The sequence below is a fragment of the Ovis aries genome, chromosome 2 (assembly GCF_016772045.2).
Source record: "Ovis aries strain OAR_USU_Benz2616 breed Rambouillet chromosome 2, ARS-UI_Ramb_v3.0, whole genome shotgun sequence".
In the NCBI taxonomy this organism is placed as follows: domain Eukaryota; kingdom Metazoa; phylum Chordata; class Mammalia; order Artiodactyla; family Bovidae; genus Ovis; species Ovis aries.
Window position 1 is genome coordinate 208245114 of NC_056055.1, and position 138547 is coordinate 208383660.

General features: G+C 40.4%; 3 protein-coding genes and 2 non-coding genes across 29 annotated transcripts; 3 read left to right on the forward strand and 2 right to left on the reverse strand.

Annotated features, from left to right (window-relative positions):
- Positions 1 to 1787: 1787 nt before the first annotated feature.
- NDUFS1 (NADH:ubiquinone oxidoreductase core subunit S1) lies at positions 1788 to 35210 on the reverse strand. The gene is made up of 19 exons (XM_004004855.5): positions 35126 to 35210; positions 32543 to 32607; positions 31777 to 31868; positions 29575 to 29682; positions 28819 to 28895; positions 28112 to 28193; positions 27890 to 28020; positions 27277 to 27462; positions 24538 to 24672; positions 23752 to 23866; positions 20924 to 21069; positions 20444 to 20572; positions 16607 to 16736; positions 11574 to 11734; positions 8169 to 8323; positions 6470 to 6645; positions 5669 to 5803; positions 5495 to 5567; positions 1788 to 4316 (listed from the first exon to the last, which is right to left on the reverse strand). The coding sequence occupies exons 2-19, from the start codon at positions 32601 to 32603 to the stop codon at positions 4225 to 4227; spliced, it is 2184 nt and encodes a 727-aa protein (XP_004004904.1). The 5' UTR covers positions 32604 to 32607; positions 35126 to 35210; the 3' UTR covers positions 1788 to 4224.
- Positions 35211 to 35705: 495 nt separating this feature from the next.
- On the forward strand, positions 35706 to 38704 carry EEF1B2 (eukaryotic translation elongation factor 1 beta 2). The gene is made up of 6 exons (XM_004004857.5): positions 35706 to 35867; positions 36316 to 36438; positions 37425 to 37551; positions 37823 to 37889; positions 38292 to 38417; positions 38505 to 38704. The coding sequence occupies exons 1-6, from the start codon at positions 35788 to 35790 to the stop codon at positions 38657 to 38659; spliced, it is 678 nt and encodes a 225-aa protein (XP_004004906.1). The 5' UTR covers positions 35706 to 35787; the 3' UTR covers positions 38660 to 38704.
- On the forward strand, positions 37668 to 37746 carry LOC114113389 (small nucleolar RNA SNORD51). The gene has a single exon (XR_003588426.1). It is a non-coding gene; the product is annotated as a small nucleolar RNA SNORD51 (small nucleolar RNA).
- LOC114113393 (small nucleolar RNA SNORA41) lies at positions 38017 to 38150 on the forward strand. The gene has a single exon (XR_003588430.1). It is a non-coding gene; the product is annotated as a small nucleolar RNA SNORA41 (small nucleolar RNA).
- Positions 38705 to 49832: 11128 nt separating the features above from the next.
- Positions 49833 to 100322, reverse strand: CMKLR2 (chemerin chemokine-like receptor 2). Of its 25 annotated transcripts, XM_042244081.1 has the most exons (7): positions 100062 to 100322; positions 94294 to 94444; positions 68941 to 69134; positions 64098 to 64160; positions 56849 to 56973; positions 53484 to 53565; positions 49833 to 52063 (listed from the first exon to the last, which is right to left on the reverse strand). In XM_042244081.1, exon 7 carries the CDS (start codon positions 52040 to 52042, stop codon positions 50975 to 50977), a length of 1068 nt encoding a protein of 355 aa, XP_042100015.1. In that variant the 5' UTR covers positions 52043 to 52063; positions 53484 to 53565; positions 56849 to 56973; positions 64098 to 64160; positions 68941 to 69134; positions 94294 to 94444; positions 100062 to 100322; the 3' UTR covers positions 49833 to 50974. The 25 variants fall into 25 exon arrangements, 23 of the variants coding, with proteins under 23 accessions (XP_042100015.1, XP_042100017.1, XP_060266272.1 ...); XM_042244083.1 differs by lacking the exon at positions 56849 to 56973 and having other exon boundaries at positions 69076 to 69134; XM_060410289.1 differs by lacking the exon at positions 56849 to 56973 and having other exon boundaries at positions 68953 to 69134.
- Between the last annotated feature and the right edge of the window lie 38225 nt (positions 100323 to 138547).

The following is a 138547-nucleotide window of genomic DNA, read 5'->3' on the forward strand; positions in this document are numbered from 1 at the left end:
ACGGAAGACCCTGGTTAATCCCTGGGTAGGGAAGATACCCTATAGAAGGAAACGACAACCCACTCCAATATTCTTGCCTGGAGAATCCCTGGACAGAGGGTCCTTGAGGGCTTCAGTCCACGGGGTTGCAAAGAGCCAGACACCACTAAGTGATTAACACTTCACTTTCACTTTCTTTCAAGAAGGAAATTATTAATCTTATGCTCTCTTTACAAACCAATTCAAGCTAAATATTATAATCACTAGTCCTAGACCATGCATTTTACCCTATTTTTCAATGCCCACATATATTTTTCATTTTAAAAATTATACAGATGTCAAAGATTCTGAACGTCAATCACAGTTTGAAGATCAGTTTCAGGTAATTAAATCTTGAATCTTTTGGGTTTCAAAAAGTCTCTATCAAGGTTCATTTTTTTCACAAGTACTTGTTTCCAAAAGTTGGGTCACTCACAAACCTACGGTCTAGCTATAAGGTAGGATTAGCCTTACAAAATGTCCTAAAAAATTGTCATGCATATCATTTATTTCTGCGTGGACTCTTTCCCAGCCACACTGGGCCTTTGGTAACAGGCGTTTTTAACGTTTTTGCTGCTGCTGCTGCTGCTGCTAAGTCACTTCAGTCGTGTCCGACTCGGTGCGACCCCATAGATGACAGCCCACCAGGCTCCCCCGTCCCTGGGATTCTCCAGGCAAGAACACTGGAGTGGGTTGCCATTTCCTTCTCCAATGCATGAAAGTGAAAGTGAAGTTGCTCAGTCGTGTCCAACTCTTCGAGACCCCATGGACTGCAGCCTACCAGGCTCCTCCGCCCATGGGATTTCCCAGGCAAGAGTACAGGAGTGCTAGTGACATTTTAACAATGGTCATGAATGACGTTAACATTAAGAAAAAACAAACAAAACCTTACCTCTTACCACTGCTTTGGTTGCTAAGTTGCCTCAGTTCCTCTCTCCTTGGGAACTTGAATCATGGTGGAGTTAATTTGTTTTGGTAACAATAAAGCTGACAGTTTATATTAGCCAAAGGCTTATGCCAGCGAAAAAATCCTCCTGTCCCCTTTCATGCACATCAATAGCTCTCACACTCCTTCCGTTCCTTTTCTATCAGCATATAGTTTTCCCTCTTCTGATAGCACTGCTTTATCTTTTTGCTTTCAGAGTAATCTCTTTTAAGGGTTAGAATTCAACAGATTCAGTAAGTCTTATTCTAATAAAAATTCCATCAAAATCTGCAGAATTCTGCATAAGTTAATCTTCACAACCCTGGTGGACAGTTTGTAGTAGCAGTATTCTGTTTATTGGATTGACCTTGGATAAATCATTCAATTCTCTTCAATTAAATAAATAGTTTTCTTTAGGAAAACACAAGCTAGAGGTTTTATTAGGCTTGGCTTTCCCTCACACTTGACAGAATTGAGTTTTTCTCTTGGTTCACTTAGAATGGGGACTTTAAGGACTCCCATGGATGGTTAGCTGCAACTTCCTGAAACTCAGCAAAATTCTGAACACACCCTTTCCCTATAATGATGGTTCTCAGTTATTAACCACACTGAACATTTACTATATGTCAAGAAATAGCCTAAGAAAGTTTTAGACTTTCTAACTTAATCCTCATTACAACACCGTGAAGTTCAAAGTAGGTACAATCCTTAGAATTTTTATCATTTTACAGATGATGAAACAATCTTCCATTCTTCTAAGTAACATTTCCAAAGTTGAACAAGATCTGTCTGACCTGGCAAGAAATGGTGTTTAAAAAACTCAGCAATAAACAATAGTAAATTATTGCATACTGAGTATTACTAATGCTTTTATTAATGTATTCATTATAATACAATTCACAATAAATTTGAGGGGCATTCTGTATGGAGTTAAGGCTTTTAAGATTTTTCCTGTGTATCTATTAATTGCCCACAACATTTTTTGAGGCAAAATGGAACAGTAAAAATACCTCTAGTTAAACATTCTTGCCTTTAGTCTTTAACTGGGTAAAAATGGGCAAGTTATTTGATATTTCTTGGGTCTTAATACCGATCATTAGCATGGCTTTAACTAGACATAATGTACTTAAAGCTCTGATGACACACATTAGTGGTCCTCTCTAAATGGTACTATTCCAGGGTCTTTCCAGATTGCCATCTTCACCTAAAAGGACTCGGCCTTGATTCTTTGCAGTTTTTTCATTGTTGACTCCCTCATTGCTTACAATCAAAATTCCATCAACAGTGTTATTCTTCTTATCTATATGTATTTTTCTTCTATCTGGATCCATTCTTCAGAAAGTCTTGCAACCATCTTCAATGTTTATGCTCATGATAACCTTGATATGGGCTCTTCCCTGGTGGCTCAGATGGTAAAGAATTTGCTTGCAATGTGACAGAACGGAGAAGGAAATGCTACCCACTCCAGTATTCTTGCTTGGAGAATTCCATGGACAAAGGAGCCTGGTGGGCTATACAGTCCATGGGGTAGCAAAGAGACAGACACAACTGAGTGACTAACACTTTCACTTTTCAACCTTAATATTTTGTATTAAGTGACTGATAGGTGCACATGGGACAGAGTTTCATATTTACTTTATGCAAAACCAACAACTTTAATGAGTACTACTTAGCCCAGACAAGATATTCTTTATGAAACTACAAGTTCAACACATGCTGCCTAGAAGGCAGCCCTAGGATCCTGGACCATCTTAGTCATATCACCATTTCTCCATCTGAATGCAACATTCCCTCACCAAGAATCCTATGAAGTCTACACTCATTCACTGAAGAGTACTGTGTAAAATAAAAAACTGAAAGTGTTTGCCCCTGTGAGGTCAGCAACAGGCTAAGGAGTAAAAAAGGTAGAGAGAGATAAGGAGTTTGTATTAAATTCAAAGTCTTTTAGGAAGAAGTTATATTTCAGGCAACTGAGAATTTAAAACAAAGTACACAACTTTATGACTGAAATGAATAAAATAATTCTGAAAAAGCTGTTATGGGTGACAAATTCTGAGCAATTTTTGAAGATGACAAACTATATTCTAAAAATTTTACCTCTTCTCATATCAGTAAAATTGCAACCTATAGTTGGGCTAATAAATCTCTAGTGAAAGCAAAAAGGAATAAAGATTATAAAACAAATGATTCTGAACATAAGATTTCAAAAAAAGTTAATACAGCATTAGATCATCTCCTAGATTAATTGTAAGTTTTTTACTTTTTTTTTGGACAATTGAAAATTATGAAAGCTGTTAGTTTTGTCTTTTATTACTGGAGTAATTTAGTTGACTTAAATACTACAGATGGTGTTAATATAATAAATATGGAACATCAATGAGAACCTAAATTATATTTCTTGAGACCTCACTCATTCCAAGGGATGTGTGTGCAATCTATTATACAAAGAAAAAAATCACATAAATCACCATGACATTATATTGTATAAACAGATGTAAGAAAAAACAGAAAAATGTGTTATCCATTGAGCTTCTCAATACTAATTCTTAGAGGTGACAACCTATGGAATTTGTATTAATGAGAGGAAATTATGTCCAACACTTAAGGACAATGGGCTTTGAATTTGAAGTCAGAGAACCAGGTTTGATTCTATGACTTTTTTTGCTGTGGACTCAGGGCAAACTATCCAGTATCTCTGGGCTTCAGTTTCTTCACCTGTAATATGAGATAATACTGTCTCACACGGATGTAACAAGGACAAAACAAGATGATGCAGGTAAAACCAGAGTGCTTAGTATATAGAAAATCCTGAATAATCATTAAGCTATTATTATTAGTTGTTCAAGATACATACCTGATATATGATTATATTATATGTATTTTTTCTATTTACCCAGTTTGACAGAATACTTAAATCTTTTCTTTAGCACTAGAACAGGAGCAATGGAAGCTATTCTTATTTTATCCACTTTACAAGCATAAATGATCAATGAAGATAAAAAAATTCATATTTTAAGGACTTTCTTTTTTATGTCACGAAGATTATCAGTGCTTTTACATGAAAAGTCCTCTATATAATGTTTATTAAACTATTTAACATTTACATTCAACACATTAGTTGTTTTGAAACCTCAAAGTTCTCTGATAATTGCAATATAATTTTCAAATAAAGCATGGTACAACCTTAAATATTACATCAAGATTATTTTTTAAAGAGATACACCTTCAAGAGATTGTGCCAACATAACTGTCCATTAACTAGCTGGGCCTTAGTAGATGTTTCAGCATATGGATGGTTCCTCTACTGCATGGGCACCCTCTGTAACAGCTTTGACACATTTAGCCATTGTCTGTGAGGCTCTGCTAATTGAATCTGAAAGATATCAAGAAAATGTGCATTTTGATAATATAACTTCAACAGAGGCACATAGTAAAACTTTCCTATTGCGCATATTCAGGAACAACAAACAACAAAAGGACTATAAAAGTCTATGTAACAACATGTAAATATTGTAAAAATCAACTTATAAATTCAGAATATAAGCCCCATAACAGCTAAATGGTTTTAATAAGTACTCATAGGAATGATTAAATAATTATATACAGCCATACAAAGGGCCAGTATGCAATCATTAAGAATATTATAGAAAAGTGTTGAATTAACAATAAAAAAAGAATATGCATATATACTGTTATTGAAAAAAAGGTTACAGAACAGCGCACTAAAATCCATAAATCATACACTTTATGGGTGAATTTTATGGTATGTGAATTATATTTTGATAAAGCCGTACAAACCCTCCCTCCCAGAGTAAATGAATAATCTCATTTATATTTAAATAAATACATGTGTATATCTCTGGTTGACTGGCCAAAATGTTAAACATAAATATAGTTATTTCTGGGATGGTAGTGTTTTTCTGTTGTTATGGTGGCCTTAGGTAAGTATTCTACAATGAACATAACTTTTACAATATAACTAAAAATCCTATTAAAACAATCTTGGATACAAACTGTACCAAAAACTTAAAAATATCTATCTGCTTTTAGACAGAAAATTGTTTTAAAATGTCTATCCACTACCTCATAACCTAGAGACCTACATGTTCTAGCATGTATTATAAAATCTGTAGGTTAGTCTGCATTCCTTAAGAATATTCTTAACAATTTATATCAGAAGCACCATTTAACATGGTTCACATTTTAGTGTTTTGATTCTTCTACTGTAATTCTCAGAAAAAACCTTCAGTTTTTTGTCACTCAGAAAATTATCCCCATATTGCTGTACAGTAATTCTACATATAATAGTAAAAGTTTATATTTAAAATCTGCTAATTCTTACTGGATTTTCAAACTCTACTTACATTTCAGAAAGAAAAGAAATTAGAGTAAAATCAGAATATATAGTTATATTAGTTCGATATTTGAAAAATCTTGTGAGAGTAGACATATCAAATACTACCACTAGCAGGTGAGAATCATAACAACACTAAATTAGGTGATGATATTCCTTCCCACCTTCCATTCACAGCAGTCATGCTAACTGCATACCTGTCATGTAGAAGTCTTTTATTGTTAGCTGAGGTGGAACAAGTGGATCAGCAAGAAGCTGCTGGTTCACTAGCTGCAAAAACAGGAAAAAGAGATCAGTAATAGTATTGAAAACTAGTACTGCTACACCAGAGGATACATTATTATGAAAACTGCAAAGAGACAAGTTTTTACCTTGGAAAGCTCACTTGCTTGCTGGAAATAATTAGCTCCTTCAACATCATCATATCGAACAAGATTAGGAGAGACTTCTTCCAGTCTGTTTCTCACTTGATCCAGAGTATCATATGGAAGAGTCATACCTGCAATCTATAATGTAACAGGTTCCAAAGCATTAATACTTATAAATTTCAAATAATACATCATTGCAACTATGGTAAAATAAGGCAGTACTAGTATGAAAAATATACTGGTGTCCATTTGCATGTATATTAAGTAAGTGGCTAAGTGGGGAATATTAGAATATTCTTCTAATTCATAAGTAGCTGTCAATACATTAGTAATTTATTTTTAGAAAACAATGATTATGAAATAAATGCTTTGCTAAATCTGAATATTTCAGCTAACTTATCATTGCTCATATACAAGGTTTATAGAAAACTATATTATTACTTTAAATCTCATATGATGCTTCTTTTTATAATAAGAGTTGAGTCTTTTTAGGCAAAAGACAAGTCAAAAATAAAAAACACCAGTTTCAAATTCCCATTTTCTTTTTCGCCAAGTCACACAGCTTGTGGGATCTGTTCTCTGACCAGGGATTAAACCAGTGCCTTTGGCAGTGGAAACCCAGAGTCCTAACCACTGGACCACCAGGGAATTCCCCAAGCCCCTGTTTGGGGTTTCTCATGTTTCCCCCCCAGACTGTTTAAATCATCTCTGCATTTCAGACCGGCATCCCTCTTGACTATGGAAATCATTCTGACAAGCTAACATGTCAAACATCCTACTAGCAGCATCACTAAGGACAAATACCTCAGAAAGGGCTCTTATAATTTTCCAGTCTTCTCTTGCCAAGCCGGGAGGCATCACTGCTACTTTTGTCTGCTGAGCTCGGCCCTCGGTATTGACATAAGTAGCAGACTTCTCTGTGTAAGCAGCGCCAGGGAGAATAACATCAGCTATAGGAGCTCCCACGTCGCCATGATGTCCTGTGAAAAAGATAGAAAATGGCAAACCACATTTTAGCACAAAACTGATTACATATTAAACACAGTAGATATCCTTTTAAAATTTCATTTTTATAAGTGTTAAAATTCCATTTTATGAAGTGTTTAAAAATTTATTGTTAAAAATTAAAACAATACCATATTGAGTATATGGAATAAAAATTAAAGCCCAGTGGGTCCACAGTTAAACTCCCTTCTCCAAAAAAAGGTACTGTTAAAGCCTTTGGTATGTATCTTACCAGATCAATTTTTGCAAATACACAAATACATAATACCACACAGATACATCTAATGGGCAACTAGGTATATTATCTCACTTGATGGTTACAAAGTGGAGATGCTCAGATGTCTGCTAGTGAGATTTGGTAAAGTAAACTGAAATGGTGCAGGAACAAGAAGTGTGTGACAGGGGCATGACAGGAATACTACTAAAAAGAGCATGAAGAGAAGATTACAGAAAGCAGTATGCTAAAGACTGTCACTCATTAACTAAAGTGTTGGAAGAAAAGAGGAACTTTGGTTAAGTGAAAGGAAGCTATAGAACAATACATAAACTTTGATCTCATTTACGTACTTTTGTATACGTATAAAAATATGTATGAAGCATACATATCTAAAACATCATCAATGATTATCCCTGGATAGAACTAGGACAGGATTTTAGTTTATGCATTTTGGTTTATCAAACAAAATATTACATAATGCTTTTATGTGGCATGGCAATAAAAAGCCTATTATAAATTAGTGTTGTTTCTGTATAAAACAAGGTTTCTCTGGTAGCTCAGCTGATAAAGAATCCACCTGCAGTGCAGGACAGCCCAGTTCGATTCCTGGGTTGGAAAGATCCTCTGCAGAAGGGATAGACTACCCACTCCAGTATTCTTGGGCTTCTCTGGTGGTTTAGGCGGTAAACAATCCACCTGCAATGCAGGAGACCTGGGCTTGATCCCGGGGTTGGGAAGATCCCCTGGAGGAGGGCATGGCAACCCACTACAGTACTCTTGTCTGGAGAATCTCCATGAACAGAGGAGCCTGGTGGGCTACAGAGGAGCCTGGGTTGCAAAGAGTCGGACAGGAATGAGCATGCATGCACAAAGTGCAAAATTTAACAAAGGACTCATGATTTTTTAATTTTTACAGTTTCTATAAAAGTGCTAGCCTTTTAATATAGAATCACACTAAATATTCTTTGAAAAACTGAATTTAATGCTATATAATATTTCATAATCTAAATTACTGTTACTGGGGGCATTAGGTTTCTTCCAATTCTTTGTAATTAAATAATGTAAGGTGATGATTCTTAATAGCAATAGCAACTATATAACTAATAAAGCCTATTTAAAAAAATAAAAAATCTATAAAAATACATATTGTTTTGAAACTGGTGAGCATATAGGGAAATTCTCAAATGGAAAATATTATTACACTAAATATACTGCCATGCAGTTTCTAATATACAAAGTGTACTATTCTCTTCTGTTTCTAATGTCACAGATGCTACTAACCTTGATAAACAATGAAACAATCCTTTGGCAAATCCTGTCGAGTGACACAACCTCCATCTGCTCCCAGGAGAAACAGCATTTTAGGAGGATTCTTCCGAATTGCTTCCACCCCAGGCTTATAGCCAAGATCCAAAGCAGCTACTTGGCTTGCAATCCTGTAAAGCAATTATGGGATTTCAGCATACTTGCTGTTTTCATTATAAAAAATTGAATGTGATTCTTGAATAATACCAAGTCTTTTTTTTCTGTTCGATGCTATCAAAGATCTTCCCTCATTTTTTTTTAACCCATGTGAAATAAATGTCAAAATCAGAAAAAGCAGTCTTTCACTGTTTTAAGAATGCTAAACAAAGAAATAAGATGTTGAGGACACTGTTTCTTCATGACATGATACTTAATGGAATAATTCGGGAAACTATGCCAACCGCAATTGTCTTAAGTTGATTTTTATTCAATATAGCAAGATTTGATGAGTCAAAGACAGTCATTAGAGAAAAATTAGAAGACTTTGAAAACCTAAAAGGAAAAATTAGACACCACTCATAAAACTGTAATTCAGAGAAAACTATAATTAGTACACTGGTGTATGTCCTTATCGAAGTTTTTCAATGAATATATATTGTTACACAAGGAGATAAAAATCTTTTAAAGAGGTTTCAAGTAACTATACTTTGAACACTTGGGAGTTTTTGCTCTAGTTAGGTATTATCAATTTTCTTTATAGAAACAGTAGCCATTTTGAGAAGCTACTATGAATAAAGCTAGCTAATCTTTACCTGTTAAGGGAGGAGGGCAGATCAAACAAACTCCCACTAGATGCGGCTTGCTCTGTAAAACTCTCTAACAGGACATCAAAAGAATACTTTGAGAATATTTAACAAAAGAAGCGTTAAGATTTATATGATGAAAATTACAAAACAAGACCATAACAAATGGAAAGACATCCTATGTTCATGGATTGGAAGACTTAATGTTGTGAAGATGGCATTACTCCCCAAACTGATTTATAGATTTAATGCAATCCCTATCAAAACTGATAGCTGAGTCCTCTGCAGAAACTTGACAAGCTGATCCTAAAAGTCACATGGAATGCAAAGTGAAAGTGAAGTAAAAGTTGCTCAGTCATGTCCGACTCTTTGCAACCCCATGGACTATACATTTCATGGAATTCTCCAGACTAGGATACTGGAGTGGGTAGCCTTTCCCTTCTCCAGGGGATCTTCCCAACTCAGGGATCAAACCCAGGTCTCCCGCATTACAAACAGATTCTTTACCAGCTGAACCACAAAGGAAGTCCAGTGGAATGCAAAGGACCCTGAAAAACCAACTCTATCTTAAAAATGAACAAAGTCAGAAAACTCAGACTTCCTAAATTCAATTTTAAAACTTAGCTCCTCTTGTCTCTCCACCTATACAGTATTTTTTTTAAAAAACATCTGTCACTCTGAGCCTTGATGTCTCACAAAGATCTGAGCAGAGACTCACACTAACTCATGACAGAGCCCACCTCATCTTGGAAAACAAAGTGGGTAACGTAAGTTTGCCTCTGAGAGAATGATGAGTAAAAGAAAGAAACTATAGGCTGATTAAAAGATTCTTCAAGAATGAGAAATTATGCTTTACTATGAAATAAACTTACTGTAAGAAATTTTTAAAAGGTTTATAAATACTCTTCATGTTCTCAACAAGCATTAATTAGAAGGTATGTCTTAACAAACTGCACTGAAACAAGCTGTTCTCATGAAAATGAAATCTTATGTAAGAATGAAATGAAATAAAAAAACAAGTCTAGTCAATAAAAAATTACAATGGCATTAGTGCTCTCCATAATCAAAGCTCACAAATGACAGAAGATAAATTCTCCCTAAACAAAGGAAAAAAGTGAGAAAAATTATGAGCGAGAAGAGACAAAGTCTGAAGGGCCAACCAGTGCATAATAAATAGAAGCTTCTGCATGAGAGCAAACAACAATGTAAAAGTAGACAAACTGGCTTTTTCTGAACTTACATGAAAAAACAAAAACTTTCAATTTGAAAATGGAGAGTTCTATGATACTCCCAGGCAAAGGTGATGTCAAACAAATGTCACTTAGTTATATCCCAGTATAATTTTTTTTTTTCTGGCCAGGCTGTACTGTGGAGCATATGGGATCAGATTTCCTGACACAGGATTGAACCTCTGTTCCCTGCACTGGAAGCATGGAGTCTTAACCACTGGACCGCCAGGAATCCAAACAGTGGGCAGGCAGACAAGAACACATACATACATAAAACCAGGTTATCAGAGACAAAAACCCACACAAAAAACGGATGAGATGAGATCCCCTCTAAAATGTGAAAGGGTGAAGAAAATACTGAGTATTAAAGGAAAAAAATCTGTGATTTATGTATTTAGCCAAGTGGTCCTCAGTGAAAAGGAACCATAAAGACATTAAAAAAGTCATTATGTTATTGTTTTTCAGACAAAAACAGAAACAAAAAATATTAATCAAGACATATGTTCAAAAGTGAATTGAATTCTAAAAATTGTGGCTAGAAAGGATCTGAAGGTGATCAATGCAAATAAACTATTTAAAAAACAGAAGTGTTAAAAAAATGTTTACATGATGACCTACGATGCCAAATTAATCTATTAAGAGGGGAAATGTAACACTGAAATGAATGTTAAGCATGCATTTGAATACTTTTAAAATAAAAAAATTTGCTTATCATGGAGTGTTTATTTTACTGTTGTTTAGTTGCCCAGTCATGTGCAACTCTTTGTGACCCCATAGATTCTCCAGGCAAAAATACTGGAGTGCAATGCCATTTCCTTTCTCTGGGGGGGTCTTCCCAACCCAGGGATCGAACCTGCACCTCCTGTTTGCATCTCCTGCATTGCAGGCAGATTCTTTACTACTGAGCAACTGGGGAAGCCCACTGAGTGTTTACCCTCAATCTTTAAACAAATCTGAAGATTCAAAAAGTAACACTTAAGGTAGAAAGAATTGTGTAAAATGGGAAACTCGTTCACTAATGCAAAATTGGTACAATCTTCCTAAAATAAGTTGGAAATATGCATTAAAAACCTCAAAAATGTTCATCCTGTTCACTGTAACAGTTCTACTTTCAGAACAATTCTACTTTATAAAGAATTTATAATCACAGGAGGAAATTCGTATTTCAATTTTTGAACCCAGTATATTAACATGATACAAATTTTCAAGATTTTTTTCTAGCACTTACCACAATTTGGATATTTTAAATATTATTTATCTTGGGTTCTTCTCACACAAAATAAAAGTTGCTATTTCACATCTGCTACTGAGATGTCACTAAATATTAATTTGCTTTAAAAATAAATGTGACAGTGTACAGAAACACATATACACACAATTACAGATTACAAAACAACTATTCAACTTACCTATGAAGGATATTCATAACTTTCCAATCACCAGTAACACCACTACTTGTCCGAATCTTTTGAGCAATATTGGAAACAGCTGCAAGAATTGCTGCACCATCATTTCTCTGGAGTGCAGAACTGCCTAAAACCACCATTGGTTTTTTAGCTTCCTGTAGGACCTATTTTTAAAAAGAACTTTGAATTAAAAAAAAATTTAGAACTAACTAAATCTAACCAAATTTGTATCTACAATATGCTGTCCTAAGCTTTAGTTCTAAGATGAACATCATGATTTGCTAGCCAACATATGGATATACATAAAAACCATATTTACTCATAAACCTCTTACCAATGCTACTGTGAAATAGCTAAATAAGTATTAGATAAAATAGTTTCAATAAGGAAGCACTGGGAATAAAACTTTCTCCAAGGCAGGCTTCAGCAATACGTGAACCATGAACTTCCTGATGTTCAAGCTGGTTTTAGAAAAGGCAGAGGAACCAGAGAGCAAATTGCCAACATCTGCTGCATCATCGAAAAAGCAAGAGAGTTCCAGAAAAACATCTATTTCTGCTTTATTGACTATGCCAAAGCCTTTGACTGTATGGATCACAATAAATTGTGGAAAATTCTTCAAGAGATGGGAATACAGACCACCTGACCTGCCTCTTGAGAAACCTATAAGCAGGTCAGGAAGCAACAGTTAGAACTGGACATGGAACAACAGACTGGTTCCAAATAGGAAAAGGAGTACGTCAAGGCTGTATATTGTCATCCTGCTTATTTAACTTCTATGCAGAGTACATCATGAGAAACTCTGGGCTGGAAGAAGCACAAGCAGGAAGCAAGATTGCCAGGAGAAATATCAATAACCTCAGACATGCAGATGACACCACCCTTATGGCAGAAAGTGAAGAGGAACTTAAAAAGCCACTTGATGAAAGTGAAAGAGGAGAGTGAAAAAGTTGGCTTAAAGCTCAACATTCAGAAAACTAAGATCATGGCATCTGGCCCCATCATTTCGTGGGAAACAGATGGGGAAACAGTGGAAACAGAGTCAGACTTTATTTTCTTGGGCTCCAAAATCACTGCAGATGGTGACTGCAGCCAAGAAATTAAAAGACGCTTACTCCTTGGAAGAAAAGTTATGACCAACCTAGATAGAGTATTCAAAAGCAGAGACATTACTTTGCCGACTAAGGTCCATCTAGTCAAGGCTATGGTTTTTCCAGTAGTCATGTATGGATGATAGAGTTGGACTGTGAAGAAAGCTGAGCGCCGAAGAATTGATGCTTTTGAACTGTGGTGCTGAAGAAGACTCTTGAGAGTCCCTTGGACTGCAAGGAGATCCAACCAGTCCATTTTGAAGGAGATCAGCCCTGGGATTTCTTTTGGAGGGAATGATGCTAAAGGTGAAACTCAAGTACTTTGGCCACCTCATGTGAAGTGTTGACTCACTGGAAAAGACTCTGATGGTGGGAGGGATTGGGGGCAGGAGAAGAAGGGGACGACAGAGGATGAGATGGCTGGATGGCATCACTGACTTGATGGACATGAGTCTGAGTGAACTCCAGGGCTTGGTGATGGACAGGGAGGCCTGGCGTGCTGCGATTCATAGGGTCGCAAAGAGTCGGACACAACTGAGCGACTGAACTGAACTGAACTGGGAATAAAAGCCTGAACCAAACATCCTTTAGTCAGAATGACTATGAATAGGTCCCAGAAAAAAATGGAGAATATATGCACAGAGGTTCAGATGATGCAACGTTTAACAAGAGAAATCAAGCTGAAGTACCATGTCTACCGTCTTCCATCTACTTGCTATGTTCCAGACAGGGAGGAAAAGGTAGGGAAAGCAACGGACATAGATCACAATGCAGAATATTTTAAGGGCTTTGTTTTAAACCACAATAACTACCTGAATATTAGAAACTGAGAAGGAATGCATCCCAAGTGCAAAAGAAACTACAGATATGGTGCAGGACGGAAAAATTAGGAGTAAAGCTGTAGACTGTTACAGTTCACTCTTCTGCCCATCCATTCTTTGATAAAGGGCTGGTCCCAATCAATGAATCAGCATGAAAATCATTTCTACATACTACAAAGAAGAGGACATTCATCTTAAGAGGAGTTTCCCAAGGAAATGTGAAGAGTTTTCAATAGCCTTAAAAAAATGAGAAACAGTTTTCAACAGCCTCAAAGAAAATGAAATATTTTTAAAAAGAGCTCAGAGAAGTTACATGATAGACAGTATCACAGAGGATTTTCATCAGAAAGTTCAAGAACTAAAAGATAAACAAAGCAGAGATGAACATCGTTCCAGAAATAACAAAAAACAAAATTTAACATGACTTGTAAATACAGGAGCAAGAAGTATATAGGAAATTACATAAAACAAATTGAAAAAGAACAGAGGAATAAAGAAATAAGTGACAGAAAAGATAGAAAAAGGGATTCAATATCTGCATTAAGAGTTCTTAACAAACAGAACAGAAGTAACTAATGAAAAATACATCTAAATCTATTATAAAAGAAAACTTTCCTGAAGAACACTCATCACCTTCTGGGGAATGGGGAAGGGAACTGTAGAGAAGAGAGGGCTTCTTCTCAATAAAATTTTTTAAAAATATTTTTGATGCTAGTAATAATAAAGATGTTATTCAAAACTGACAACAAAGGAGTTGGGTTTGGCTGCTTTGTCCCCTCACACTTGACTTCTTCGTGCCTACACCTGGAGGTGTAAGTGAAGCAAGCATCTTGACATCATGAGGAGAGGCTCACACACGAACACGTGTGAGTGAACTAGTACACTGAGGACAGCAAGCAGGAAGGCAGGCTCCTGCCTTGATTAGATCCGTGGACAGCTGCACAATAGATCAAACTGCCTACCTTCAGAATTGCTGTTACGTGAGAAACAGAAAACTTTTTCATATTTTTTTAAAATAATCACTAGCCTGCACACCACATAGAAGCACACATGCAACTCCTAAAATAAAGAGGACCTTGACTATTCAAACTGAAGGAGGCAGCATATCCCATTAAAAAAAAAAAAAGAAAAAAAGGGTATGGAACCGCCTTCATTAAAATATATTCTAGTGAAGTCACTAAATTTCAAAGATAAAAAATCAAGTATGAAATAGCAACAAAAATGTATCTAGACAACAACAATAAGACAGGGTTGAAACAAAATAATACCTCAAATCAGGATTCTCCACAATAACAAAAGGCAGTGTCTAGACATCCCTGGTGGTCCAGCAGCTAAGACTCTGTCGTCCCAATGCAGGGGGAACTAGATCCCACATGCCACAGTAAAAGACCCTGCATGTTGCAACTAAGGCCCGGCACAGCCAAATAAATACACTAATTTAAAGGGGGAGGAGGGCCCATATCTATAAAGTTCAGAGGGAAAAACAGAAGTATAACCCAAGATCTTTACATTCTGCCAAGGCTCTCATCAGGAATAAAATAAACATTTTCAAGCAAGAAAGAACTTAAGAAATGGTATACCTACATCTCTTGAAAAAAAAAAAAACAAACAAACAAATAAGAAGCCTAAAAGCTCTAAACTTCAGGTGGCAGATAAAAAAAAAATTAAATAAGGAATTTAGTCATGAAAAGGTCATATAAAAAGACCAGTGAAATTTCTTTAAGGAATAATAACTCTTGCTGTAAAGAAAGACTTCACTGAAGTTTAAAATTTAATTCTTTCAGCTTCACATCATTTTCTTTTTTGATAACTTCAAGTAAAATTAAACTCTGGTTAAAAAAAAAAAGAGCCGAGTCCCAGAGAATAGCAAGGAGAGATAAGAAAGTCTTCCTAAGTGATCAATGCAAAGAAACAGAGAAAAACAATAGAATGGGAAAGACTAGAGACCTCTTTAAGAGAATCAGAGATACCAAGGGAACATTTCATGCAAAGATGGGCATAATAAAGGACAGAAATGGTTTGGACCTAACAGAAGCAGAAGGTATTTAGAAGACGTGACAAGAATACATAGAACTATATTAAAAAGATCTTAGTGGCCCAAATAACCACGATGGTGTGATCACTCACCTAGAGCCAGATATCCTGGAATGTGAAGTCAAGCGGGCCTTAGAAAGCATCACTACGAACAAAGCTAGTGGAGGTGATGGAATTCCAGTTGAGCTATTTCAAATCTTGAAAGATGATGCTGTGAAAGTGCTGCACTCAATATGCCAGGAAATTGGGAAAACTCAGCAGTGGCCACAGGACTGGAAAAGGTCCGTTTTCATTCCAATCCCAAAGAAAGGCAATGCCAAAGAATGCTCAAACTACTGTACAACTGCATTCATCTCACATGCTAGCAAAGTAATGCTCAAAATTCTCCAAGCCAGGCTTCAACAGTATGTGAACTGTGAACTTCCAGATGTTCAAGCTGGTTTTAGAAAAGGCAGAGAACCAGAGATCAAATTGCCAACATCCACTGGATCACGGAAAAAGCAAGAGAGTTCTAGAAAAACATCTACTTCTGCATTACTGACTATGCCAAAACCTTTGACTGTGTGGATCATGACAAACTGTGGAAAATTCTTAAAGAGATGGGAATACCACACCACCTGACCTGCCTCCTGAGAAACCTGTACGCAAGTCAAGAAGCTACAGTTAGAATGAGACATGAACAACCGACCGGTTCCAAATTGGGAAAGGAGTACGTCAAGGCTGTATATCATCATCCTGCTTATATAACTTATAGCCTGCATGCTGCAGTCCATGGGGTCGCAGAGTTGAACACAACTGAGCGATTGAACTGAACTGAAATAAAAATGTAGAGTATAATTTCATTTTTTGCTTACCTATCCATCCATCCTTCTCTATATAAATGAGAGATGACCACAGGACGTTTCATCAACAGTCGTTTGTAGTGGGATCTTTGATTATGTTTACTTTCTTATATATTATTTTCTATACTGCTATACATATATTTTAACAGCAATCTCATAGTTATCACGAAAATAATAAATCACAAAAATAAGACTTAAAAATCATATACATATAACTTTAAAATCTTATAAATGTAACTTAAGAGCACCTGGCTGAATGGATGGCTACCCGAAGCAATGTCTTGAAGAATTTTGGGAGAATCTCCCAGATGGTCATATCTGTAAGTGAGATCCACTGGGCTGCCTATGAGGGCCACTTTTAAGTCATTATGAAGCCAGCTGAAATAAAAACAATGAAGTTTTTAGAGCTAAATCACTAAGTCAGTACAGTTACTGGTCTCATCAATGCTAAGTGCTACATCTATTTAAATTTAAAAATGTTAAAAAGCATTAAAGCTTTCCCCAAACATTAACAGATATTATTGTGTACTTTTCAAAATAAAGTGTTGTAAAAATACAGGTATACCTGTGTTTGGTCGCAGACCACAACAATAAAGCAAATATCTCAATAAAGCAAGTCACACACAGTTTTTGCTTTCCCAGGGCATATACAAGTTATGTTTATATTACACTGTAGCTTATTAAGTGTATAAAAAGTATTATGTCAAAAAAGCAATATATACATCTTAATTAAAAAATACTTTATACTGAAAAAAAATACTTTATTGCTAAAAAATGCTAACCATCATATGAATGTTTAGTGAGTGGAAATCTTTTTGCTGGTAGAGACGCTTGCCTCAATGTTGAAGGCTGCTGAATAATCAGGGTGGTGGTTTACTTAAGATTAGAATGGCTGTGGCAATTTCTTAAATAAGACAACAGTGGACTTTACTGTATCAATTAACTCTTCCTTTCATAAGCCATTCTTCTGCAGCAGGCAGTGCTATCTGATGGCATTTTATTCACAGTAGAAATTCTTTCAAAACTGGGAGTCAATCCTCTCTAATCCAGCTGCCACTTTATCAGCTTAAGTGTATGTCACATTCTAAATCCACTGTTGTTATTTCTACAATTTCTTTATAGAATCTCTACCAGGAGCAGATCCTATATCAAGAAACAACTTTCTTTTTGCTTATCCTTAAGAAGCAACTCCTCATCCATTAAAGTTTTATCATGAGATCACTGCAATTTAGTCACATCTTCAGACTTCAGTTATAATAACTCTAGCTCTCTATTTCCACCATATTTGAAGGTACTTCAACTGAAGCCTCTCAAAGTCATCCAGGAAGGTTGGAATCAACTTCTTCCAAACTCCTTTTTAACACTGATATCTTGACCTCTTCCCAAGACTCAATGTTCTTAATGGTATCTAGCATAGTGAATCCTTTCCAGAAGGTTTTCAATTTACTTTGCCTAAATCCATCAGTAGAATCCTATATATGGAAGCTACCTCATTCGAAGAGTTGACTCATTGGAAAAGACTCTGATGCTGGGAGGGATTGGGGGCAGGAGGAGAAGGGGACGACAGAGGATGAGATGGCTGGATGGCATCACTGACTCGATGGACGTGAGTCTGAGTGAACTCCGGGAGTTGGTGATGGACAGGGAGGCCTGGCGTGCTGCAATTCATGGGGTCGCAAAGAGTCGGACACGACTGAGCAACTGAACTGACAGCCTTCTGAATAAGTATTTCTCAAATAATAAGACTTGAAAATTGAATTACTCCTTAACCCATGAGCTGCAGAATGGATGCTGTGTCAGCAGGCACAAAACAAGATTAATCTCATTGTATATCTTCATCAGAGTTTTTGGGTGATCAGGTACAATTATCAATTAGCAGTATCTTAAATCTTTTTTCCTGAGCAGTAGGTCTCAACAACGGGCTTAAAATATTCAGTAAACCATAAGCAAACAGACGTGCTGTCAACGAGGCTTTGTTGTTCCATTTATCAAGCACAAGCAGAACAGGTTTAACAAAATTCTTAAGAGCCCTAGGATTTTCAGAATGGTAAGTTGAGCACTGGCTTCAACTTAAAGTCACCATGGGCATTAACCCCTAACAGAGCCTATCCTTTGAAGCTCTGAAGCCAGGCACTGATTTCTCTTCTCTAGCTATAAAAGTACTAGGTGGCACATTTTTCCAATAAAAGGCTGTTTCGTCTACACTGAAAATCTGTTGTTCACTGCAGCCACCTTTATTATCTTAGCTAGACCTCTGGGTAACTCGCTGCACTTTCTAAACTAGCATTTGCTGCTTTACCTTGTACCTTTATGCTATGGAGAGACAGCTTCCTGCCCTAAATCTCATGAACCAACCTCTGCTAGTTTTAACTTCTCTTCTGTAGCTTCTTCACCTTTAGAAATGAAGAGAGTTAGGGCCTTGCTCTGGATTAGGCTTTGAGGGAATGTCATAGCTGGTCTGATCTTCAATCCAGACCACTCAAACTTTATCCACATTAGCAATAAGGTTGTTTTGCTTTCTTATCATGCACTGAGCACTTTGAAGTAGCACTTTAAATTTCCTCTGCATTCATGACATGATTGTTTGGCACAAGAGGTCTGTTTTTTGGCCTATCTATGCTTTCAATATACCTCCTTCAATAAGTTTAATTATTTCTAGCGTTTGATTTAAAGTAAGATGCGCAAGACTTCCTTTCACTTGAACACTTATAAGCCACTGTAGGTTATTAATTGATCTACACTCCACACTGTTGTGTCTCAGGGAATAAGGAGACCCAAGAAGAGGGACAGACATGGAGGAATGGTCAGTTGGCAGAGTGATCAAAACAAACCAACATCTACTGATTATATTCACCATATTATATGGATATGGCCTATGGTGCCCCAAAACAATTACAAGAGTAACAGCAAAGATCACCAATCAAAGATCACCATAATAAAATGTAGTAATAATAAAAAAAAGTTTGAAATATTGTGAGAGTTATCAAAATATGACACAGAGACACAAAGTGAGAAAATGCTGTTGGAAAAATAGCACTGAAAGACTTACTCAACCAACAGCTGCCATAAACTTTAAATTTGCAAAAAACAGACTCTATCTGCAAAGTACAATAAAGCAAAGTATAGCAAAATAGGGTGTGCACACACCAAGTAAAGTCAATGAATTAACTTGCTGTGTTAGAATGCTAACTCTAAGCTAGCTATAAACAAAGACTTCAATTTTAGAATAAGTGACGTTTTTATTTTGCCATATTTACACAGCAGAGTCCTAATTATCTGTTAAGATCATTTAAATAAAAGTTCATAAAAAACAAACTATATCATTCATATTTATTCTCTATTGACAAGGAAGTATGGATCCAGCTCCTCCAAAAATATTAATAAATGTGGTGACCATATATTCTGGTTTGTCAGAGACAGTAGGGGTTTTTAATCTGTCACCCTGGAATAATAAATCCCCTTTCTACTCTCAACATTGTACCAGTTTAGACAATCAACTATATGGTTGAGCTATTACAAGTCTCTAAGATATAAAAAGATAGAGAGGCATTTTACAAAATAACTGGCCTGTAGTCTTCAAAAAAAAAAGTCAAAATGCAAAAAATTATGGAAAAAATTCAGTGAAATTTAAGCACAAATAGATAATACTACTATATCAATACTAAATTCTTGATTAAATAAAGAATCAAATTCTTAAATGGAGAATGTCCTTGTCCTTAGGAAACCCACACAAATGTGTTTAGTTTGGGATTAAAAGGGCATCATGTATACAACCTACTTTCAAATGATTATGTTCACACAAATATATAGATGGAGAGAAAAGAAAAAAATATAAACATTAGCATCGATTAATCTGGGTGAATACTACACAAACATGGGTAAACAAAGTTGAGTTATTTCAAACTAAAAAGATTAAAAAAATGAGCAGCAGGGAAGAAGTGGGAAATGGAGCTGTTAGAAACTGCCCTTCAACTATCTTTTGGACTCTCACTCCCACTATTAGGAATCAGGTAAGACAGTCATTTTTCATATATAAAACAAATGATCATGTAAGTGTTTTTAAAACCCAGAATATTATTACTAACCTCTTTCGAATTCTAGCATTAAACAGTGGTGCCTCAAAACGTGGATTTGTACCAACCAGAAGGACAACATCTGCCTCCTCGACACCAGCGATTGTAGTATTAAGAAGATAATTGGAACGTAGATCTGTGCTAGAAACATAAAATATAAAATCCAAGTTTACTTTAAAATTAATAGACTGACAATCCACGAAATACTCTGTCATTAAACCCATGGCTCACTGCCTGACAAAAAAATTTTGGAAGTAGTCTTAAACTGCATCAAAAGTTCAAATACTTTATTAATAATTAGATTTTCTAATAACTCCTGGTTTGACTTTGGTCTATATGTGAAAATAACCAGTAGGTATGTTGGAGTATCCAAGCTGTCACATATAAGTCACTGATGCCACAGATGTGTTGATTTAAATACAACCTATGAACAGAAAGAAAAAAAGAAAGAAAGAAAACAAAACACCTAGATCCTAGCCTCAAATCTCTCACCCAGCTCCTGCAGTGGGGAAGACCTCTTCAGTGCACAGGGTGTCAGAATCCACTCTATTAAGTAAATCCTTGAGAGCTATGAGGGCTTCAGCATCCACCAAGCCACCTGCAATTGCTGCCACATCGTTGCCTTGACAACTCTGCAACTAGAAACGGATGAAAAGGCTATCACCAAGAAATCTTCGTTCAGAAAAAGACCACAATGACTCATTCAGAAAACAAAATAATAACGTCACTTTCAAGTAAAATAAAAGTAACAAACTTCTGACAAAAAAGCTTTTCACACTAATTATTAGTCTGAAAGTGAGAAGCAGAAAAGTGTATGTGGGGCCAAGGATAACAACATCTGCTTGTAATAAAGTTGTTTCTTTTAAATTAGGAACAAAAGGCCTCAAAATGAGCTCTGGAAGATGAAGACTTCGGAGTTATATAGTTAAATACAATCTTCTGAAGTATCTGTCATTCCTTCAAGCCCTTTATGTATCTTGCTCTGGCAAGCCTGTTATTGGCTCATCTACTAAAGAGACCATCAAATGCATTCTTCATTCCTGGTAGTGTTTTTGATCCCTAGCATTTGTCTTTTGTTTTTTCTTAGAATTTCCATCTCTCTGCTAACATTGTTCATCCATTTTTGTATGTGGTCTTCTCTTTCCAATATAGTCTTTAACATTTTAGTCATAGTTTAAAAAATACCTGGTCTGATACATCCAATAGTCTTGTCACAGATGACTCTGGGTCTAATGCTTGTTCAGTCTCTGCAAGCTGTGTTTTTACCTTTTAGCACGCCTTGAAAGTCATTGCTCAAAAATGAATGTGATGTACTGGGTAAAAGGAACTGAGGTAACAGGTGCTCAGTAAATATGGTGGTGAGGTTGACTGGGCAGGGAAAGTATTTTCTAGTCCTTAGTCTCTCAATGAGCCTGTGCCAGTGGGCAGTGAACTATCAGTTTCTCTCATTCCCTCCCCGACATGGTATAGGACTGCAAGAGGTGGCTGAAGTTAGGTATTTCACTTCTCTCGGGTAGGCTAGGCTCTGATTAGAAACCCAGTAAATTAGGATCAGGGCTTCCTAGGTGGTTCAGTGGTAAAGAGTCTGCCTGCCAATGTGGGGGGCTTGGGTTATGACCCTGGGTCAGGTAGATCCTCTGGAGACGGAAATGGCAACCCACTCCAGCATTACTGCCTGGAAAATCCTGCAGACAGAGGAGCCTGGGGGAGTCTAGAGTCCATGAGGTTGCAAAGAGTCAGATATGACTTAGCAACTAAACAAAGAAGTCATCTTACCTAGGTAATATGGTAGCCCTGGTAGGCATCCCTCCAATGTGCTCTTTCATGTATCATGTTCTGCATGACTACCCAAAGCAGCATACAATAATTGCCTACTAAATGATTGCGGAAGTAGGAACCATGTGCTACTGATCTTTATATCCCTACATCTAGCATGACGTCAGATGGCTCTCAATAAATGCTTGTTAAATGGAAGGTAATCCTGGTAATGTGCGGATCACAATAAACTGTGGAAAATTCTGAAAGAGAGTACCTGACCTACCTCTTGAGAAACCTATATGCAGGTCAGGAAGCAACAGTAAGAACTGGACATGGAACAAAAAACAGGCTGCAAATAGGAAAAGGAGTACATCAAGGCTGTATATTGTCACCCTGCTTATTTAACTTCGATGCAGAGTACATCATGAGAAATGCTGGGCTGGACGAAACACAAGCTGGAATCAAGACTGTCGGGAGAAATATCAATCACCTCAGATATGCAGATGACACCACCCTTATGGCAGAAAGTGAAGAGGAACTAAAAAGCCTCTTGATAAAAGTGAAAGAGGAGAGTGAAAAAGTTGGCTTAAAGCTCAACATTCAGAAAATGAAGATCATGGCATCTGGTCCCATCACTTCATGGGAAATAGATGGGGAAACAGCGTCAGACTTTAATTTTTTGGGCTCCAAAATCACTGCAGATGGTGACTGCAGCTATGAAATTAAAAGACGCTTACTCTTTGGAAAAGTTATGACCAACCTAGATAGCATATTCAAAAGCAGAGACATTACTTTGCCAACAAAGGTCCATCTAGTCAAGGCTATGGTTTTTCCTGTGGTCATGTATGGATGTGAGAGTTGGACTGTGAAGAAAGCTGAGCGCCGAAGAACTGATGCTTTTGAACTGTGGTGTTGGAGAAGACTCTTGAGAGTCCCTTGGACTGCAAGGAGATCCAACCAGTCCATTCTGAAGGAGATCAGCCCTGGGATTTCTTTGGAGGGAATGATGCTAAAGCTGAAACTCCAGTACTTTGGCTACCTCATGCGAAGAGTTGACTCATTGGAAAAGACTCTGATGGTGGGAGGGATTGGGGGCAGGAGGAGAAGGGGACGACCGAGGATGAGATGGCTGGATGGCATCACTGACTCCATGGACGTGAGTCTGAGTGAACTCCAGGAGTTGGTGATGGATAGGGACGGCCTGGCGTGCTGCGATTCATGAGGTCACGAAGAGTCAGACATGACTGAGTGACTGAACTGAACTGAACTGAATCCTGGTAAGAGGAAACAAGTGAAGAGAAACAATAACCCCTCTTCTAGAAAGATGTTCCCTGTGGGACTTTGCTGGTGGTCCAGTGTCTAAGACCCTATGCTCCCAATGCAGGGGGCCTGGGTTCAATCCCTGGTCAGGAAACTAGATCCCACATGCCACAACTAAAGAGCCCACATGCTGCAACAAAGATAGAAGACCCTGTGTGCCATAATGAAGACCTGGCACAGCCAAAAAAAAAGATGTGACTTGGAAACCACAAATACAGTTATTCTATATTTCAGTTGTTTACCATTCCAGCTACACGAGAGAGTGCATCCTCCCAGGTGGTATGTGTTAAAAGTCCCTTTTCATTTCTGACCATCGGTTCGGTAAGTCTTTGACGTTTTAGCCCATCATAGGCAAATCTAGATAACAGAAATTACACCATTTGTGGAATCTTTCTAAAAAGGCAACTATTTTCAAATTTAAAATCTAAAAGAAATGTTATTTAAATACAGTGTTGGTTAAAAGTAAAATAGAACAATAAATACATGGATACAAATAATTATTCCAGATTTCTTTGGAGATAAATTAATATTTCACAAACATTATCTGAAACTCAAATGTCACCTAAAATGTCTGAGTTCTTATCATTTATTTTCAGCTACCCAAAGAAACTTAAAATTATAATACGTTTGGTAGCTGAGAAAGCCAAATCATTTATAAAACCTGAGTATCTCTAGATAGTTCATCAAACTTACGTTATGCAAACTCAAACTTATATTTAGCTTGTATTCTCCAATGAAAAAGAGACAAACTAAAATAGATTAAGTATCTTAATTTACTTCAATTTCTCCATCTAGGAGAAAAAAAGATATTTCTGAATATGAAAACCAGTAAATATGAAAGCCAGTATTATACCTAGGATTATTATTGTCAGTTTTGTTCAGTTCACTATATATCCTAACAATCCCGATTTCAATAGTCTATAAACAGTAACTTGCAAATATAAAAGACTGTTCCTTAAAATGAAAATTATTATAAAATTTCCTTTAAATCAACTGCAAAAGTTAAAGGAAAAAAACACAGCATATACCTGGTTTTATCAGAGATCCACTCCTCATTGATGTCCTCATGCATCCTTGGCAAAATCCTCATTACCTCTCCAGTTCTTGTGCTGACCACAATATTACTTCCAACTGCATCCATTACATCAATGGATTCTGTCTTTCTAAGAAAATAAACACATATATTTACTAGTTGATTTTGAGAATAAATGGACAAAGTTTCTGTTACCTGGTTTACCGAAATCAAAATACTTTACATATACTTTCCTTTCCTTACATATATATACACACACACTCTCATATCTGAGCAGACCATAACGCAAAAACAGAAGCAAGTTATCTAAAACGGTTATCTAGTAACCTGAAACAGAAGCCAGTTGGAAAGGCTGTAAATAGCCAAACTGTGAAAACTTGACCATCAAAATAAATAAATTTTGGGGTGTGGCTGATTAAGGAGCTTGACAAATCCTCCCTCCAAAAGCAAAAATAAAGCTAGACAAAACTGACAAAAGTAACCAACTCAACTCTCTGGAGAGCTAACAAAAGCAAAAACATCATGTGAAGGTTTTATGTTTAGAGAAACTGCCGAACTTCCAGAAAGAATGGTGGAAACCAGTGGTGTTCTGGCTTGACACTGTTCTTATTGCCCTTCTCACCACCTTGAACTGGACGTTCTAGTAGGATGGGGCAGGCTATGAAGATAGGGGATTTTTTCTTGCAGACAAAGACTCACTTGATTTGGAGAAATGGGAAAAGTTGTCTGCGTAAGAGATACCTTGGAGGTCACTGAGCTGAGGAGCATCAAGGACCTACTAGCATGAGGCTGCAGTCACAGTCAGGGTAAGCATTCCTAGTGGAGGCTGCACAAATGTGACCAGAGACAGCCCAGGCTATTCACACTCTCCTGGACAACACAGAGACCCAAAAGACCTAATGTAAACTACAAGTTGGGCAGACTTGAAAACAGCCTGAACTCTGAATATGCTTTTCTATCCACACACAAGGGCAACCCACATGACTCAGTGGTAAAAGAACCTGCCTGCAATGCAGGAGATGCAGGTTCAATTCCTGGGTCAGAAAGATCCCATGGAGAAGGAAATGGCAAGCCACTCTTGCCCATATTCTTGCCTGGGAAATTCCATGGACAAAGGAGCCTGGCAGGCTAAAGTCTATGGGATCCCTAAAGAGTCAGACACAACTTAGCAACTAAACAGGAACAACAATCCACACACAGATCCACTGGCAGAGGATGGAAGCTTTACTGGCTCAAAGAATTTGAGCATGATCATTATCTGACTACAGACAGAGAAGCAACTCCTAAGAAGCCCTGCTTAAAAATAAAAACAAGAATATTAAAATGTTCAATGAAAGAAGGAAAGTCATGTTTAAAGATGAAAGAGAAGAACTTCCTTGGTGGTGCAGTGGTAAAGACTCTGAGCTCCCAATGCAGGGGACCTGGGTTCAATCCCTGGTCAGGGAACTAGATCTCACATGCCACAACTAAAGATCCTGCATGCCACAACTAAGACCTGGCACAGCCAAATAAATAAATAAAAATAACTATTAAAAAAAAAGATTAAAGGGAAATATAAAACCATGAATCAACAAGTGAAGATTCCCAGTGAGGATACAAAAATTAAAAAAAAAAAAAAGAAACAAATTCTGGAGTTGGAAAGTGTAACTGTAATAAACAGCTGACTGTAGCAGTTGAATAGAAGATTTGGGATGGTAAAAGAATGAACTTGATATGATATGTCAACAGAATCCATCCAATTGGAAGAACAAAGAGAAAAATGTTTTAAGAATAATGAATAGTGTCTCAGAGACCTGCTACTGCTGCTAAGTCACTTCAGTCATGTTCGACTCTGTGCAACCCCATAGACGGCAGCCCACCAGGCTCCCCCGTCCCTGGGATTCTCCAGGCAAGAACACTGGAGTGGGTTGCCATTTCCTTCTTCAATGCATGAAAGTGAAAAGTGAAAGTGAAATCGCTCAGTCATGTTCGATTCTTAGCGACCCCATGGACTGCAGCCTACCAGGCTCCTCCGTCCATGGGATTTTCTAGGCAAGAGTACTGGAGTGGGGGTCTCAGAGACCTATAGCACATTAAATGTACCATCATATGTATTATGGAGAGGAGAAAAAAACTCTCTACTTAAACTTTTCGGTTATGTACTATCTTTTTTTATACATAAATACATGGTTCAAAGCCTGGAATTTTACGATGCTCCCATATACTCTGGTGGGAGTTTAAAATTAGAGGGCAATTTAATATGTTTCTAGAACCTGAAAAGCATTCAAATTTATTTCAATGATCTATTTAATTTCTTAGTTTAATCAGAAGAATCAGAGATAGAATCAGAGAAAATGTAAATATATTTATCATAGATTTGTAATTATACAGAAATAGAAATAAACTAAAGGTCTAATAAGAACTGATTAAATAATATATGATATGTATACATGGTTGAAAGTTTAATATACAATGAGAGGAAACTATAAATTTTAAAAAATCAACACAATCTTACCCTTTGGAAGAAGTAAATAATTTTGTGATTAAGTACTCTGGAATTAATTTCAAAGGAAACAACAATTGACTTGCACAGGCTCATCCTATCTATCTAACAACGTACATTCCAGTAAAAGGGTTTTACTTTAAGCAAACAAAAACTTAGCAGACCAAAACAATTAGAACTCAGGAAGAAAATGAATCTTAAATTTTTTTGAACAGTACTGAAGTAAAGGACAAAAAATACAATGGTAAATACCTTGTTTCCCAAGGCCGAGCAGTAAAGGCATAGGGCTTAGAGGTCAGGGCACCTACAGGGCAGATGTCAATGATATTGCCAGAAAGTTCAGACATGAACATCTTTTCAATGTATGTGCCAACTTGCATATCGTTTCCTCTGCCTGTAGTTCCCAAATCATCCACTCCTGCAATCTCACTTGCAAACCTGCAGGATAAAAATGCACCAAACAACTGGTCAAAGCCGCAAAATTACCTCCTTTCTTATTATTGCAAAGATAATGATTTTCAAAACACTAAGAAAGTTGTTTTCAATGTTAAGTGCAGTCCCTGAATAAAAATTAATACTAAATGCTGGCATCTGAGGTATAACACACATACAGAAAATTGTACAAATCGTGTGTACAGCTCAACAAGTTATCACAAAGTTAATGCTTGCAGTTTCTGATTTTTAAATCCAACTGAAGTTGCTATTAATTCACTCTATTGGCTTATGTAAAAAACAACCAATACAACACCCCTCTTTTCCGCCAAATAAAAGTTGCTATCCTTTCCAGTGTTACTATTCCACCAAGTTCTGTGAATATTAGAGCTAAGAGTACAAATGATATTCCAAGAGACAGAAAAATAATTACCTGATGCAGCGAGTACACTGTATACATCTAGTCATAATGGTTTTTACCAATGGCCCAATGTTCTTGTCCTCCACAGCACGTTTCCCCTCTAAAAACCGGCTCCTATCACTTCCAAACATCATGGACTGGTCCTTAAGTAGATTACAAAAGAGTCAACCTGATTTTGCTAACTAAAGTAAAACCTGAGACAACCAAAAGAATTAAGAAATTAAGACTACACACCTGCAGATCACATTCACCTCCCTGGTCACAAATAGGACAGTCCAGTGGGTGATTTGCTAATAAGAACTCCATCACACCTTCTCTGTAATATATAAACTTAAGTAAATTGCTGGCATTCAAAATGGTTTACATACAGGGTATTTAAATAACTGTGACAAGTGTATGTTCTCATTCAGTTAGTATGGATTTTATATTTACTATCAGAAACACCACTGTTAACTATCATAAAAGTATTATTAAATACATAATTTTAAAAATGTTTATGAATCTGGAATAAAATATCATTGGAGAACCTAGAAAATCATGAGTTTTAACACCACAGAATTATCAAAAGTTGCTGAATAGGCCTCAGAAAACTCAGGCATTAATTCAGAAAAACATGAACGCAAAGCAAAAACAATCATCAGTGCCAGTACAGTACAATATCACTGCAATAACCTCAGATCAATAAGCCCCAGACCCACTGCCATCATAAGCTGAGCAAAGTTCTAAACAAGGGTTTTTAATGCTGATTCCAGCACAGACTCAAAAACATAAACACCTGACTTCACCTCCTCTATGTGTACTTACTTCCAACTGCTGCTAGAAGCTAAGCACAACTTCTTCAGAGTCTGATACTGAATTTCTCATCTACAGGAAGGTCTACATTTTGAGATGTGCAATTTTCTGCCAAGAAAAGTCACTATGCTGAGTTAACAATAACGTACCTGGCTTTCTTAGTTTTCTCAGAGTTTGTCAGGATATTCCAACCTTTCATTACTGGCATGGCACAAGCAGCTACAACCTGGAATTTCAATGGAGAAATCTCTAAGTGTTTGTAATTATACAAATTTTATTTGTAATTATAAGTAATCCAATATATAAAAATATTAAATCATATATCTGAAAACAAGCAAAGAACAGAATATTTTGGAAGATTGAGTTTTTCAGTTTTCATATTTATGATAGTCTGGCACTTTACATTTCTCTTAAAAATAAGACATCATCTTAATTTTATTATAATAATTAATATGATGTTTTAATAAGAGGCTCTGAAACAGAACATCAAATAACTGTTTTGATGAGCAGGCACTACTGAACTAAAATTGCATAAGCCAAAACAGAGTTAAATTGAAAGTGAACCTTTTCACTGCAAGCCTTTTCTCTAGTGAAAAATGGCACAGTACAAGCACTTCCAATGTTGTGTGTCACACAGACATTTGGAAATACTGACTGCTCTAAGAAGGTCTCTTTAATTTCTAAACATTACAATTATATAGGACTTGTACTTATAAAGTACTTTCTTCGATGTGTTTCCAGTTGTGAAATGAAGAGAATCAATCACACAGAAAATAAATTTATAGATATGAGTAAACAGGACCAGACTCTTGGTTACAACAATACTGATTTTAAATAAAGTTTGCTACATAATTTTAAGTTTTCTACCTTCTACAGCATGGTGTGTAATTTTAGGTATTCAGTACCTTAGGAGCTTTCTCAATTTCAACAAGGCACATCCTGCAGTTTCCAGCAACAGACAACCTTTCGTGATAACAGAATCGAGGAATCTGCATGCCAACCTTCTCACAAGCCTAGAAAAGAAAGTAAAAAATATTTGCAGTAGAATAACCTGACCTCATCTGTGTCTTGTCTAAAACACAGGAAAAATAAAACAAACAAAAATCAAACAACAAAAAAATGAGGCCATCCACTACTTATCTAATTACTCCTAACTCCAAATATCTGCGTCTTCATTCTACCTTCATCCTCAAAGAGATTTCCCTCCTTTTCTTTGTTCTTGACTCCAACCTCTGTCTGCTCTGAAGATACCTCTTTAAAGATCCTCACCATGCCTAAAAACTGGATAAAGCATCCTCAGACTGTGTTTGACTACTCACGTCTCCTCTGGACCATTCTCTACAAAGATTCCTCATTCAAACTCTGTCCCAGTGGCTTCACGTCCCTGGAGTTCCTCATTGACTAGCTTTCCTCCTTTAGATTAGACTTCATTTCACACCATCTAGGTGGCTATAATCTGGTTCTGTGTTTGGCCCCATATATCCCACTCAGGACTCCCCACTGTTGGCTAAGGGCTCTTCTCAGTTCCCATTTGCCTAGTGAGGGGGATTAGTTCAGCTCTGCCAATTTTCCCTGCTCCTTCTCTGAGCCTATAAATGCACTTAAATTTCGAGAGTTAGTTATTCCATCCTTAGCCCTCACTCTAAAGCAATCTCATCAATTTTCAATATTTTTTAACAATTTGATAAAAACGCACCAAGTCTTCCTGTGTGCTAGATGCAGTGGGTCCTGTCCCAACCTTTACACTAGCTCATCTTACATACTGATTACATTCGAACCTTCATCTGCAATCCTGACAGTCTTCCACTTCGTGTGCATGTTCTTTAGACAGTTAAAATTCAATCTATTTCCGTCCCCTACGTCTCCAGGGGATCTTCCCCACCCAGGGATCGTACCTGGGTTTCCCGCATTGCAGGCAGATTCTTTACCATCTGAGCCACAGGCAAGCCCTGTCCCCTCCTATATATCCCCAAGTAAGATAACAAAGCCAGAATTCACAAAAACTCCTCTGCTCTTTATCATTCCAAAAGGCCTGTCTATCTACATCTCACTCTCTCATGAATATACCCTTTTGTTTCCATTTCCATTGCCACAATTTTGGGCCTTCTCATTTCCTGCTCCACTAATGCAAGATATACTCTATCCTTGTCTCACTCTAATCTTAATCTCCAAAGCACCATCCTCTACAGTCAATGTCATACTGCTTAGTAGCCATGAAAACTCTTGATGGGCCAAACTACAAGCTCTTTAACATTGCACTGACTATCTTTAATGACTAGATCTTCTCCAACATCACAGTTCTGATTTCCTGCTATCTCCTCTTCTACACATACCTTGTTTCACCAGTACTAAATGACCTGAAGTTTCCTTGTCCACATATAAACATCTATTCATCCTTTAAAAACTTCTCAGGGATCATCTGAGATATTTATGACATCTCTTCTACCACCTCCTATTCATGCCAAAATACTCTCCACTGTACACGGAACATATTTTTGTTATATATTTATTGTTTATATTTCTACGCCTGATGGTGCAAAAGTTACTGCTAAAATGAACAAAGAGTATTTAGCTCTGCAATAATTTACAGTGGAATAAAGCACTACTTCTCCACGACCAATTTTGTTAGTTCTGGAAGAAATTGGAGATATTAAGTGTTTGGGGCATAAATTCAAGAACCTACTACCCTCCATTTACGTGCTTTGTAGGACACCTTCCTAGAAATATTGTTAAAAACAGGAAAGTTACATAAATGTGCATCAAGCAGGCTCACAACAAAGATTACCTTTCTCCCAAACTTACTCATATTAACTAATAATTTATTTCACATAACTTAAAATTTCTAAATAGGAATTTATTTGTAAGGCAGAAGTGAAACAAAAGAATTGCTATAGTTCATTAAGAAAGTCAGAAACAGAAAAGCTCATTCTGATATGCCAAGATTTCAAATCAAAGTTATTTTCATATAATTTTACTATCTACAGTTCTTTAAAGAGCATTTGTCAAGGAATCTTGAAAATTTTAGAAGTAAACAGTATCAAGAAAATAAATTGTTTTTTTTTTTATCAGATTATGCACAAAAATAAAGAATTAAAATTAATGCCTACTTGAAGGACGGTAGTTCCTGGTTCCACCATGACAGACTGACCATCAACAAATACTTCAATCAAGTTGCTTGCTGCTGTGGCAGTTGTTCGAACTGATCATCCAAAACATTGAGGTGAAGATGAAATTAGCAGAGGGTAATGGATTACATAACTAACCTACAGGTCTAAGTTTTTTCCTCATTTTATACTATTCCCTTCTATTTCTCTAGATGCAGACTTTTAAAACAGTGAATTAGAGGAAAGCTTTTCCAATCCTTAATACCAAATGGAATATAGTTGTCTATTTTTAACAGCAGTTTAGGCTGTAACTTTTTTGGCCCTGCTGTGTGGCATGTGTACAATCTTAGTTCCCTACCTGGGATTGAACCGTGCCTCCTGCCACTGTCAGTGTAGAGTCTTAACCATGGGACTGCCAGGAAGTCCCAGTTATAACTTTTAATGCCACTGAACACATGTTCCTGGGAAGATCACTTCTCAAAAGCAGAACAACTGCTTTTTCCATTCTGGCACTGATGGGCACTTCCTGTTACTTTCCATTTCTATGAACTGTTTAAAGCTGTATTATTCAACTATTCTATTCTATTTTTAATAAAAACTATTATATTTTTAAATAAAAATAAACCACTGACTCAACATTGTTTCTATTTTTATTTAAAATCTATTATGGATTTAGGGTCTTTCAAGAAACATTCCATAAACCTATAAATTTACAAAGATAGACAGTTTAGTGCCCACAAACTTGCAATTAAAAAAAAAAGATACTCACCACATCCTTTAGAAGACTTGGAAAGGCCTACTAAGGCCTTTCTTACAGGTATCCTTAACATAGCGCTAAAAATAAAACAAAGAAGGGCTATGTTATGATAGAAAAAAACAATCCGAATAACAAACTTTTCAGTAATATTTTATGGGTTTAAAGCACTTCATATACGTATTTTATTCCATCGAACATTTCACAAATCCTAATATTGTTTCTCAAATTATAGAGATGAGAATACTCCATCTCAGCTAAAGTAACTGACTTTCACATCATCAAGAAGCTAAGGAAGAGCTGCTAGTATACAAATATGAGCCTTCTAATTCTATACAAAGGGCAGTTTTGTTGTTTTTAATTATAAACAAATGGTCAAACTTAAATACAACTATGTAGTAAAATAAATTCCAAGAATTAGCTTATCATTAGTTGCTATGTAAAATAAAGCCTACCTTTCTGCCTTCATTTCCTGCTAATACGCACTCCAAAATTCTATGTTCTGAGCAGTTATCTACTAAATGCTCCTGAGATATTCTGAGCCTAAGATATTCACAAGTCTAGGCTTGAAAAAGTCTGGAGTGCCATTTTGTGTGTCAAGCAGTACATTTATCTTTCAGATTTGCAATTATTTGTTTATATGCTTGTTCTACCCCTACACAGTATCATGAACTTCTTGAATCTTTCTATCTCTACCCTCAAGGATAGTGCACAGTAAGCTCTAAAGGAGTGGTTCTCTACAAGACACAATTTTGTTTCCCAGGGAACATTTAGCAAGGTCCAGAGAAACTGTCTGGTCATGATGAGGGGAAACCTATTGGCATCTAGCGGGTAGAGGTCAGGGTGCAATTAAAGATCCTACAATGCTCAGGACAATCTCCCATAATATAGAATTACCTAAAGTGCTGCAACTAAGAAGCCCTCTCTACAGGATTTGCTGAATTACTGAAATAAATTAAAGTAGGTTACATAACTTAACAACAATTAAAGGTGTACATAAGCAAACACTGAAAAGTTATTTGATCTTTTACTTTCCTGTCCATTCACTTGATCATATGGACAAAGCACTGCTGAATCAGAACAGGACAGATTCAAAATCAACAATCAATATTTCATACAACAGTGTAAAAGATTTAATTACTATTTTATGTCCAATACAATATGCAGCTGGTGCCTACTTTAGCTAGAAAATCCATGAGGACTATTTGTATTGAACACCCAGCATCAAATGGAAGACTGCATAACCTCAATGTAAGAAATACAGATTTGCAAAACTTTGGTAAGTGCTTTACACTTATTCGGCTACCTTGCAGGAACAGAAAAAATCAAATATAAGATGGGAACATGCTAATGATGACCCACTTCTAAAACCAGACTGAACATGTTTTGGTAGAGGGCTAGATAATACCACTCCACATTCACCATGTACCACTGCATCCATCCACTTCCCTCCCTCCAAGGTACTATCCTATTCCAAGCCACCATCATCTCTTGCTTGGACTATAAAAGCAGCCCCTAACAGGTCTCCTGGCTTCCACACTGCTCCCATTGCCTCTCCCATCTTCCCAAGGGCTGCGGCCTCAGACTGAAATGCTCTTTCCTCAGATCTTCCTGGGCCCTCCTCATCCTTCAAATTTCTGCCTTAAAAGGCATTTCTCAGGGAGATTTTCTTAGACCAGTCTAACTAAAACTATCCTAACTACTCTCCAGTCATGTCACCCATTTAATTCTTCCTTGCAGACTCACTTCTAGTTTATAACAGACGTCCAATAACTATTTGTTCTATCTCTACCATCCGGCCATCACTTCCACTTTCCTGGCATTAGAGTGTAGGTGCTCTAGCAGTCTTGCAACACCCTGCTTAAAGATGCACATACAATTCAGTGGGAAAAAAAAAGAAAACTTTCAGTAAAAAACCAACCTGATGTTTATTCATCAGAAGCAGTTCATGTTACAGCTTCTATACTCTCAGAAAGTTCTGTTTCGGAGCAGAGCTGTATCTGATCCACGCTTTTATAGTACATGTGCATGCATTAGATCCCCCAAATTTAAACAACGTAGCTTTGTCATTTGCAGTGCAACCTTTGGGCCAACTGTTTAAATGTCCCTTTCTTCCCCATCAGTGAAAATGGTAAGAAGTGCTACCCAATGCAGCCCTTGCACAAAACCAAAAAACAAAACAAAAGGCATGTACAGTTGCTAAGGCAACAGCGGCCAAAGATGCCCTGTAGCAGGTATGTGTTAATTTGGGAAGAAAGGCTCAGTCTTTAGACCTAAGTCACTGACAGAGGTCCTCTCCAGAAAGGGGACTGTCCTGCATTTCCGTGCAAAGGGAAGGTCACCCACAAGGTGCACTTGGGCCAGCGTTCCCCAGGGCCTCCAGGTTTCCTCCTACTCTCTGCTCCATCAGACCAGAGATCTAGCCTAACAGTCCTCACCTGCCGGCTCTCGGGGGTTCCCGAGGAGGCGGGGTGGGACGCGGCGCAAAGTCAAGGACAAGAGGAGAATGAGTGGGCTGAGACAAAGGAAACAGTCTCATCAATAAACAAACGCCGGGCGCTGCGGCACCTCGGCCTTCTCACCCAAATACGACCTCACCTTCTCCCTGGAGCCGCGGAGGCTACCCTGCAGAATTGTCTGCAATACACCGACCCCTTCAGAGGCCGGGTTGCTTATTCAATATGGCGGCCTCGGGTATCTCCGCCAGCCGGGCCTGGAAGAACGGAAAGCCGGGAGGGACTAGAAACCCCAGTTCGACAATTTCCGGCTGATAGACTTCGGCAGCTTCCGTCGGCTTGACAGAGGGCGGGCGGAGGGCGTAGCACCCGGGGGGAGGCTGGGGTGGGGTTGGGGGTGACGGGGGCCGGCTCGGACCCGCAATTCCGCCGGAAGTGGCCTGTCGGCTGAGGCCGAGCGTTTTCGGCTCTCTCCGGCACCCTCAGAGGGCGGGTCCTAGAGTCTTCGAAAACCTTGGAGGTAGCAATTTAAGAAATACCCATTTTATTAATTGATTTCCAGACGCAAAGAAAGGCCAAAGGATGAATTGCGGGCCATTAATTTAGAGCCTTTGCTTTTTACGTTGAAGAATCTTAACGTACTTTGACCTTTAACCTGCGGCCGGGGGCCTCGGAGAGAAACGCCTCCTTTTCTATATAAGGGATTTCCGGCCTTTTGCGGCCCTTTTTTCCTCTTAGCGCTGGGCGCTGACCGATTGCGCGCCTCTTTCTTCGCTGCCTCCCAGTTCGAGATTAGCCGTCGCCATGGGTTTTGGAGACTTGAAAAGCCCCGCTGGCCTCCAGGTGCTCAACGACTACTTGGCGGACAAGAGTTACATAGAGGGGTGAGCGCATTGGCCCGGGTCAGGCAGGGCCGGGTTGGTGGGGCCACGTGGCGCCGTCTCGGCTGCGGCTAGAGGAAGGGAAACCCGGTCCCAGGGCTCTCCCGGGGGAGGGGGTTGCGAGGGAACAAGGGTTAAAATATGCTTTTTCCGCATGCTTATCTCCACCAGGTTTTTCCACCTCTTTGCTCCGTTAATAGATGTAAGCCTGTAGCTCCATGTTAGCAATTGTAATTTCTGAAGAGGTCTACTGAGTGGCAAGCATGCCTCCGGGTATCGCGGAGACCAAATAAATGATCCCTGATCCTAAGAAGCTTATTTCTTACAAAAGACAAAGCAACTTAGGTACCCCGGTGACGAAAGGGCGAGTTCGTAGTGTTTGTCATTCATTTGCTGGTGTTTGTATCTCTCCTTATAAAAGTGTGTGTAATTGCGTTTGTATCATCGGCAGGTATGTGCCATCACAAGCAGATGTGGCAGTATTTGAAGCTGTCTCCGGCCCACCACCTGCCGACTTGTGTCATGCCCTCCGTTGGTATAATCACATCAAATCTTATGAGAAGGAAAAGGCCAGGTAAAATTATCTGTGTGTTTGCTTGAAGAATAGAATACTTTCGGAGCTTAAACTCGGGGTTTTCACGTGACAAGTTAGGGTTCAGGGTATTATAGTTTTGTTGGGATATTGTGAGCTAATTTCTCCATGACTTGAGAAGGGCCAAGAGACCGAAATCCTCCGGTTTTTTCACGTAGCAGGTAGAACGTGACCATATTGAAGAAAAAAATCGGTCAATCTAGGAAATAGAAAATTTTATTAAAGCCGCACCGAGAATTATAACCTCTGAAAAACTCCTCCAAAACCTGACAGCTGTTCCCTCCACATAAGTAAGACAAGGCTGTACATTAATTAACGTATTATTTAATGACGGTTTATATAATCTAGGTCTACAGGTGGGAAGCAGGTCATGGTTCATCATGACCCAAGATTAAGAAAAAATATTTCTTTAAGAGGGTTGATTAATGCACATATACAATGCAGCCTAGAGGGGAGGGAGGTGGTTCAAATGGACCAAGAAAATTTTTATTTTTATTTTGTCTTGCCACAAAATATGAATTTTACTTGATCAAAAACAGCAATTCACCTTTTCCCCACACTGCCCTGCCAATGTGCCTGACCTTGACCTGGGAGCAGGGGCAGGGGGCAGACCTCTGGGATGAGCGGGTCCTTCAGTCTCCGGAAACTGCTAACAAGAATGGAAGTTTGAGGTGGTAGACTCCAGTTCACTAAGAATGGAACTGAGCATACTTAATGAAATCTCAAGTAGAAATACTCATTCTGAAAGTATGTCATTGTCCGTATTGAATATAATGTTTCACATGGTACTGATGATGGTTGGGTGAGAAGCTAAACGTATATATAAAAGTATTTACCAGGGAGGGTTGAAGGGTAAATTCTTAGTACAAAAGAAATTCTTTAATTGTAATGAAAACAAGTTCTCATGTGTTATGTGAAAGGGGACATCATGGTGACCTAGTAATATTTGATTAATTTTTTTTTTCAAGCCTGCCAGGAGTGAAGAAAGCTTTGGGCAAATATGGCCCTGCTAATGTGGAAGACACCACAGAAAGTGGAGCTACAGATAGTAAAGATGATGATGACATTGATCTCTTTGGATCTGATGATGAGGAGGTATGGCATAAATTGACTTATGTGTGTATCACTGCTTAAGCACAGGCTCTGTAGCCAGAATCCCTGGGTTTTAACCCTGGCTTCACTTAAAATTACCTGCCTTTTAAAAATTCTGACTGGCTACATGATGAATAAAATCAAATCACCATCTTTCGGCTGAGCTCGTGATGGATTTGCTTTTTTCTGACAAAGCCGGTCTTTGTTACAACCCACCAGCTTTAAACTGAGGAACAACCCGCTTTGTGAAACACATGAAATTTTTCCTTTACAGGAAAGTGAAGAAGCCAAGAGGCTAAGAGAAGAACGCCTTGCCCAGTATGAGTCAAAGAAAGCCAAAAGTAGGTCATTTTATAATTCATGTCTAATTGACTTAATAGATTTCAGAATGTGAATAATCTTTTTAAAAAACTAACCTCCAAAGTAATTTCCTTTCCTCCATATTTTGTTGAATTAGAGCTTCAAAACTTCCACAGCTACTGGTCTGCAGCTGTTCTTAAAGGTAGCAGCTGTGGCATTCCACTGTGGGAAAGAAACTGTCACACAACTCAACACCTCTTTCTCAGCACAACAGAAAGTGGGCATGTGTGTGACAAACACAAGGTGTGTGTTCTATACTTTTGTGTGGCTAAGGAGATGATCCACTTAGAAACAAATTTAAGATTTGTTAAGTGACTTGGAGTAGGGCAAAAAGAATTGTTTGAACAGTGCTGTTTCCTGTACACTTTTTAAATTTTTTTTAGAACCGGCACTTGTCGCCAAGTCTTCCATCTTACTAGACGTGAAACCTTGGGATGATGAGACCGACATGGCAAAACTAGAGGAGTGCGTCAGAAGCATTCAAGCAGATGGCTTGGTCTGGGGCTCTTGTGAGTTTAGTCTTCTCTTTTTGACACTGGCATCTGCATAGTTTCCAACTGTGTCAGTTCTAAAACTTTTTTTGGTCTTCTTTTCAGCTAAACTAGTTCCGGTTGGGTATGGCATTAAGAAACTTCAAATACAGTGTGTAGTTGAAGACGACAAAGTTGGGACAGACATGCTGGAGGAGCAGATCACTGCTTTCGATGAGTATGTACAGTCTATGGATGTGGCTGCATTCAACAAGATCTAAAATCCATCATGGATCAGTGCCCTTAAATAAAAGTTTGAAAGACAACCCTTGGCTCTTGATTTCTAAATAAGAAGGTGGCACTTATATTCCGTTTTTGAGGGAAGAAATTCAGTGGCTAGATAATTCATAAATAATGTAAGTTTAGGTCAGCATTGTCATTCAACATTTAGCCAAAAAAGGACTACCTGTTATGAATACTATGGCTACGTGTACATGTAAGGTAGATTTTATAAACAAAAGTGGACTTAGGACAACTTCTCTACCTGTTAGTGACGTCCTCTGTAAGTGGTGATACAACTTTTACTGCATTATTTCAAGTGTTTATATTATTGGAGAGGTGTACTTGACTGAGAATTTGTACTAAGAGGTTTTTTTTTTTTCTTTCTTTTTTTTTCTTTTCTTTTTTCTTTGGCTTTTGGGACTTTAGGTTACCCAGGTCCAAGTCAGTTAACTGCCAAGAGTTGATTTTAGATTAATTTGGCCCATATATAATGGCTCAGTTACAAAGTTCTCCAATAACTGAGCTGACTCCTCAATGAGAATATTCAGAATATCTTGAATCATAAGAAATGAGTGAAAAACAGGTAAAGTGCGTATGGTAATACTAGGCACATGGCAAATTTTGTTGGATAGTTAAACATTTGGAGTTAAAGGAATTAAAGGCCAAGACTAACTCATTTTGTAGTTGGTGACAATGGCTGACAGTAGTTTGTTGTGACATAACTTTTCACTTTTCATACATTGGAGAAGGAAATGGCGACCCACTCCAGTGTTCTTGCCTGGAGAATCCCAGGGATGGCAGAGCCTGGTGGGCTGCCGTCTATGGGGTTGCACAGAGTCGGACACGACTGAAGCGACTTAGCAGCAGCAGCAGCAACAACATCTTCAAGCTAGTGTCTACTTGTGACTAAAATCACAAAAGTCCCAACTAAAAATGTTATGTGTTACATGAGAGTTAGGATGTATGTGATTTACTAAAGGATACCTACCAAACCCAGAGCTTGGTTTCCCAGTGGTGCTAGTGATAAAGAACCTACCTGCTAATGCAAGAGACTTGGGTTCAATCCCTGGGTTGGAAAGATCCCCTAGAGAAGGAAATTACAGCCCACTCCAGTATTGTTACCTGCATAATCCTATGGACAGAGTAGCCTGGTGGACAATGGTCCATGGGGTCACAAAGAGACATAACACAAAGTGATAGCCTGTAGGCAACCTGGAGGAGGGGAGGAGTCCCAGAATTTGCCATGAATTGCAACCTGTGTCAAGGCAACATTGTCAATTTTAAATGATGCCTTCTGTACTGTTCAGGGAGAATTTGTGTACCTGTGTGGTAGTGTGGAGAGGGAAGCAAGTGATAGACTTCATTTTCTTGGGCTCCAAAGTCACTGCAGATGGTGACTGCAGCCATGAAATTGAAAGATGCTTGCTTTGGAAAAAAGCTATGACCAAACTAGATAGCATATTTAAAAGATATTACTAACAGAAGTCTGTCTAGTCAAAGGTATGGTTTTTCCAGTAATCATGTATGGATGTGAGAGTTGGATCATAAAGAAAGCTAAGTGCCAAAGAATTGATGCTTTTTGGTGTTGGAGAAAACTCTTGAGTCCCTTGGACTTCAAGGAGATCAAACCAGTCAATCCTCAAGGAAATGAGTCCTGAATATGCACTGGGAAGACTGATGCTGAAACTGAAATTCCAGTACTTTGTCCACCTGATACAAAAAACCAGCTCCTTGGAAAAGACCCTGATGCTGGAAAGATTGAAGGCAGGAGGAGAAGGGTACGACAAGAGGATGAGATGGTTGGATGGCATCACCGACTCCACGTTCATGCATATGAGTAAGCTCCAGGAGTTGGTGATGGACAGGGAAGCCTGGCTCACTGCAGTCCATGGGGTCATCTCAGAGAGTCGGACACGACTGAGCAACTGAACTGAACTGTGTAGTAGTGTTTGGGAGGGAGGCCTAAAGCTGGGTGATTGATCCCTAGGCTGTGGTTCATGAGTCTAGCTTGAGTGAGGAAGTGGGACATTCTACCTGAATTTGTAAGTCTGACAGTCTGTCAGGGTGGGGGATCTTCAAAATAGATGGTGCTACGGTTAAATGAATATACTGAGAGGAGAGTGGTACTGTAGTCAGATGGTAGTCCAGTATTGGAAACAGCTGCATGTTAACAGTTTGCAATATACTGAACGTTTGAGTATATATAATATATATATACTTATATATATTATATATATATACACATATAATGTTTTTTACTTAACTTGCCTGTAGCCGGTCTTGGTTGCAAGAGGGGACAACATGATGAGATGGATACCATCACTGACTCAATGGACTTGAGTTTGAGCAAACTGGGAGATGGTGAAGGACAGGGAAGCCTGGTGTGCTACAGTCCATGGGCTCGCAAAGGCTTGGACACGACTGAGCAACTGAACAAGAAGTCTTGCATGTGGCATGTGGGATCTAGTTCCTTGACCAGTAATCAAACCCAGGACCCCTGCATTGAAAGTGTGAGGTCTTAACCACCGACCACCAAGGAAGTCCCTTGATGGGACTTCCTTTTTTTTTCTTTCAGTAGTATTTATATATATATATATTTTTTTTTTTTTTGCAGTAGTAGTTTTCAGAAAAGTAGAGCTTGGGAATTGTAGACCTCCAAAAATGTTTATTTTGTAGTCTATAGGCGAAAGATTACAACAGACCCAGTCTGAAATCACTGGAGATATTTTCAGGTTGTCACGATTATGGGAGCCAGCAGAGGGCAGCACATGATTTTGTGGTGAACAGTGGAGCCTGGGGATTCTGGAAGTGATAGGAAAAGCAGAGATGTAGTAGCCTAGTGAATAGCCAAAAATAATTCACAGTCACTTGAGTACCAGATAGCTTGAGTACCAAGTAGCTTGACCAAAATGTTAAGTATGAAAAGTCATTAATTTTAAACTAATGATTAAAACTGTTTGTAAGGGGCTCCCCTGGAATCCAGTGGTTAAGGCACAGTGCTTTCACTGCAGGGGACATGGATTCCTGATCTGAACCAAGATACCACAGACCACGCTGCTGAAATATAGGAAAAACAATGGTTAAAAGTAAGAGTTAAAAAAATTTAGAATAGTCAATTCACACCACAGCTCTCTGGTAAATCTTAAAATGATGAAGCATATGACTTTAAGATCTTGACTCCATGGTCTTGAGTGAAAAATTAATGGTATCTTTTAATGTCATTTAAAAAGATTACACGTTAATATCATTCAAAATTCTAGAGTTTATACAGTGAAGTCTTCCCTGTACCCCAGGTCTCCCATTCACTTTCATGAAAGCAACCAAGGTCACCAGTTTCCTAGGTCTTTCCAGAGCTAGTCTAAGCATGTGTAGAGACTAATTGTAGCGTATGATGCAAATTTCTGCGTCTTAAATTTTGTCCATAGAAATAGACTTGGATATCTTTTATTCTGTAATGGTACATAAAAGACTTCCTCATTTTTTAAATAGTTATATAATCTATTTTCTCATATCTTACTTAGTCTGGTTATTGGATCTTTAGTTTGCTTTCAGTTTTTTGCTGTTATGAGCAATGCTCACATATTCACATGAGCCAGTATACTGAATTGTTTTTTTGAACCAGTATGTTCAGAAGACATAGGTATACATAGAGAAAGAGATTTTTTTTCCTGTTTCTGGCCTTGGAATAAGAATCCCATCTTTTTTGATATGTTCCCTAAGTGATTAGCTGATGCCGAAACCTTATTTCTTTTTTCATATTCATCCATCCAGTATAAGAACTGGGCACAGTGTGGGGATTCAAAACTGATTCATTCAGTGTCACTATGTTAGATGTTATAAAATTACGAAAGGAGTAAGAAAATAGCCAAAGGGAGATGGTTCAAACATCCTTAGAATTGTTGAATTATTTTGTGATTAAACAAGTACAGTCATCCTTCAGTATCCAAGGGTGGATTGGTTCCAGGAACCACCCCCAAACCTCAGGTACCAAAATCCTAAGATGCTCAAATTTCTTATATAAAATGGCATAGTATTTGCATATAACCTACTAGCATCCTCCTGTATTAAATCATCTTGACTATTTATAATACCTAATACAATGTAAATGCTATGTAAATGGTTGTCAGCACGTGACAAATTGAAGTTTTGCTTTTTGCAACTTTCTGGAATTCTTTCTTCTTTCAGATATTTTTGATCTATGGTTAGTTGAATCTGCAGATGTAGAACCTGCAGATAAGGAGGTGTCACAGTAATACAAAAGTCCAGCGACTCAGGGAAGGCTAGAATTGAATAAAAGTTTTTTAGAAGAGTTAGGACTTGAGTCGGATAGATCTTAATCAGTCATTCATTTAAAAAAAAGAAAGTTCCAGGATGGTGTGAAAGGCAGAATGAGGGAGGCAATTAGACCGGTTTGGCTGGATTTTGTAGTGTCTTTTGGGATTATTAATAGACAGGGCCAGGTTGTAGAGACATCTGAGCTATAGGCTGCCTCATTCTGTGAGGGCAATGGGAGCCTGGTTTCCAAGCCAGACAATGACAAAGGCAGAGCAGAGGTGGGAGTGGGAGTGGGATTGGGTGGGAGGGGTGGAGGGTGGTGAAATAGATGAAAGGAATTAAGAGGGACAAATTTAAAATAAGTCACAGCAATGTACAGTGTAGGGGATATAGTCCGTAAAATTGTAGTAGCTTTTTATGGTGACAGGTGTTTACTAGATTTAATATAGTGACCAATTTTAATGTACATAAATGTCAAACTACTATGTTGTACACCAGAAACTAATATAGTATTGTATGTCAACTATATTTCAGTAAAAAAAAAAAAAGGTCTGATCTGGAGATCTGTGGACAGAAGCAGGGAAATAAAAGGACTGTTTAACAACAGAAAGGGCTAAATCATGGCATATGTGAAAGTTTTGATAAATTTAATACATTTAGTTTAGAAAGTAATAGAGACTATAGAAGCAATGAAAATGCTTGATTTTTTCACTGACCACAACTATGAACTATAAGCTTATGGACAAAGATACAAAAAAGTGTTGCATTAGTGTTTTTGAATGTGTGTATAATTTTTTTTCCAAACAAATACATTTGGTAATGACAGTTATTGTCCATTGAATAAGTGTAAAAAAAAAAAACAACAGTGCATGCCTCACATACTTTGTCTAATATGAACCCCATTATAAGCTGGTGAGATAAAGCAAACACTACCATCAGCACTTACAGATAAGGATACACCTCTGAAAGATCGTTCCCCAGTTATTCACCTAGTAAGTGAGACAGAAGGAATGCAAGCCCATGTCTTCATGGGCCAGGTCGTATATTGGCAACAGAATGGAGAAAGTTCTTCATTCCTGCATTTAGACAATTTGATCCTGTTTCATCTAACCCTTGCTTGATATCCTCAACTAGGAAAAGTAAAACAACAGTATCACATAAGGATAAACTTAAAAATAAGAAAGATAAACAGATATTCTCTCCATACATGCCCTGTATGGATAATAGTTGCATCTAGAAAATGTCCCAAATGAAAGTCTGTCATTTGAAATGTCATTATCCTGAATAGCTTTTAGTAAAGTGGAGTGAGGGAAAATCGCTCAATCATGTCCGACTCTGCATCCCCATGGACTATACAGTCCATGGAATTCTCCAGGCCAGAATACTGGAGTGGGTAGCCTTTCCCTTCTCCAGAGGCTCTTCCCAACCCAGGGATCAGGCCTGGGTCTCTCGCACTGCAAGTGGATTCTTTAGCAACTGAGCCACAAGGGAAACCCAGCTTTTAGTAAAGTGAACATCAAAGAAAACTGTCCACAGGCTTCTAAGTGTGCATCCCCAAGGAACTATTCTCATGTGGAAGAATATTGAGTGGTGAATTACTATTCAAGCCTGACTCCAACCAAGTGGATTCTTTAGCAACTGAGCCACAAGGGAAACCCAGCTTTTAGTAAGGTGAGCATCAAAGAAAATTGTCCACAGGCTTCTAAGTGTGCATCCCCAAGGAACTACTCACATGTGGAAGAATATTGAGTGGTGAATTACTATTCAAGCCTGACTCAAACCTGGGAATCTTCTATCGTTGCTTTGCCCCTAGAAAATGGGACTCCTCTCTTTTCTGAACACAGTCTGTTTTCCGTCCTCTAAACATATGCTCTTGTGGTACCACCTACCTGAAATACTTTTTCACCTGCACTTGTTAAAATTAGTCATTCTAGCTGCACTTAAATCACCTCTTTTAATGTCTTTCATTCTACTTTTCCTGCCTCTTGTAGCCTCTCACCACATAATATCCTTTTATAGTATTTCTAAACTTTATAAATTTTAAGAAATATTTATTAATTTGGCCACAATATGCAGCTTATAAGATCTTAGTACTCAGACCAGGGATTGAGCCTGGGGCCTAGGCAGTGAGTGGACAGAGTCTTAACCACTGGACTGCCAGAAAATTCTTAATAAATACACATTTTTAAATAAAATTTATAAAATTTGAAATTCTTTGTATAAGTTCCCTTCTTCCTATGAGATTTTTAAAATATTCATTCAAGAGGTGAAAGGGCTCTAACGTTAATAAGTAATTACTAGTGGCTCAGAGGTTAAAGCGTCTGCCTGCAATGCGGGAGACTTGTGTTCGATCCCTGGGTCACGAAGATCCCCTGGAGAAGGAAATAGCAATCCACTCCAGTATTCTTGCCTGGAGAATCCCATGGATGGAGGAGCCTGTTGGGCTATAGCCCACAGGGTCACAAACAGTCGGACACGACTGAGTGACTTCACTTTCTTTCACTTTCACTATGTCAGAAGATGCTGAGAGTTTCACTGAATAAGTATAATACCAGGTAATATTAAGTATTTATAGGACTAAGCACCCACTTGAAGTACTTCACCTTTGTCAGTTCATTTAACTTTCACAATAACTCTATGTAGTAGGTACTACTATTATGAATCCATTTTGCAGATAGGGTCAATTTAGCCAAGGTCATCAGTTCAGTTCAGTTCAGTTCAGTCGCTCAGTCGTGTCCAACTCTTTGCAACCCCATGAACTGCAGCACACCAGGCCTCCCTGTCCATCACCATCTCCCGGAGTTCACTCAGACTCACATCCATCGAGTCAGTGATGCCATCCAGCCATCTCATCCTCTGTCGTCCCCTTCTCCTCCTGCCCCCAATCCCTCCCACCATCAGATCTTTTCCAATGAGTCAACTCTTCGCATGAGGTGGCCAAAGTACTGGAGTTTCAACTTCAGCATCATTCCCTTCAAAGAAATCCCAGGGCTGATCTCCTTCAGAATGGACTGGTTGGATCTCCTTGCAGTCCAAGGGACTCTTAAGAGTCATCTCCAACACCACAGTTCAAAAGCATCAGTTCTTCGGCACTCAGCTTTCTTCACAGTCCAACTCTCGCATCCATACATGACCACAGGAAAAACCATAGCCTTGACTAGATGGACCTTTGTTGGCAAGGTAATGTCTCTACTTTTCAATATGCTATCTAGGTTGGTCATAACTTTTCTTCCAAGGAGTAAGCGTCTTTTAATTTCATGGCTGCAATCACCATCTGCAGTGATTTTGGAGCCCCAAAAAATAAAGTCTGACACTGTTTCCACTGTTTCCCCATCTATTTCCCATGAAGTGATGGGACCAGATGCCATGATCTTCATTTAACTGGGATAAATTGGGAGTCATAATTCAAAGCCAGATATCCTGCCTCAGGAGGCTCTGAAAACTGCACTCTGTTTGACTGTTTCCTTCCACTGAGAAGGAATCAGATCTGTCTTGTTGGTTTCACTCCCCAGTCCCTGGGAGCCATGGGATTCTTTACTCTTCTGCCAACTAGGCATTGAGCTTCCTTGCTTCCTCCTCAGATTGCCCCAGTGCAGTCCTCTTCCTCTAGCCCCCTCTGTCCTTTCATTCATTCATGCTATTCATTAGAGATTATTAGACCCCTGGAGAGCCCCACTACCCAATTCCAGCTGCAAGGGGAGGAGGCTTGAAGTCTCGAAATCTGGGCCCAGCCTTGGGTCCTACACTATGCTCTGGCTCTTCCCTCAAGTTGAGAATAAAAATGAACTGTTTCTGCTAGAAAGTGCTTGCACTGGTTGCTACTTTCTACTAGTAGATTCCTGTAAGTTACACCCAGGCTATCAGCTATTTTATTTGTTTTTGGCTGTGCTGGGTCTTCGATGCTGTGCTTGGACTTCTTATTGTGATGGTTTCTCTTGTTGCAGAGCATAGGCTCTAGGGCACATGGGTTTCCATAGTTGCAGCACTTGGGCTCAGTAGCTGTAGCTCCCCGGCTCCAGAGCACAGGCTCAATGGTGGTGGTGCATGGGCCTAGTTGCCCACAACATGTGGGATCCTCCCAGACCAGGAAGTGAACCGTGTCTCCTGCACCACAAAACAGACTCCTAACCACTGGACCACCAAGGAAGCCCCATTATCATCTATTTTAAAAGCCACTAACATTGGAGTTCTTTGCCTGGGGTACAAGGACTCCCTGAAATTTTATTTTAAAGCATTTTTTCTGGGGAAAGGACCCATCAAATTTCATTAGACTTTCAAATAATCTCAGAATATTTATTAATTTTGACTTTTCAAGTTTTCCTTTTTAATTTTAGAGATGATATTTTTTCAGGATCTCAAACATTTTCACAGGCCCTTGGAAAGCTCACAGGCCTTAGACGCCGTTCCCATAGCATGGGAAAAACCGAATTGCTCTGCACGGGTTCCTAACTCACAAAGCTTAGGAAGCACTGTCCTGAACTTCCAGACCACCACCTGCTCCGTAATGTACTTTTGACCCTGGTATCTTAATTGCTTTCCTTCCTACTCCTCAGCCTTCTTTCTCCCCCAGTCTTCAGAGTCAGTCTCTCTGCCCAAACCAGGGATGAACCTATATGATTCTCTTTTCTTTCTTGGATCCTCCAGCTTTTCTCCTGATCCTGGGAGCCCATCCTTTGAATGTTGAGGGGTACACCAGAGTGAAATACTGCAAGCCCTCCTCATGCAGGGGGCAGGGCTCAACGGAGCACAGAGGGCTAGAAACTCACAATGAGCCTTTCTCCCCAATCTTCCCTTAGCCTGTACTGGGTATGGCAGGAGGCAGGAAGCTTGGGAATGGCAAAAGTTTGGGATAAGCTGAGCTATGCCTCGTATTTTTTTTTCTTGGAATAATTTCCAAATCAGATCTGATTGTCACATGGGGCTAACAGTAAAGAACATAGCCAGTAAATGATCTGATAATAGCATTTCTAAAAACTAAGATGAAATTAAAAAGGTACATATCTTCCCTCACAACTTTCAAATAAAATCAAGAAATTATAGAAAATTAAGTATTTTAAAAATTGCAGTGAGTAGCAGAGTTCGTATTTATAAGACAAGAGAACCAGCAGAGAGATGGAAAAGGAGAGGCATCTTTAAGAAACCCCAATGCCAAGGACATAGATTTCCAGTGCTTCTTCACTGGCCCACTGGAGTCCATCTCTTTCCTCTCTGAACAGGCTACATTCTTCTTGGCTCTCTTATAGTATTTTTCCAAGCCAGGCTTCAGCAATACATGAACTGTGAACTTCCAGATATTCAAGCTGGTTTTAGAAAAGGCAGAGGAACCAGAGATCAAATTACCAACATCTACTGGATCATGGAAAAGCAAGAGAGTTCCAGAAAAACACCTATTTCTGCTTTATTGACTATGCCAAAGTCTTTGACTGTGTGGATCACAATAAACTGTGGAAAACCTGAAAGAGATGGGAATACAGACCACCTGACCTGCCTCTTGAGAAATCTGTATGCAGGTCAGGAAGCAACAGTTAAAACTGGGCATGGAACAACAGACTGGTTCCAAACAGGAAAAGGAGTACATCAAGTCTGGTATATTGTCACCCTGCTTATTTAACTTCTATGCAGAGTACATCATGAGAAACACTGGGCTGGAAGAAGCACAAGCTGGAATCAAGATTTCCGGGAGAAATATCAATAACCTCAGATATGCAGATGACACCACCCTTATGGCAGAAAGTGAAGAAGAACTAAAGAGTATCTTGATGAAAGTGAAAGAGGAGAGTGAAAAAGTTGGCTTAATGCTCAACATTCAGAAAACGAAGATCATGGCATCTGGTCCCATCACTTCATGGCAAATAGCTGGGAAACAGTGTCAGACTTTATTTTTTGGGGCTCCAAAATCACTGCAGACGGTGACTGCAGCCATGAAATTAAAAGACGCTTACTCCTTGGAAGAAAAGTTATGACCAACCTAGACAGCATATTAAAAAGTAGAGATATTACTTTCCCAACAAAGGTCCATCTAGTCAAGGCTATGGTTTTTCCTGTGGTCATGTATGGATGTGAGAGTTGGACTGTGAAGAAAGCTGAGCGCTGAAGAACTGATGCTTTTGAACTGTGTTGTTGGAGAAGACCTAGAGTCCCTTGGACTGCAAGGAGATCCAACTAGTCCATCCTAAAGGAGATCAGTCCTGGGTGTTCATTGGAAGGACTGATGTTGAAGCTGAAACTCCAATACTTTGGCTACCAGATGTGAAGAGCTGATTCATTTGAAAAGACCCTGATACTGGGAAAGATTGAGGGCAGGAGGAGAAGGGGACGACAGAGGATGAGATGGTTGGATGGCATCACCGTCTCAATGGACATGGGTTTGGGTAGACGCCGGCAGTTGGTGGACAGGGAGGACTGGTGTGCTGCAGTTCATGGGGTCGCAAAGAGTTGGACACGACTGAGCAACTGAACTGAGCTGAATAGTATTTACTACTCTCTATCTTGCTTTAGGATTGTTCTTATCCAAGTTTACTCTCACTCTCTCTAAGTACCTTATTCATCTTCTGTGTATGCTAAGTTGCTTCAGTCATGTCCAGCTCTTTGCGACCTTATGGACTATAGCCAGCCAGGCTCCTCTGTCCATTCTCCAGGCAAGAATACTGGAGTGGATTGCCATGCCCTCCTCCAGGGGATCTTTGCAACCCAGGGGTCAAACCCACGTCTCTTACATCTCCTGCATCGGCAGGCAGGTTCTTTACCACTAGGACCACCTCTTGACATCCCTTAAAATATCTATCTACTAAAGTTTTATATAACTCCTAGTTATCTATTTGCTAAAGGGATAAATGAATAGAAGTCAAAATACTATTATAGTCTTAAATGCAACAGATTTGTATCATGAAAAGGTCATTGACTTGAAGGTATACTTTATTGGTCTTACACTGTTGTCTATACAAATATAGAAATAGAAAGTGGAAATATCATACATGCCTTCTTTTCCTGAAATCTTTCTTATATTGGGCTGGCCTACCTACTATCTGGATGTGTTTCATGTTTATAGTAAACTTACACATATTTGCACATATCCAGAACTTTCCAGAAAACTTTATATAAACCTTTATATTTATAATATTAGTGCAGGGGTTTAATTGGGCATATATCCCAATTGAGAGATGGGGTCTATGTCTCCTCTCTTTGAATGTGACCTGGCCAGTGACTGCTTTGATCAATAGAGTACAGTGGAAGTGTGCAGTGTCTGGCATAGCCGTTAAAAGGAGTGGAAGTTTCCACCCTGGCCTCTTAGAGCCCTGTATTACCCTAAGACTGGCTTCCCTGAGGTGCCATGCTGGAATACCCATGTGAAGAAAGAAGAGGAGACGATACAAGAAATGAGGGAAGAGAAGAGGGCGGAAGGGAAGAGAGCTGCTCGGTCCATCCAGCTGAGGCCCCTGATACTGTGAAACAGAGAGCCGAACCTCCCTTCTGTGCCTTGTTTAAACTCCTGATTCTCAGAATCACGAGAGATTATAATAATAGTTATTTTCTAGATTTTGGGGCAGTTTACCAAGTATTCATATTTAACTGGAACAATTTTAACCTACTATAATCAACTATCACTTTAATTTATAAAGGTACATATAGAGATTACATGAAATAAAGAAATTAAGTACATATGTTGCATTTTAAGAATAAGTCTAATAGGTTACTTATACAGAATTAAAGTGAGCTTAAACACACCTATTTTTATATTTTTGAAATCAATCATACATTTAATAGTAAAATTTAGAAGTTTCAAAAAGTCATTAAAATTAGAAAAGTTGTATAGGTTAATCCACTATGGTATAATTAGCAAGAATAAGATAATTTAAGTTGCTGAAAAGAAAAATGAAGATCCTTCTTATGTTTTATATCTAAAGGAAAATAGGATGCCAATAAAATTACCAAAAAATTTAAAAGATGCAATGAATTCTATGTCTTAGAACCAAATAATCTGAAAGCATGTCAGGGGAACCACACAAAAGTCGTGTGCTGATGGGTGGGAGGGCAAGAATTCACTGGGCTGTTTCCAGGAGACTCGGATTCTTGGTTTCAGAGTTCCTCAGCTGGTCACTCAGGGTGCCTGAACAGCTCACCTCCCACAGAGTGTATTTTAGTATCTCAGCCACTGAGGCCCGGAAGCGCGCTTGGAACTTCTTACTAATCAGGACGTAAAGGATGGGGTTCAAGCAACTATTGAGGAACGCCAGGCCAGTGGAGAGGGGGATGCCAGCCTGTAGCACTTGGTGGAAATAGCTATTCTGGTGAATCGTGAGTTCCCAAATGCTAAACAGGTGATAAGGAGTCCAGCAAATCAGAAAGGCCATGACCACAGCCAGGATGGTCCAGAAGTGCTTACTGTAGATCAGGATGCTTCGCTTCTTCACCTTGAAGATGAGGCACAAGTAGCAAATGCTCATTGTTAGCAGAGGGAGGAGGTACCCAACAATAACTTTCACCCAGGTCAGAACATGATGCCTCATCAATCTGAGGTCCACATCATGCTCATGGAAGTTGTTATAGCAAAGAGTGTGGTTATTCAACTCCAGAGTGTCCCGGAAGTACAGAGCTGGCCCACCCATTAGTGAAGCCAAAAGCCAAACAACTATAATAACAATCAGAGAGTTCCTGAGGGTACGGTACCGATGAGATAAGACAGGGCGGATCAAGTAGATATAGCGGTCCAGGCTTATTACCATCAGGAAGAAGACACTGGCAAACATGTTCAACTGGGCAATGAAGGAATTGGCCTTGCACAGCCAGATGCCGAAGGGCCAGTGAAAATTCATGGCCACATATGAGATGTACAGAGGTAGGAAGAGAAGAAAAATGAAATCTGCGATGGCTAGATTGAGGAACCACAGAGTGGTGACTGTCTTCTTCCACTTGAATCCCGTGAACCAAATGACAGTGGCATTTCCTGGAATGCCCAGGACAAATGCCAAACAGCACAACACCAAGGAGACCCAGTGAATGGCTCCCAGGTGTGCTTTCTCCTCTGAATCAGTCTCTGGGGAGTAATATTCCAGGGCATAGGAGTAGTTCTCAAAGTCTTCAAATAATGTCTCCTCTAGATCTTCCATGGTCTTGCAGAATAAACAAATCTATGGAAGCAAATTTAAAAAGAAAGAAAACAACTTAAAAATTTTATTTATAGAAAACAACTTATAAAAGAAAAAATGTTTAGTAAATAATAAAGGACATAAGGATAAAAATACTTTATCTTAATAGGCACTAATAACAATTTAGGGACAAAAGGGAGACATAACTATAGAAGCAGAGATTTTGTATGACCCCCGCCTCTTACAGTAATGGAAATAAAAACAAAAGTAAACAAGTGGGACCTGATTAAACTTAAAAGCTTTTGCATAGCAAAGGAAACTATAGGCAAGATGAAAAGACAACCCTCAGAATGGGAGAAAATAACAGCAAAAGAAACAACTGACCAAGGATTAATTTCCAAAATATACAAGCAGCTCATACAACTCAATACCAGAAAAATAACCCAATCAAAAAGTGGGAAAAAGACCTAAACAGACATTTCTCCCAAGAAGACATACAGATGGCTAATAAACACATGAAAAGATGCTCAACATCACTCATTACTAGAGAAATGCAAATCAAAACTACAGTGAGCTATCACCTCACACTGGTCAGAATGGGCATCATCAAAAAGTCTACAAACAATAAATGCTGAAGAGGGTATGGAGAAAAGGGAATGCTCTTGCACCATTGGTGGAAACATAAATTGATATAGCCACTATGGAAGATGGTATGGAGGTTCCTTAAAAAGCGAGGAATAAAATCACCATATGACCCAGCAATCCCACTCCTGGGCATGTACCCTGAGGAAACCAAAACTGAAAAAGACACATGTATCCCATTGTTCATTGCAGCACTATTTACAATAGCTAGAACATGGAAGCAACTAGATGTCCCTCAGCAGATGAATGGATGAAAATGTTGTGGTACATACACATAATGGAATATTACTCAGCCATAAAAAGAAACGCCTTTGAGTCAGTTCTAATGAGGTGGATGAACCTAGAACCTATTATACAAAGTGAAGTAAGTCAGAAAGAGAAAGATAAATATCGTATTCTAACGCATATATACGGAATCTAGAAAAACAGTACTGAAGAATTTACTTACAGGGCAGCAATGGAAAATAGACATAGAGAATAGACTTACGGACATGGGGAGAGGGGAGGAATGGGGGAGATGTATGGAAAGAGTAACATGGAAACTTACATTACCATGTGTAAAATAGATAGCCATCAGGAATTTGCTGTATGACTAAGAAACTCAAACAGGGGCTCTGTATCAACCTAGAGGGGTGGGGTAGGCAGGGAGATGGGAGGGAAATTCAAAAGGGAGGAAATATATGTATACCTATGGTTGATTCAGGTTGAGGTTTGACAGAAAACAACAAAATTCTATAAAGCAATTATCCTTCAATAAAAAAATTTAAAAAAAGGAAGTAGAGATTTTGTAAATGAGAGAGAATGAAAAAAAAATACTTACTTGAAATATTTGGCAAAATGTTTCTTAGGAAAAAATGTATTCTTCCAAGATGGACACAAGTAGAAACAAAACCTGAATAGACCTACAATCATTAAAGAAATATCACGAATTAAAACATTTTTTTTCAGACTTTCCTGGCAGTCCCGTGGTTAAGACTCTTTGTTACCAATGCAAAGGGCTTCAAAGTCTGATCAGGTAACTAAGATCCCACATGCCACGTGGTGTGGCAAAAAAAAAAAAAAGGCATTCTTTTCATGTTATGAACTAGAAATAGTATATTTCTTGGTAGGACTTGTGATTAACACTCTAGGTGTCCAAGTCTTGATGGACCTAAATTTTGCTATTATCATTCTCAAACCGTGAAAGTTTATTTTTGTAAAATATTCAGTAAGTGCTAAATTAAAATGATTCACACTATAGGTGCAATTTCTATGTTCATAATGTTTGCAGGGCTGACTCGAGAGAATCTAAAATTCAAGTACTTATTAAGTTCTTACCAGGTATCTTTATTTTACGGAAGATGCAAAAGAAAACAGATTAACATTTATGTGTGATGACTTCAACCTCTTTATTTGCGTCCATGAACCTGTTTACAGAGAAGAGAAGGAGACACAGACATAGAGAACAGACTTAGGAACACAGCAGGGGAAGAAGCAGCAAGGAGAAATTGAGAAAGCAGCAGAGACAATATATACACTATCATGTGTAAAACATATAAACAGCAAGCTGCTATATGACACAGGGAGCCAGCCTGGCACTGTATGGTGACATAGAGAGATGGAATGGTGAGGGGAAGGAGGCTCCAGAGAGACGGGCTATATATATAACTGTGACTGATTCACTCTGATGTACAGTGAGGCCACTACAACAGTGTAAAGCAATTATTCCTCTAATAATAATAAAAAAAGACTTCTGATAAAAAAAACTTTAGTACTTTGACTTCTTAAGATCTGGACAGAGTTCCACTTGCTTCCTTGGCTTACCACCTGGATGTCACAGGCAAGCACTGGAGATTTTGACCCTATTTGGCACTCATGGATGTTCTGATTCTGAGTTTATGAATTCAAATATGTTCATCAGAATTATAACAATATGGAAGACTTTTCAACTAAAAGATACATTTTGGAATAAACTTGACTATGACCACTTAATTTCTACATTAACTTCCTGTAGAGTGCATTTAAGGGAAAGGCTGCCCACTCCAGTACTTTGGCCTAGAGAATCCATGGACTGTAATAGTCCATGGGGTCACAGAGAGTGGGACAAGACTGAGCAATTTTCACTTTGAAACTTTATTTTCTTCTGTGATCTCTTTTTTCTTTCCTGCTATCAAGTCTAGTTTCCTAGGCTAAGAAGACTTAAATGTCAATTTTTCAACCGAAACAAAGCTTATTGGGTACAATTCTAGCTTCATCAATTTGTTTTGCTATTTCTATCTGTAGTATTCAAAATCAAGTAGAAAAAATACTAGTAGTTATAGTCATCTCATGGAGCTATAATCACTGATAGAGTAGATATATAAGATTTGAGATTATAGTAGAGTTATAATGAAGAGGTCAAAACATTTTGTATTGCTCACAGCCATCTCAAACTCAGTTTGACTAACACTGAAATCATCATCTTATCTAAATTCATTTGAGGAATCTGAGCATAATAAACAAAAGCAATTCATTAGCATCTTCCCAAACCCAAACTCGGCCAACTTCTCTTTATTTTTCATTATTCAGCTCAAATGCCACCTTTTCTTGGGAACATTTTCTAACATTACCTCCCCTTAGATAATTATATTAATAATACTTAATCATAACTATTAACATATGCAGTAGTCAATGCTGTTGGGAATTTCCTAGGTGCTAGGCATGTATGATCTAATTTGATCCTTGAAAAAAATCATATAAAGTGTATAAGTACTACTATTTTCCTATTTACAAGGAAAAATACTGAAGCTTTGAAAAGCTTAGTGACTTTCCCAGTATCATGGCAACCTATAATTGGAGAGTCAGAATCGAAACTCAGCTCCATTGAATGCAGATCCTGAGCTCTTAAGCATGTGACATTCCCCTCTTCCGTCACACTGTTCTTACCGTACTTAATACATTACGCTTTCATTGATTTCTCTTTGATTTCTGCTCTACCGAACTGTGAATTCTTCAAGAATGACTGTCATCTCTGGACCCTACAGTGCTTAATACAGGGCTTACTTTGCTGTGCTTAGTTGCTCTGTCGTGTCTGACTCTGTGACCCCACAGACTGTATAGCTTGCCAGGCTCCTCTGTCCATGGGGATTCTCCAGGCAAGAATACTGAAGTGGCTTGTCATGGCCCCCAGGGGATCTTTCTGACCCAGGGATTGAACCTGGGTATCCTGCATTGCAGGCAGATTCTTTACCAACTGAGCCACCGGGGAAGCCACTTTTTTGGTGCCTGCGGCCTATTCTTTAGGCTATTAGCAATCCTGAAACCAGATGGCCTGGAATCACCTTACAAAACCCGAAGGAATGAGTAGATGGAATCTCATTCCCTAAACATAGAAAAGCCATTGGAGGACCTGTAATTGCACACAACCACTGTTTTCACCGAGTCAGGAGCTGTCACTGCTGACCCTGCTGGGCCAGAACGGTCATAGGGTCTGCTGAAGGATGCCAACTACCCTTCGTCCCAATTCTCTTGGGGCAGGAGAATTACCTTGAGGATGAGTGATCTTTCCAAACAGAATCCCTTCTAACAGAAAGCCCTGTTCCAGAGAAACTGCTAATCTTCCAGAAAGCAGATGCATAGGTTAGACACAATGACCAGTTTAGGCTTGGAGAAAGATCTTCAAGAGGAGCTGCATACTGCCCAGCTGAAGCCTTCACAGGAAATATAAGCTAGGAATTCCCCTGTGGGTTACAGCAGATGTTTTTGTGTGTTGGTGATGGTGAGAGGGAGGGGTGGGATGGAGAAAAGAGAGAAGTAAGGCAGAATTCAAAGACTATCCTACCAAGTCCTTGGCTAGACAGTTAACCCTTGAGGACATATTCTTAATTATATGCCTTGCTTGTATTGGGTTGGCCAAAAAATTTGTTCAGGTTTTCTGTAACATCTTACAAAAAACTCAGATGAACTTTTTGGCCAATCCAATACTTTGCTTTACAGTTTACAGGTGCCTCCAGATTGAATTAAGTTTCCAAATGGTACTTAGACCTATTCAAATATCTAGAGGCTAACTTTATTAGATTCCTAGGGCTGCTGTAACAAACTGCTCTATGTTGAGTAGCTTAAAATTACAATTTTTTTGTTTCAAAGTCTGGAGATAACTGTTCTCTAGGTGTAGGCAGTCATTTCCTTCTGAGGGCTATCAGTGACAATCTGTTCCATGTTTCTTACCTGGATTCTGGTGATCTGTTGGCAAACTTTGGAAGTCCTTGGCTTGTATATACAATAAGATGTTTAGACCTCTTGATTCCATGCCAGTGTCAGGCCTTCCCCTACCCTCTTTCTCTTCTTATTGGCTGAATGAGGATGCAGTGATGAGCCATCATATACCAGGTGGATGAGGAAAAACATGACGGTTCACAAGATAGAAGCCTGGGTGCCTGGATGATCTCATGGAGCAGTTTTTGCCATTGACTATGACGGGCTGGTGAGACTCTTGTTTTATAAGGAAATTAGGAGCAGATCTAGAGTTGTAATAGACCTATGTGACTTGGGCAGAGTTAAATGACCTCTGCCCTTTATTTCATAATTTAAATGTCGCAAGGGCAGGTAACTTGAATGGGCACAATAGTCCAAGTTGGGGAGATAATGGGATTTGGGTGAACCACAAAACAGTGGACTTGCTTTCAATGGAAAGTAGCTACTCAATTCCAGCCAACTGTGCGAAATGAGGGCTTAGTGTTGCCAGAGTTTTGGATGAATGGATGAAAATTTATACATCACATATATATTTTAAGGTATTTCTTTTATTTATTTTTTTGGCCATGCCTTGCAGCATGCTGGAACTTGGTTCCTCCCAGGGATTGAACCTGTGTTTCCTGCAGTGGAAGTGCACAGTCTTAACTACTGGACCTCCAGGGAAGTCCCTGAATATCTGTATTTTTAATGTGGAAAGTTCCCAACTCCTAAACTACTGTTTTAAAACTAAATAGCTGAGGCCTATATTCAGCCCAGCTATAAATTTGTGACCTCTGGGGGAGACAAACTCTTTGATGACTCTGAGCTTTTCAACAGTGAAGAAGAGGAGGCTATATGATAAATGGAAATAGAAACTCTGAGTTGGCCTCTGAGAATGACTTGCCCCTTGGTGCCAGTGAGGCAACCGTAAGATTTAATGCTACTCAGGGCCTCTCCACAGGCCCTCATTTTAACCTTCTCCAAATTGATATAAGAATCGAGATAACTCTTCTTTTCTCTAGGAAAAAAGATGCTATGGACAAGTTCCTGACTGTACTGGGTTTCTGTTAGAGTTATTAAAGAGGATCCTGATAAGAAAGGCAAAACAGTGGATCATTACTAGAAGCAGAGCCCTTTCATGGAGCTGTAACAAAGCTCCTGGTTCTCAAAAGGGGATGATGAGCAAATTCCCTGATAATGACCCTCACCCTGCTTTCTGCCATCTCTGGTTAGACCACTATTTCCCTGCCTCATCACTGTTCTAAGTCTCACAGCTTGGGCTTTCAACTTCCACCTGTAAGCTCTGCTCTGCCCTAAACTTGGACTCAACTATATTTCTTGTTCAAAATGTAACTTGGCAGCTGTTCTGATCCATGGTTCTATTTCTACTTCATTCTCTGGTTTGAATAACTGGGTTATTGCCTTGTTCCTAGTCCTTACTCCAGGTTCCAGCTCTGGATTGCTATACGTTTGGTCCTCTAGAGAACACTGTTACCACATTTCCATCAAGCTGTTCCTTTCTTCTCTAGGAAGATCCATGCTTCTCTCCCAACTTTGGTTAGACTATCCGCTTACCATCCCAGGGGTCAGTGCTCTGACACCAACTGTCCATCCCTGCCACAATTTATACCTGTGGATCTCAAACTGGGAACAACTTTGCCTCCCAGGGGATATTTGACAATATCTAGAGACACTGTTGATTGTCACAACAAAGAATGGAGGATGAGGGGGAAAATGCTGCTGCTATCTAGTGGGTAGGGACCAAGGATACTGCTAAGCATCCTAGAATATACAGCCCCCTACAACAAAGAATCATATTGCCCCAAAAGTCAAGGATGCCAAAGTTAAGAAACCCTCATCTACACACACTAGGCTCAGTCTGAACTCCTTTCTTCTGTCTCCTGCTGCTGAATCTGCTCTCTATCTGTGGGTACTCTCACCTGGGAGTCCTGGCTTGGTCTGGTCAACTCTACCCCACTAAACCAACTGCACTTTGTAGAGACTGCAAACGTATTTGATTCGGTTTAAAAAAGTGTTAAAAAAATGTATGTTAGATGTCAATGCTAATATTAAACATTAATAGACTTCACAAAAATAGTTGCAATTTCTAGCTTCTTTGGAAAATGTATATTATCTGGTAATAACGGACCTGTATTTCCTATAGCAGCATTCGGATTCCTCTTCAGACAAGGGATGCATTCTCTCATTTGTCATGGTTACCACTTCTAAATCACTCATTTATGACACTTTCCAAGATGCTGTCTATACTTGAATATGCAATCTTTGCTAACACTATGCCTTGTAGATAGTAAGAAATAAAATTATTGAAAAAATAAAAGCTATACACATGTGAGAATCCAAACAAACTGTATGATAATGCAATCTCAAGAAAATACCTGCAATCTCAAAGTAAAAATGTGGTCACCAGAGAAAGGATATTACCTTGGCCATTTCTGCCAATTTAAATTTAAGGACCTATATTTAAGAACAAGTATTTTTAAACTTTTTAAAACTGATATTCAAGCAACTATACTCCAATAAAAATTCTAAAAAAAAAGCCCCTGACATTCTGCTGTATCATCAAACATCCTGTGTTATACGTATCTATTTATTCTTGATAAGAGAGAAAGAGCAAAAAGAGATACAGAAAGAAAGCATGGGGGAATTGTTCTTCAGTTTCACCATGTGTATACACACATACAGGGCTTCTCAGGTGAGACAGTGATTAAGAAACTGCCTGCCAATGCAGGACACACAAGAGATGCGGGTTTGATCCCTGTGTTGGGAAGATCCCCTGGAGGAGGAAATGGCAACCTACTTCAGTATTCTTGCTTGGGAAATTCCACAGAGGAGCCTGGTGGGCTACAGTCTATGGGGCTGCAAAGAGTTGGACATGACTGAGCACATATACATGCTACATACACACACACACACACACGGGTATATTTAGACACACAAAACTTTTCTGCTTTTGAGAAGAGGAGATGTGAATGAAGACTCAGATGAAACTGGAAGGATGTCTGAACAATAGAAAAAAACCCTGGCTAGGCAATAACCAGAAATGAAGATGCGGAGCAGGCCAACTTAGAATCCAGATTTAAAGGAAACTTTCACATTCATTAAACAGGAAAAATGAAACTGTCTTGGCTGGCTGTGGCTTTCCATTGAGACGTCATATATTTTTCTCAATTTGGAAGTGCACAAAACATCGCCAAGATGAGTCCTTTTGACTTGACTGAAAAAGAGGAAATAGCTACTGTATTTGTCTTAAACCATATGTGCTGCTAAAAAGCGAATAAATAATTCTGACTGAAATAAAGACAGAAAGATCTTCATGATCTTAAATCTTCTGAGTAGCCACTGAAGTGAGTGCCAAGCTGTACTGTGGACATGAATATAAAAAAGGTCCGCCTGAGTCCATTAGAAATGTGTGGAAAATGCTTGCTGTGGAGCAAAGTTCAGAGAAGCACCCCCTGAAGTTCATGGTTTGGTTTCCAAAGAATGTGGTGAGGCATGTTTACCGCAGGGATTCAGCTGCTGCGGGGAACCAAGTTGTCACATTCCTGGGTTACAGTTACATTGACACTCAAGTGACAAATATCTACTTTTGGAGCACAGAGCAGTTTATTGAATTAAGCAAATTGGTTTCTGATCTATGCAGACTTACTAGATGGTAAGGCTGAAACTCTTTCCTGAATAAATAGATTTCACTACAAGAGTCCTGGCAGAAAAAATAGTGATAAATATTCCATAAAATCCAGATGATTTGGGGAAAGAACATCTGGTAGAAATGTGTATCTTTAAATATTTAAGTGTGGTTTTAAATGAGACTTGACTGTACAGGGAAACTTTTAGTTTATTTACCTTGACAAAACACAAAGATTCCTTCTGGCAGAACATTTGGTGAATGCAAAGGAATTTAATTTAGTTTCATATTGTTGAGTTAGATGGGTTGTCATTGACCACTGCAAAAATGTATACCTAACAGAATCTTAAGAAAATTTAGGTCTAATCTGCTTCAACCAGAGAGAAGGTTTTGATGTTGCTGACCACTGTCTGCCTGTGTAGAATTTCCCATGTTGTTGTTGTTGTTTAGTCACTGTGTCTGACCTTTTTGCAATCCCATAGACTGTGGCCCGCCAGGCTCCTTGTGTCCATAGGATTTACCAGGCAAAATTACTGGAGAGCGTTGCCATTTCTTTCTCCAGGGAATCTTCCCCACCCAGGGATCAAACCCATTGGCAGGTGGGTTCTTTACCACTGAGACACTGGTAAAGCCCCAGAATTCTCCCATTTATCCTGATAAAGAACTCAAGAATACATCTCCTGTGAAATGTATCTCCCATGAACTTTGAGGGCATCTATACCCTGCTTCTGATTAAATGACAAAAATAAGCAGGAAGAATCAATGGACATGAGACAGAGAAACTCTTTGGTGAAAACCAAAAATCCATCAATCAGCAAACATATGTGATCAGCATACTATATCTCTCAAAAGCTGTCTACTTAGGGAAGAGACTTTGTTCAAAAGCGTGTGTGTGTGTGTGAAAGAGAGAGAGAGAAGGAGAGTGGGGGAGGGTTATTTGAGGTCATTGCTCAATATTTTTCACTCGCTATCAAACATAAACAGTATACCACACCCCAGTTTGTGCTCAAGATGTTTGGCACCAGCAGAATATTTTGTTGCCCTTTGGAAAAATGATCTCTGCTTGGAAGGTGTTGGGACACAGCAGTATTTTATAAAGATTCCCTGTTTATTCACCCAAGAGAAGCAAGGGAGTTTTAAATGGAAATTGAAGGTTGAGTGTGATACTGATGGTTAAATGGTTATTTTTGGATTGCTCCTTTCCACCCCAACCCCTGGCAGAGCCTATCCTTGAATAAGAGGCATCTAGGCAATGGCACCCCACTCCAGTACTCTTGCCTGGAAAATCCCATGGATGGAGGAGCCTGGTGGGCTGCAGTCCATGGGGTTGCTAAGAGTCAGACATGACTGAGCGACGTCACTTTTACCTTTCACTTTCATGCACTGGAGAAGAACATGGCAACCCACTCCAGTATTCTTGCCTGGAGAATCCCAGGGACGGGGGAGCCTGGTGGGCTGCTGTCTATGGGGTTGCACAGAGTTGGACACGACTGAAGCGACTTAGCAGCAGCAGTAGCAGCCTATCTATCTGTAGCTCCCATGTCATTTATTCCTTAGTGCCACACATTAAAACAAATGTTAATATTCCTTATTAGGAAAATGGGCATATTAGGATAAATGAAAGTGTTTTGGTTTGACTGGAAAAGACACAACCAATCAAGGGAATGCTTTGGTAATGAAGGCCTTTGAAAGTCATGCCTAAGTAGTTAAGATTTTATTCCATTGTGAGTTGGGAGCAAATAGAACTATTTGTAGTAGTGAGTGTCATCACTGAATTTTTGTAAAGATCATCTGGAGGCAGTTTGGGACATATTGACACACTTGAGGTCAAAGATGGAAGGGACCCTAGGCAGTGAGAGTTAGAACGAAGATGAGGGAGACATATTCGAAAGACATTCATTTAGGAAATTAATAGAATCTTTTAGGAAGCTTAGCTAAGCTAGGGTAACACTCACAATAACTTTTTACTGACTTGGCATTGAAACTCAATCCTGGATTTAAACACTAGCTAATTTCAAGGATTTCCCTGGTGATCCAGTGGTTAAGCCTGTGCTTTCACTGCAGGGGGCATAGTTTGATCCCTGATAGGGGAATTAAAAGGCTTCCTAGGTGGCGCTAGTGGTAAAGAACTTGCCTGCCAATGCGGGAGATGGAATGGATGTGGGTTCCATTCCTGGGTCAGGAAGATCCCCTAGAGAAGTGCATGGCAACCCACTCTAGTATTCTTGCCTGGAGAATCCCATGGACAGAGAAGCCTGTGATCCCATGGGGTCACAAAGAGCTAGATATAACTAAAGTGACTTAGCATATAGGGGAACTAAAAACCCACAAGTCATAAACAAATGGGGGTAGGAACCCTCTTAAATTGTTGGTGGGAATGCAAATTAACACAGCCACTGTGGAGAACAGTATGGAGATTCCTCAAGAGACTAGGAATAAAACTACCGTGCTGCTGCTGCTGCTGCTAAGTCGCTTCAGTCGTGTCTGACTCTGTGCGACCCCTGAGACGGCAGCCCACCAAACTACCATATGACCCAGCAATCCCACTATGGGGCATATACTCTGAGGAGACCATAACTGAAAAAGACACATGTACCCCAATATTTGCTGCAGCACTATTTACAATACTGGGACATGGAAGCAACCCAGATGTCCATCGACAGATGAATAGATAAGGAAGTTTTGGTGCATGCACACAATAGAATATTACTCAGCTATAAAAAGGAACACAGTTGAGTCAGTTTAATGAGGTGGATGAATCTAGGGCCTATTATACAGAGTGAACTAAGTCAGAAAGAGAAAGACAAATATTGCATATTAACACATATAAATGGAATTTTAAAAGATGGTACCGATGATCGTGCAGGGCAACAAAGGAGACAGACATAAAGAAGAGACTTTTGGACTTGGTGGGAGAAGGAAAGGGTGGGATGATTTTTAGAGACTAGCACTGAAACATATGTATTACCATATGTAAAATAGCCAGCCCCTGGGAGTTTGCAGTATGATGCCGGGAACCCAAAGCCAGGCCTCTGTGACAGCCCAGAGGGATGGGGTGGAGAAGAGGTGCGAATGGGGTTCAAGAAGGAGGGGACATAAGTATACCTCTTATTGATTCATGTTGATATATGGCAAAGCCCAGCATGATACTGTAAAGTAGTTATCCTCTAATTAAAAATAAAATGGGGAGGGAGGTGGGAGGGGGTTCATGTTTGGGAATGAACCCCACGGGTACACCCGTAGTGGATTCATGTCAATGTATGGCAAAACCAATACAGTATTGTAAAGTAAAATAAAGTAAAAATAAAAATTAAAAAAAAAAAGATCAAAAAGAAAGATCAATTGTAAAAAATAAAATAAAATAAAATAAAAATAATAATTTAAAAAGAAATGGGGTTAGGGAAGAGAAAATTTTTTCTTTAGTTAAAAAAAAAATTGAACCAAGTGGACGTGAAGCCATACCTATTTTCACTCTGTTGGGATCAAGGTCTTTTCATAAAAGGCACTTGCTGACTGATTTGCAGGTCTAACCCTCATGCTTCATTGGGACAGTTCAAGAGAGCACAGCACATGTTTGAAAGGTCAGTGCCTACTTACACAACAGTTGATTTGACGTTCCACCCAGAGGTTTATGTCCTGATTTGCACAATCTGTTGAGCTCTGTGGATTTGGGGGAGGAAAACAGAGTGAATGAATAACCTTAGGTTAGGGAGAAATTTTCAGGCTTAATTCTTTTTTGCAAGACTTTAAGATAGTTAACACATGGGTATAATTTAAATATCAGACCATAAAGGGTTCTATTGCCTCTGGAATCGGAATATCTGACTTCAAATCCCAGTCCTATCTCTTCTGGCTGTGGATTTTTGGACAAATCACCTACTACCTTGAAACGCCAGTTTCCTCATTTGTAAAATGAGAGCAGTAATAGTTCTAAGTCATAGTGTTGTTATGATGATTACATAAGGACATCCTCAAAAAATGGTTAGCTCAGTGCCTGGCACACAGAGCATGCTCAGTAATTATAGCTATTTATCACTACCATTTTTTAAATGTTTCCTTGCGATAAAGAAAGCAGAGTGCCGAAGAACTGATGCTTTTGAACTGTGGTGTTGGAGAAGACTCTTGAGAGTCCCTTGGACTGCAAGGAGATCCAGTCAGTCCATTCTAAAGGAGATCAGTCCTGGGTGTTCTTTGGAAGGAATGATGCTAAAGCTAAAACTCCAATACTTTGGCCACCTGATGCAGAGAACTGAAAAAGACCCTGATGCTGGGAAAGATTGAAGGCTGGAGAAGGGGACAACAGAGGATGAGATGGTTGGATGGCATCACTGACTTGATGGACATGAGTTTGAGCAAGCTCCAGGAGTTGGTGGTGGATGGGGAAGCCTGGCATGCTGCAGTCCATGGTGTCGCAAAGAGTCAGACACAACTGAGCCACTGAACTGAACTGTGATGAGAACTCTTAGGATTTATTTACCTTTTTAATACTTATTTATTTAGCTGTGCCAGGTCTTAATTGCGGCACTCGAGATCTTCCATCTTTGTTGCAGCCTGCAGGAGCTTTAATTGAAAGATGTGGGATACAGTTCTCTGGCCAGGGACTGAACTCAGGCCCCCTGCTTTGGGAGTCTTACCCATTAGATTACCAGGGAAGTTCCAATTACCACCAGTTTAAGACTAAAAGCAGTACACAATAGAGGGTTAGAAGGAAAGTAGAAAGATAATGGGATTTCTTTATGTCACTTTAGGAGAAGAGTGAGAAGACTTAAGGAGAGATTTCAAAACTTGTTTTGTTTTGTATGCTTTATGTTATGAAAAATACTTCATCTGGACTGAGATCACACATTGTCAGATGCCTGTCCTCCAAAGGAAGTTGGGGAACCCTTGTGTCTAGCCCCAAATGCTAGTACTATCCCTATATCTGACCAAGAGTGGTGAGAAAACAGAACACTATAAAGCATTATATTTCTCTTATTCTTTAAAAAAGCTATTTTCACCTTTTATTAAAGATCTAGGTCTTTATCTTGCTTTTCTCCAATTTTTTTTCTTTTCTTCTTTTGCTGTGCCACATAGCACATTGGATCTTAGTTCCTCAACCAGGGATTGAACTCTGCAGTATAAGAGCAGAGTCTTAACCACTGGACCACCAAGGAAGTCCCACTTTTCTCCAAATTTTGTCTGGAATCTGGGAAAGAATCACCACAATTAACAATGTAATGTTTCAAAGCCTTGGTCAGAGCAAATTTTAAAAATGTTCTTCAAAAAGGATTTATGTATATGAAGATAATTTTTTAGCAGGAAGAAGTGGGCACTTAATTTGGAAACCTTGATGCTAGAGGACTTCTGTAACTTTATTTTTGTAAGGCATATGACTAGCTAGCTATTGGAGATCTGAATTGTTCAATTTATGTCATGGATATATCTATCCATATAAGCAATCAAAACTAGAGCTTTAACCCTTTTTACTGTCTTCTGGGCAATGTTATGTTTACTGAAGAACTGATTTTGGAAGCAAAAATCACAACAAGGTACCTACCAGATTATAAAACTTCTCATAGATGCCATCCATGGTTTAGTCAGTAAAAAAAAAAAAAAAGGTCGAACATGACTATGTTGGTGTGCATCAAAAATCTTTAACCATGACCTGACATCTCTGCAGACAAACATATGCTTCAGAAAAGTCAGGGACACACAGTAGAAGTTTGTGCTGCTACTATAATACACTTCTGTTTTCTGAAGCCTTGGCACTACTGATGTTTTGATCTTAATCACATATTGCTGTGACATTGACAGAAATCTAGGAGAAACATCCAGTTTAGGGTGGAAACTGAATTAGCCAGCTACTACATGCTTATTTCAATTTTTATCAAGATATTTCCTTTCTTTAAAAGAGAAAGGTGGTGAAGGATTCCCTGGTGGTCCAGTGGTTAAGACTCTTAGCTCCCAATGGAGGGAGCATGGATTCGATCCCTGGTTGGGGAACTAAGATCCCACATGCTATGTATCCAATAAATAAAATAAAACAATTTAAAAAAGAAAGAAAGGTGGTGGTGCAGTGGCTGAGACTCCAAGCTCCCAATGCAGAGGGCCCAAGTTCAATTCCTGGTTGGGGAACTAGATCCCACATACCCAATTGAGAGTTCACATGCCACAATTATTAAGATCCCACATGCCACAGCTGAGATCTGGAGCAGCCAAATAAGTAAGTAAATATTTTTTAAAACAAATAAATACCTAATAAAATTAAAAAGAAGAGAGAAGGCTAGTCTCCAAAAGGAGAAAAAACAGTACTCAAGTAATTCACAAAATATATTGAAGTTTCAGCCACTTCGCAAAACAATACTATTCATCATACAGAGAGATGGTTAGTGAACTTGGTAAAGTGGGGGGAAGGGAAACTTGTTTTGGTAGCAAAAGTAATGTTTTCTCAAGATAGCAGCAAAAAAGTAGGAGGAGGGAGGGACAACAGTTCTAGAATTTCCTCCCATTCATACAAGGTTATGCCTGAAAGTATTTCTGCCGTTTTTTTCACTTCGAGGAGATAGAAATGTGTATAGGATCAAACGTAGTAATGGAAGGTAAAATAAAGCACCAGTTGAAAGATTTGCCCATTCATAAAAACCAAACAGTTGGATACCAAAGTCATTATTGCAATGGTTTAGAAACATTCTTCAGGAACACTTTTAATTATTTGACGGTAGTGAAAGTAAGCTAGCAGGCTCAGCACTCCACTTTATCACTGTCAGTCTATAGGAGGTATAGTTGGTTGAAGTCTGCAAAAACAGATTTTGAGATCATTGGAAAAAGAAGCAATGCAAAAGAAAGGACTCAAGACTAAATTACATTTGTTGGAATGGTTGAAGGAATCAGTAAGAAAGGAAGGCTGTTTACAATAGCCAAGCCATGGAACCAATGTAAGCATCTATCAACAGTTGAATGGATAAAGAAGATGTGGTGTATATGTACAATCGATATTATTTAGTCATTTAAAAGAATAAAATGCTGTTTGTAGCAAAATGGATGGAACTGGAGTCTATCAGACTGAGTGAAGTCAGACAAAGACAAATACCACAAGATATTGCTTACATGTTGAATTTTAAAAAATGATACAAATTAACTTATTTACAAAACACAGACTCACAGATTTAGAGAATGAATTTATGGTTACCAGCTGGGACAGGTCGGGAGGAGACATAGATTGGGAGCTTGGGACTGACAAGGGCACACTGCTATATTTAAAACAGATAACCAACAAGGACCTACTGTATAGCACAGGAAGTGCTACTCAATATTCTATAATAATGTAAATGGGGAAAGAACTTTTTAAAAAATAGACTTGCGTATATATATAACTGAATCACTTTACTGTACACCTGAAATATACTTCAATATAAAAAAATTAAAAATAAAGGAGGTCTGAGAGCTCTTTTCACATACCTGAAGATGAGGAAAAAATAAAACATTTATTCTGTGTGGTTCCAATGTTGAAGCTAGGGCAAAAAATTACTTGGCACAATAGCTAGGAAAAGTTTGGCTTAGTAGAACCCAAAACTTACAGCCGTTCAAAATCTATCAGCCAACAAACAAACAAAGAGATCCATGGCACAGGGTGGGCACAAAGGGGGCTGCATGGCTGCTGATGGGGACATTTTAGAAGGTATTGACATCTGTATTCAGAGGGTCTTTAACATCATCCATCAAGGACAAGAATCTATGATAACAGATATTACTTTTGAGCTTTTATTCTCTACTTACTGATTGGGAAACTGAAGGTGAGGAAGCTTGAGGAAATTGCAAAAACCATTCAGTTGGCAAGTTAGAATGGTTAGATTCTTACTAAAATGTGTAAGTGCCCAAGTTCTTACCCTCTAGGCACCCAAGGTATAAGAATCCTTTCTCCAGAGTGTTTAAAGCAATAGTTTCTAAGAACAACACTGAAATTAGAGAATAATTCTACTTTTCTTTTCTAGAGCCATAATTCGCTGAATAAAAAGCAAAATAAATAAACCCCTCTTCCTTGCAAGTGAGGAGGATTAGACAGGAGGAAGTTCAGAATGATGTAAGAAAAGAAAGGTGCTTTGTGGACTTCCCTAGCCATCCAGTGGTTAAGACTCTGATCTTCTGTTGCAGGGGGCACGGGTTCAATCCCTGGTCATCCCTGGTCAAGGACTTAAAATCCTGCTTGCCATGAAGCAAAAAAAAAGTAGCTACACCGTTTTTTAATCGGACCCTTTCTCACCATTCCTCACCCCACACCCCCACCTCCAGGCCGGGTGGACACAGCTTATGAGAAGTTTTTGTCTTTGAGCTCCTGTTGTGGCTACACATTAGAGCTGCGCCAGAGATCCATATTTATCCAGAATCTGTTCTATTCCTGGGCTTGGTTCTAACTCTGCTGTTAAAGTTACTGCAAATGTAGAAATGTGAAGAACAAAATTACCAGACCAGGAACCTAAACCAGTGCTCATCCAGCCGTGGCAGCTGTGTTCTGAGGACATCCAGGAAATGCCTATTCTTTACTGCTCCACCGCAGGCGAAGTCTCAAGTCCCCTTGCGGCCTGGACCACATAGGTACCTCATTTGCCCAAGAGCCTCTTCTTTTCCCCCAGGACGCCACTGTGATTTCTTCTGGTCCTACAAAGGGCAAGAGTATTTTCAAATGGTGTATATCCAGGACCTGGACTATCACTTCAAGCACAGGACATGGGTGAGAAAGAGAAGAAAATCAGAAAGAGAAAGAAAAATTTAACCCAGTTTCTAGTTCTGATCAAAGCCCTCCAACCAAAAACCCCATTGTGAGACTCTCAGGACTCCACTTTGTCCTCACCTTGCAGAGCCCTTGAGGGAAACGGGGTTCTTGTCCCCTAGAGGTTAGCATGACCCACCATCGCATCTCAAGTTTTTCCTCTTGTCTTCGATATGTGTCTTATTGAAACAAATGAGAGCTATTTTATCTCAGTACACTACTACGTGGATCGTGTGTGATCCATCTCTGAACATCTGGACATGTTACTCTATTTACATCCCAGTCCCAGAATATTTTCATATTGGCTTTCCCCATTGGTCCACCCACAAATTCAGATTACATGATGTAGGGCCAAGACTTGGGTGAGGCAAGTGAAGTTGGGTCATGCAAGTACAGGGTCAGATCCTGACTCCACTTAAAATTTTGATATTTTGTTCAGCATGAACTTCTTGTATTTGTTTCGTTTACTGAGATTTTTGGTGTCATGATGCTTGACCCCATTGACGTTCATTGGTATTAGGTAGCCTGGTGTGTTGAAAGAACATTGGAACTCAGGAAAGATGTTTCTAAGTTTTTGTCCTACGTGTCATTAGTTCTATGACTTTGTATGAATTACCTTCCTACTTAGGATCCCAGGTGCCAAATCTGAAAGATACAGGTGACATTGAGTTTAAACTTTTACAAGAAGATACAATATGGCAGTACAAAGTATTCTAGCCCCTTTATTCTCTGTGCCTCCAAGTAGCATCAAATCTGGTGCTTTGCCTAGAGTGAGTATTCAAAAAATGTCTACTAGCAAGTGGTTTTTTTGAACACTGGAATGCAAATATGGACCAAAGCCCAAAACAAAAAGCCTACACAAATTAAAAACACTTTGCAAATGAAAACAAAACCTCCCCAGACAAGAATGCTGTCCCTCCCTCATTCTCTTTAAAAAAAAATGGATTTGAATTCATTTAAGTGTGGCAAAATTTTGTTGCTTTTTTTTCCCCCCAGGAAATATTCTATTCAAATATCTCGGGTTCTGAGTGAACCAGACTTGTGTAATCCTTCATCCCTCAGAGATTTCTTTCCATCTAGACACCAGTACCACCCTTGGTGAGTCACAGTTCATAAAATGTAACATCTGCAAGAAAAGTTTATAAACACACAGCCATGCCTGAAATTGTCATAGAACTGAAGAAAACATGAGACTCCCCCTTCCTAACTAGATCTCCATACAGTATTTAAGTTTGCATAATTGGAAAGTAGGGAGAGACAGTATTTATTCACATAGCCCATATTCCTGTTTATTTCCTCCTCTTTTTTCCTTGACAAATGACAGAAGGAAGGAAGGGAGGGAGGGAGGAAGGCAAGAGGGGAAAGACAAGGGAGGTAGAAAGATACTGACAAAACATATGATTTTATTTTGAGAGCTATTTTCCTTATTCTTAGCTCATTTTAAAGTATGGCCATTTTTTAACATTTACTTACTCTCTGACCAGTGGTAGAAAATCGAGGCAAGAACCACTTTTAAAAAATACATATATATGTATTTTATTTATTTGGCTGCACTGAGTCTTAGCTGCAGCATGTAGGATCTTTAGTCTGGCATTTGAACTCTTTGTTGCAGGATGTGGAATCTAGTTGCCTGACCAGGGGTCAAACCTGGGCTCACTGTATTGGAAGCATGGAGTCTTAGCCATTGGACCACCAGGGAAGTCCCAAGAACCACTTTTGAGACCTCAACTATGTTATTTTGCACACTGGTTCTGAACACAGTAAAAATATTCAGCAAATAATTTTAATATATTTAATTTGTTTCTTTTATATTTAGTATTAGTCACCTTGCCTCAGAAACACCTTGCCTCTGGTACTTCAGGAAAATAAATTGATCTTCTCAAGGTCATTAGTATGGTGGTTCAAGAGAAAGACATAGGCATATATCTGGTATATGTAGGCATATATGATCTCAGTACAGATCTTCTTTGATCAGGTTTATATCCTGATGGTGAAAAAGTGAAAGTGTTAGTCATTCAGTCATGTCCAACTCTTTGCAACCCCATGGGCTGTAGCCCACCAGGCTTTTCTGTCCATGGAATTCTCCAGGCAAGAATACTGGAGTGGGCATTCCTTTCTCCAGCGGATCTTTCCTAACCAGGGATTGAACCTGGGTCTCCAACACTGCAGGCAGATTTCTTATTGTCTGAGCCATCAGGGAAACCCATCATAACTTGAAAATATTATAAGTCAAAAATGCATTTAATACACGTAACCTTAGGAACATTACAGCTTAGCCAGCTGACCTTAAAAACATGCTCAGAACTCTTAGCCTACAGCTGGGCAAAATCATCTAACACAAAGCCCATTTTATAATAAAGTGTTGAAGAGTTCATGTAGTATACTGAATACTATGCTGAAAGTGAAAAACAGATGGTTGTCTGGGCACGGAGTGGTTGTTTACCCTGGAGATCACTTGGCTGCCTGGGAGAGGCTGCTGCCGCTGCCCAACATCACAACAGAGTATAGAAGTATATCATACATTATACACTGCTAGCTGGGAAAAGATCAAAATTCAAAGTACAGGGACTTCTCTGGTGGTCCAGTGGCTAAGACATAGTTCAGCACAGGGCACCTGGTTGGGGAACTGGATCCCATATGCTGCAACTAAGAGCTTCTATGCTCCAACTAAAGGACCCCACATGCCACAGCAAAGATTGAAGATCCTGCATGCTGCAACTGAGACCTGGCAGACCCAAATAAAAAAATAAAAATAAACATTTTAAAAAATCTTTAAAAAATTGGAAGTAGAATTTCTACTGAATGTGTATCACTTTCACACAATTGTAAAGTGAAAAAATCGTTAAGTTGAATCATTGTAAGTTGGAGACAGTCTGTACTTTGGATAATTCAAAAGCCAAGTACTTCTTCTCCAAGTACTCAAGCACAAGGGAGCAGTCAGAAAATATCTGGGCACCTATACAAATAACACAATATATGTATTAAATGAACAAAATGTAGGCAGTATATTTCCTGACAAGGGGAACTCGGATGAAACTCAGCAGCAAACCACTTGATATCCTTGATGCAATAAAATCTCTTTTTAAAAATTCTAGTTTTAGAACAAGGTCCTCTCTTTTCTGCAAATCACAGATATTCTCTAACAAGATAAAGTCAGATAAACTACTTCAAGTCTAAAGTCTGATTCCCTGAAACTATCTTTAATAACTCATGTGACTATTTATTAAAAGAAAAAACCCTGGCATTTCTAAGCTCCACTTCAATGACACTTAAGAACTGTCATATAATACTAACCATAGATACCTTGAGTCTAAAACACTTTAGTTTTGCTTTCATTCAACATGAAGTTTTGAAGGTTCTAGAGAGATATTCAGAATTGTTATTCTACTGCTTTTAAAAAAGTCTAATTCCACCATACTGACCTGGAAAATGGGGCTGAAAGGCAGTGTCCAGAATGTCCTTTAGAATTTACCTATCTTCCTTCACTTCAGAACTCGCTTGTTAAGCAATACCTGCACTGAACTTTATGCCAGTTACAGCACAAAGCAAATCATCTTCTCAGACAGGTTTTCCCGGCTGTGATGTGCTTAGACAGCAGTCACAGGACTGAATTATTTCCCTAAAATGGATTTGGTAAGCCTACATTAAAGAGATACATACCTACGAACTAATGGTTTATTCCATGCCTTTACACCATCCATGAGCAGGGAGGTTTCCCCTCAGCCCCTTTCACCTGCATTTCCATGGGATGGGCAACATTCACCAAATGTACTGAGATCAGTGCCCTTGGGTAACCTCTTCTGACCTCCGGACATGCTAAATTTCTGCCTAACACATGGTTTCTCCTTGACCACGAGCTTAATGAAAGTTAAGAAAGGGATGCGGCAGTTTAGAAAAACAGAAGGAGGAGTGAATTTGCCCTTGGCTGTTTTGATAGAATTGAGGGAGTATTTGTCCAACTCTGCTTGAGTTGTCAGAATGCACCTGGAGGTACTGTGTTCTTTCCTGGAAATTCAATTTATGAAGAAGGATACACTGGAACATGTCCAGAAGAGAGGGAACAGGATGAAGGGAAAGCTTAAAATGACATCATGGGAGGAGTTTTGGATGACCTGGTTCTAGCTATTTATTCTGGAAAAGAAAGAGCAGGGTAACATTTTTTTCATGCAGATGCAGGAAATATTTTATCTGGCCAGAGGGTAAAGCTAAGACTATGAGGGAAAGAGACATTTTAACTCAATATAAAGCAAAACTTTAAGATTATAAATAGCTGTTAAAAGTGGCATTTGTTCATTTAATAGGTATTTTCTGAATATCTCCTATGCGTTCAAGGCCCCGGTGAAACAGTGCTGAATAGTAATGAAATGAAGCCATGGAGCTTTCGGTCAAGTACAAAGCTTTGTCAGATGATAGTGCAGATCTCATTCTTAAGAGATGTTTAATGAGACAACAATAAGCTGAAGGTTTTTCTGACATCAAACGTGACTGGACTTAATGTCTAAAGTTCGGCCAACCCTGAAACTCCAGGTTTTGGTTACTCTACATTAGAGTAACCAAAACCTTAGAGTACTTGGTACAGTTTGATGGCTCTCCAGGCTAGGGATCAGGATGTACACCTGATTCTGTGGCTTAGCCATGGTCTTCTATCCATCAATGTATATATGCGGTGCTGTCTCTACATGTTTTATTTTTTTTTAATTAATTTTTTCTGCTAAGTATTTAAGATGGATAGGGTAGCACGGAGGGTAGAGAGAAAAGACTAGAATAGTTTTTTCATATGTGATGTGCAATGAAGGGAAACAATCTTCTTATATCCCATCAGTTCAGCTCAGTTCAGTCACTCAGTCATGTCCGACTCTTTGCGACCCCATGAATCGCAGCACGCCAGGCCTCCCGTGTCCATCACCAACTCCCGGAGTTCACTCAGACTCACGTCCATCGAGTCAGTGATGCCATCCAGCCATCTCATCGTCTGTCGTCCCCTTCTCCTCCTGCCTCCAATCCCTCCCACCATCAGAGTCTTTTCCAATGAGTCAACTCTTCGCATGAGGTGGCCAAAGTACTGGAGTTTTCAGCTTTAGCATCATTCCTTCCAAAGAAATCCCAGGGCTGATCTTCAGAATGGACTGGTTGGATCTCCTTACAGTCCAAGGGACTCTCAAGAGTCTTCTCCAACACCACAGTTCAAAAGCATCAATTCTTTGGCGCTCAGCTTTCTTGACAGTCCAACTCTCACATGCATACATGACCACTGGAAAAACCATAGCCTTGACTAGATGGACCTTTGTTGGCAAAGTAATGTCTCTGCTTTTCAATATGCTATCTAGGTTCACCCCCAAATATCTGGTTGTCATTTCTGTTACTTTTATTCTTTTTCCATTATTGTTTGTGGAATGAGAGTTCTCTTCCCTTACAGATGAGTTTCAATTCTTTAATTTCTTTGAAAGTGGTTGGAGTCAGGGTGGCTAAACACCATAGAATCATAGTCCTTGAAGTGAGATAAGATAATAGAGATAATCTACTCTCGTCCTTCCATCTTATACACAAGAGAAGAGAAATTTAGCAGAACACTTTAAAACACTGAATACAAAGGACAGAAGCACCAATAACCACTCGAATTTTAGGCAGAATATTGAGTTTTGGAAAAGAAAGTTTTACAAAGAATCAAATAGAGGGACGTCCCTGGTGGTCCAGTGGTTAAGACTCGGAGCTCCCAATGCGAAGGCATGGGTTCCAACCTTGGTTGGGGAGCTAAGAACCCACACGACATAGCCAATAAATAAATAAATAAAGTAGTACTTTTAGAAATTACAAAGTTAACCTTGAAATTTAATTTAGTGGATACATAAAATTGTAGTTTATACCCAGTTGAAGGGAGAATGTAAACTAGAAGACACATCTGAAGAAGTTATCTAAAATGTAGCATAGAAAGATGATGATATGCAAGATATGAAAGAAAGGCTAAAAATGAGGAATGGAGAAGATCTAATATATATCTACTCAGAGTTTCAGGACCTGGGAATTTCCTTAAATGCCTAGAACCAACAAGTATCCCAGCTTTTGGTGAGAGGCTCTATGTGTGTGTTGGGAGGGGGGTGCATTTTTCAGCTCTGCCTTAGCCTTCACCTCCCTTACACAGAATCTTAAGGTCATCGAGAGGTGAGAGCTTAGAGCCTTTTCAAGTCGGTCTTGGCAATGCACAGAGCCGTGGGCATGAGCACAATCCATACATGTGTGTGGCCTTCTTGATTCAGAAGCTTCAAAAAGACCCTCTGTATGTCTCATTCCCAGTTTTTAATTTTTTGGTTATTCTAATGTTTTCACCCAACTGGTATCCATCACCTCAGGCAGCTGCAAAGTTAAGTAACTGCCTGTAATTTTTTTTGAAAAATGCTTATGGGGAAAAAAATTTTCACGCTAAATGAGCTCTGAGTTAAGTCAAATAAATCACCCAGCAAGTGGAATTTTCCAGGGAAAATTCCTATGCAACAGACAGGCCATACCATAATTCTCTGGGGATGAAGCTTTAAAAGAGCTTCAGCCCCTTTCTGTCCCTTCCCTTGGCTCTAAGGCTGCTGTTCTTCACCCTTCACCAGCAGGCTGTTGGGTTTTAAGAATATCATAAAGCAGGAGAGTATGAGATGGGACTAAGGAAAATTAAAAATGCCATAGAGGGACTTGCCTAGTGGTCCAGAAGTTAAGAAACCATGCTTCAAATGCAGGGAGCATGGTTTTGATCCCTGATTAGGGAACTAGGATCTTACCTGCTGAGTGGTGTGGCCAAAAAATTTAAAAAAAAAAAAAATTTTTTTTTTAAGACAGAAAACTCATTTCTTTCACTGAGATTGAGCTGTTTTTCCTCCTCTCCTTTCTCTTCCTCCTCTTTCTCTCTTACAAACGCTCCCCAGATTGTTGCAAGTCTTTGGGTAATTTCCAGAGTTCTGAAATATTTGATTCTGACCATTTGCCAATTTATTGCAGCTTCTGTGAAAAAGAATTTTCTGAGATCCTTACTCCACTAATTTTGCTCATGTCACTAATTTTGCTCATAGGGAGTTTGAATTGGCATATTTTGTGTGTCTGGAAACCATTTGACTGAAACAGCATGGTGTTCTTTTAAAAATTCAGCTTATGAAATCAAAGAAGAGGAATAACCACTTAATAAATCTCTATGGAAAAACATATATTTTTCCCACCATTTCCTTCTCTTTTCTAAACTTGCTTTAGTTCTAGACACCATAAAAATGAATGAATAAATAAATGAATTAATGAAATTTGTGACTCACACAGTACAGGGACTGTACAGTCCAGTACAGGAACCTAAACATAATCGGCACTGAAAGAATGGTGCTGAACCAAAATAGATTAGCTCAAAATAGGCAAAATTGACCTGCTGTCTATTATATTTTATCCTATTCATAACATTAAATATTTAGTTTTATATTTAGGTTGCCCACTTCTTTTAGTTTTTATGGGATATATCTTAGTTTGGGTAAAAATATAGGTTTAATGGTAAATTCTTTCTGTTAAAAATAGAAGAAAGGAGAAAAGAAGGAAGAGACAGAAAAGTATTCTTGTTAGCTGAAAAGATGGTGCCACCAACAAATTTTGCAAGTATTCTGACAAACACCTAGCAGAAATAAACTTATTTTCCATCAGAAAATTCATAACTAGCTCAATTGAAGGACATTAGGTAAAAAAAAAAACCTGTTTGGAAATAATCTGAAAACATTCTTCCATCTCATACCTTTCTTAATCTGTTATAATGAATGAATCATAATAGTTTAAGAAGATAAGAGCTGTTCATAATGAGCACTAAGTTGAAAGGACTAAAAATCTTTAGTAATATGATTATGAAACAACATAATATGATAGGGTGAGATAATGAGTCTTTCATTTCCTGTTTTAAAAAATTATAGAAATACTAAGTGGCTTTTTATTTTGCTTTACTTTTTGTTAGAGAAGATGTGAAAGTTAAATAGAATCTAGTTATGTTTTCACATACAAACACACTTGTGCACAAATCTCTTTATTTCTCTTTGACTCCCTTTAATTAATAATGGATATAAAAGTAGGCCTTCAATTACGATTCTAAAAAAGATTGTTGTTGCTCAGTCACTCAGTCGTGTCTGACTGTTTGTGACCCCATGAAATGAAAGGAGTATGTCAATGATGTATATTGTCACCCTGCTTATTTAACTTATATGCAGAGTACACCATGCGAAATGCCAGGCTGGATGAAGCACAAGCTGGAATCAAGATTGTCAGGAGAAATATCAGTAACCTCAGATATGCAGATGACACCACCCATATGGCAGAAAGCAAAGAAGAAATAAAGAGCCTCTTGATGAAAGTGAAAGAGGAAAGTGAAAAAGCTGGCTTAGGACTCACTCAACATTAAAAAAAAAAAAAAAGATCGTGGCATGTGGTCCCATCACTTCATGGCAAATAGATGGGGATACAATGGAAACAATGAGAGACTTTATTTTGGGGGGCTCCAAAATCACTGCTGATGGTGACTGCAGCCACGAAATTAAAAGATGCTCCTAGGAAGAAAAGCTGTGACCAACCTAGACAGCATATTAAAAATCAGAGACATTACTTTCCCAACACAGGTCTGTCTAGTCAAAGCTATGGTTTTTCCAGTAGTCGTGTAAGGACGTGAGAGTTGGACTATAAAGAAAGCTGAGTGCTGAAGAATTGATGCTTTTGAACTAGGGTGTTGTAGAAGACTCTTGAGAGTCCCTTGGACAACAAGGAGATCCAACCAGTCCATCCTAGGGGAAATCGGACCTGAATATTCACTGGAAGGACTGATGCTGAAGGGGAAGCTCCAATACTTTGGTCATCTGATGGGAAGAACTGACTCATTAGGAAAGACCCTGATGCTGGGAAAGACTGAGGAGAAGGGGACGGCAGAGGAAGAGATGGTTGGATGGCATCACTGATTTGATGGACATGAGTTTGAGCAAGCTCCGGGAGTTGGTGATGGACAGAGAAGCCTGGCGTATTACAGTCCATGGAGTCACAGAGAATTGGACCGGACTGAGCAACTGAACTGAACTAGACTGCAGCATGCCAGGCTTACCTGTCCTTCACCAACAAAGATAGTTCACATCTTTAAAAATTATTTCATCTGTATTAATACTTAAAATCATCTAAGAAAAAGCAATATCCTCAGTTCTTGCAACATTAAGTCTTATGACTTTTAAATTTGAAAAAAAAAAAAAAAAGCACTCAAAAATAGGAAGGTTCTTCAAGACATCAGATCCCATCTCCTTAGAATGGCTTTTGTCATGGAAAAAGAGTGATTATTCTAGTTAAAAAGAGAAAAGGGAGTTTAATATGATTAGTGATTTAATATGATTGATTAGATACTGATTTTAAAAAGCTATAAAAGATATTTTGAGAATAATAGGGGGAATTTTAATATGAATTGAATATCATTAAGATATTTTATTCATTTTCTTAGGTATGTTAATGATATTGTTTTGTACGACAATCTTCTTTATTCTAGGTAAATGCTGAAGTTTTTAGGGCTGAAGTCTACAATCTAACTTTCAAAAGATTCAGAAGAGCTCTAGGATAAACCATAATGGAAAAGAATGTTAAAAACTGTATATATAACTGGGTCATTTTGCTGTATAGCAGAAATTATTGTAACTCAACCTTGTAAACCTACTATGTGCATGCATGTGTGCTAAGTCACTTCAGTTGTGTCTGATTCTTTGTGACACTATGGATCATAGCCCATTCCAATAAAAAAGAAAATATACATATATATGTATACATATACATAGCAGTCATCCAGATAGAAGTGAAAAAATCTAATTTTAATCGTGAAATGTGGTGAATGGAAACGAATTCTCCAGATCCCTCTATAAGGACAACCTTGTTGTCCTCACTCCTGGAAGAGCTGTCAAGAGAGTGCCTCCGTCTATAAATAACAGCCCTTCAGAGACTTCTACTACTACGTAGAGGCCCTTGGCCCAAGGTCCTACCCTTCTAGAGAAGCCAACTGCCAACAATGATTAAGATGGAAGTAGGAAGGCCTGGTCACCTTGGACCAGTGAAGGGTAATTCTGATGAGTCCGTTTTAGTTTCAGAGATCCATCGAGAGTCAAATATGGTTGTCAGTTCTACCTTACAGCTTAATCTCTCCCTCTGCCTGGTTGTGTTGTCCCCCATGCCCACCCCCTCACCTCCCATTCCACATGTAGATGTTGATTCGAAGGGCATAACCTAGTAAACATCTGACCATTAAACTCTGTCTTAAACTAGAAGAAGACCATTAAAATTTTCTTCTAGGAGAACTGACTCTGCAACGCAAGACGGGTATCAGACAAACTTCAAATAAAGAACTTTTTTTGTTTTAAAGTTCTGTTTTCATTAAAAAATGTCAGAGTCATCAGAGTCAAAAAAGGCTGTGTAAATGTTCTGGATTAAAACAGATTAGAGAAACATGACAGTTTTAATGAGACATGTGATACTGCCATGTATCTTGTACTGGAGGAAAATAAAAAGCCAGAAAGAACATTGCTAGATCAATTGACAAAACTAGAATATGGACTATATATTAGATTTTAAAAAGGATTGCATCAAAACTATTACACATAGAATGGATAAACAACAAGGTCCTACTGCATAGCACAGAGAACTATATTCAATATCCTGTGATAAACCATAATGGAAAATATATTAAAAAGAATGCACATATATGTATAACTGAATCACTGTGCTGTATACCAGAAACTAACACATTATAAATCAACTATGTGTGTGTGTATGCTCAGTCACCCAGTCGAGTCCGACTCTTTGCTACCCCCTGAACTACAGACCACCAGACTCCTCTGTCCATGGAATTTTCCAGGCAAGAATACTGGAGCAGGTTGCCATTTCTTTCTCCAGGGGATCTTCCCGATGCAGGGATCGAACCTGCATCTCTGACACCTCCTGCATTAGCAGGTGGATTCTTTACCATTGTGCCAAAAATACAGCATCAATTTTAAATTTACTGTAATTGGTAAATATACAGTGGTTAGATAGGAGAATGTCCTTGTTCTTAAGAAATAGGCACTGAAAAATATAGGGGAAAGGGGACGTAATGTATGCAACTTTCTCTCAAGCAATTCAGAGAAACAACATATACACATACATATAGTAAAAGCAAATGGGGCAGGGAAGGGCCAGTGGTTAGGACTCTGTGCTCTCACTGCCCAGGGCCTGTGGTTGATCCTTGGCTCCTCTGCCCATGGGATCCACCAGGCAAGAATACTGGATTAGGTTGCCATTCCCTTCTCCAGGGGATTTTCCCGACCCAGGGATTGAACCCCTATCTCTTATATCTCCTGCTTTGGGCAGGCGGGTTCTTCACCACTAGCGCCACCTGGGAATTTCGGTATAGATGAATAATTCTACCTATTACACATCAGCTCCTATCATTATGGCCAAAAAAGAACTTCGTTTTACTGTTTTTGGTTACTTTTTCTTTCTTACTGTAAATTGAGAGAATCGGAATTCTGTGATTATTTCAACAGCCAAGTAGTTAATCTGGGTGGAGCTGAGTTGAGAAGCAGTTTGAGGTAGTGCTTCTGGGTTCCTGGAGGGGGCAGCAGAGAGCTTTTTGAATGCAAACCTGTTATGGCGCTCAGGTACAGGGTGACCTTGAGGAAAAAAAGACAATGGCAACTAAGGGCTTAGGAGGAGAGGACCCACCACCGCACAATTTCGAGCTGACTTGAAACTAGGAAAATCAATGCTCCACTACATGTGGAGGAATGAAATCAGGAAGCTACATGAAGCCAACACATCAAACTTGTAGTTTATTTATTAACAAATGGTCAATACTCAACGAAACCAGAAATGAATAATGCTGCAGGGGACTGAACAGTCAGGAATCAGAATGCAGAAATCAGGACTGGAGCAAGAACCAACAGGAAACTAAACAGATGTGGAAAAAGGGCACAGTAGCCGGGGAGGGGGTGGGTGGATGGGGGGATCCATTTTGTCCTATTTGGATATTTCCCCACCTGGGCCTGGGTGGAAGTGTTAACCATGAAACAAACGCTTTCTCATGATGATGACTTCCTTGCAGACCACTGGGGCTGATAGTGCTGGTGGCTAACAGGGCTAAAGTGTCCCCCAGAGGCGTACACTGTGGTTGTTTCAGGGCACGCTTTATATTCTGCTCTTCTAGCCTTACTATTTCTACTTCCAGTTTAGAAACAGAGAACGTCAAGGGAAGCATCACTGAGATTTCAATTTTTCACCTTCAGCTTCCCGTCCAGCACCCACCTTCTCATTTTCAGATCTAAAAAGCTGCCTGCTCCCTAGGCCACTTTTATCCAAAATAATTTGTTTAAATTTGTAATTAGTTATTTTACATGGAGTGACCTAAAAATGGCAGCCCACTCCAGTATTCTTGCCTGGAGAATCCCATGGACAGAGGAGCCTGGTGGGCTATAGTCCATGGGGTTGCAAGAGCTGAACACAACTTAGTGACTAAAACCAACAACCTAAAATTATCCTTTTAAATAAGATCAGCAAATTATCTAAAGTGTTTTCAAAGTGATATCTTATCATACTGCTCAAAAAGGACCATAATCCTCAGGTTCTTGACACACTGAGGTGGAACATTGGAGATAAAAATCAGTAAGTACAAGTGGTCTTAATACAGAGGTACACTGTCAGACACGATTTATGATATATAGACATCCTGAAAAATATGATTTGTGGTGGGGCTTTATTTCAGGTTTTCTCTGCTTGTCATTGTCTTTTGTGTATTTTACAACCATGAAAGTTACAGACAACTTTTCATAATGCAAATAATCTCCTCCAGAGAAATACAAATGAATTGTGTCTAGCGAGATGCAATTGATTATTGTCCTATAAATATTGACCAGTTTTGCAACTGTTTATAAATCCTACTATACATGTGTGAGAATTTGAATTCTCCTTTTAACCCATTTAACTGATTGTATCATTAATTAATGAGTTAAGTAAAAGCCTTTGAAACAGGTTAACTTCATATTTGTATGTGAGTCATGATTTATCTGTTTTTTTTTTTTAATCAGGTCTTTTAATAGGTCTTTATTCCAACAGTATTAGTCTAACCTTGGGAGGACAAACAGAAGTAGGAAGAGGGAGGTAGGGATGTGGTAAGGTGTTTTTAAAAGTGTCTATAAAGTTTCTTTCTGGCCATGAATTTCCAAAATCTAAATTTACCTTCTACTCCTAGGGTAATGATACCACTAAACCTTAGGACAGGGGGACACATTTAGAGGAAGGGGTGAGGTGGGGTCAAGGGCTTGGTTGAAGTCCAGTACCAGGCAAGCAGGGAAGGGCTGAAGGAGAGAAAATCTGGATACCACCACAAGGTTGTACTGCTGAAGCAAATTCTTCCTAAATTTAGGGATCTCAGACTCCTTTCCTTCGCTCTTCATTCGTATCTGCTCTCTTTAAGAATGGTATGTTAAAGCCAGGCCCTTGATATGACTGTTGGAAGCTTAGTACAATTGTTTTACACAGCCAGGACATTAAGACAGCATTCAAATATGTACAGCTTTCATTTTATCTCTCTTGCTTTCTCTTTTTTTTGGAGTCAGACTGAGGCCTCTTAATCCCTTCAGCCACTACTCAGAGAAGGGGAACCAAGCCAATGTTCTAGCCACCTCCAAACTTCAAAATAATTGGCTAGCCATGGCACTTTGCCTGGTCAGCGCTGCAGCTGGAGGACACAGGATGCCTTCCTCATCCTGAGGATACACCATTTGCCTCACCAAAGCAGGATGAAGAGAAGTCCCAGCGGCCACCCAAGAAATTGCCATTCTATGAGATCAGCAGAGAGACCTGCCCTGCCCTAGCTATTCCCTGAGATAACTAAACCCATGAGGGTGTTCATGCAGAGCTGACTGTTACCCCCACACCCCCTTCTCCAGTCTTCCCTGCCTGTCTTCTTCCTGTCTTGTTACCCTGGCTAAACTACCTTCTTCCCTACCAGTCCCTCCTCACCATGTGCTTTGATGTAATCCAGAAACAATCAGAATCCTTTCTGGGCCACCTTTTATGATGGGTAGGAATGACAGCCCTGGAGTCAGGCAGACCTTGGCTTCTAATTGCAATGCCACTTTGGAGGCAGGAAATAGATGGGCTCCAGGCTAGGCATTTACAGCTAGCCTACATTTTACAGTTCTGAGCAAGGAGGCCGGTGGGCTCTGGGCTAGATATTTACTTCCATCTTGGAATGCAAATAACAGCTGGAGTTTGCCTCCTATGGACACTTTAAGATAATGGTTATGGCAGGGACAGAGAGAGGCTAAACTCTGTTGGAATAACAGATCAAGAGGTCACGTATTTCCCATTCTTGGGCCAAGGGAGTCACTGCACATGTGTAGAAAGTCTCCTTAGGGGTCAAAAAGGAGGTGGCACCGCCCCAGCATAGGTGATGCCAAGGTCCCTCCACAGGCCCCTGGGCTGGAATCCATCTTGGGAAAAAGTTGCACATGCACGTTGGGGAGGGTCCTAGGACAGATAGGGGGTGGGAGAAGACAGATAATTGGCCAAAGGTAAACAAAGACCCAGAACTGCCCTACCTTAAGGATTTAACCACCTCTTTACCACACTCCTCCTCATCAGCCATGACGCTCACACCCTTTCTCTCCTGGTGTGTATCTCTGTCTTGCTTCTGTCTTAATGAAACAAACTATTTCTCTGTGTCCTCTCCCACTTGGTGTACTGTATTTCTAAACATAAACTTTGTACCTGTTTCTACAGTTTTTGCCTCCTTGACAAATGCACTTTTCAGTGGGGGCAAGGGCCAGGGGAATTTTGTTTCTAGCCTCTAGCCCCTGGTGAACTAGTGGCTGGGATTCCTGATTTTCACCCCAGGTCTAATTCCTCGGCAGAGAACTAAGATCTGGATTCTTGCTACCACCCACTGCCATCTTTCTGTCTCTCACCTGTGTGGCCTTGGAAAGTCAGTCAAAAGCTCTAAGCATACAGGGTTATCGTTCCATCTATTGTAAAGTAAAATAAAGTAAAACAAACAAAAAAAGCTCTAAGCAGCAATTTCTCCATCTGTAAAAATAGGGTTAATATAATATCTATTGTATCAGGAAGTTGTGAGGAGAAAAACTTGGCAATGGAGTGAAGCTCAGTGTCGGATACATAGCCGTCTATACTTCTGTCTCCAGTCTTCTCTCTGTTAATAGTGTACTTCTATTTCCTATTTTGTTATTTGCAGGTACTACTTCACATTTCCCCCCTCAATCCAACATAGATGCTGATGAGGTTCTACTGCTAGCCCCAAATAATGGCACCTTGGCATATGCAATAGTTTAAGCTGAAGGCGTATGAGAAACAACAGGTGCAAGAAGGATTTCTGACCCTCCCGAGTCACAGGACATGAGATTCTCAAGTGAAAGGTGCTCTCCTTATGCCCTAAGGAAAGGAACATCTTTATCTCCAAAGAAGGAAGGATACTGAGTGGAATCTGAATAAACAGCCTTGCTACATTTGCCCCAATTTACCACTCTCAGTTCACATTCATTTTGTCCTATCACATTTCTCGATGACTCTTCGCTTTTCATCAAACCTAGTATGCATAAAAACACTCAAATCTAACTATTTCCTTAGGTCTTCATTTCCTCATGAAGGCTCGTATGTCATGTGAAACTTATATTTAAAAATCTGAATGCTTTCCTCCTATTAACCTGTATTTTTTTATAGGTGCTCCAGCTGAGAATCTAGAAGAAGAGGAAGAAAGATGTTTTTCTTTTTTCCTCCTCTACATCAGCAAATCAATAACAGTGGTCACAGGTACCATATTTTTTTATTACAAACATCTACTTCTGCTTCATTGACTACACTAAAGCCTTTGATTGTGAGGATCACAACAAACTGTGGAAAATTATTAAAGAGATGGGAATACCAGACCACCTGACCGGCCCCCCTGAGATATCTGTATGCAGGCCAAGAAGCAACAGTTAGAGCCAGACGTGGAACAACAGACTGGTTCCAAATCAGGAAAGGAGTAGGTCAAGGCTATATACTGTCACCCTGCTTATCTAACTTATACACAGAGTACATCATGTGAAATGCCAGGCTGAATGAAGCACAAGCTGGAATCAAGACTGCCAGAAGAAATATCAATAACCTCAGATAAGCAGATGATACCACCCTTATGGCAGAAAGTGAAGAGGAACTAAAGAGCCTCTTGATGAAAGTGAAGGAGAGTGAAAAAGCTGGCTTACAACTCAACATTCGAAAAACGAAGATCATGGCACCCCGACCCATCACTTCATGGCAAATAGATGGTGAAACAATGGAAACAGTGACAGACTTTATTTTGGGGGGTGCTCCAAAATCACTGCTGATGGTGACTGCAGCCATGAACTTAAAAGATGCTTGCTCCTTGGAAGAAAAGCTATGACCAGGGAATTCCCTGGTGGTCCAGTGGCTGGGACTCTGAGCTCCCAGTGCAGGGGGCCCAGGTTCGATCCCTGGTCAGGGAGCTAGATCCCACATGCTACAACTAAGACCCAGAGCAGCCAAATAAATAAATAAAAATTTAAAAAAAAAAAAAAAAAAAAAAAGAAAAGCTATGACCAACCTAGACAGCATATGAAAAAGCAGAGACATTACTTTCCCAACAAAGGTCCATCTAGTCAAAGCTATGATTTTTCTAGTGGTCATGTATGGATGTGAGAGTTGGGCCATAAAGAAAACTGAGCACAGAAGAATTGATGCTTTCAAACTGTGGTGTTGGAGAAAACTCTTGAGAGTCCCTTGGACTACAGGGAGATCCAACCAGTCAATCTTAAAGGAAATCAGTCCTGAGTATTTATTGGAAGGACTGATGCTGAAGCTGAAGCAGCAATACTTTGGCCACCTTATGAGAAGAACTGACTCATTGGAAAAGACCCTGATGCTGGGAAAGTTTGAAGGCAGGAGAGGGGATGACAGAGGATGAGATGGTTCGATGGTATCACTGACTCGATGGACATGAATTTGAGCAAGTTCTGGGAACTGGTAATGGACAGGGAAGGCTGGTACAGTCCAAGGGGGCCACGAAGAGTCAGACATGACTGAACCACTGAACTGAACTAAATTTTAGTTTCTTCATCTGTGATCTGGGGAGGAACCACCATCAGCAAACCACTCTAGGGTTGTTGTAAGAATTACACAAGAGTGCCTAGCACAGTGCCTGGATCATAGTAAGAGCTCAGGAAATATGCAATATCATTTTTATATCTTACTTTATTAATGTTTTTTTATTAGGGTGTACTATGAAATAATTCACATAACTAACATATGGTTTTGTTGAAAGGTAGCAAATTCTTGGGCTTCCAGCTAGTTTAATGATCACTGGTTCTAATCAGAGAGCTCATTTGATGTTATTATTTGTAATTAGTTTAGATAACATTCTGGATTTGTGCTTCATCCTGAAAGAAAATATCAGTTGAAAGATACCATGGGAGCAACAAAATAATGGTTTCCTGCTGGGACAGTAAAGCTACATAACACTCATTCCTTCCTTTCCAAAGGGGAACATTTTGATCCTGTGATAATATTCTATTTAAAAGAGTTTATTTATTTTATGTCAAATGATTTATGTAGATCAAGTTCATTTCTTGCGATAAAGATGGGAATGAAGTAAACTGGGCTTCTTGCTGAAATCTCTGTGACTTGCTGTGATCCAACTGGTTAGGAAATACATTGTCTGACTAAGCAAAAATTTTTAAAAAAGCCCCACAAAAAAACAAAAGAATGAACTTTTCCAAAGAAATCCTGTTTGGGCACTCTCTTCAGTTTGATGAATGAGTTATTTACTGACTGCTTGAGAAAAGTGTAAAAAGGAAGTTGTCTTTTTTAGAAAATTATTGAAGTGTACTCAGTACAAATTTCATTTGACAAGGTTTGAAAATAGACCTAGTTTTTAACAAATCAAGCTTTTGTTTAATTAAGACTGAAATAAATGAGTGTGAATATTCTTATAAATAATCTAATAGAAAGTTAAAATGAAGAGAGACTCTTCACAATCATTTCCTCCACCTGCTCCTACATTCTGGGGGATAGAATACATTTGTAAGGAGATATGAAAATACACTTTTAAATACTGTTTGGTATATTATGATCCCTCCCAAGAGATAAACCATGTTAGGCATGTTCTGAAGTTCCTCCTTCCCTATTCAATCTCTTAGAAATCAAAAAGCAAACCAAGGAGAAATGCCTGCTTATACCATCCCAGAGCAAGGCACCTCTCCCAAACAAGGAAGAATTTAGTCATTTTACTATCTTCAAAGTTTTCCATCTTCTTGGTTGTTAAATGTAAAAAACTGAATTAAATATACATTTTACGTCTGAGTGTGTTGATAATGATGGAATTACCCTAGAGGTGAATGGTCTTACTTTGAATAGTTAATGAAATGAAAGCCCATATGGGGCAGAATGACAATCAAAAGAAGAGTCACATTTAATATTATCTATACATTATCTAATACAATAAACAATTTCTATAGACTTAGTATTTCCCATAAATTAACCAAACAATTGATTTGACTAAACTCATTTCCTGAACTTGCTGGTGGTTTGGAATTGAGGAGAAAATCATCAGTTCTTCTAAAGGGTAAGCTATGTTTTTAGACATTTACTTTCCTAAGTGATTTCTTTCCTGATCTCCACAAGTCTATCCCCCAACCTAAATCAAGGTCCCTGCTCTACACTCTTCCTTTAGAATTTTTATAAATTTGAATGTTTGATGAATCTCTCTGCTCCACCAGAGTGTTGCTTCGCTTCCCTCCATACTGCCAGATACTTCCTGCATACTCCCTTTGCTCCCCAGGTGGCACCAGTGGTAAAGAATCTGCCTGCCGATCCAGTACACACAAGAGACATGGGTTGGATCCCTGGATCAGGAAGATCCCCTGGAGTAGGAAAATGGCAACCCAGCCCAGTATTCTTGCCTGAAAAATTCCATAGACAGAGGAGCCTGGAGGGCTACAAAGTGTCAAACATAACTGAGCGCACATGCACAAATATTTATTGGCTGGCAGTAAAACTATTCAGTGGGGCTTAAAAAAAATATTTACTTGGCTGCATCGGGTCTTATTTGCATCACTTGGGATCTTTTGTTGCAGTATTCGGGCTCAGTAGTTGTGCCACACTGGTTTAGTCGCCCTGCGGCATGTAGAAGGTTAGTTTCCCAATCAGGGGTGGAACCCACACCCATGCATTGCGAGGTGGATTCTTAACCACTGGACCGCCAAGATAAGTCCCATATTTGGTGGGTTTTGAGAAAAGGCATTCATGGTCATGGGCATCTTGGCAACAACTAATATTTATATTTGCCTGAAAGGCAAAGGTGAGTTTGAGAAGGAAATTTCAGCTCTTAATTACCATCAAATCCATTAGTTCTTGTTCTCAGGTCCTCTTTCTTATTAATGGTGTTAAAAGAATGATGAATCTCACTCCTTAGAGATGTTTTAAATCTGTTAAATTAGATCAGGATTTTTGAATGAAAACAAGTCCCACTTACAGGGAAAGATGATGAGATTTTTCTCTAAACTATTAACAGGAGCAAATTACATCCAATAACGTATGGCTTATTATTAAGAACAGTTTACCCAACTATATTCAAAAGGAAGCAAACGAAGCATAGGACATTACAGACACCTAATTATACGACACCATTTAACACATCACAGTAATACGGTAACATCTCCTGAGTACTTGTTATGTGTACTACAACACTAAGCAACTGCATTTTCACATTTCATTCTCACAACAACCCTGTGAGGTACTATAATTATCTCTATGAGGCTAAGGGAGGTTGGGCAATTAACAAAAGTGGTGAAGCCCAGACAAGACTTCTGGGTCTGACTTCAGGGACTTCCTTCTTAATCCTTGTACACATGCTCTCTACAGTAACCACCTGTTTGTGTGTTTATCTCCCTTGCTAAATGTTGAAAGTCTCAAGGGCAAGGTGATAAAGATAAAGCTTTACTCGTTTGTGCATATCAAATACATAACAGAGAGTGCAGGAAACATAGTAGGTACTCAATAAAATTTAGTGAATGAAGGAGGAAGTGCTTTCTCCATCCTCAAAACTATAGCATGTTGAGTACAGTTTTAGTGTTAGACATAGCTAACTATATAATGTGTATAAATAACATATACAAATCAAACAAATATTTATGCAATAAAATAAATAATATAGATATATCTATTTTATTAAATTAATAATCCATATTTTATGTTGAAGCATATGACATTTCCATTTTATTAGCCAAAAATCATCAAGGACAAATAACAGCACTTTTAAATGGTACAACCTCATTTAAAAAAATCTATGTCAACTCTTCAGTTACACAATAAGCGGAATGCACCATTACCATATGTTTACCACTGAAATAGAGGTTTATCATTAACTGCCAAAGAGAAAGATTTATGAAAATTAAGGATGTCATATCTATAAGCACTTTCTACTAGGTCTAATGATCTAATTTCACATACAAATTATATTTCATGCCCTTAGGTCCTAATGAAAATTCAACCCAGCACATATTATTAGACTTGACTTGGATTCTCTCTTTTCTGAGCTGCCAGGTTGCACAGTCCATGCAAAGTCCTTCTTCATAAAGCCCTCCCCTTTTAGTATTAACTCTGCCTTTATCCCAAGCCCTGATGCACCCCCTGCTGCTGCTTCATGATTACTGAGAGATTACGACTTCTTTTTATTTAACTCTTTATATGCTGACCTTCATTAAATAAATTACTTTCTTGAATGTTGTCATCTAGTGGTTACATTCTTGCCAGCACTACCAGTAAGGGCTCTCTTTTTTGGGGTTCTAAAAAAGTCCTCCTAAACCACTGAGGGGTCTGAATTCTTTTTCTACTCTACTTCCTTCTTCAATTTAAACACTATACCTCAGTGAGTGAAAGTCGCTCAGTCATTTGTGACTCTTTGCAACCCCATGGACTATACAGTCATGGAATTCTCCAGGCCAGAATACTGGAGTGGGTAGCCTTTCCCTTCTCCAGGGGATCTTCACAACCCAGGGGTTGAACCCAGGTCTCCTGCATTTCAGGTGGATTCTTTACCAGCTGAGCTACCAGGGAAGCCCCAAGAATACTGAAATGGGTAGTCTATCCCTTCTCCTGAGGATTTTCCTGACCCAGGAATCGAACCAGGGTCTCTTGAATTGTAGGCGGACTCTACCAGCTGAGCTACCAGGAAAGCCCAGGCTGAAGGAAGGACTGCATAATTCCTAGCAGAAAGTGTGTGCCTGAGTCACGTTTACTTTTTTTTTTACTGACACTATTTTCTTTAACAATGAAGAGCATTTTTCATCTTTGAGTATCATGGAATAATCAGTACATACTATGAGAATCAAAAAATATGAAAACATAGAATCTGAATAAAAATTTGTTTCACTAAATATTTATTAGGTATACACTGTATGTGCAAGGACCCCATTATATATATCACATTGAACAATGACTTAATAAGCAGAGTTTGGAAAAAGGGTAAGAGGTGAGACTGGGGGGCTCGAAGAACCCTAGCCCATCAGGTTTATTTAAGACTAAAGGAAACTGAGTTCCAGGAAGTTTGCTCAGCCTCAAGTCACAAAACAAGTTAGAGACAGAGCTGGGATTAAAGTCTGGGGTGACAGACAATTTCAAAATAGCAAGTTTAACAATGCTATGCAGCCATAGATTTGGGGAATGTTTTGAAATTGTCTAATTTAAGAGGGTGTTGTGTTATTTATCTGCATTTAGCTAGTTTTGCTTTTTTTTCTATCTTTAAAATTTTTTTACTATCAGTTTTTATTGTGGTTTTGGCTTTTACTACTTTCATTAGAAGATTTGTGAGGCAGTAGGAGTGGGGGACGGAAAAGGCAGTGGCACCCCACTCCAGTACTCTCGCCTGGAAAATCCCATGGACGGAGGAGCCTGGTCAGAGAAGGCAATGGCACCCCACTCCAGCACTCTCGCCTGGAAAATCCCATGGACGGAGGAGCCTGGTGGGCTGCAGTCCATGGGGTCGCTAGGAGTTGGACACAACTGAGCGACTTCACTTTCACTTTTCACTTTCATGCATTGGAGAAGGAAATGGCAACCCACTCCAGTGTTCTTGCCTGGGGAATCCCAGGGACAGGGGGAGCCTGGTGGGCTGCCGTCTCTGGGGTCGCACAGAGTCAGACACATCTGAAGGGACTTAGCAGCAGCAGCAGCAGGAGTGGGGGGAGGAAGGATTGGGAGTTTGGGATTAGTAGATGCAAACTATTACACATAGGATGAATAAACACAAGGTCTTGTTCTATAGCACAGGGAACTGTATTCAATGTGCTGTGATAAAACATGGTGGAAAAGGTAGGAAAAAGGATATATGTATGTATGTATAACCGAGTCACCATGCTGTATTGCAGAAATTAAACACAATGTTGGTAGTCAGCTATACTTCAGTACATTTTTAAAAAGACATCTCATGAGGCAGAAACCTTTGTTCAAGTAAATGTCACCAAAGAAACTGGATGAATTAGAATAGAAGAGCCTCCACCAGATTGAAGGGTTTAACTTTCAGATCTTCAGGTTAAAGACCTGAAGAAAAAAATAGATGGGAATTCTCAATATTATAAAATTTTAAAATTATACAAATAATGGACTATTAGAGAGAAAGTTTGGGGAAAGGGAAAGGATATATCAGCTGACGGGGTCCAGCATGTGCCACTGTGGCATAAAAATTATCTTGAACAGTGGGCATGTGAGGTCCCAAAAGAACTCAGTTGTCGTAAACCCCCTCCCCAGGAGCAGCAAGGAAAGGTTGACTCTTAACCTTCATGGACGAGAAGTCTCCACAACAGATCCAAACAATGTCACGCAAACTATCCTGTTGCCCATCTATTCTCCTAAAGGCCCATTTATGCTTCTCAAAAGTCGTTTGTTTTCCCATAAGTGCCCTTTCTCCACCTCCTCCTTCCTTATTTAGATATTTAAGAAGTCACTTGTGTTCCTGTAAGTGTCCTTCTTTCTCCTCCCTTCCCTTTAAGATGATGTGAAGTTGCTTAGTCATGTCCGACTCTTTGCAACCCCATGGACTGTAGCCTACCAGGCTCCTCCATCCATGGGATTCTCCAGGCAAGAGTACTGGAGTGGGTTGCCATTTCCTTCTCCAGGGGATCTTCCTGACCCAGGGATCGAACCCGGGTCTCCTGCCTTCCAGGCAGACGCTTTAACCTCTGAGCCACCAGGGAAGCCCTTAAGATGATGCACCAGCCCCCAATTCCAGCCATCCCTTTGAGTGACATTTTTCTGTGAAGTCCGACACCTGTCATTTATTAGTTTAATTCATGAGCTTTCAGAAACTGAATTCAAGAGGGTAGAGGAAAAGTTTTTCTTCCCCGACAAATCATCAGTTCACCATTAGCTTAACACAGCTATGGTGTGTTTCAGTTTTGTGCGTTTTTCTTCAATTTTTTCATCTCCATTTACTTTTTACATAATTACAGTCATTGTCAGTATTATATTACGAGCACTTGTCCATGATCCAACATATTCCTCCAAATTATTATTGCCTAATGACTTAAACATTTCACTGAAATAATATATCAGAAGCTTAACTAGCTTTATTTTCTTAATGATTGGAGTATAATTGCTTTACAATGTTGTATTAGTTTCTGCTGAATAACAATGTGAGTCAGCTATATGTATATATTATATATATATATATATGTGAATATATATATATAATCCCCTCCCTCCCACCCACCTCTTAAGCAGCTTTCTACTGCTGGATATTTAGATTGCTTTTAGTTTTTTTAAATTGTAAACAATTCAGAAAAAAAGTCTTTGAATACAAGACTTTTCTTATTTCAGAACTACTTCTGTGAGTTAGCTTCAACGGCTGTAGCCTTTGAGGGGGAATGTTGGGTTAAATAACTGTCTCTCAGGGAGATGACAGTTAGTAGTAAAGTAACACAGAAAAGGTATGACATTCTTTATAAACTAAAGAACTTAAATTTTAGGTAAAATCATAAATAATATCTGAAAAAAACTTAAAAATCATTCAGTGTCTGGAAGAAGTGCAAACATGATGAGTATTATACAAAAAGAGAAATTACTTGAACTAGGTAATTTGAGATGTCTGTTGGCTTTTTCACAAAACAAAACATACTAGTGGATTAATTTAGCAACAAGTTGGTGGAAGCTTGGGCAAATGAGTTTGTTTGAAGGAAGAATGGCCAACTTAAGAGAGTAACTGATGGTGAAAGTTCTATTATCAAATTTTCATTAGTTTTCATTTAGGGGAAAAGAATAAATTATTGTTGACAAAGAGCAATTGGTGCGCACAGTTATCTGACCACCCAGGGTTAGCCCACCTTTTCTCCCACATACCTCCCTTCAATGAGCCATTCGTCCTGCATTAGATGAGCCCAGATACCAATTCCTCTAACAGGCAATTGATAATGAGATTTCAAAAACACAGCAGCAACAAAGAAATGTTGGTATTGAAGAACCGAATGCTATTCATCTCAAAAAGGAGAAAACCAAGCCACATTACAAATCAATTTAAAACTTTTTTCCTACCATCAGTTTTCATCTCAGAGCACCATTTCCTCCTACTCGATTTCACTACAGTGAGCTTTCCACTAATGATGTTAGACATTTCTGAGTCATAACTGCATTTTGAGCTGTAATTTTCTAGGTAAAAGCTGATGAAATGACTGAAAGTTCTTCATTGCACCTTCCCAATTGCACCTGCCCAATTCCCCCATCCCACCCCAGCAACCTAGTCCTGTTCTCTCAGTGTTTCAGATTTAATCACAGCTGTTGCAAACCCAGTTACACTCTTCCTAAACACTTTTGACAGGACCAAAAATATGAATTTGCACAGAGAGTGTTTCATAAGCTATCAGGAGTGCTTTTCCTTTTTGTTTTTTGCCAGCTGGTAGTTAGTCCAAATACTGCTTTGTAAATAAATCATCTGCAGGCATCCTCATCAGGTCAGCTGCAAACGTGTCAGTGTGAGGAAAACAAGAAAGCACTTACCAGTTAATTTTCTGTGAGGAGAGAAGCTTTTGTGATGTCTGGGTGTAACTTCCCTGCTCCAGAATGAAATGGAGAGCGGTTTTCAGAACAGCTACGTTGGACACTTTCCCCAGCCTCCTCATTGGGCTTTTATCTGGCTTTTGAAATGACACTGTAGAGGAGAATGATGTAGGGTTTCGCTTGAATGTGGTTTTTCCCTTCCTCCTCTACCCTCCATAAAAATTCATCATGTATTCCAGGAGAAAAGTAAGCAGCGAACACACTGCACAGATTAATTCTTCTGCTCAGCATGTACACGTGTGTATCAGAGGTTTGTTCCCTGAAAGGAGATCATTGATGTTGGCTGCAGCGCCTCAGGCTGGAAACCAGCGATGGGGGAGGCACCAATCCCTCCTTTGTTTGAATGGGCTTTTGCTTATGAAAAGTCAATTTAAAGTTCATTCCAACGTTAGCATGAAAAGAACCATAGAATCTAAGCAGAGCTCTTCAATGTACCCAGGGCTCATTAGGAAAGAGATTTTATTTCCTGGGTTTCAGTGAGAGGAATCAGAATCACACAATAGTTAAGTATGAATTAATATTTTAATTTTTATTTCTTTATTGAGGTGGGTTGAGAGAGAATTTTCCAGGTTTGGGGGAAATTAAGGATCCGATTCTTATCTCTCATTTCATCTGTGATGAGGGCAGATGAGGGCAAGTCTGTGTACCTGAAGGACTCAGAGAATGAGAAGTGTGGAGGCGGATACTTCACACTAGGAAGCCAGCCCTGATGCAATTAGCTTGTCCATCTGTAGAGCTAACTCGATTTTCTTTAAGGTCAAACATCATCTTGTGAATGTGAACATTACTAGGTCTTAAAACGTTAGCCAAGCAAAATTGAACACTGTGAGGTGTGAGAAGCCAGAAAACACAATTTGTATCTGATTGCTGTGAATTCTGAGGGCTTAGGAGAATGGGTCATCCTGAAAAGTGCCTTGTTGAAGACTAAGAATTATTTTGAGACTTTTATTTTAAGGAACTTCAAGCTCAGGAAAAGCTTGGAAAACTGAGTAGAAGTTATCCATTTGTAAGGGAAAGCTTACATTTGTAAAGGAAATTTACATTAGAAAGGGGGCCGTTATCAGGAAGACAGTGATTCCTCTTTTCCATTTGAGACTTAACTTCTGGACCCAGCCAGCTCTGTTTACCAAACAATTCCTGTTTATACCAGGAATTGCCTTCCCCCACCTTTAAGCCCAGACTCCATCCTTTTCCTTAGTTCAGGATGGAATATTATCTTCAATCTTCTTTTAAGTGGGGTTTCTGTATGTCAGTTCAGCTCAGTTGCTCAGTCATGTCCAACTCTACGACCCCATGAATCGCAGCACGCCAGGCCTCTCTGTCCATCACCAACTCCCGGAGTTCACTCAAACTCACGTCCATCGAGTCCATGATGCCATCCAGCCATCTCATCCTCTGTTGTCTCCTTCTCCTCCTGCCCCCAGTCCTTCCCAGCATCAGAGTCTTTTCCAATGAGTCAACCCTTCGCATGAGGTGGCCAAAGTACTGGAGTTTCAGCTTTAGCATCATTCCTTCCAAAGAACACCCAGGGCTGATCTCCTTTAGAATGTATGTACAATGTTTCTGTATGTACATAATTTAAAAATCTCCCCCTGTTAATCTTTTATTTGCTGTGGCGGATTTAGCCAGAGATGAAATTGCCAACATCTGCTGGATCACGGAAAAAGCAAGAGAGTTCCAGAAAAACATCTATTTCTGCTTTATTGACTATGCCAAAGCCTTTGACTGTGTGGATCACAATAAACTGTGGAAAATTCTGAAAGAGATGGGAATACCAGACCACCTGACCTGCCTCTTGAGAAATCTGTATGCAGGTCAGGAAGCAACAGTTAGAACAGGACATGAAACAACAGACTGGTTTCAAATAGGAAAAGGAGTACGTCAAGGCTGTATATTGTCACCCTGCTTATTTAACTTCTATGCAGAGTACATCATGAGAAACGCTGGACTGGAAGAAACACAAGCTGGAATCAAAATTGCCGGGAGAAATATCAATAACTTCAGATATGCAGATGATACCGCCCTTATGGCAGAAAGTGAAGAGGAACTAAAAAGCCTCTTGATGAAAGTGAAAGAGGAGAGTGAAAAAATTGGCTTAAAGCTCAACATTCAGAAAACGAAGATCATGGCATCCGGCCCCATCACTTCATGGGAAATAGATGAGGAACAGTAGAAACAGTGTCAAACTTTATTTTGGGGTGCTCCAAAATCACTGCAGATGGTGACTGCAGCCATGAAATTAAAAGACACTTACTCCTTGGAAGAAAAGTTATGACCAACCTAGATAGCATATTCAAAAGCAGAGACATTACTTTGCCAACTAAGGTCCATCTAGTCAAGGCTATGGTTTTTCCTGTGGTCATGTATGGATGTGAGAGTTGGACTGTGAAGAAAGCTGAGTACTGAAGAACTGATGCTTTTGAACTGTGGTGTTGGAGAAGACTTTTGAGAGCCCCTTGGACTGCAAGGAGATCCAACCAGTGCATTCTGAAGGAGATCAGCCCTGGGATTTCTTTGGAAGGAATGATGCTGAAGCTGAAACTCCAGTACTTTGGCCACTTCATGCGAAGAGCTGACTCATTGGAAAATACTCTGATGCTGGGAAGGACTGGGGGCAGGAGGAGAAGGGGACAACAGAGGATGAGATGGCTGGATGGCATCACTGACTCAATGGACGTGAGTCTGAGTGAACTCCGGGAGCTGGTGATGGACAGGGAGGCCTGGCGTGCTGCGATTCATGGGGTCGCAAGGAGTCGGACACGACTGAACAACTGAACTGAACTGAACTGAATGAAAGGTTGAAGGAGAATTATTTCCCCCCCTTTACAAGATGAAGTCCAGAAAATCGAAAACAATAATCCTCTGTTGAGGGGGGTTGGTGAGACTGGGGTGGGTGCAGACTGGGATAACACTGGGGGATAGAGTGGGTATGATTTTTCAAACTACAAATGTCCCTCAGCCCCCTAGGGAGGTACACGCTCCCATGTTTGCCCCCAGTCCTTGATTCCACAGAAATATCACTATTAATAATCTTGGCATATTACTTGTCAATGTTATCTGAGTCATTGAAGGAGGTGATACCTGATGGAGGTGATATCCACTCACTAATTCCTACCCCTTGGCATCAGCTATATTCGTATTTACTGAGTTATATGTTATCTTCTATAATCACACAAAAGCACAATTTCACCCATAAGAGACATTTTTTTAGAAGAAGCTTTTTCAGGAAGTTTTGGTTACTTTACATGGCTTTAGATTTATTTTCTAGTAGTGAGTGTAAAGTATCAGGTAGCAAAAAAGACAAAAGAAATGACATTTCACAAGCATTTACTGTGCTCCAAGCACAGTAATCACATTGAAACCCAGGAAAGGATCAGCCTTTTTAGTTTTCTGTTTTAGTTACCACCTAAAACAACAAAGTTGTGACAGATGCTTACTTAGCTTTGAAATTGTTCCCCCACAAATCAAGGAGAGTAAATAAAATCTCTCTCCTAATCAGCCCTATACTCTATGCTCTGTGTCTGAGGAGCTCCGCTTCAAAGTCCTAAGGCTTGCCTTATACTTGATCTTTTATTCAAAAGTAGTTAAAACTGAAGTGCTCAGGTATACTAGACATTAACTTACCTGCACTGGTTAAGCTGGTGAGTCAGGTCATTGGGGATCTGTTACAAGAGCCTCTCCTGTGAGTTGCAGAGTTGGAGTTCAGTCCTAGGCATTCTGATTCCAAATGCCACACGTTTAATGTAACTGGGAAGGGTTAATTTTTGACTTCCTGCGGGATCTGTTTCTCTGACTTTAACCCTGTTTTTGCCGTTTCTGTTATTATAATCATACATAATGGCCTGCCTCAGAGAGCCCTGCCCCCTCTGCCTGACCCTTAAATTAAAGTGCCTTTGGTTAGCTCACAGGGAGATAACCTGACCTGCCCCACCAATGAATGACTGTAAGTAAGAGAAACTAACATATCCCCCTGCCTGAGGCTTGCCATTCTAGGAGATAATTGCAAGAATCAAATGGTCTTTTCACTTTGTTTCCTGACCTCCCCCCATCTCTGATCCATAAAGGAACCTGGCATCCAGGCACCAACAAGATGGTTATTTTGTGACATTAGTCAGCCATTTTCTCAGTCAGCCTCAACACTTCATCTTTCAGATTTATTGGCCTCTGGTGCAGTGCAGAGAGTGAGCTTGGACTCGGTAACATTAAGACACTTAGCTCCATGAGAAGAGATGTTTCCAGAATCAAGTGACTAGGAGGAAGGGGCAGGAATAACTTCTGCCAAATAAAAGACTTTCAGGACAGTTCCAGCATTTTCTAAATCAGCGCAAGTTCTCTGAAGCCTGCTGTGGTCAGGGTTTCAAGGGGTCTTTCTAGAGGGGTGTGTGTGTATAAGCAGGTCTAAATGACTAGCTAGGCTCAGTGGGAAGATACACAGTGCCTCTATCATACTGGTTTTGGGGAATGGGATCATTCTTTAAAAATAGTTTTTCTCCACTGATACTTGACATTTCACTCTTAGAAAATCAGTCTTTTGAAGAGAGTACATTTTAAAAGAGGAACTTTGTATTAAGTGAGGTTCTAGTAGTTAGAATGGACTGGGTACTTTTAAGATAACTGTCCCTTCTCCTTACTCCAACCCCTCCAGAAAAAACTGGGATCAGTAACTTGGTCTCCGCAGAGGATGAGATGGTTGGATGGCATCACCAACTCAATGGACATAAGTTTCAGTAGACTCTGGGAGCTGGTGATAGGCAGGGAGGCCTGGCATGCTGCAGTCCACGGGGTCACAAAGAGTCAAACATGACTGAGTGACTGAACTGAACTGAACTTGGTTTCCCATATCTTGTGATGATCAAGAATATCTTTATTCTTTTCCTTTCTTGTATGATGATAAAATAGCAAATTTACCTCAAACACCTAAATACTCTGATGATAGAAATTTCAGAAATAGACATTTGCGAGAACACAATAGGTCACATTGGTTTTTGTTACTGACCATTTCTAATATTTTTGTTGTTGTTTGTAAAATGAAAAGAAAAAAAAAAATGGCCCAGAACATAACCATTGGGAAAGAGACAATATGATACAGATGGATATTTTCTTTTAAAAGAAACTGATCTGTGAAAAAGGCAAAAACCTCACTTCTTTTGAGTTTTTTTTCCTCTTGTCATACAGGGAGATGACCATCTCCTTGTGTAAATGCCCTTCTTAGGCCTGTTTCTTTAGGGGTAGGCAGAGTCAGAGATTATACTTGGGGGCCTTTAGTGGGTTGACAGTGAGCTTTTCCTTGGGATTTAAGTGGCAGATTCAGTTCTTCGGGAGGTCACAGCAAGGAGCCATGCCAACATGGCCATATAAGGCAGCTTCCATGCACTTAAACCAGACAATTCTTAACAGCCACAGAAGACAAAGCCAGCTTCATATTCTTGCTTTAAATTTTGTATGGCCCCTGCAGGAACCCAGCCTGAGGATACTTAGTAAATCTGTCAAAGGAATTAAAATACAGCTTTTTAATTAAGATACACAAAGCTCTGTGGAAATGAGGGGAACAACTTCTATTGTTGTCTTTTACTTGAAAAAAACCTCTTTTAATATGCCAAATGCCAGCTCAAATGAAATCTACATACTGAGACTTAGAATGCTGTTCTTAACTACCTATCTCAGAGGCTCTGCGCCTGAAACCTTTGGAGGGCCAAGCAAACACTCACCCCTCAGAAGGTGCCCATGCAGTGCAGCGGCAAGGAGTCGGGTGGGCCAAGGCTTCCAAGCTCCGAGCTCTGAATCTTTGAGGTAAATAATTTCTCTGGAAGAACTGGCCGCAGCTACCCAGAGTCTTGGAAGAAATATTTCTTCTTTTTGTAACCAAGGGAGGTAAATAATCTTTTAACTCATTGCCCTACAAAGAAAAAAAAAAGTGGTTGCCAGTAGTTAAATAAATCTGGTGTATATCACTTAGTTCACAGGCATCTGGGTGACACCATCCTTGGCCCTGACTCAAGAGAAAGGAGGACTCTGGGAGTTCAGGCCACTCCCATCTATTTACTGTAATTATGCTTCTTTTCTCGTTAAACTGCAGATTATGGATGTGATGTAAGTGTAGCTGGATTTTTCTAAAATATCACATTTGGGGAAAGGAAAGAATCAGAAAATAAATTATATTTTCTCAACTTCTGTAACTGATTCAATCAGTACTTGCATTTTTATTAGGAATTTAGTAGCCTGCGGCTGAACTGCAGCTGCGGACCTGTTTTGTTTGCGTCGCAGTGTTTTTCTAGAGTTTGAATTAATTTCCGTCTTTTAAAAATCAGAGGATATTACAGAGACATCAGATTGTCAGCTCCTCATGAAAAAAAAACTGCCAGAGCTAGGTAACTATGGGCCTGTGTCCCACAAGGATACAGCTGGGGAAGGCTGAATAGGAGCTGCGCCTGGTGTCACCTGCCACTTGCAGCCGGGCATTTCTATTCATTTCGATACCTTTCTCCCCTGCCTTCTCACTCACAATGTTCATGTGGACCCTCTAGGAGTTTGAGCTTGCAACCCTCATGTTCTTTTCCAATTCTTTTCCTGTTGAGTTTCTTCAATTTAGGACAATTGCGTACACAGAAAGATAAGTCATTGTGCAATCGTTTTTATTGCATAAGGAATTTTAGGTTTGGTCATTTAAAAACTATGAATCCCCAAAGCTTCCCTCATAAAACCAGACTGCATTATAAAATATGATTAAATCAATGAAACCAGCTTTAACTAGCTTAACTAGTGGGAGGTGCAAAGGAAGAGCAGTGGGAGCAACCTGCCCTATGTAGGCAATAATGGAGTGCTGTCTTTAGGGAATTTCAACCCAATAATAAAACCAACTAAAGCCCTTCTGCTTTTTGTGATCACTGTGTGCCAGAAATTCCAAGCAGGTGATGAAACACTCTCCACCTCAAAAAATCTTTAAGTTCTAGAAAATTGCTGATATTATATTAGTGGAACCACTGACAGAAATTGTCTGCCCTGGCCAGGAACAATAGTAATGACTTGTATAAGTTACCTTACAACAGGAATTCCTGGTAAGGAACACAGAACTTAGAAGCAACCACCAAGCAGAAGAATTTGGCAAAGGTCAGAAGGAGAGAGGGGAGGCCAGTCCATATGTCCTACCAGCCTCAGAATCCTTCTTGTTGGAACCCATCTTGACTGAGCAATGCACAAGCCACCAAGAAGCATCTTGAGTCAGAATGATTGGCCAGAGACAACCTGGAAACTAACCACCACCACCATGAAACCCAAGACTGCAAGCCAAGTGGCAGAGCAGTTCTCCTGGGTGTCCTTACCCTGCAGCTCCCTTCCCATTACAGTCTCTTGCTTCGTCAGCACATGTACCTCCTTGGACAATTCATTTGAGTGCTAGACATGTGCCCACTTTTGGGCTCTGCAAGGTGTCCACTTTCCAGCAACAATTATTTTGAGTTTTAATTACATATACATATTTTTTATTACATATACATTGCCTTATTTTTTAATAGGCGACGTGCTGTATATGAAAGCTACTTATTCTTAATTTCTGTTCAGTTCAGTTTAGTTCAGTCACTCAGTTGTGTCCGACTCTTTGTGACCCCGTGAATCGCAGCATACCAGGCCTCCCTGTCTATCACCAACTCCCGAAGTTTACCCAAACTTACGTTCATTGAGTTGGTGATGCCGTCCAGCCATCTCATCCTCTGTTGTCACCTTCTCCTCCTGCCCCCTATCCCTCCCAGCATCAGGGTCTTTTCCAATGAGTCAACTCTTCGCATGAGGTGGCCAAAGTATGGGAGTTTCAGCTTCAGCTTCAGTCCTTCCAATGAACATCCAGGACTGATCTCCTTTAGGATGGACTGGTTGATCTCCTTGCAGTCCAAGGGACTCTCAAGAGTCTTCTCTAACACCACAGTTCAAAAGCATCAATTCTTTGGCGCTCAGCTTTCTTCACAGTCCAATTCTCACATCCATACATGACTACTGGAAAAACCATAGCCTTGACTAGGAGGACCTTAGTTGGCAAAGTAATGTCTCTGCTTTTGAATATGCTGTCTAGGTTGGTCATAACTTTCCTTCCAAGGAGTAACTGTCTTTTAATTTCATGGCTGCAGTCACCATCTGCAGTGATTTTGGAGCCCAAGAAAATAAAGTCTGACACTGTTTCTACTGTTTCCCCATCTGTTTGCCATGAAGTGATGAGACCAGATGCCATGATCTTCATTTTCTGAATGTTGAGCTTTAAGCCAACTTTTTCACTCTCCACTTCACTTTCATCACGGGCTTTTTAGTTCCTCTTCACTTTCTGCCATAAGGGTGGTGTCATCTGCATATCTGAGGTTTTTGATACTTCTCCCGGCAATCTTGATTCCAGCTTGTGCTTCTTCCAGCCCAGCGTTTCTCATGATGTACTCTGCATAGAAGTTAAATAAGCAGGGTGACAATATACAGCCTTGATGTGCTCCTTTTTATTCTTTAATGAACAATGTCTTTACATACATGTGCTTATATATCATCAAAGGGGGATGAACAAAGGGCAGTCTATTTCAAATTCTTTATTCCATGAAATAAAGCACTTGGAATTTTTAGTTATATTTAAAATGTATATCGGTAAAACCAAGGGGGAACTGCAAGTTATGCTATTTTTTGTTTTTGGCAAATGCAAATTTTAGTCCAGAGATAATTTTCTTTTTTTACTGAATTTGAATAATTTTTTAAAAATTGAATATCATTCAAGAAAAATGTTTGTTTTAAAATGACTGATTTGGGCTTCCCTAGTGGCTCAGTGGTGAAGAATCCACCTGCCAGGGCAGGAGACACGAGTACGATCCCTGGTCCCGGAAGAACCCACATGCTGAGGGACAACTAAGCCCATGGGCCACAACTACCAAGCCCATGTGCTGCAAATACTGAAGCCATTGTACTCTAGGGGCCCATGCCCTGCAATAAGAGAACCCACTGCAGTGAGAAGCCGAAGGACCACAACCAGGGAAGAGACCCACTCTCCGCAACTACAGAAAGCCCGTGCACAGCAATGAACAACCAGCACAGCCAAAACGAACTAACTAAATAAATCTTAAAAAAAAAAAAAAAAAGACTGATTCATGAAGTAAAAGCATGGATAGCAGTGATGTGACTAAATAGTTGCCTAGGACTTCCCTGATGGTCGAGTGGTTAAGAATCTGCCCTGCAATGCAGGGGACACCTATTGGATCCCTGATCCAGGAGGATTCCTGGAGGCTGGGCTTTGAGACAAGCCACTGCAATGAGAAGCCAGAACACTGCAACAAAGAGCTCCCACAGGCCAGAACCAAAGAAAGGGCTTGTGCACAGCCAAAATGGCCCAGCACAGCCAAAAATGAAATAAATGAATAAACGTATTAAGAAAAAAGTTGCCTAAATTGTATCTTCAGCAGGCATATCAGTTTTAGTAAAATTAAGCTATTAATTGTTGATGTAGGGCAGGAAAAGAATCTTTCACCCCATCCATCAAAAGAGGTCCCTCTAACAAAAGACAGATGAACAACAAAAAACATAAAAATTTACATAATTTTAGATTTACATGACTTGAGAGACTTCATAAAAATATGCAGGCCTGAGGGAACAGTTGAACCTGAGTGTTTTTATGCTTGGTTTGATGAACAGCCCAGTCTTGAGAAAATTAGATGGGATAGAAAAATTATGAACTAAGTGCAGTAAATTGGGGGAAATAGCAAGTCCCATCTGTTCAGATTCCCTCGGTGTCTTAGAGATGAGAATGCCCCTTTCATCAGTATAGGAAGGGAACCACGCACATGATGGTTTCATGGCTCAGGAGCAGCTCAGGACAACCTGTTTCTTAAATTCCTTCAGCTCAAAATATTCAATATGGCAACGTGCCACACTTTGGGGTGATGTATCCTGAGCCATGTCACTGGACAATTATCTGCAGAAAATATTACAGTGGGGGTTCCCTGATAGCTCAGTTGGTAAAGAATCCGCCTGCACCACAGGAGACCCCAGTTCAATTCCTATGTCAGGAAGATCCCCTGGAGAAGGGATAGGCTGCTTCCTTTGTGGCTCAGCTGGTAAAGAATCCATCTTCAGTGTGGGAGACCTGGGTTCAATCCCTGGGTTGGGAAGATCCCCTGGGGAAGGGAAAGGCTACCCCACTTCAGTATTCTGGGCTGGAGAATTCCATGACTGTATGGGGTCACAAAGAGTCAGACAGGACTGAGCGACTTTCACTTTCATTATTACATCAGACTGTAAACAAAGGATCTACAGTCAAATTGTTAGATATTAAAAATTGTTGAAGAAACAGTTCAATTTTTCTGCTTTTGTGTTATAACTATGTATTTATTTTCCACTTTGTTTCCTGGCATAATTATGTAGCCAAAGTTGAGTAAATAAAAATTCTCACTACCTAGATTTCTTTTTGTTTCATTTCATGACATTGCTGGAAATTATTTGGTCATATTGAGGGGTATGTGTGTGTGTTAGTTGCTCAATCATGTATGACTCTTTGTGACCCTATGGACTGTAGCCTGCCAGGTTCCTCTGTCTATAGAATTCACCAGGCAATAATACTGGAGTCAGTTGACATTCCCTGCTCCAGGGGATCTTCCCGACTTGGAGATCGAACCTACATCACATGTCTCCTGCATTATCAAGCAGGTTCTTTACCACTAGTGGACCTGGGAAAGTGAAGTGAAAGTGAAAGTCACTCAGTCGTGTCCGACTCTTTGCGACCCCACGGACTATACAGTCATGGAATTCTCCAGGCCAGAATACTGGGGTGGGTAGCCTTTCCCTTCCCCAGGGGATCTTCCCAACCCAGGGATCGAACCCAGGTCTCCCACACTGCAGACGGATTCTTTACCAGCTGAGCCACAAGGGAAGCCCAAGAATACTGGAGTGGGTAGCCCATCCTTTCTCCAGGGGATCTTCCCTACCCAGGAATTGAACAGGGGTCTCCTGTGGTGCAGGCAGATTCTTTACCAATTGAGCTTTCAGGGAAGCTCCTTTTTAAAACTTGTTGAAGACTAAGTTAAATAAAAAATCTTCTTAGCTGTGTAAGGATAAACAAGAGACAGAGACAGGGAGAGACTCTCTACTTGTCCCAAGAGATATTGAGGAGGAGATTACTAAAAATCAGTGTAGTCCAGGTATCAATGTACTCGTACACCATTCCCATCCACATAGGGACCATCCAGATAATGTTACAGAGGAAAAACTCCCCTCTTAGGTTTCTTAGTGAGGCCTGTGAATTAAACTGACAAAAGATATATTAATAGGAAGAAAGGTTATTTCTCATGCACACAAGGACCTCACAGAAAAGAAACGAAAGCCTAAAGTAGTTAAGCCTGGAAGTTATACATCATTTTAACAAAGAGCAATAAGTTAAGGAGAAGTGACTAGGCCAAAAAAAGGTGAGTGATTGTGCTTTTTAAAAAATAATATTTATTTATTTATTTGGCTGTTTTGAGTCTTGGCTGCAGCATGTGGGATCTAGTTCCCTGACTAGGGATCGAACTCAGGGTCCCTGCATTGGGAGCCTGGAGTCTCAGGCACTGGACCCCAGGGAAGTTCCGATGATTGTGCTTTTGTAGATGATACACTGAGGAAATTTAACTAGAAAATTTAGTGTGGTAGATAAGATTGTTTAGTAAGTGCTATGGTCTGAATGTGTCCCCCCAAAATTCATACACTAAGATAGTATTAGGAGAGGGGGCCTTTAGGGGGTGGTTAGGTAAGGAAGCAGAGACCTCATAGGTAGGATTAGTGCTCTTATAAGAGAGGTACAGAGAAATGCCTTCCTTGCCCTTTCTGCCTTTGAGGACACAGCAAGGTGCCAGCTATGAACCAGGAAAAGGGCACTCATCAGAATACCACCATGCTGCCAGCTTAATCTTGGGTTTCCCAGTCTCCAGAAATGTGAGAAATACTTATCTGTTGTTTGTCAGCTGCACAGTCCGTGGTCTTTTTCACAGCAGCATGAATAGACCAAGAAGTCAGTCAGGTTTATTATGCAGGCTCAAGTCAGTGCCATCTCCAGTACTAAGAGTCATTCTCTTCCTGGTGCAGGAACGGGAGGTACCTGTACAAGTGGAAGATTAACGCCTTGCTTTTAGGCAGAAAGAGGGAGGGCAGAGAGTTCCTCCTGTGCCTGCTGCTTCTTAACTGCTTTCAGGTAAAATAATCCTTATGCCAAAGGGCATATTCTGGGTTGGCTTATGCTGATCCCCTTCAGTTACCTCATGGGCTCATGTGTCTGTCCCTGGATTTGTTCTGTGTTGGAGTTCTCAGCGGTTTAGTCACTAAGTCATGTCTGACTCTTGTGATCTCATGGATGGTAACTTGCCAGACTCCTCTGTCCATGAAATTTTTCCAGCAAGAATACTGGAGTGGGTTGTCATTTCCTTCTCCAGAGGATCATCCTGACCCAGGTATCAAACCTGAGTCTTGAACCCAAGTCTCCTGAGCTGCAGGCAGATTCTTTACTGTGGAGCCACCAGAGAAGCCCCTGGAGTTCTCTGTACTCCATTTAATTATTTTCTTTTTAAATCTCCCAGATGTGTAACTCTATACCTATTAAACAAGAACTCCCATTTTTGTTGTGATTTCCCCCACCCCGCCCAACTGCACCACATACATAGCTTGCAGGATCTTAGTTTCTCAGCTAGGGATTGAACCCAGGCTACAGCAGTGAAAGTACTGGGTCTTAACCACTGAACTGCAAGGGAACTCCCATGTGTGTGTGCGAATTTTTAAAAGAAATTTCAACTGCCCGTTTAGGTAGAGGGAGGACCCCTGGCTACGTAACCAGCATGGAGAAGGGCAATGTGAGGGGTGAGGGAACCAACATCACACAGTGCCCATGGCGATAGAAAGGACGATATGAGCAGATCCGACAGGGGAAGCCTGATTTGCCAGGTACGGCAGTCTTCCAGGTGGAGTTGTTGGAGGGGCTAAAAAGAGGCCAAGACCACTGTTTCTTTCAGCATTTGAAGACGCTTGGTGTCCTCATCCTGAAACGTCCGTGGAATGAGACATCAGCGGCCAGTTAAAGCTTGATCACTGTGCTGTCAGTGTCATGAGTGACACCTGACACCCACAAAGTCATTTTTTAAAATAATAACATTTTTCAATTGCGTAGTATGCTTATCATAAAAAAATTCAGAAAATGCAAGAGCATAAAATGAGAATTCATCTTTAGCTTCACCATTTCAAGAAATCAAAGCCTTGGAATTTTGGCATAATTCTTTATTTTAAAAATGTTTATGTGAGATTAGATTGTACTTACAGTTTTATAACCTGCCCACTTCACTTACTCCAGGAGCATTTTCCATGTCATTATAAGTTACTCAAAAATATGTTTTTTAAATGACTGCATAATATCACAATCTACAGATGTTCTTTAAGACATTTTTAAAGATGGCAACTTTACTGCCATCCTAGAACACAAAAATTGCAGTACCGTCAAACCTGTCTTCAAAGTAATTTCCAATACATCTTATACTGACACAAAGTTCTATCAAGTTTGATACCAAAAATGAGCACATTTTCAGAAATATTAAAATGAATTTAGACAAATAGAATCTGGTATTATCTGTCAACAAACAACTTAGAAAACTTTTTCCTAGAATTAAATAATAATTTGATGTGTTATCCACTATATTTGTAGCAGTATAATTACAATAATGAGATGTATTTAATATGATGAGACTTTATATTTTGAAAAGGTTAAGTCATGGCAAACATGCTATTTGGTGGGGCCTAGCTATTAAGCCATTTAATATTTTCCATTTAAATGTTAAGAGCAAAGGAAGCAAAGTGGGGAGAAATGTTGAATTACAAGCATATTGAAATGGAATAATGAGAACTTCTCTATCATCTTCCAGAATTAATTAGCAACAGAGCTGCAAGTTATTTGCTTCAGTTAGATTCATGAACCCACTCCAGTGAAGGCAAATTTATGGCATTTTAAAGCATAATTTAAAAAGCATACTTAATTCTTTCCTATCATATCAGCTGTCAAAATACTGCAATAAAATCACACTTGGAATTTCCCTGAAAAAAAAAAACCACCCCAAATTATTATGGTAGGAAAGCACATAAGGGTGATCAATGCAAAGACCAGGACACCTGTGGCCAAAACAGAACGTGGAAACGGAACTGAAGAAAGTACCCATTAGGAGAAAAAGTAGATTGATTAACACTGCACTTTAAGATAAAGAGCCCAGTCCTTAGAAAGGCATGGACCACACATGTTCTAGAATTCTTTCCTCTCTAGGATAGAAATGCTCAATTTTGTGTTTAGTCACTTGTTTCAGAAAAGTAGAACATACCACATATTGACTGCAAAACACTGGGCATTAGGAAAACCTGGTTTTCTGATTCCATCTGCTCGCCCACTGACCAGCTGAATGACTTTAAGTAAGTTTCTGAAATTCTTTAAGCCCTGATTTTCTTATCTGGAGAATGGGATAATGATACTATCTATATCATGGTGTTGTGAGTTTTCTATGACATACATAAAGCCACATAAAGAGTAAGGTCTCAATAAACGTTTATATTATTACTTGCTCTGAATTGCCCAAGGTGCTGTTCACTTACACAATCTGTAAATGAAGTGCTTTTATTGTCCATACACTATGTGACAGGGACCACAGTTACCTCCTCAAAATCCATTCCTTTCTTCTTTCTTATTATCAGAACCACAATTTTATTTAGCAAATAAGTATTGTTGTTGTATTCAGATAAATCAGATAAAGGTCTCAGTTTTCACAGATGCTGAGAATGACCATTAAGATTTATGCAGAAAACATGGGCTGGGGCTTCAAGGAAAGCAAGCTCTGCTTTGGAATTATACTTTGGAAGGCAACAAGATGACTGAAGATTCAGCAGCTCTTTAGGAGCTATAAGGGAAGGAAAAGTACAGGAGAGATGTTACAAAAAGCCTATACTTCTAGAGACCTCAGTCTTGAAATTCTTGAGACACTAAGTGCCAGCAATCTTCTACCTCCAAACTTATTGTTTATTAGAAATATAAGCCTTTATGTGTCTGGGTCACTACTACTTTGAGTTTGTTGCTGTCATATTTTACCAAATCAAATGACAACTCACATACACCAACACCATGCTAAAATCCCTGAAAAATACTGATGACTTCATTACTCAAGGTATCATTATAATCATAATAAAGTCTCATTGTGTGAGGTAAACTGAGTAAGTCTGTCTTGAAATAAACAAAAAAAAGCTCTGAGAAGTTACCTGACAGTGCTATAAAGATGAAATGGAAAGCAAGCACATAAAGTGACTTGCCTAATAGAGTCCCTGGTATGTGTGACTATTGGGTTTGTAGTGGCTGACATTACAGGGCTATCACACAGGGAATCAAGCTACAGATGATTTTGCCTTGTCCTTGGAGTAGAAAGTAGGGACAGTTATTTTTATAGCTCATCAGTTGACATTTTATATTATTGTTTTTCATCTGATGTATTCAATAGGATTTCAGCTCAAGAGTGATTGAGAAGATAATCAATAGTCCAGTGGCTAAGACTCTACACTCCCATTGCAGAGGGCCTCGGTTCAATCCCTGGCCAAGGAAATAGAATCCCGCATGCCTCTACCAAGAGTCTGCACACTGCAACTAAAGACCCCACATGCTGCAATCAAGACTGGAGATCCCATGTGCCGCAAATAAGACCTGGCACAGCCAAATAAATAAATAAAAATAGCAAACTTTTTTTTTTTTAAAGAGTGATTGAGAAGGCCAGGCATAAAGGAGGGTCAATAGACTTCCTGAGACTGGAAGCTCAGAAGGAGTAACTTTGTACTCAGAGGATATCAGGCAACAATTTATCATCTCCTGATGTGTTTCTGGACTATGAGAGAAATCACATCATTGTACCCTGAACTGACTGTGTCATGGTTCAGTGTCTAGGTAGGACGTGTATTCAGAAAAGCACAGCTGTGCCTGGTCCTGAGACGTTGGCTCATCATTGCCTGTTTCTTTACTCCTATCTGCTGGTCATACAACCTGCACATCACAACACACAACAGGAATGAACTCAGTAGCTCTGTGTATTTTTGAACAGTGGAAACATCTACAAGGATTGTCTCCCCAGTCTACAATGCCCAATGTGATTAACAGATGACTCAAATGGCAACCCACTCCAGTGTTCTTGCCTGGAGAATCCCAGGGACAGGGGAGCCTGGTGGGCTCCCGTCTATGGGGTCACACAGAGTCGGACGCGACTGAAGTAACTTAGCAGCAGCAGCAGCTGAAACTTTCAGATGAACTGTCATTGCCAAAACCCTAAGTGAAGTCACAATTTATACACTGAGGAGAATTTTTTTTTGGGGGGGGGGGGTTTAGTCTGTTTTAGCATTATATTCTTTTTAGTTAAACTGTAAAAGAGCAACAAAATGCCAGAGACAGCTCCCAGGTAATGTATATTTATCTTGTCTTAAGGTTATTCTCATTGGATTTAGGAGACAGGCCTCTCTGAAAATTACTATGTCATGAGACATTTTTGTGAAGCCATAGTGTCCAAAATGCTGTACAAAACACACAAAAGATAAGACTACTGCTTTCCCAGCATTTTGTCCTGTTTATCCAAACAGTGGCCTAATTTAAGTGGAAGGAAACATTTTCTATAGCAGTCATTCATAGTTAGGGTCATAAAGAGATAGTGTAAGAATTGGTAACCGCATTTTGATGTCATAAATTGTTTTATGATGTTAAAAAACAAGCTAACAGTTCTGTGGTATATAAAGGAATCACCCCTAAATCAAAGAGATTATGTTACCTCCATATAATGGAGTCTTCTGCAGGTGAGAAAGGAATAAAGAATTTCTCTATAACACATCCTAACACCATACACAAAGATAAACTCAAAGTGGATTAAAGACCTAAATGTAAGATGAGAAACTATAAAACTTTTATAGGAAAATATAGTCAGAGTACTCAATGACATAAATCAAAGCAAGATCCTCTATGACCCACATCCTAGAGTAATGGAAATAAAAACAAAAATAAACAAGTGGGACCTGATTAAAGTTAAAAGCTTTTGCACAACAAAGGAAACTACGCTTCTGCTGAGTCGCTTCAGTCGTGTCCGACTCTGTGCGACCCCACAGACAGCAGCCCACCAGGCTACCCTGTCCCTGGGATTCTCCAGGCAAGCACACTGGAGTGGGTTGCCATTTCCTTCTCCAATGCATGAAAGTAAAAAGTGAAAGTGAAGTCGCTCAGTCGTGTCTGACTTTTAGCAACCCCATGGACTACAGCCTACCAGGCTCCTCCATCCATGGATTTTCCAGGCAAGAGTACTGGAGTGGGGTGCCATTGCCTTCTCTGAAAGGAAACTGTAGGCAAGGTGAAAAGACAACCCTCAGAATGGGAGAAAATAGTAGCAAATGAAACAACTGACAAAGGATTAATTTTCAAAATATACGAGCAGCTCATACAACCCAATACCAGAAAAACAAACCACCCAATCAAAAAGTGGAAAAAAGACCTAAACAGACATTTCTCTAAAGAAAACATACAGATGGCTAACAAACACATGAAAAGATGCTCAACGTCACTCTTTATTAGAGAAATGCAAATCAAAACTATAATGAGCTATCACCTCACACCAGTTAGAATGGCCATCGTCAAAAAGTTTACACAAAATAAATGCTGAAGAGGGTGTAGAGAAATGGAATGCTCTTGCACCGTTGGTGGGAATGTAAATTGATACAGCCACTATGGAAGATGGTATGGAGGTTCCTTAAAAAACTAGTAATAAAACCACCACATGACCCAGCAATCCCACTCCTAGGCATATATCTTTAGGAAGCCAAAACTGAAAAAGACACATGTATCCCATTGTTCACTGCAGCACTATTTACAATAGCTAGAACATGGAAGCAACCTAGATGTCCATCAGCAGATGAATGGATAAAGAAGTTGTGGTACATATATATAATGGAATATTCAGTTAAGTTTAGTCGCTCAGTCATGTCTGACTCTTTGCGACACCATGGACTGTAGCACAATAAGCCTCCCTGTCCATCACCAACTCCCGGAGTTTACTCAAACTAATGTCCATCGTGTTGGTGATGCCATCTTATCCTCTGTCATCCCCTTCTCCTCCTGCCCTCAGTCCTTCCCAGAATCAGGGTGTTTTCACATGAGGCAGTTCTTTGCATCAGATGGCCAAAGTATTGGAGTTTCAGCTTCAACATCAGTCCTTCCAATGAACACTCAGGACTGACTTCCTTTAGGGTGGACTGGTTGGATCTCCTTGCAGTCCAAGGGACTAGCAAGAGTCTTCTCCAACACCACAGTTTAAAAGCATCAATTCTTCATTGCTCAGCTTCCTTTATAGTCCAATTCTCACATCCATACATGACCACTGGAAAAACCATAGCCTTAACTAGACGGACTTTTGTTGGCAATGTGATATCTCTGCTTTTTAATATGCTGTCTAGGTTGGTCATAACTTTCCTTCCAAGGAGCAAGCATCTTTTAATTTCAAGGTTGCAGTCACCATCTGCAGTGATTTTGGAGCCCAGAAAAATAAAATCTGCCACTGTTTCCACTGTTTCCCCATCTATTTGCCATGAAGTGATAGGATCACATACCATGATCTTAGTTTTCTGAATGTTGAACTTCAAGTCAGTTTTTTCACTCTCCTCTTTCACTTTCATCACGAGGCTCTTTAGTTCTTCTTCACTTTCTGCCATAAGGGTGGTGTCATCTGCACATCTGAGGTTATTGATATTTCTTCCAGCAATCTTGATTCCAGCTTGTACTTCATCCAGCTCAGCATTTCTCATGATGTACTGTGCCTATAAGTTAAATAAGCAGGGTAACACCATCCAGCCTTGACGTACTCCTTTCCTGATTTGGAACCAGTCTGTTGTTCCATGTCCTGTTCTAACTGTTGCTTCCTGACCTGCATATAGGTTTCTCAAGAGGCAGGTCAGGTGGTCTGGCATTCCCATCTCTTTCAGAATTTTCCACAGTTTATTGTAATCCAGTCAAAAGCTTTGGCATACTCAATAAAGCAGAAATAAAGGAAACTCTCTTACTTTTTTGATGATCCAGAGGATGTTGGCAATTTGATTTCTGGTTCTTCTGCCTTTTCTAAAACCAGCTTGAACATCTGGAAGTTCACGGTTCACGTATTGCTGAAGCCTGGCTTGGAGAATTTTGAGCATTACTCTACTAGTGTGCATTGGAGAAGGAAATGGCAACCCACTCCAGTGTTCCTGCCTGGAGAATCCCAGGGACGGCAGAGCCTGGTGGGTTGCCATCTATGGGGTAGCACAGAGTCAGGCACGACTGAAGTGACTTAGCAGCAGCAGCAGCTACTAGTGTGTGAGATAAGTGCATTGTGTGGTAGTTTGAGCATTCTTTGGCGTTGCCTTTCTTTGGGAATGGAATGAAAACTGACCTTTTCCAGTCCTGTGGCCACTGCTGAGGTTTCCAAATTTGCTGGCATATTGAGTGCAGCACTTTCACAGCATCATCTTTTAGGATTTGAAATAGCTCAGCTGGAATTCCATCACCTCCACTAGCTTTGTTTGTAGTGATGCTTCCTAATGCCCACTTGACTTTGCATTCCAGGATGTCGGGCTCTAGATGAGTGACCATACCATCATGATTATCTGGGTCTTGAAGATTTTTTTCATATAGTTCTTCCATGTAATCTTGCCACCTCTTCTGCTTCTGTTAGGTCCATACTATTTCTGTCCTTTATCGAGCCCATCTTTGCATGAAGTGTTCCCTTGCTATCTCTAATTTTCTTGAAGAGATGTATCAGTTCAGTTCAGTCGCTCAGTCGTGTCCTGATTATCTGGGTTGTGAAGATCTTTTTTGTACAGTTCTTCTGTGTATTCTTGCCACCTCTCCTTAATATCTTCTGCTTCTGTTAGGTCCATACCATTTCTGTCCTTTATTGAGCCCATCTTTGCATGAAATGTTCTCTTGATATCTCTAATTTTCTTGAAGAGATCTCTAGTCTTTCCCATCCTGTTGTTTTCCTCTATTTCTTTGCATTGATCACTGAAGAAGGCTTTCTTATCTCTTCTTGCTATTCTTTGGAACTCTGCATTCATATGCTTATATCTTTCCTTTCCTCCTTTGCTTTTCGCTTCTCTTCTTTTCACAGCTATTTCTAAGGCCTCCCCAGACAGCCATTTTGCTTTTCTGCATTTTTTTTTCCATAGGGATGGTCTTGATCCCTGTCTCCTGTACAATGTCATGAACCTCATTCCATAGTTCATCAGGCACTCTATCTATCAGATCTAGGCCCATAAATCTATTTCTCACTTCCACTGTATAATCATAAGGGATTTGATTTAGGTCATACCTGAATGGTCTAGCAGTTTTCCCTACTTTCTTCAATTTGAATCTGAATTTGGTAATAAGGACTTCATGATCTGAGCCACAGTCAGCTCCTGGTCTTATTTTTGTTGGCTGTATAGAGCTTCTCCATCTTTGGCTGCAAAGAATATAATCAATCTGATTTCGGTGTTGGCCATCTGGTGATGTCCATGTGTAGAGTCTTCTCTTGTGTTGTTGGAAGAAGGTGTTTGCTATGACCAGTGCATTTTCTTGGCAAAACTCTATTAGCCTTTGCCCTGCTTCATTCCGCATTCCAAGGCCAAATTTGCCTGTTACTCCAGGTGTTTCCTGACTTCCTACTTTTGCATTCCAGTCCCCTATAATGAAAAGGACATCTTTCTTGGGTGTTAGTTCTAAAAGGTCTTGTAGGTCTTCATAGAACCATTCAACTTCAGCTTCTTCAGCATTACTGGTTGGGGCATAGACTTGGATTACTGTGATATTGAATGATTTGCCTTGGAGACGAACAGAGATCATTCTGTCATTTTTGAGATTGCATCCAAGTACTGCATTTTGGACTCTTTTGTTGACCATGATGGCTACTCCATTCCTTCTGAGGGATTCCTGCCCGCAGTAGTAGATATAATGGTCATCTGAGTTAAATTCACCCATTCCAGTCCATTTTAGGTCACTGGTTCCTAGAATGTCGACGTTCACTCTTGCCATCTCTTGTCTGACCACTTCCAATTTGCCTTGTTTCATGGACCTGACATTCCAGGTTCCTATGCAATATTGCTCTTTACAGCATTGGACCTTGCTTCCATCACCAGTCACATCCACAGCTGGATATTGTTTTTGCTTTGTCTCCATCCCTTCATTCTTTTTGGAATTATTTCTCCACTGATCTCCAGTAGCATATTGGGCACCTACTGACCTGGGTAGTTCTTCTTTCAGTACCCTATCATTTTGCCTTTTCATACCGTTCATGGGGTTCTCAAGGCAAGAGTACTGAAGTGGTTTGCCATTCCCTTCTCCAGTGGACCACATTCTGTCAGACCTTTCCACCATGACCCGCCTGTCTTGGGTTACCCCACGGGCATGGCTTGGTTTCATTGAGTTAGATAAGGCTGTGGTCCTAGTGTGATGAGATGGACTAGTTTTCTGTGAGTATGGTTTCAGTGTGTCTGCCCTCTGATGCCCTCTTGCAACACCTACCATCTTACTTGGGTGCTCCAGCAAAGCACAGCCACAGCTCCTTACCTTGGATGAGGGGTGTCTCCTCACTGCCGCCCTTCCTGACCTTCAATGTGGGATGGCTCCTCTAGGCCCTCCTGCGCCCAGGCAGCCACCGCTTCTTGGACATGGCGTCGATCCTCTCGGCCGCTGCCCCTGGCCTGGGATGTAGGGTTGCTCCTCCCGGCTGCCGCCCTTGGCCTCAGGCGCGGGGTGGCTCCTCCTGGCTGCCCCTGGCCTTGGGCGCCGGGTGGCTCCTCTTGGCCGCCGCCCCTGACCTCGGACTCGGGGTGGCTCCTTTTGGGTGCCGCCTCTGGCCTCGGACGCAGGGTAGCTCCTCTCGGCCACACACTCACCCATAAAAGAGAACGCCTTTGAGTCAGTTCTAATAAGGTGGATGAACCTAGAACCTATTATACAGACTGAAGTAAGCCAGAAAGAGAAAGATAGATATCATATTCTAACACATTTATACGGAATCTAGAAAAATGGTACTGAATTATTTATTTACAGAGCAGCAATGGAGAAACAGACATAGAGAATAGACTTATGGACATGGGGAGAAGACAGGAGAGGGTGAGATGTATGGAAAGAGTAACATGGAAACTTACATTAGCATGTGTAAAATAGATAGCCAAAGGGGAATTTGCTGTATGGCTCAGGAAACTCAAACAGGGGCTCTGTATCAACCTGGAGGGGTGAGATGGGGAGGGAGATGGGAGGGAGTTTCAAAAGGGAGAGGATCCATGTATATCTATGGCTGATTCATGTTGAGGTTTGACAGAAAACAACACAATTCTGTAAAGCAATTATCCTTCAATTGAAAAATAAAGAAATTTTAAAAGAAAAGAGAGAAAAAAAGAAAAGAATTTCTCTATATACTGATATGGAGTATTCAGCAAGATAATTTAAGTAAATTAAAATAAAACAAAAAATTGATGGGTCCACAACTGTGTTACAGTGTACTGCTTTTTGAGTACGTGTTGGGCTATATCCTTCTGGCCTACAAAGCCTGCACTTCCTCAACTTCAAGACCAAAGAAAGAGCCCAGAATCAGCAGCAGAGATATCAGTGATCTAATACAAAAAAGATCTTCACGACCCAGATAATCATGATGATGTGATCACTCATCTAGAGCCAGACATCCTGGAATGTGAAGTCAAGTGGACCTTAGGAAGCATCACTACGAACAAAGCTAGTGGAGGTGATGGAATTCCAGTTGAGCTATTTCAAATCCTGGAAGATGATGCTGTGAAAGTGCTGCACTCAATATGCCAGCAAATTTGGAAACCTCAGCAGTGGCCACAGGACTGGAAAAGGTCAGTTTTCATTCCATTCCCAAAGAAAGGCAACGCCAAAGAATGCTCAAACTACTGCACAATTGCACTCATCTCACACACTAGCAAAGTAATGCTCAAAATTCTCCAAGCCAGGCTTCAGCAATACGTGAACCGTGAACTTCCAGATGTTCAAGCTGGTTTTAGAAAAGGCAGAGGAACCAGAGATCAAATTGCCAACATCTGCTGGATCATGGAAAAAGCAAGATAGTTCCAGAAAAACATCGATTTCTGCTTTATTGACTATGCCAAAGCCTTTGACTGTGTGGATCAAAATCAACTGGAAAATTCTGAAAGAGATGGGAATACCAGACCACCTGACCTGCCTCTTGAGAAATCTGTATGGCAGGTCAGGAAGCAACAGTTAGAACTGGACATGGAACAACAGACTGGTTCCAAATAGGAAAAGGTGTACGTCAAGGCTGTATATTGTCACCCTGCTTATTTAACTTCTATGCAGAGTACATCATGAGAAATGCTGGACTGGAAGAAGCACAAGCTGGAATCAAGATTGCTGGGAGAAATATCAATAACCTCAGATATGTAGATGATACCACCCTTATGGCAGAAAGTGAAGAGGAACTAAAAGCCTCTTGAAGAAAGTAAAAGAGGAGAGTGAAAAAGTTGGCTTAAAGCTCAACATTCAGAAAACGAAGATCATGGCATCTGGTCCCATCACTTCATGGGAAATAGACGGGGAAACAGTGGAAACAGAGTCAGACTTTATTTTTTTGGGCTCCAAAATCACTGCAGATGGTGACTGCAGCCATGAAATTAAAAGACAGTTACTCCTTGGAAGAAAAGTTATGACCAACCTAGATAGCATATTCAAAAGCAGGGACATTACTTTGCCGACTAAGGTCCATCTAGTCAAGGCTATAGTTTTCCTGTGGTCATGTATGGATGTGCGAGTTGGACTGTGAAGAAGGCTGAGCGCCGAAGAATTGATGCTTTTGAACTGTGGTGTTGGAGAAGAGTCTCGAGAGTCCCTTGAACTATAAGGAGATCCAACCAGTGCATTCTGAAGGAGATCAACCCTGGGATTTCTTTGGAGGGAATGATGCTGAAGCTGAAACTCCAGTACTTTGGCCACTTCATGCGAAGAGTTGATTCATTGGAAAAGACTCTGATGCTGGGAGGGATTGCGGGCAGGAGGAGAAGGGGACAACAGAGGATGAGATGGCTGGATGGCATCACTGACTCGATGGACATGAGTCTGAGTGAACTCCGGGAGATGGTGATGAACAGGGAGGCCTGGCGTGCTGCGATTCATGGGATCTCAAAGAGTCGGACACGACTGAGCGACTGAACTGAACTGAACTGAAGAACAATCTCTGGGGCCTGGGGCAAGTATGTAGGAAGATCAGTCATGTGAGTCATAGATGAAGCAGGCACTGGTCAGGCAGAAGATGTACAGAGAGCAAAGAACAGCCATCTTGAACGGCCTGACCATACAGTAAAATAGGGCATGTGTGTATGTACGTATCTGTATGTGTGTGTAGGTATCTACATATTGACAAAGATGCCTCACTTGACCACACTTCATTCCATTTCACCTGAACCCTCTCCTCAACAAGGATTTGTTTTCCAAAATCTTGTTTTAGCAAGAATCTGCCAGTTTAAGAGAACTCCTCACAGTGCTGTTCCTGATACATATGCTAAATTAGTAGCCTCTTTCTCAACCACTCCCCAAATTTAAATAGTTTCCAAGCTTTTGGAATATACCCCTAGGTCTCATTTCAGGGCCCTAGATTCATGGCGGGATTTTCCACCCCCCCTTGAGAAAGAAAACGTCTTTCACATTGTTTTTTTTTTTTTAATTGAGATTTAGCTGACTGTGTTAATCTCTGCCATTCAGAAAAGTGCCCAACCCCTACAGTCACTCAACCGTGTCTGATTGTGTGACACTACAGACTGCAGCATGCCTGGCCTCCCTGTCCATCACCAACTCCCAGAGTTTACCCAAACCCATGTCCACTGAGTCAGTGATGCCATCCAACCACCTCATCCTATGTTGTCCCCTTCTCTTCCTGCCCTCAATCCTTCCCAGCATCAGGGTCTTTTCAAATGAGTCAGCTCTTCGCATCAGGTGGCCAAAGTATTGGAGTTTCAGCTTCAACATCAGTCCTTCCAATGAATATTCAGGACTGATTTCCTTTAGGATGGACTGGTTGGATTTCCTTGCAGTCCAAGGGACTCTCAAGAGTCTTCTCCAACACCACAGTTCAAAAGCATCAATTCTCCGTTGCTCAGCTTTCTTTATAGTCCAGACACTTCAAAGTTTAGTTAAGTGTATAGAGCAGCAATCCTCAAGTTTTTTGGCACCTGAGACCAGTTTCATGGAAGACAATTTTTCCATAGACCAGGGTAGGGGTGGAGGGAAGGTTTCAGAATGGTTCAAGAGCATTACATTTATTTTTTTATTTATTTATTTTTTGAGCATTACATTTATTATCTACTTTATTTCTATTATTATTACATTGTTATATATAATGCAATAATCAAACAAGTCTCCATCACTTGCCACTCACTAGGGTTTTGACAACCCAGAAACTAATCCCATCTCCATAAAATCCAAGACTTTGAACCACGTAGCAGAGCGGTCCTGCTGGGTCCCCTTACCTTGCTGTTCTCCACCTCTCCCTTCCTAATAAAGTCGCTTGCTTTGTCAGCACGTGTCTCCTTGCACAATTCATTTCTGAGTATTAGACATGAGCCCACTCTCAGGCCCTGGAAGGGGTCACCTTTCCTGCAACACTTAGTTCTTTGATTGAAAAGTATCAAAGAATTGGGGGAATGGAAACCAAGCAGAATGCTGTGGGGCCTGAAATCCTTCCGAGCCTCCCATTTCTTATTTGTAAAAAAAAAAGGCATTAGTCCCTTAGGTCTTTCCTTGGTTCCAAAAAGCACTCAAGCAGTTACTAATTAGAGAAATGAGGGAAAGCAGAAACAAAGGAAAAGCAGTTAAATAGGAAAAGTAATGATAGGTTAAACAATGTTCATTGATAAAGCAGAGTGCTGGTTCCTCTTAAGTAAATTTACATAACAATTGGAGGCATATCTTTCAATTGGAAATGGTGACTACTGCTGACTAGAGTGTGTAGAACCCAGACTGGTTGGAATCTGAAGGTTGGTGATTAAAATTCCGCAAACGTCATACTGTTGCCTCACCACCAACCAATCAGAAGAAAGTCCCCAAGCTTCAACCCTTGCGGCAAATGTTGCCTCCAAAGCTATTTAGGAACTTGGGTCTTTTGAGAAAGAGCTACTCTTCTCCCTGTTTGACTTTGCAATCAATGCTATATTTTCCTTCACCATAGTCTGGTGCCGGTTAAGTCGGCTTTGCTGTGCGGCATGAGAATCCAAGTTTAGTTCCACAAAAATTGTGGTGATTACCGAGGGAGAGCAAACCTTGAGTGAGTATCTTACCTTGGCACACGGACTCCTTACTAGCTACGTCACTTGGATCCTCTCCAGCCAAGCCTGGACATGTTTGCCTCACAGACTGTCCTGAGCACTTGCCGCGAAGGCACATCTGCCTACGTGCTTTCCATTCCCACATTCCCTGATGAAGGAAACAAAAGATCCTGCTGTGTAAGATACTTCTGGTAAGAGGTGGGGCGACACCAATGTATTTTTTGCTACTGGGGTTCCTTGATTGGAATTTTCCTCTTTGGGGGGTTGGTTGTGAGAAGAAAGTCATTTAAAAAAATATATATTTTATTAATTTATTTTTTGGCTGTTCTGGGTCTTCACTGCTGCATGGGCTTCTTTTCTCTAGTTGCAGCAAGTGGAGGATGATCTTTGTTGTGGTGGGTGGGTGTCTCATTACAGTGGATTCCTTGTTGTGGAGCCCAGGTTCTAAGTGTGTGGGCTTCAGTAATTGTGGAGCTCAGACTCATTAGTTGTGGGTCATGAATCATGTCTGAATCATCCTGGATCAGGGATTGAACCCACATCCCCTGCATTGGCAGGCGGTTCCTATCCAGTTTACCACCAGGGAAGTCTGGTCATCTGATTTTGAGCAGAGCGCTGCTAACACAGGAAGCGGGCACAGGTACATGCTCAGTTGTGTTCAACTCTTTTGTTACTCCATGAACTGTAGGCTGCCAGGCTCCTCTGTCCACGGGGTTTTTCAGGCAAGAATACTGGAGTGAGTTGCCATTTCCTCCTCCAGGGGATCTTCCAGACCCAGGGATCCAACCCATGTCTCCTGCGCCATATCAACTAAAAAGATGCACAGTGTGAGAGCTGTAACTTAAGTTCTGTTTGGGGCAAAGATGAGGACTGCAGCCCAAGAGATAGGACCTCAGATAGCTCTGAAAGACTGCTCCAAAGAGGCAGTGAGGATCAGTATATAAGATTTTGGTGAAGAGGGAGGGAGTTCAATGCAATTAAGTACTTCCTTTACAAAAGGTTTTCTACTAGTCATGAGGAGCTAATGTCACCCTGAAATGATTTAGTGCTTTTCTAGATATGGGGAGATGCAAGGACTGAGATCATGAAATCAGTCCCTGAAAATATCTAACTATCTAAAGACCTGTTGCACCAGTTTCCCTGGAGCACAGAGTGCCTTACTCTCCACCCTGAATTCCCCTTAGGGGGTGTGGCAGCAGCAGGAGCCCAGGGTTTAACCTCCACAGATTTTGCAGATGGTAAATGTCCTTTTTGTCATTTTCCAGTTGTTGGCAAATGCTCTTGGCAAATGCTCATTTGTAGTTGAAAAAAGGCAGGTAGATTCTTTACTACTGAACTACCCGGGAAGCCCCACAGGAAGGGGGGACCCTTTCTGAAACAGCTAGGAAGGGGGCAGGGCACAAACTTTATTTATTTTTTATTTTGGCTGCACTGGGTCTGTGTTGCAGTGCATGGGCTTTCTCTAGCTGTTGCACTTGGGGTCAGTAGTTGCAGCAGAGGACAACCATCACAGATCAAAAAGTGGGTGCTAGCCCAATTTCTGTAAATTCCTGCCCCTTTCTTAAAATAGTTTGAATAATCCTCCCACTAATTAGTCTATGAAATTACCAACCAGTAAAAACTTACCATGCCATATTTCGGGGCCGCTCTCACTTTCTGAGATGGCCCACACACTGTGGAGTGTGTGTCTCTCTAAATAATTCTACTTCTTACCTATCACTTTGCCTCTCACTGAATTCTTTCTGCAAGGAGACATCAAGAAGCTGAGCTTCATTAAGTCCTGAGACCAGGTGTGTGATCTCAGTTAAAAGACTGTGGGTTCAAGTCGATATCCGAGTAGCATGGTTTCATCATTTAAACTGGATTTTTACTTCTGGATTGAGGAGTTCCTTGGCCATCTGGCACCACTTAAGTGGTAATTGGGAAACTCCCTGCTAGATTGAGGCTTGTTTGCACTTTTGCCCGGAATGGCAGGTAGGAAAGTTTCCATCCTAGTGCTAGGGAACTTGCTACCCTTAGAAGTTACCAGACATGGATCTGCCAGTCTGTCTCTCGTAATATTGGCCATGACTAGAAACAATTCCACCTTGTAGTCCCCTAGCAAGTATTTTGCAAAGCTGGGAGATCTTCAGCTATGTTCCCATGAAATTAAAAAAAAAAAAATGGTATTGATCATAATACTGCTTAGCTTCAGTACTCCTTGGGATCTGGAGAACAGCTCTTTATACTTCAATGACTCTTTATAATACTATCTTCCAACTAGAAATGTATTGTAAAAGGGAAAGAAAATGGGATGAAATTCCGTATGCATAGGCTTCTTTGGCTGTTATATCAAAGTGAGAGTGTAGTCGCTCATCTGTGACCCCATGGATGGTAGCCCACCAGGCTCCTCTGTCCGTGGCATTCTCCAGGCAAGAATGCTGGAGTGGGTTGCTATGCCCTCCTCCAGGGGATCTTCCCAATCCAGGGCCTGAACTCAGGTCTCCCGAATTGCAGGCAGATTCTTTACCATCTGAGCCACCAGAGAAGCTCTGTATCAATGTGAGCCTTTTGGAATTGGTTTGGCTTTCATCTTGGATGTTTGAGTATTTCTGTACTTGAGTCAGAATCTTATTTTTTCTTGGTTTTTACTCTCATTAGGGGGTCCTGGTTTGGGGGACGATTCCACTGGTGAGAAAAAAAGGAACTGAGAAAATTAGACATTCTCAGAGACACTCCTGGTACTGAGGAGGACACTCCTTACAGGATCCTGATAACTTGTCAGGCTGTTGAATGTTCTCCTAGGCTCATCTGTGAACTTTTTTCTATAATCCAATTTGGTAATTTCACCGAAACCTCCCGCCTTCCAGATTTGATCACAGAGTCCTAACCACTGGACCAGCAAGCAACTCTCAAGAAGAATTCTTTTGCTTAAATTCTTCTTGAATATGAACAGGAATTTTATTTCACGAAGCATCATGGAATAGTCTTCTTTATGGCTGCACCATAAGGGATACCGCGACACCTTGCGGCGGAACTGCAGTGCCGCACTGGAGTCCCGCACATTGATTGTTTTGGATTTCCGAGTCTGGTGAAGCTGTGGGCCGTGGTTCCCTAACTGATATAGCTAAGTCCCCTTCAAGCTGTGGACTCTGGATACGAATGTGCGTCGGTATGTTCAGTCATGTATACTGTTAAGGTGTGCACCCTCTACGGCTGGTTTTGCTTTTGTGCACTTGTACAGTACAGTAACGTATAGGGTATAGTAGTGCAGTATCTTTATTACAAGCCCAGAATATCCAGAAGCAAGATGGTAGAGAGAATTGAATCCAGCAATGAATCACCTATGGTGTCAACATCAGGCATGAGTGAAATTATAGCATGGCTCAGACGGGGAAAAAAAATCTGCCTGCAGTGCGGGAGACCCAGCTTTGACGCCTGGGTTGGGAAGATCCCTCGGAGAAGGGAATGGTAATCCACTCCAGTATTCTCACCTGGAGAATCCTTGGACAGAGGAGTCTGGCAGACTACAGTCCATGGGGTTGCGAAGAGTCGGACAAAGCTGAGTAACACTTTGACTAGTGATATATCAGCTCTACCATTCCCCAGGATAGGGGTTCGGGGCATTTCTCTTTTTAATATTTATGTATTGATTTATTTTGGGCAGCATCGGGTCTTAGCCGCGGCACTGGGAAACTTGTTGCCGCATTCTTTTCTTTTTTTAAATATGTATTTCTTGGCTACCTTGGGTCTTAGTTGCTGCACCCGGTGTCTTTAAGTCGCAGCTCATGGGCTCCTCCTTTGGGGCACTGACTCTAGAATGTGTAGGTTCAGAAGTTGTGACTCAGGCTTAGTTGCCGTTCAGCAGGTGGAATCTTAATTTCCCAACTGAACCTGTGTCTTCTGTATTGGAAGATGGCTTCTTAACTATCGCGCCAACAAGGAATCTCCTCTGGGTACTTGTGTGTGCGGTTCCCGCATGTGGCTCAGAACTGGTCTACACAGTCTGACGCTTTGACACATTCCATGCCAGAGATCCCCAACCTTTTTGGCATCATGGACCGGTTTCATGGAAGACAGTTTGTCCATGAACAACAGAGTGGGCATGACGGTTCAGAGAGTAATGAGAGGGAGGGAGCAGCAGCTGAAGTTTCCCTTGTTTGCCGGCAGCTCACCTCTTGCTGTGAGGCCCGGTTCCTAACTGGCTGCGGACCAGCAAAAGGGAGAATTCCTACTGAACTCTCCTTTGGCAGCGTCAGTCCGTGCTCTTTCTTTGGATCCGTTGGTTCATCAGCCACCAGCTCTGCATTTCTTGCAGAAACCTACAGCGACAGTACTTTTTGATGGAGTGTGTGTGTGTGTGCGTGTCCGTGGGTGCTCAGCCGCTTAGTTGTGTCTGACTCTTTGCAACCCCATGGACTGCAGCCCATCAGGCTCCTCTGTCCGTGGGATTTCTGTGGTAAAATAAGTGCCAAACTTTTTTTCACTGAAGCCAGGAGTTCACAGAGGGGCTGGGCAGGGTCCCCCCATGGAGGCGAGTGCCAAACATGCCTCCACAGCAGCCAAGAACCCACAGATGGGCCCTGTGGGGTGCCCCAAGTAGTAAGTGCTGCGTGCTACTCTCCAACAGCCAGGGCGCCAAATAGGGGCTCTGCAGACTCCCCTCAAAGTGCCAGGGAAGTAGGTTGCTCCACAGCGCCAGAAGTCTGCAGTGGGGCTCAGGGGGCTCCCTCCCTGAGTGAGCTCCCTCCCAGCACTGCCTGGTCCTCCACGGCAGTTATTAGTCTGCAGACAGCTCCGCAGGCCCCGCGGAAACCTGACCAATTACACACTGTCCTCCTCAGGCACCGGGAGCCCACAGAGGGACTTGGCAGGATCCCCTCCACATGCCTAGTACGCCATGGTCTCCTTCGCCAGCCAGTTTATGGAGAAGGGCTCAGCCAGGTCCCACTCCCAAATGGCCTGTGCCCCAGGGTTATCCATAGCCACAGGGAACACACAAAGGGGTTCAGAGGGGTTCACAGGGCTCCGCCCACGACCGCCCAGTGTCCCACTGTTTTACGCAGTGGCCAGGAGTGCACAGAGGGGTTCAAGAATTCTGCCCACACCTGCCCAATGTCGCAGGACTTTTCAGAGTGGCCAGGGGCAGGCAGAGGGGCTCAATGGGCTCCCCCTAAACCTGGCCAGTGCTGGAGGTTTTTCCAAAAGCAGCCAGGAGCACAGCTGCAGAGTGCTACAGAGTTTTCTGCAGAGGCTAGGGGCAAACAGAGCGGTTCAGAGGGCTCCCACTACACCGGCCCAGGGCAGGAGCATTTTTCCAGTGTTCAGGGGCATGTAGGGAAGTTCAAGAGCTCCCCCCAACACCTGCCCAGTGCACCAGCATTTTCCACAGCATTCATGGATACACACGGGTTCAAGAGCTGCCACTAACCTGACCGATGACACAGGCTTTCTACAGTGGCCAGGAGCGCCCAGAGGGCTTCAAGGGGCACCTCCGCACCCGCCCCCCCACAGCTGCCCAATGCTGCAGAATCTCCCACAGAGGCCAAGGTAGAGCAGAAGGCTTCAGCAGGTTCCTCCCACCCCTGCCCAGAGCCATAGGGTTCCCCACAGCGGCCAGGGGCACACACAGGCGTTCAGCGGGCTCCCTCTATACCTTTCCAGTGACACAGGGCTTTCCACAGTGTTCAGGTGTGTGCGGAGGGGTTCAGCGGGCTCCCCTACGTCTGTCCAGTTCTCCTGGGCTTTCCACAGTGGCCAGGAGCCAGCACGGGGGTTCGGAGGGCTCTACCAACGTCTGCTAATTGCCGCAGGATATTCCTCACGGCCGCTACAGCGAAGCGCAGCTGCCGCTCCTTACTGCCGCGCAGCCGCAGCTTCCGCACCGCCAGCCGCCGCACTGGTCACATTAAACAACTCTTCCAACAACACAGGAGAAGACTCTGCACATGGACATCACCAGATCGTCAAAACCGAAATATTCTTTGCAACCAAAGATGGAGAAGCTCTACACAGTCTGCAAAAACAAGACTGGGAGCGAACTGTGTCTCAGATTAGGAACTCCTTATTGCCAAATTCAGACTTAAATTGAAGAAAGTAGGGGAAACCACTAGACTATTCAGGTATGACATAAATCAAATCCCTTATGATTATACAGTGGAAGTGAGAAATAAGTTTAAGGGATTAGATCTGATAGATAAAGCGCCTGATGAACTACAGACGGAGGTTCCTGACATTGTACAGGACAGGGACCAAGACCACCCCCAAGAAAAAGAAATGCAATAAAGCAAAATGGCTGTCTGAGGACGCCTTACAAAAAGCTGTGTAAAGAAGAGAAGCGAAAAGCAAAGGAGAATAGGGAAGATAAACCCATTTGAATACAGAGTTTGAAAGAATAGCAAGGAGAGATAAGAAAGCCTTCCTCAGTGATCAGTGCAAAGAAATAGAGGAAAACAATAGAATGGGAAAGACTAGAGATCCCTTCAAGAAATTAGAGATACCAAGGGAATATTTCATGCAAAGATGGGCACAGTAAAGGACAGAAATTGTATGGACCTAACAGAAGCAGAAGATATTAAGAAGAGGTGGCAAGAATACACAAGAACTGTACAAAAAAGATCTTCAAGACCCAGATAATCAGGATGGTATGATCACTCACCTAGAGCCAGACATCCTGGAATGCGAAGTCAAGTGGGCCTTAGGAAGCATCACTACCAACAAAGCTAGTGGAGGTAATGGAATTCCAGTTGAGCTATTTCAAATCTTAAAAGATGATGCTGTGAAAGTACTGCACTCAATATGCCAGCAAATTTGGAAAACTCAGCAGTGGCCACAGGACTGGAAAAGGTCCGTTTTCATTCCAATCCCAAAAAAAGGCAATGCCAAAGAATGCTCAAACTACCGCACAATTGCACTTGTCTCACACACTAACAAAGTAATGCTCAAAATTCTCCAAGCCAGACTTCAGCAATACGTGAACTGTGAACTTCCTGATGTTCAAGCTGGTTTTAGAAAAAGCAGAGGAACTAGAGATCAAAGCGCCAACATCCGTTGGATCATGGAAAAAGCAAGAGAGTTCCAGAAAAACATCTATTTCTGCTTTATTGACTATGCCAAAGCCTTTGACTATGTGGAACACCACAAACTGTGGAAAATTCTTCAAGAGGTGGGAATACCAGACCACCTGACCTTCCTCTTGAGAAATCTGTATGCAAGTCAGGAAGCAACAGTTAGAATTGGACGTGGAACAACAGACTGGTTCCAATTCGGGAAAGGAGTACGTCAAGGCTGTATATTGTCACTCTGCTTATTTAACTTCTATGCAGAGTAAAATGCTGAGCTGGATGAAGCACAAGCTGGAATCAAGATTGCTGGGAGAAATATCAATAACCTTAGATATGCAGATGACACCACCCTTCTGGCAGAAAGCAAAGAAGAAATAAAGAGCCTCTTGATGAAAGTGAAAGAGGAGAGTAAAAAAATTGGCTTAAAGCTCAACATTCAGAAAACTAAGATCATGGCATCTGGTCCCATCACTTCATGGCAAATAGAGGGGAAACAGTGGAAACAGTGACAGACTTCATTTTCTTGGACTCCAAAATCACTGCAGATAGTGACTGCAGCCATAAAATCAAAAGATGCTTGCTCCTTGGAAGAAAAGTTATGACCAACCTAGACAGCATATTAAAAAGCAGAGACATTACTTTGCCCACAAAGGTCCATCTAGTCAAGGCTATGCTTTTTCCAATGGTCATGTATGGATGTGAGAGTCTGACTCTAAAGAAAGCTGAGCACCAAAGAAATGATGCTTTTGAACTGTGGTGTTGGAGAAGACTCTTGAGAGTCCCTTGGACAGCAAGGAGATCCAACCAGTCCATCCTAAAGGAAATCAGTCCTGATTATTCATTGGAAGGACTGATGTTGAAGCTGAAACTCCAATTCTTTGGCCACCTGATGTGAAGAACTGACTCATTGGAAAAGACCCTGATGCTGGGAAAGATTGAAGGCAAGAGGAGAAGGGGATGCATAGGATGAGATGTTTGAATGTGATCACCGACTCGATGGAATAAACTCCAGGAGTTGGTGATGGACAGGGAGGCCTGATGTGCTGCAGTCCATGGGGTGGCAAAGAGTTGGACATGACTGAGCAACTGAACTGAACTGATTCCACAGGTGCCAGGGTGAGCAGAGACGTTCAAACCCTCACACCTTCCCAGTGTTGCTGGGTTTTCCACAGCCTTAGGCCTGGTTTCCCATGGTGGCCAAAAGCCTGAAGAGGACCCTGGCAGGCTTCTCTTTCACCTGCCCACTTCCCCAAGGTACTTCATGACAGCCAGGAGCCCAAAGTGGGACCGGGCCCCAGAAAAAGGGCCCAGGGGGTTACCCCACCACCTGCGCAGTTCCACTGGATCTCTCACGGCAGAGGCCCCACCGTGGCTCAGTGGTCTTAACTCCTTATCACAACTTGCCCAGTTCCCCACGGTCTTCCACATTGTCCATAGACCCACAGAGGGGCTCAGAGGTCTTCTCCCTTTCACTTGCCCAGTGCTACCCAGACCTCCATGGTGGCCTGGAGCCCAAAGAGGGGTCAGTGGGTTTCCCTCAAGTGTCCCGTGCCAGCATGTCCTCCACATTAGCCAATACAATATCATGTTTGTTTCAGATGTTTCTAATAGTGATTCAGTATTTTTACAGATTATACTCCTTTCTTCCGTGTAATGTTTTATAAATTGGTCCACCTCTTGGGGAATTTTGTGGCTAACTTGAACCAGTTACTCCTTCCCCTTCTTTTCATTAGCCTTAGTCTCCAAAGATGCAATCCCTAAATCTCACTGAATTGGGTGACAGTCACAATAGCAACAAGGCAGACAACAAGTTTTCACAGCATTTGTTCAGATCCCTGATGCTTAAAGTGGTATGTGACGACTCTCTGTGTCTCTGGGACCAAAAGTGATAGAGATTGAGTAGAATGATCAAATAGTTAGCTTAGAAACCCCATTAGGGAAGCTCCCATTGGAGATAGAGAAAGGGTAAGACTAATGATCACTTAAAGGTGTAATGGGAAAATTCTGAAACAATGTGGGCTTGCTTGACTCATAAAGCAGAACAAATCGCTGAGCATCAAAGCCAGATTGGCTTGCTTAATTAATCAAGCTAACTTGCTTAGAAACTGTCGACTAAAAAATATAGTCACAACCTGAAAATAGAGAGTTATTTTATTTGGTGGTAATGTTTAGGACGGAGAAGGCAGTGGCACCCCACTCCAGTACTCTTGCCTGGAAAATCCCATGGACGGAGGAGCGTGTCGCTGAGGTTTGGACACGACTGAACGACTGAACGACTTCACTTTTCACTTTCATGTGTTGGAGAAGGAAATGGCAACCCACTCCAGTGTTCTTGCCTGGAGAATCCCAGGGACCGGGTAGCCTGGTGGGCTGTCGTCTATGAGGTCTCACAGAGTCGGACACGACTGAAGTGACTTAGCAGCAGCAGCGATGTTTCGGACTCCAGCGTAGGAGACAGTATCTCAGTAGCTCTGAGAAAACTGCTCCAGGGAGATAGGAGGGGAAGTCAGGCTGTATGCAACAAAGGGAGCAGGCAGTCAAAACATCAAAGGTCAGATATTAAGTTAAGGAATTTAGCATCCTGTGTATGGGAAGATTCAAGCCTCTGGGCTTACTGAATTCATTCTTTTCATATGCACCTCAGCTACCTGGTGGGGGGCGAATCCTATTTCCTTATTCGCCTTGTTTCTTGCATTCCCTCCGCTCCTCAGCAGTCACTGTGGGGACTGGCAGCACGCACTAGATTGCAGTTTTGGGTGCCCTCATTCACTTTTGGAGGCCGGAAATCACTGATGGCTGTGACATTTCTTCTTTATTAATATGGCAGGTGCGTGCTAAGTCGCTTCAGTCATGTCTGACTCTTTTTGACTGGATGGACTATAGTGCTGGGTTCCAGCCCCTGCAGGATCCAGGGAAACCCGAAGGAGAAACGGTGTCGGCGATTGCGATCGATGTAGAGAGAGAAAGATAGTTAAGAATGTGGTAGATAAGAAAATAGAGGAGAGAAGAAAAGAGGCTGATGTTCCTTGGTTTATACAGAAAATCAATAAAGTCTCAAGACAAGAGACTTGCACCGTCTATGTGAGGCCACAGGTGCCCTCCTGGTCTCCCAACGGAGTGAAGGCACAAGGCGCCTTCCCGTTCAGGTCTTAGAAACCCAGGCAAATAAGTAGACACGGTGGATCTCTGTACTCCAGATGGGAACTAGCCTGAAAGACAGAGTAAGAGGAGGAAAATGATTGACACAAGGAGATCAAGCTGTTTTGATGAGCGAGATCCATAGCTTTAGTTTTAAATGGTACTTCTATACTTTTTTTGTACATAGAGGGAAATGAAAGATGCAAGGTCATACAGAGTCAGCCCAACATTCTAGCAGTTTTGCCCTTATTGAAACCATGATTTTTTCTGCATACCTTTCTCACAAATGATGTTGTGTACAGCATCTTCTGGCCTTGGAGGCCTGTGAACATTTTTTGACCCTCTTTTGATAAAGACTGCTCAACCAGAAAACTTATTTTCCCTCAAAGTGTTTTTTCTTTATATTTCTAATCTATGTCAGTCTCAGAAAATGCCAAACAGAGTTACGTATTTTACAGAGCAAAGGCGCAGTGAGTTACAAGAAAGAACCAATTAGCTCAAAAGTCTGATACGGTTAAATTCAAGGCTACATGTGTTTTTCTTGCATTCTCACTATGTTAACTAATGCATTCCCAGGTGCACAGTGGATAAGAGATATGGGAACTTAGCAACATCATTGGCCCAATAATGAAATCCTACATCAGCACTAGCACTACTCTAATAACTTTTAACTCTTTCAAAGGCTCTATGTTTTAGGCTTTCCATGCGTCTCACAGTTGGGAGGGTGTAAATAATTGTATGCATAGCTGCAAGAGTCTGGATAACCTGCCAAGTAAGCTAGAATGCTAATAGAGGGGGTTTGATTTGAAATATTTCTCTCATGTCCAGGAGACTTATTAGCTATAGCCCTAAGTTGATTTTCTCCAGAGAAAGGTGGTCAGGGTTAGCCCCCTGTTAATGTCAGAGGAGTTGGTGAAAGTCATGAAACAGTAAAACAGACAGATTCTGGTTTTGGGGTAGATGCTCGAGAAAGCCTAGGGAGCCCCTTGAGTTCTGAAGCCTTGCTTAACAGTGGGATCTCCCGTGGTGGCTCCTGGCACTATAGCCCTCCAGGCTCCTCTGTCTGTGGGATTCTCTAAGCAAGAATACTGGAGTGGGTTTCCATGCCCTCCTCCAGGGGATCTTCCTGACCCAGGGACTGAACCTGTGTCTCTCATGTCTCCTGCATTGGCAGGCACGTTCTTTACCACTAATATTTTCATTTCACACAACCAAACTATGCACCAGAGTAGGAAAAATGCCCCCAAACAATAAAAGGCTGGTGGCGTGAGACCTACATCCTGTCCAGTGGCACTGCCAAGTTAATGAACCGCAAAACATGCTCTGTGCACACAGAAGAAGAGTCATTTATGGAAAGGTGACTTTTAAAAATGAAAGACCCTTATTGTACAGAGACCAGAAAATATTTTTCCAAAGTGTTATCTATGACAGTTGTGACCTGACCATATAGGGACAAGTACACTTTCCTGCCTTACCTGAAGAAGGGACTGATAAGGAAACTGATGTCTACTCGAGAAATACAAAAAAGATCTCTCCCTCCCCTCCCTTTCTTTGATTATAAAAATGTAACCCACTGAGAACTTGGGAAACGCAAAGCTTGCTTGCATCCTTATCCTTGTGAACCCTACAGAGGTGCTATTCTAATAAATCACTTTTTATCTATCACTTTGTCTCTTGCTGAATTCCTTTCTGCGTTGAGTTATAAAGGACTGTGGTGCCATGAAAACTACACCAAACGGTTTCAGGTGGTGACCGCAGCAGGACCGTGGTAAGATAAAAAGGTTGGAGTCAGGTCCTAGAAGGGTTGTGGGTCGCCACAGGCCAGGAATATCAAGGAAGATGCTCTGCCACAGCCGACTGCAATTTCCAGCCTCAAATGCTTTGGGGCTCTGATTGGATACAGACAGGCCAGAGGAAGGATGATACGGATATGGATATTTAAGACAGGAAATTGGAAGAATTGTGACGGTCAGCATGGATTGCCATAGAATGGTGGTGTGGCGATGTGGAAGGGATCTAATCGCTGGTTCAGGAGATGCCGGAGAAGGCATATGAAAAGGAAAGAATTTCACTCCCCGGCTTGCTTTGGCCAGGTTCAAGTCCTGGCAGCACACAAACATAAAAAGACTTTGCAAAAGGATGCTGTGCATATCCAACCGCCAAGTCTGGAATAAAGTCAGATGCTACATGGTGTTACAGGATTTACCAATCTATACTCTTCTCTTTTACTCTGAGGTTTTCCTGCTATGCTTTATAGCTGTTTCTGTTTCATTTCTTTTAACTCCAAAAGACCTGTATGATCACTGAGATATAATAATTCATCCTTCTCTGTCAGTTTACGTGGAATGCCCAACGGAGGACCTACCAGGTCCTGATGTCAGTCTTTTTCCTCCCTCTGGCTCTTGAAAATGTTAACTGTTTTTTTTTCTGACTTGCCGCTAGACTGGTTCCAGGTTGTCGTCTGAGGACCACTGGGGATCTCTTCCGTACTACGCCTTTGTGGCAATTTCTTGGCCACTAACATCTGGTTGGAAGACTGCTTTGGAAGCGATACCATCTACCACTTACATACTTGTAAGTGCAAATCTTGATCGTATTGCTTGAGAACAAAACTTGTGGAGACTCAGAATCAGAGACATTTCCTCAGGTGATGGGTCAAACTCAAGTTGATACCCCTTTGGGATGCATACTCCAGGATTGGAAAAAACCTGAACAACAAGATTTGAAAGGAAATAAAAAGCATATTAGGCTACATAACCAGGTTTGGCTGCAACATAAGTTAGCCAAGAAAAGTGGCCACTGAATGGGTCTCTAAGTTAAAATACTGTATTGCAATTGGACTTATACCGTAGAAGGGAATCAAAATGGAGTGAAATATTCTGTGTTCAAGTTTTTATGACCTTGTTTCTGTAAAATGTAACTGGAAGGGAATCTAGTATATGTGTAACCCACATGGCTAATTTAAGGAAGGAATCAGAGGACATTTTAGCTGACCCAATGTATGGGCTGTGCAAAGACCAGATCCCCAATAAGACGAAGCTGCTGCTCCTACCAAAGCTGCCTGCCCAGTGGGAGCTGCTCCCCACCCTCCTGGAGGAGATATTGTGCCAGCAGAGGCTCCTTGCTTCTGCAAGAGCTGCTGCTCCAGTTGAGGCCAAAATCCCAGGGGAAAGTGTCCCCAAGGCTGAGGAGAGGTCACCACCATATTCTGGAACTCCTGAGTTACGCAAGGGACCCCAATCTTAGCCCAGCTCGCACCCATAGTGGCATAAGTCATCAGCCAACTACTTGTACACTCCGGCTTCTGAGGGGAGTTTTGATGAGAATCAAGAACAGTAAGGGTTCATGCACCCTTTCCCCTATCTAAGTCTGGCAGGGGAGACATTGGGAAGTTTTTCTGAGGACCCTAAACATTTTGCTAAGGAATTTACCAGGTTAAATAAGATCTTTTGATTGTACCTGGGGAGACTTGCAGATTTTTACTATCCTATTACTACATCTGAGAGAAAACCAGGGTCTAATACTAGCAGCGAGAGCCTACCTGACCAGATGGCAAGTGGAGCCTGAGAGGGACATGCAGTCTTGCTGAGTGGGGAATGACACCATCCCTGAGGCTGGCCCACAGTCGAATTACCAGAATTACTAATAGGGACAGATGGGACCATATGATTGACTGATAGACGGCTTTCCAAGTAGCCCTGGTGGTAAAGAATCTGCCTGCCAATGCACGAGAGTCAAGATACTTGGTTCGACCGACCCCTGGATCGAGAAGATCCCTTGGAAGAGTAAATGGCAACCCACTCCAATATTCTTGCCTGGAAAATTCCATGTAGAGAGGAGCCTACACTCAGAAGGCATGCAGAAGCTTATAGTCAAGCTTGTTAATTATAAGAAAGCACAAGAAGTCCAACAGGGACAAGGTGAAAATCCTGAAGTTTTCTGAAGGAGATTAGTGGAAACTTTTTAGAAAATATACAAATGTGGATCCCTCCTCCCCTGAGGGACAGGTCCTTTAGGCTATGCATTTCATAGCCCAGTCTGCCCTGGATATTAGGAACAAATTTCAAAAGGCAGCTGCTGGTTGTCAGATCCCTACAGATGATTTAGTCTGATAGGCTTAGTCAGTTTTCAATAATTTGGATATACTTGAAAAAGCTGAATACATGCAGACAGATAAACAAAAGGCTCAAATGATTGCAATGGCTCAGTCCTCTCAGAGACCGCTGAAGGAGAGGCCAGGCTTTCTGATAATGGTAGACCACGAGACCCACGGGTACCCAGACTAATCAGTGTGCCTAGTGTGGACAAATGGGAGCTGGAAGAAAGATGGTGATTGATGCACCCTTTGCAAACAGCCAGGGCATTGGCAGAGCAGGTGCCCCGGACACCAGTGAGCTACAGGGGCCCCTTAGTCATCTTGTCATTGAAGGTTTCACAATCAGAAGACTGCTAGGGCCAAGACCAGAAGAGGCTCTGCCTAGAGATGTCATCTACATAACTAGCGCCAAGTCTTGAGTGATCATTGAAATGGCAGGTCACTTAATAGAATTTCTTATAGACACTGGTGCCACCTTCTCTGTCTTAACCCAAAGAAATGGAAATCTTAGCAGTCATAAAGACTATGTAATGATCACATCAGGAAAAAGACAGGGGCATGCTTTCCTGGAACTCCGTACGTAATATTAATGGCCAACTACTTTTACATTCCTCTTTGTTTATTCCTGATTGCCCTATCCCTATAATGGGAAGAGATTATTAACCAAGCTGGGGGCACTCTGTTTCTCAAGGGACAAAAGGAACAGACTGAATCTGCAGTTGAGATAGAAGCCCTAGCAAATCCTGAAGTTTGTACATTGAGGTTTGGGCTTAGCCAAAGACATACAGCCAGTAGTTATCAGGCTAAGTGCTTGATGACAATATCTTTGTAAAACAAACAATAGCTCTTACAACTGGAAGCCCAGAGAGGAATTTCTACTATAGTGAAGAAATATTTTTCATATGGATTATTGGTACCTGTCAGTTACCATGTAACACTCTAATATTGTTGTTTAGTCACTTAGGTCGTGTCTGATGCTTTGTGACCCCATGAACTGCAGCACGCCAGGCTTCCGTATCCTTCACTATCTCCTGGAGTTTGCTCAAACTCATGTTCATTGAGTCAGTGATGCAATCCAACCATCTCATCCTCTGCCGCCATCTTATCCTTTTTTATTCAATCTTTCCCAGCATCAGGGTCTTTTCCAGTGAGTCGGCTCTTCGCATTAGGTGGCCAAAGTATTAGCGAAGGGTGTATATTGTATATTGTATATTTCACCCTTCACCTGCAGCATCAGTACTTCCAATGCATATTCAGGGTTGATTTCCTTTGGGATTGACTGGTTTGGTCTTACTGTCCAAAGACTCTCAAGAGTCTTCTCCAGGACCACAGTTTGAAAGTATCAATTCTTTGGCACTCAGTCTTCTTTCTGGCCCAACTCTCACATCCATCCATAACTAACTACTGGTAAAACCACAGCTTTGAGTATATGTACCTTGGTCGGCAAAGTGATGTCTTTGCTTTTTAATATGCTATCTAGGTTTGGCATAATTTTCCTTCCAAGGAGTAAAGTCTTATAATTTTAGTCACCATCTGCAGTGATTTTGGATCCCAAGAAAGTAAAATCTGTCACTGCACCCCGTTTTGCCCCATCTATTTGCCACGAAGTGATGGGACCATATGCTATGATCTTAGTTTTTTGAGTGTTGAATTTAAGCCAGCTTTTTCAATCTCCTCTTTCACCTTCATTAAGAGGCTCTTTGGTTCTTCTTCGATTTCTGCCATTAGATTGAGGTCGTTGATATTTCTCCCAACAATGTTGATTCCAGCTTGCCCTTCATCCAGCCCAGCATTTAGCATGATGTATTCTGCATGGAAGCTAAATAAACAGGGTGACAATATACACCCTTGCTGTATTCCTTTCCTAATTTTGAACCAGTCAGTTGTTCCAAGTACAGTTCTAATGGTTGCTTCTTGACCCACATACAGATTTCTCAGGAGGCAGGTAAGGTGGTTTGGTATTCCCATCTCTTTAAGAATTTTCCAGTTTGTTGTGATGCATAGTCAAAGGATTTAGTGTAGTTAATGAAGCTGAAGTAGATGTTTTTCTGAAATTCCCTTGTTTTTTCTATGATCCAATAAATGTTGGCAATTTGATTTCTGGTTTCTCTGCCTTTTCTAAACAAGCTTGTACATCAGGGAGTTCTCAGTTCACATACTGTTGAAGTTTAGCTTGAAGAATTTTGAGCATAACCTTACTGGCATGTGATATAAGAGCAATTATACAGTAGTCTGAACATTTTTTGGCATTGCCTTTCTTTGGGATTGGAATGAAAACTGACCTTTTCCAGGCCCGTGGCCACCGCTAAGTTTTCCAAATTTGCTGGCGTATTGAGTACAGCACTTTAACAGCATCATCTGTTAGGATTTGAAATAGCTCAACTGGAATTCCATCACCTCCACTAGCTTTTGTGTGTAGAACCGCCTCACACACAAATGCCAAGAGTCTCACACCCAGTCCCACGGCGTTTAGGGCAGGGGATAGAGTCCTAGATGTAGAGGTCTGATAAAAGAATCCACCTGGGTAGGGGGTATGCATGGACTCTGAATTGGTTTGCTTGCATATCAAAGTTTTGCTGGCAGGCATGTTGTTAGCAACACTGATTCAAAAGACTTGAGTTTGAGCAAACTGGAAGATAGAGGAGGACAAAGGAGCCTAGCAAGCTGCAGTCCATGGGGGTCACAGAATCGACATGATTTAGCGACTGAACAACAACTGAATTTTTTGTCTCCGATTTAGTTAACCCTGGAGAGTGGGTCCCCACTGTCCACAAATGGATCAGGAGTACATTAAATAAGATAGGACAGTTAACACAACTGACTCTGTTGTACTCAAGCATTTCTTAGAGTTTTGGTGGTAAGGATACAAAAAATGAACAAGTTTTAGAGAGCTGCTGGGCAACATTGTGCCTACAAATAAAAATGTAGTATTGTATACTGGTGAAGGGGTTTCCCTGCTGGTTCAAACTATTGCACAGTTGCACTCGTCTCACACGCTATGCAAGTAATGCTCAAATTCTCCAAGCCAGGCTTCAACAGCATGTGAATCGTGAACTTCCAGATGTTCAAGCTGGATTTAGAGAAGACAGAGGAACCAGAGATCAAATTGCCAACATCTGTTGGATCCTAGAAAAAGCAAGAAAGTTCCAGAAAAACATCTACTTCTGATTTATTGACTATGCCAAAGCCTTGGACTGTGTGGATCACAATAAACTGTGGAAATTTCTGAAAGAGATGGGAATACCAGACCACCTGACCTGCCCCCTGAGAAATCTGTATGCAGGTCAAGAGGCAACAGTTAGAACTGTGTGTGGAACAACACACTGGTTCCAAATTGGGAAAGGAGTACATCAAGGCTGTATATTGTCATCCTGCTTATTTAACTTCTATGCAGAGAGTGGGATTCCGTTATAGCTCAGTCGGTAAAGAATCTGCCTGCAATGCAAGAGACCCAAGTTCGATTCCTAGGTCGGGAAGATCCCCTGGAGAAGGAAATGGCAAACTACTCCAGTATTCTTGCCTGGAGAATCCCATGGACAGAGGAGCCTGGCAGGCTTATGGGATCGCAAGAGTCAGACATGACTTAGCGACTTAACCACTG

What these genes read in the sequence shown, in the direction of transcription:
- NDUFS1 (XM_004004855.5), bottom strand. Translation starts at nt 32,603, where the DNA reads ATGTTAAGGATACCTGTAAGAAAGGCCTTAGTAGGCCTTTCCAAGTCT. An exon ending in TCTCTCGTGTAGCTGGAATG is followed by an intron (nt 21,070 to 23,751) that starts GTAAACAACTGA and finishes ATCCGTTTCTAG; the next exon opens with TTGCAGAGTTGTCAAGGCAA. An exon ending in TTCCCCACTGCAGGAGCTGG is followed by an intron (nt 20,573 to 20,923) that starts GTGAGAGATTTG and finishes TTATGTTTCTAG; the next exon opens with CACAGATCTACGTTCCAATT.
- CMKLR2 (XM_042244090.1), bottom strand. Translation starts at nt 52,042, where the DNA reads ATGGAAGATCTAGAGGAGACATTATTTGAAGACTTTGAGAACTACTCC.
- EEF1B2 (XM_004004857.5), top strand. Translation starts at nt 35,788, where the DNA reads ATGGGTTTTGGAGACTTGAAAAGCCCCGCTGGCCTCCAGGTGCTCAAC. An exon ending in TTGGATCTGATGATGAGGAG is followed by an intron (nt 37,552 to 37,822) that starts GTATGGCATAAA and finishes TTTCCTTTACAG; the next exon opens with GAAAGTGAAGAAGCCAAGAG. An exon ending in TGAGTCAAAGAAAGCCAAAA is followed by an intron (nt 37,890 to 38,291) that starts GTAGGTCATTTT and finishes AATTTTTTTTAG; the next exon opens with AACCGGCACTTGTCGCCAAG.